This window comes from Bubalus kerabau, chromosome 11, assembly GCF_029407905.1.
Source record: "Bubalus kerabau isolate K-KA32 ecotype Philippines breed swamp buffalo chromosome 11, PCC_UOA_SB_1v2, whole genome shotgun sequence".
NCBI lineage: Eukaryota > Metazoa > Chordata > Mammalia > Artiodactyla > Bovidae > Bubalus > Bubalus kerabau.
The window spans coordinates 50,752,024-50,882,321 of record NC_073634.1 but is presented as its reverse complement, the minus strand read 5'-3'; the positions used below and the strand labels follow the sequence as shown (position 1 = coordinate 50,882,321).

Genomic DNA, 130,298 nt, shown 5'->3' with positions numbered 1-130,298 from the left:
CCAACCATTTCTAAGTTCATCAGGGTAGGCAACTGCTTTTCAGTGAAAGAGGGACAGTAGCTTTGTCAATAGCTATTTGAGAGGCTATAGTATAAAGCCTATTTCAGTGACTCCAGAAACTGAGAAGTGAATAAGTCTAAAGATATAACCAATTCACATGTAGGTCAGTGCTTCCTGAGTCTTTGATTCCAAAACAATTGAAAGAGGACCTGCTAGAGTTGGTAAGTGTTATAGATTGACTTATGTTCCCTGTCCCCTCCCGCCACCCACAAAAAATTTACATATGAGTGAAGTCCTAATCCCCAGTACCTCTGAAGTTGACCTTTTTTGGAGATAAGGTTTTAACAGAGGTAATCAAGTTAATCGGAGAAGGCAATGGCACCCCACTCCAAACTCCTGCCTGGAAAATCCCATGGACGGAGGAGCCTGCTGGGCTGCAGTCCATGGGGTCGCTAACAGTCGGGCACGACTGAGCGACTTCACTTTCACTTTTCACTTTAATGCATTGGAGAAGGAAATGGCAACCCACTCCAGTGTTCTTGCCTGGAGAATCCCAAGGACAGGGGAGCCTGGTGGGCTGCCGTCTATGGCGTCACACAGAGTCGGACACGACTGAAGCGACTTAGCAATAGCAGCAGCAATCAAGTTAATGGGTTTCCCTGGTGGCTCAGACAGTAAAGAATCCACCTGCAATGCGGGAGACCTGGGTTGGGAAGATCCCATGGAGGAGGGCATGGCAACCCACTCCAGTTTTCTTGCCTGGAGAATCCCATGGACAGAGGAGCCTAAGTGGGCTACAGTCCATGGGCTCACAGAGTCGGACACGACTGAGCGAATAAGCACTAATCAAGTTAATGGGTTTCCCAGGAGGCACTAGAGGTAAGGACTCTGCCTGCCACTGCAGGAGACACAAGATTGGGTTCGATCCCTGTGTTGGGAAGATTCCCTGGAGTAGGAAATGGCAACCTGCTACAGTATTCTTACCTGGAAAATTCCATGGGCAAAGGAGCCTGGCGGGCTACAGTCCATGGGGCCACAAAGAGTTGGGTGTGACTGAGTGACTGAGCACATACACAATTAAGTTAATATGAGGTCATGAGGAGGGGTCTTAATCCAGTTTAACTGGTGTCCTTAAAAAGGGAGAAATTTGGATACAGGCACACAGCCAGGGAGACCATCAAGTGGAAATAAAGACATAGATGGGATGACTGTTCTACAAGTTAAGGAACCCTGAAGACAGCCGGCAACCCCCTAGAAACTATGAAAGAGCCATGGAACAGATCTTCCTTTCAATGTTCAGAAGGAACTAATGTAGCCAACCCCTCAATCCTGTGTTTCTAGCTTCCAGAACTTCGAGATAACACATTTCTGTTGTTTAAGCTACTTAGTTTGTGGTACTTTTTTAGTTGCAAACTAATGAAGCAACTAACAGATCATTAAAACTACATTTTGATGATATATCACTATTATGGGGTTATTGTTCATTTTCTTTGGCCAAAATTTTTTGGAAAAAGTGAAAAAACTTAATGACTCTGCTGTAACAAAGTGTTAGTGTTAGTCACTCAGTCATGTCTGACTGCAACCCCATGGACTGTAGCCCGCCAGGCTCCTCTGTCCATGGAATTCTCCAGGCAAGAATACTGGAGTGGGTTGCCATTCCCTTCTCCAGGGGATCTTCCCAACCCAAGGATCAAACCTGGGTCTCCTGCATTGTAGGTGGACTCTTTACCATCTGAGCCACCAGGGAAGCCTGTTGTAACAAAACCAACTATTTATTTGTGGGAACAAAATTTCTCAGTGCTTACACTGTGTGAAAAAAAAAACAAACAGAAAACTGATGCTGAGTCCTGTCTCATTCTAACAATAGGTCATATTATCCCATGGGTTCATAAACTAATTGGACCCTATTCATCTCATTAAGAGCTGAATTTCCCCTCCAATTTACTTTTAAATAAAGCTGATTATTTTGAGATGATTATACATTGACATTGCAATTGTAACAAATAATATAGACAGATCCTATGTATCCTCCACCTATTGGTAACATTTTGTATAACTATAGTACTTTATCACCATAGATTACCTTTTATGTTTAATAATTATTCTTTAATAATTTAAACTTTTATAATTTATAATTAATTTTATTTGTAATTTGTTATTTCTGAGTAACTGTGTACTATGTTGCAGTGGTGGCGTAATCTAAATTTTTAGTACTCAGGAATTTATGGTTCTAGAAATTTAAAACTTCAATTTGTTTGCTTTTGTGGGGGCAGAGAAGTATGATCAATAAAAGTTCTTCAAGCATAAGAACATATCATATTAGAATAAATGTCTATGGAAGAAGTGGGATAGAATTCATAAGTTTGAGGGAAAAAAGAATGATGGAAAATTTCCAAAAGTTAAAGAACTTGTTCTTATATTTTCAAAATGGGTGATTACTGAAATAAAGTTGATATATAATTTGTTCTATTAGGAACAAAAAGGGTGATGTAAGGTTTTATTTTAAAATATTTTATGGGAAATTCCCTGGCATTTCAGTGGGTACGACTCCTGGCTTTCACTGCCAAGGGTAAGAGTTCAATCCCTTGTTGAGGAACTAAGATTCCAAAGTCTGTGTGGCAAAAAAAAAAAAAAAAAATTATTTACAACACATTGGAAATTATGTACTTTACAAGTATTTATGATGGAAAGTGTTTGATGTCAAGTTAAAACTGAGTGAAGAAGTATACCATATTCACAGCAATATTATTCACAATAGCTAAAATGTGGAAGTGACCTAGATGTCCACTGATGGGTGGATGGATAAGCAAAATGTAGCATATACGTACAATGGAATATTATGCAACCTTAAACTGGAAGGAAATTTGACATATACTACAGCATGGATAAACCTTGAGGATGTTATGCTAAGTGAAATAAGGCCATCACAAAAAGACAAATACTGTATGCTTTACTTAGGGCTAGCCTGGTGGCTTAGATGGTAAAGAATCTGCCTGCAGTGCAGGAGCGGAGAAGGTGATGGCACCCCCACTCCAGTACTCTTACCTGAAAAGTCCCATGGACGGAGCAGCCTGCCGGGCTGCAGTCCATGGGGTCACGAAGAGTTGGACATGACTGAGTGACTTCACTTTCACGCATTGGAGAAGGAAATGGCAACCCACTCCAGTGTTCTTGCCTAGAGAATCCCAGGGACGGGGGAGCCTGGTGGGCCGCCGTCTATGGGGTCGCACAGAGTCGGACACGACTGAAGCGACTTAGCAGCAGCAGCAGCAGTGCAGGAGACCACAAAGTACCTGGAGTAGTCAAAATCAGAGACAGAAAGTAGAATGGTGGTTGTTAGGGGCTGGGGGGGAAGGGGAATGAGGAGTTATTGTTTAAAGGGTACAGAGTTTCAGTTTTGCAAAATGAAAACGTCTGAAGGTGGATGGTGGTGATGGTTGCACAAGAATGTACTTCACACTGCGCATTGAACTGTATACTTAAAAATGGTTAGGATGGTAGATACTATGTTCTGTGTATTTTACTACAAAATTTGTTTTTTTTCATGAGTGGAGCACAGTCTTTCATATTTGGGGGAATACAAGAGAAGTATTCAACCTGATTTTGGTATTGAACATCTGCTGATCTCCATGTGTAGAGTCTTCTCTTGTGTTGTTGGAAGAGGGTGTTTGCTATGACCAGTGCCTTCTCTTGGCAAAACTCTATTAGACTTTGCCCTGCTTCATTCTGTACTCCAAGGCCAAATTTGCCTGTTACTCCAGGTGTTTCTGGACTTCCTGCTTTTGCATTCTAGTCCCCTATAATGAAGGTGGAATCTTTTTTGGGTGTTAGTTCTAAAAGGTCTTGTAGGTCTTCATAGAACTGTTCAACGTCAGCTTCTTCAGCTTTACTGGTCGGGACATAGACTTGGATTACTGTGATATTGAATGGTTTGCCTTGGAAACGAACAGAAATCATTCTGTAGTTTTTGAGATTGCATCCAAGTACTGAATTTCAGATTCTTTTGTTGACTATGATGGCTACTCCATTTCTTCTAAGGGATTCTTGCTCACAATAGTAAATATAATGGTTATCTGAGTTAAATTCACCCATTCCAGTCCATTTTAGTTTGCTGATTCCTAAAATGTCAATGTTCACTCTTGCCATCTCCTGTTTGACCACTTCCAATTTGCCTTGATTCATGGACCTAACATTCCAGGTTCCTATGCAATATTGCTCTTTACAGCATCGGACTTTACTTCCATCACCAGTCACATCCACAACTGGGTATTGTTTTTGCTTTGGCTCTGTCTCTTCATTCTTTCTGCAGTTATTTCTCCACTGATCTCCAGTAGCATATTGGGCCCCTACCAACCTGGGGCGTTCATCTTTCAGTGTCATATCTTTTTGCCTTTTCATACTGTTCATGGGGTTCTCAAGGCAAGAATACTGAAGTGGTTTGCCATTCCCTTCTCCTGTGGGCCACGTTTTGTCAGAAGTCTCCACCATGACCTGTCCATCTTGGCTGGCAGTACACGGCATGGCTCATGGTTTCATTGAGTTAGACAAGACTATGGTCCATGTGATCAGACTGGTTAGTTTTCTGTGATCATGGTTTTCATTCTATCTGCCCTCTGATGGAGAAGGGTAACAGGCTTATGGAAGCTTCCTGATGGGAAAGACTGACTGAGGGGGAAACTGGGTCTTGTTCTGATGGGTGGGGCCATGCTCAGTGAATCTTTAATCCACTAGAATCTTAAATTAAGCTTTAAATTAAAGGTTAATAGAATCTTTAATTCTGTTAATGGGCAGGACTGTGTTCTCTCTGTTATTTGACCTGAGGCCAAACTATGGTTGGAGGTAATGAAGATAATGGCAATCTCGTTCAAAAGGTGCCATGCATACACTGCTGCACTCAGGGTCCCCAACACTACAGTAGGCCACTGCTAACCCACGCCTCCACTGGAGACTCCTGGACACTCATGGGCAAGTCTGGGTCAGTCTCTTGTGGGGTCACTGCTCCTTTCTCCTGGGTCCTGGTGCACACAAGGTTTTGTTTGTGCCCTCCAAGAGTCTGTTTCCCCAGTCCTGTGTAAGTTCTGGTGGCTCTGTGGTTGTGTTAATGGCGACCTCCTCTAATAAGGCTTATGCCATACCCAGGTCTACTGCACCCAGAGTTCCTGCCCCTGTAGCAGTCCACTGCTGAGCCATACCTCTGCAGGAGACACTCAAACACTGTTCTATCTCAGTCTCTGTGGGGTCTCTGGGTCCTGGTGTGCACAAGGTTTGTTTGAACCCTCTGAGCGTCTCAAGTGGGTATGGGGTTTGATTCTAAACATAATTTCCCCCCTTCTACCACCTTTCTGGGGCTTCTCTGCCCTTAGACATGGGGTATCTCCTCAAAGTCACTCCAGCACTACACAGCTGCCACTCCAGTTGGTGATGGATATCCCCAAGAAAAAGACTCTACACATGGACATCACCAGATGGTCAATTCTGAAATCAGATTGATTATATTTGTTGCAGCCAAAGATGGAGAAGCTCTATACAGTCAGCAAAAACAAGACCAGGAGCTGACTGTGGCTCAGATCATGAACTCCTTATTGCAAATTTCAGACTTAAATTGAAGAAAGGGAAAAGCACTAGACCATTCAGGTGTGACCTAAATCAAATCCCTTACAATTATACAGTGGAAGTGACAAATAGTTTCAAGGGATTAGATCTGATAGACAGAGTGCCTGAAGAACTATGGATGGAGGTTTGTGACTTTGTACAGGAGGCAGTGATCAAGACCATCCCCAAGAAAAAGTAATTCAAAAAGGCAAAATGGTTGTCTGAGGAGGCTTTACAAATAGCTGTGAAAAGAAGAGAAGTGAAAGGCAAAGGAGAAAAGGAAAGATATACCCATTTGAATGCAGAGTTCCAAAGAATAGCAAGGAGAGATAAGAAAGCCTTCCTCAGTGATCAATGCAAAGAAATAGAGGAAAACAATAGAATGGGAAAGACTAGAGATCTCTTCAAGAAAATTAGAGATACTAAGGGAACATTTCATGCAAAGATGGGCACAATAAAGGACAGAAATGGTATAGACATAACAGAAGCAGAAGATATTAAGAGGTGGCAAGAATACACAGAAGATCTATACAAAAAAGATCTTCATGACCCAGAACCACGATGGTGTGATCACTCACCTAGAGCCAGACATTCTGGGATGTGAAGTTAAGTGGCCTTAGGAAGCATCATTACAAACAAAGCTAGTGGAGGTGATGGAATTCCAGTTGAGCTCTTTCAAATCCTAAAAGATGATGCTGTGAAAGTGCTGCACTCAATATGCCAGCAAATTTGGAAAACTCAGCAGTGGCCACAGGACTGGAAAAGGTCAGTTTTCATTCCAATTCTAATGAAAGGCAATGCCAAAGAATGTTCAAACTACTGCACAATTGCACTCATCTCACACACTAGCAAGGTAATGCTCAAAATTCTCCAAGCCAGGCTTCAACAGTAGGTGAACTGTGAACTTCCAGATATTCAAGCTGGATTTAGAAAAGGCAGAGGAACCAGAGATCAAATTGCCGACATCCGCTGGATCATTGAAAAAGCAAGAGAGTTCCAGAAAAACATCTACTTCTGCTTTATTGACTATGCCAAAGCCTTTGACTGTGTGGATCACAATAAACTGTGGAAAATTCTGAAAAGATGGGAATACCAGACCACCTGACCTGCCTCCTGAGAAATCTGTATGCAGGTCAAGAAGCAATAGTTAGAACTGGACACGGAACAACAGACTGGTTCCAAATCAGGAAAGCAGTATGTCACGGCTGTATATTGTCACCCTGCTTATTTAACTTATATGCAGAACACATCATGAGAAATGCTGGACTGGATGAAGCAAAAGCTAGAATCGAGATTGCTGGGAGAAATAGCAGTAACTTCAGATATGCAGATGACACCACCCTTATGGCAGAAAGCAAAGAACTAAAGAGCCTCTTGATGAAAGTGAAAGAGGAGAGTGAAAAAGTTGGCTTAAAGCTCAACATTCAGAAAACAAAGATCATGGCATCTGGTCCCATCACTTCATGGGAAATAGATGGGGAAACGGTGGAAACAGTGACAGACTTTATTTTGGGGGGCTCCAAAATCACTGAAGATGGTGACTGCAGCCATGAAATTAAAAGACACTTGCTCCTTGGAAGGAAAGTTATAACCAACCTAGACAGTATATTAAAAAGCAGAGACATTACTTTGCCAACAAAAGTCTGTCTAGTCAAAGCTACGGTTTTTCCAGTGGCCATATATGGATGTGAAGCACCAAAAAATTGATGCTTTTGAACTGTGGTGTTGGAGAAGACTCTTGAGAGTCCCTTGGACTGCAAGGAGATCCAACCAGTCCATCTTAAAGGAAATCAGTCCTGAATATTCATTGGAAGGACTGATGCTGAAGCTGAAACTTGAATACTTTGGCCACCTCATGTGAAGAATTGACTCATTTGAAAAGATCCTGATGCTGGGAAAGATTGAAGGCAGGAGGAGAAGGGAATGACTAGGATGAGATGGTTGGATGGCATCACCAACTCAATGGACATGAGTTTGAGTAGGTTCTGGGAGGTGGTGATGGACAGGGAAGGCTGGCATGCAGCAGTCCATGCAGTCACAAAGAGCTGGACACGACTAAGAGACTGAATTGAACTGAAGAGAAGATTTGATGACAAATGCCACTGTTTATTTCTCTAGTCCTCTGTTGATGACTTTTGGTTGTTTTTAGGTTTTGCCGTTGTAAACAACACTGCAGGGAACATCCTTCTACATATACTCCCTAGAGTCCATATACAAAATTTTCTCTAGTGTATCAACCTGGAAAAGGAATGACTTCAGGAAGACACTGGCCTTGAGAAAAATGATGACTTCAAGCATCTCCTTCTGTTATCCCCCTGTGTGTGCTCAGTTGCTCAGTCGTGTCCAACTCTTTGCAGTCCTATGGACTTGTAGCCTGTGAGGCTCCTCTGTCCAGGCAAGAATACTGGAGTAGGGTGCCATTTCCTACTCCATCTTACCCCCATCAGTTCAGTTCAGTCACTCAGTCCTGTCCAACTCTGCGACCCCATGAATTGCAGCACGCCAGGCCTCCCTGTCCATCACCAACTCCCGGAGTTCACTCAAACTCATGTCCATCGAGTCGGTGATGCCATCCAGCCATCTCATCCTCTGTCGTCCCCTTCTCCTCCTGCCCCCAATCCCTCCCAGCATCAGAGTCTTTTCCAATGAGTCAACTCTTCGCATGAGGTGGCCAAAGTACTGGAGTTTCAACTTTAGCATCATTCCTTCCAAAGAACACCCAGAGGACTCATCTTCTTTAGAATGGACTGGTTGGATCTCCTTGCAGTCCAAGGGACTCTCAAGAGTCTTCTCCAACACCACAGTTCAAAAGCATCAATTCTTCGGCGCTTAGCTTTCTTCACAGTTCAACTCTCACATCCATACATGACTATTGGAAAAACCATAGCCTTGACTAGACAGACCTTTGTTGGCAAAGTAATGTCTCTGCTTTTGAATATGCTATCTAAGTTGGCCATAACTTTCCTTCCAAGGAGCAAGTGTCTTTTAATTTCATGGCTGCAATCACCATCTGCAGTGATTTTGGAGCCCCCCCAAAATAAAGTCTGACACTGTTTCCACTGTTTCCCCATCTATTTCCCATGAAGTGATGGGACCAGATGCCAAGATCTTCGTTTTCTCAATGTTGAGCTTTAAGCCAACTTTTTCATTCTCCTCTTTCACTTTCATCAAGAGACTTTTTAGTTCCTCTTCACTTTCTGCCATAAGGGTGGTATCATCTGCATATCTGAGGTTATTGATATTTCTCCTGGCAATCTTGATTCCAGCTTGTGCTTCTTCCAGCCCAGCATTTCTCATGATGTGTTCTGCATATAAGTTAAATAAGCTAAGTGACAATATACAGCCTTGATGTACTCCTTTTCCTATTTATTCACAAAGTTCTTTTCAAAGTAATGGTACCTGCTTATACTCACACCAAGCTATGGATGAATTTCTGTTTGCCCATATGCTTTCTAATTCTTGGTTTTGCCAGTCTTTTCAATTCAGCCAATCAGATAAGTGTGAGTTGGTATCTTATTGTTGTTCAAATCTGTATCTCCTTAAACATGGTTGAGATTGAGCCTTTTGTCAGATGTTGGCCATTTAGCCTCTTTCCCAAATGGCCTGTTTGCTTTCCTTGTCTTTGAGTGTCAACAATGTTTAAGTAACTCCCTCACACCAGGTGCTGTCCCTGCCTTCCAGAACTCACATCACTTAAAATGCAAATATCATTGGTGCTTAAAGAACCTGCTTTCTTTTCAATCAGTTGTTTACTACTAATTTCAACAATCAAATGAGACTTCAGCTCTTTTGTCTGTTCACAGAATTCAGAGTCCTGCTGTATTCACAGTTCAGGCTCTGTGAAAAAAACTTGGTGGGGCAAAATAAACTATTAAAAGGCTCCTATCTTTCTGTCCTCTCCCCCGCTTCCTCCCCCCATTTCCTCCTTTTTCACCTCCTCTTCCTCCTTCTTTTGGTGAGATGATTTGTTGCCTGGAAACAGTTTACCCAAAATAGAAACTTTAAAAAGGCAGTGGAAATTTTTCTTTTTACGAAAGAGGGTTAATTCTTTTATTTGGCCCATCCGTGAAGCAACCTCAGCTCAACCAGTAAGTTTTACATGGTCACAAACTATGACTTTGCGGGTGGTCAGCGCCTCGGGGAACTTTCTGGGGGGATCTGAGTTGTGTTCTTGGGTCACCTGTGTGGTGAGCTGTGGAAGCTGGAGGGCAAAGCAGTGGAAACACTGCAGGAGGAGGGGACAACTGTTTCCAGAGCTAACCACCAGAACCAGAGGGCGGGCCCTCTCAAAGGCCCCCAGCGCCTGCAGCATGGAGACCCATTTATCAGAGCCTTCCCAGGGAAGAAGAGGAGGGAGGTGTGGACCTGGAAAGAGAGGGGGGAAAGGCAGAAAAGACGGAGCTGGGAAAAGAAAGAAAAGGTGAGGGAAATTGAAGGCATTCCCCTCCATTCTCTACTGGTCCTCCCCCTTCCCCTCCCCCGCACCCCCCGCCCACTCCAAGTCCCCTGCCTTTGTTGGGTTTCAGATGATGGGGTTTAGAGGATTTCTTAGGGTGGTTTGCACCTTCTCAGTTTAGCAGGAAGGAGAGAGATGAGCTGCTCGCTCCATACCTCAAGACACTTGGGTAAAGCGCCCTTTGGGAATGTCCCTGCTTATGTCCAGAGCACGACGTATGAACTAGGATCTCCCCTGAGCTCCAGTCAGGTTCTTACTGGGAAGGCAGAGCCAGCGACCCCCGCCCCCGCTCCGCCCGCGGTTGTGCAGTGGAGAAAAGTACAGGGAGCTGGGGTGTGGGTGGGGTTTGCCGTGGGTGTGGGGACAGACAAGGGAACACGTGATGATACCACGATGAGGGTGCCAGGATGTGGTGGGTGCAGCCCCCGGACAGGAGCACTGGGAGCCCAGCCGCCTGCCGCCCCCAGCCAGGTGGGGTGGGGACTGGGGAGGGCGATCAGGGCGACTAGAGCCAGTTGTGCCTGAACTCAGTCTTCCTGGAGGCGAAGAAGCAGGCGTGATGGGATTGGGGGTGCGGGGAGGGGGGGGGGGTGGCGGGTGGGGAGCCAAGCTGCAGGCAGACAGTGTTGCCAAGGCACGAGGCCGAAACACCTCTCAGTGTGTCTGGGGAAGCCAGCACCCCTGAGGGCTATTGAGGCATAATTGATGCTGGAGAGGAGGCGGGGCCAGTTCACACTCCCTTCTTTTCTTGGTCATTCTGTTCTATACAATTCTCTGGGCCAGACTTGGCAGAGGTCTAAAAGAGCCACACCGATGGGTCCAAGGTCAATCGGTGATCTCCCTCCACTGTTTCTCTTAAGCACTCCTTTTTTTTTCTGGAGACAGACAACCCTGATCAGAGGCAGGCAGCACATTTATGCTCTTACTCCAGGAAAACAGTGGCCCCAAACGGGGGTCAAGTCCTGACCTTGTGTGGCTGCACGCATAGGGCACAGAGCCCAGCGTGCAGCACTGGGGTGAAAACTGGGGCGCTGCGGTGGGTGGGCAGGACCATGCGGTCAGAAAGATGAAGCAGCGCCTGAGGGGCCCTGGGTGGGGCCGAGGTGGGGGCAGGAGAAAGGAAAGATCTAGAATCTGGACCTGGAAGTGAGCTCAGAGAAGAGACCATCCAACACATATTATGTTATACAGGAAGAAAATCGGAGGCTCAGGGAGGGTGAGCAATTTAATTCAGGAGGCAGTGACTGAGCCGGGACCAAGTCCATGACGCTGCCTACCAAGCCCGAGCATTGCTCGCTCAGGATAAAGTCTAATGCCCCGCTCTGTCCTGCAGGGGGCGGCCTTGCTCTAGTTTGGTCCCGGCTGAGAGTTGGGGAGGGGGAAAGGAGGGAGCTTACTCCTTGGAAGAGAAGCTATGACAAACATCAGTTCAGTTCAGTTCAGTCGCTCAGTCGTGTCCGACTCTTTGCGACCCCATGAATTGCAACACGCCAGGCCTCCCTGTCCATCACCAACTTCCGGAGTTCACTCAGACTCACGTCCATCGAGTCGGTGATGCCATCCAGCCATCTCATCCTCTGTGCTGCTGCTGAGTCGTTTCAGTCGTGTCCGACTCTGCGCGACCCCATAGACGGCAGCCCACCAGGCTCCCCCGTCCCTGGGATTCTCCAGGCAAGAACACTGGAGTGGGTTGCCATTTCCTTCTCCGATGCATGAAAGTGAAAGTGAAGCTGCTCAGTCGTGTCCGACTCAGCGACGCCATGGACTGCAGCCTACCAGGCTCCTCCGTCCATGGGATTTTCCAGGCAAGAGTACTGGAGTGGGTCGCCATTGCCTTCTCCCGTCCTCTGTAGACAGCGTATTAAAAAGCAGAGACATTACTTTGCCTATGAAGGTCCGTTTAGTCAAAGCTATGGTTTTTCCAGTCGTCATTTACGGATGTGAGAGTTGGACCATAAAGAAGGCTGAATGCCAAAGAATTGATGCTTTTGAACTGTGGTGTTGGAGAAGACTCTTGAGAGTCCTTTGGACTGCAAGGAGATCAAAACAGTCAATTCTAAAAGAAATCAACCCTGAATATTCACTGGAAGGACTGATGCTGAAGCTGAAACTCCAGTACTTTGGCCACTTGATGTGAAGAGCTGACTCATTGGAAAAGACCCTCATGCTGGGAAAGATCGAAGGCAGGAGAAGGGCGCAACAGTGGATGAGATTGTTGGATGGCATCACCGACTCATTGGACATGAGTTTGAACAAACTCTGGGAGATGTTGAAGAACAGGGAAGGCTGGCATGCTGCAGTCCATGAGGTCACAAAGAGTCGGACGTGACTGAGCAGCTGAACAACAACAAAGGAGGGAAGAATTTTGAATTTAGTTCGTGCTTGCCCACCTGCAAAACTGAAGCTGGTTCATGTTCCCTCCCAGACAGCTGGGGACCAGCCATCATCAACGCCCCCACCCAGCTGTCACCCATCAGTGATTTTGGACCTCGCCTTTCTCAGGATTCCCACCCCAACTCCCAGGAGTCCTATTACGGGCTCCTAGGATTCCTCTTTTCTTCCTCCCCTGGGGGATGGAGTGGAGTGGGATGGAGGGTAAGACTTGCATTTGACTGGGGATCAAAAGACTGGTTAAAGATGGAATTTCTGGCTTCAGATAGAGGGGGGCCAGGATATGCTTCCTGTAGACTCCTAACCTCCCCATTCCCTCAATATCTACCAGTAAGTCCCTGTCCTTAGAAATAAAATGTTGATGCTTTAAGGGTGGAATGAATGCATGCATGCATGCTAAGTCGCTTCAGTCGTATCCTACCTACTCTTTGTGACCCTCTGGAGTGTAGCCTGCCAGGCTCCTCTGTCTATGGGATTCTCCAGGCAAGAACATCGGACTGGGCTGCCATGCCCTTTTCCATTAAGGATGGAAGTTCAGTTCAGTTCAGGTCAGTCGCTCAGTCGTGTCCGACTCTTTGCGACCCCATGAATCGCAGCACACCATGCCTCCCTGTCCATCACCAACTCCCAGAGTTTACTCAAACTCATGTCCATCGAGTTGGTGATACCCTCCAGCCATTTCATCCTCTGTTGTCCCCTCCTCCTCCTGCCCCCAATCCCTCCCAGCATCAGAATCTTTTCCAATGAGTCAACTCTTCACATGAGGTGGCCAAAGTATTGTAAGGAGTCCTCAAATTGAGAACCTCTTTCTTCTCTGTGCTAGGCTGCAAGTTCTCCCAACTCTCCTTCCCTCACTTGTCAAAAATGAAAAGGGACCTGACTGGAGGTCCTAGGTCATGCCCAGCTCCGGGAGCCCCCCACCCCCCCACCCCGGGACTGACCCCACTGCTGTCTGCTAGACCCCTGGCACAGACAGCGGGACCAAAGAGCAGAGGGGCTGCGGATGGGGTACTCTGAACTGCTCATCCGGACCCGAGTGGGGGTGGGGATCGGGCCCAGGGGAAGGAAGGAGGGAGGCACCGGCAGGAAGCCAATGGGGCAGGGTGCTCGGGATGTCCTAGGGACAGGTGAAGCGCCGGTCCCTGGTTGCTGGCGCCCGCGGGACGCCGAAGTCGCCGTGCAAGGAAGGGTCTAGGCAGCGCTGGGCTCCGGCTGGTCCGGGAGAAGGGAAAGGCTCAGAGCGCTTGGTGGGAGGTTACAGGGACCAGGGCTTCTCTGAGGTTCCTTGGCCCGGTTCAACGATTTCGTTTGGCTCTTGGCTTTAGTTTACATGGAAGGCCCAGCCCCGCGCTGGTCTGGGCGGAGCTTGGAACCAGAGCCCCTCGGTCAAATCATGTCCTGATGTCAGGAACTAGCAAGTACCTAGGCCCGGCCTGTTTCTTCTGGTGATGTCAGTCTCCTTTTCTGGTTCCTTACATGAATCCTGAGCTGATTAGATACAGAAATGGAGTAGGGGTCGGGGTCGGGTGGGTGCAGCGGGTGCCTCCCCATCCCCGCCCCTGCACTGAGCTTGTAACTCTAGCACATCCCTAAATTACTCTCTGCCTCAGATGGATGCCATCAATATTTAACCCCAAAAGGTTTGCCTGTTTTTCTAGGTTAAAACATCTTTTGCGGAGGGGAAGGAATACAAAAGAAAAAGTAATTGCTCATAGTGCCAGTATGGAACTATGTGTGTTTGTTGAGTCGCTCAGTCCCGTCGAACTCTTTGCGGCCCCGTGGACGGTAGCCTACCAGATTTCTCTGTCCATGGAATGCTCCAGGCAAGAATACTGGAGTGGGTTGCCATTCTCTTCTCCAGGAGATCTTCCCGATCTAGGGATCAAACCCTGGTCTCCTTCATTGCAGGTAGATTCTTTACCGCCTGAGCCACCAGGGAAGCAATCTGTCTTAACATTTTGGTGTATTTATTTGTGGTCTTTCGTTTGAATCCTATATTTATACATTAAAAAAATTTTTCCCATTGTCATATTTTCTATTTTATTGTAAAAAGGATGCTGTTCACAATTCTTTTACCATACACAGTTCTCTTCTAACATGTTCTTTATGAGTCTCATCTGATCTCTGCATAATATTCTGCTCATGTTTTGCCCAATCAGTCCCCAGTTAGTAGGGCATCTAGGTTGGGTTCGTTATGATACAGAGGTTTCCAAATAGTGTGTAATTTAAATTTTTGTATTTTAATCATCCTGAATGTTTGTTGAAAATGTTATAGTTTTTTTTAAGTTTGTAGATTTTTTTCCCATTTGCTTTTCATTTTATTGTCTGGTGATCTGAAGATGTGGCTTGTATTTATGCTTTTGGAATTTATTGAACTTTTGATTGATGGTTAATTTAAAAAATAACTTTAGGCATAGTTCTGACTGACTGAATACAAAACTATATTAGATCAAGGTTAGTAAATATATATTATCCATATTTGCTGTGTTCTTGATTTTAATCTACTTGATTTGTTAATTTCTGAAAGAACTGTAAATTTTCAAAATGTTTATGAATTTACCATTTCCTATTTACATATCTAACAGATTCTGCCTTACATATTAATTGATTAATTTAAATTTTTTGTTCAAGCTTTATTGAGATATGATTGACATATAACATTGTATAAGTTTAAGATGTAAACAATATGGTTTGATATACATATATATTTCAAAATCAGCATAATAAAGTTAGTTAACACATTTATCACTTCATATATTTACATTTCTTTCTGTGTGTGGGTTGAGAACATTTAAGATTTACTCTCTTAGCCACTTTCAAACATCCAAGATGGTATTATGAAGTATAGTCACCAGGCTGTCCAGTATTTCCCCAGAACTTATTCATCTTATAGCTAGAAGTTTATACCCTTTATTTTATACCCTTCCTTATTTTAAAGTAATATTCTGGATGTAAAAACCACATGGCTCTTGAGCTGATAAACAAATATGCATAGTGGTATATGTATCTTTTTATACATTTCGAGTTATTTTCTTGGTCTGGATTTTCAGAAGGAAATGGCCTTGAAAGCCAAATTGGCCTCTTAAGGATTTGACGAATGCACACTGTTGGCTGCCACATGGTCAGCAAAATTTATAAAAAGAACATGAATAAATAAGAGTAAGAATCGCAGATGCTTTAAAAATTTTGCTTTGATTTTTATTGAAGTTGACCTTTTTTTTTTTTTTTCCTGTAGGTCTAATCAGTTCAGTTTTCTTTTTTTGTGAGTGGATTGTCTGTTCTTGCCCTTTTATGCTTCTTTTTTCTAACTTTTCATTTGTAGAGGTTAGTCTCTCCCAGCTCTTACATTCTAAGAATTATGTTTAGTAGTAGTAAGTGTTCAGTTGCTCAGTCATGTCCAACTCTGAGGCTTCATGGACTGTAGCCTGCCAAGCTCCTCTGCCTATAGGATTTCCCAGGCAAGAATACTGTAGTGGGTTACCATTTTTTCTCCAGGAGATTTTTCCAACCCAGAGATCTAAACTGCATTGGTGTCTCCTGCATTGGTGGGTGGTTTTTTGCCACTAGTACCACCTGAGAAGCCCAGGAATTATGTTTATTGTGCCATAAAACACCTTTTTGAAAAATAAAAGTCCATCCCTTCAAACCTGATACCCTGAATCCACCCTGACTGCCTCTGTCCTTGCTGCCCCCACACCTGAGCAAGTATTTCAGGGTGGCACACAAAGCGGGTAGGGGTTCTGTGGGGCCCAGAGCTTATACAACTGTGGGAGAGATTTCTTTAACTCATACTAAGAACAGTGAAGGGACTTCCCCAGTGGCTCAGTGGTAAAGAATCCACCTGCAATGCAGGAACCACAGGAGACCTGGGTTCGATCCCTGGGTTGGTAAGATCCGCTGGAGGAGGGCACGGTAACCCACTGCAGTATTCTTGCCTGGAGAATCCCATGGACAGAGGAGCCTGGCAGGCTACAGTGCAGTAGATTGCAAAGCGTCAGGCACTACTGAAGCGACTTAGTATGCACACAGGACAGTGAGATTTTAGGATCGGTTGAGCTGAAATACAGGGAAAAGTGAAGTCCAATGAGATTACATGATTTTCCTGAAATTGACAGATTCCTGTTCTAATGGCCTTCAGATAAAGGGAGTGTTGTTGGAAAGTGGGGTAAGGTGTGGGGAGCTGAAGTCCTTTTTTTTTTTTCCGGACTAAGAAAGAAGAGGAATGGCCTGGCTTGTCAGACACAAGTAGTTCCATCGGTTTACAGTATCCCTTCAGCATCCCTTTAATGTCCATGTGCTCAGTAGAGATGACCCTGCTTTCATTTCTCTATCAGTAATTTGTGTCTGCTCTTCTTTTTTCTTGGTTAGCCTGGTTAGAGATTTATCAATTTTATTGATCTTTTCTAGGAACCAGCTTTTAGTTTCCTTGATTTTCTCTATTATTTCTGTTTTTAATTTCATTGATTTCTGCTCTAATTTTATTTCTTTTCTTCTGCTTGCGCGAGGCTTAAATTGTTCTTCTTTCTCTTATTTCCTAAGGTGAAAGCTTATACTTTTTATTTTAGATCTTCCTTCCTTTTCAATATATGCATTTAATGTTATAAATTTGCCTCTAAGCACTGTCCTTGCTGCATCCCACACATTTTGATAAATTGTGTTTTCATTTTCATTTAGTTCAAAATATTCTTAAATTTCTGGGGACTTCCCTGGTGGTCCAGTGGTTAAGAATTCACCTTCAGTCAGAGGACATGAATTTGATCCCTGGTCAGGGAACTAAGATCCCACATGTCATGGGGCAATTAAGCCCAAGCCCCAACACTAGAGAGGCTTGCTTGCTGCAAGAAAGAGCTGGTACACAGCAATGAAGACCCAGCCAGGGGAAAAAAAGAAGCAGAATATTCTTAATTTCTAGTAAGACTTATTCTTTGACCCATGTGATATTTAGATGTATGTTGTTTAATTGCCAAATAGAATATATTATTCAGATATCTTTCTGTTAGTGACGCTAGTTTAATTTCGCTGTCTTCTAAGAACATACTTTGTATGGTTTCTATTCTTTTAATTTTGTAAAGGTATGTGTTATGGCCCAGAGTCAGGTCTGCTTTGGTGTGTATTCCAAGTGAGCTTGGGAAGAATGTGTATTCTGCTGTTGTTTGATGGAGTATCCTATAAATGTCAATTAAATCAAGTTCTTTGATAGTGCTGTGCAAGTTAACTCATGATGGTTTTCTGCCTGCTAGCTCTACCAGTTACTTAGAGAAGGACATTGAAATATCCAACTATAGGGACTCCCCTGGTGGTCCAGTGGTTAAGACTCCAAGCTTCCAAAGCTGGGGATGTGGGTTTGATCCTTGGTCTGGGATCTAAGATCCCATATGCTAAGTGGAGAGGTCAATTTAAAAAAAAATCCAACTGTAATTGTGGATTTGTCTGTTCCTCCTTGTGCCCTCTCAGTTTTTATCTCAAATCTTTTGATGCTCTGTTGTTAGGTACATTCATGTTAAGGATTGTGAAGTCTTCTTGGAGAATTGACCCCTTTAATAATATGTAATGACCCTTTTCAACCCTGTTAATTTTCTTTGTTCTGAGGTCTGTTGTGTCTGACTGCAGCTTTCTTTCGATTAGTGTTAGCATGCTAAAGCTTTTCCATCCCTTTACAACTCATCTGAGTCTTTTCAATTAAAGTGGGTTTCTTGTAGACAACATATGGTTGGGTCTTGTATTTTTATGCTCTGATGATCTCTAGGCAGTTTTGGAGGAGGGAATGGGGATGAAGTCAGTACTATTATTTATTTCTTGAAATAAAAAAACTGAAACAAACTGGAAAAATGTTAAACTTTCTAAATCTGACAGGGGTCTCTGTGTATTTATTATATGACTTTCAGTGCTTTTATTTGACATGTTATACAATTTAAAACAAAATTTTTAAAACTCCATTATCTTTAGACATTTAATAGAATAATTACATGTAATAAGTACTTTCTGTGTCCTATGAACTGCTTGAAGTACTGGAAATTCCAAGGTTAATGAAGCAGCTGTTTCCTGGCCTTGAGTGGGGGTGGGATTTAGGGTATTGAAAAATAGCCAGGGAAATCATATATCTGACAAGAGGTTAATATCCAATATATATGGGCTTCCCAGGTGGCTCAGTGGGTAAAGAATCTGCCTTCAATGCAGGAGATACAGTAGATGAGAGTTTGATCCCTGGGTCAGGAAGATTCCTTGGAGGAGGACATGGCAACCCACTCCAGTATTCTTGCCTGGAGGATCCCATGGACAGAGGAGCCCGGTGGGCTACAGTCCATAGGGTTGTAAAGACTTGGACACAGCTGAAGTGACTGAGCACACATACATCCAACATATTTAAAGCATTCATACAACTCAATAGCAAAAAATTGAACAAGCCTATTAAAAAATACGCAGAGGAACACTGAATAGACAGTTTTCCAAAGAAGACATACAAACAGCTAATAGGTACATGAAAAGGTGCTCAGTGTTACTATATCAGGGAAATGCAAGTCAAAACCGCTCTGAGATTTCACCTTGCTTCTGTTAGAATGCTATTATCAAAATTACAGAAAAAAAAAAAAAAAGACAGGAGATAGCAAATGTTGCTGAGGATGTTTAAAGAAAAAGGAACCCTTGTACACTGTTGGTGGGACTGTAAATTGGTGCAGCTACTATGGAAAATAGTATGATTGTTCCTTAAAGAATTAAAAATAGAACTACAATAAGATCCAGCAATTCCACTTCCGAGTATTCATCCAAAGAAAATGAAACCACTATTTTGAAAAGTTATTGATATCCCCATGTTCATTAAGCATTATTAAAGTAGTCAAGATATGGAAAAAACTTAAGTGTCCTTAAATGAATGGATGGATAAAGAAAATATGGTATATATAAACAGTGGAATAGTATGCAGCCACAGAAAAGAAAGAAATCCTGCCATTTGCAACAACATGGATGGGCTTTGAGGGCATTAACAAAATGCAGTAAGTCAGAGAAAGCTAAATACTGTATGATCTCACTTATATGTAGAATCTAAAAATACTGAACAAAGCAAAGAAAAGATTAGCAGTTACTAGAGGTGGGTAGTGGGGAAAATGGATGAAAGGGATCAAAAAGTATGAACGTTCAGATGGAAGGATAAATAAATTCCAGGCATGTAGTGTACAGCATGGTGGCTATAGTTAACAACACTGTACTGTGTATTTGAAAGTTGTTATGAAAGTAGACTTTTAAAGTTCTTATCATAGAAAAACTTGTAACTATGTGAGATGAGCAACATTAACTAGACTTATTCATCATTTCACTATATGTGTATATCAAAGCATTATATTGTATACTTTAAATGAATATAATAATTTATGTCAATCTTATTTCAATAAAACTAAAGAAAAAATAGCCAGGATCACTTGCCCAGCATCACATGGCAGCCCAGGTCTGCCAGATACCAGCCTCTGTCTTAACTACTGAGCAGTTCTGTCTGCCCCCAGGGCTCCCACCACTTCCCTTCCAGTCTCACCTCTTTTCCTGAACCAGTCTGTGTAGCTGGACTTCATTAATTTGAAATTTGAGAAGTTGAGGATTCATTAATTTGATAATTTCTTCTCAAATAATTCAATTACTCAGACTTTGATCAGGTTACACAGGCTTCTCCCAAGTTTTTCCACCAAACTTGCAGCCTTGCATCTCCTCAAAGTCTTAAAGAGCAGCTGGGTTATTTCTGGCACATGTGTGTAGTAGGTAAAGCATTGGAGTCAGGTCCCTGGGGGTTGAATCCTAGCACTTTGATTCATTAAACGCTGTGTGATTTCAACCACGCTGGGGAGCCTCTCTGAGCCTCAGTCTCCTCACGTGTTAAAGGGCTCATTAAAAGTGCTGGCACCTGGGGGGACCCAGTGGATGGGAGCTTTATTACCCATCTTCATCTTGTGGTGATGAAGCAGCTGGGGTCTAGGCCCGCCAGGTCTCACTTGAGCTGAAGCGCTCCGGGTTCCTTCGCCCCTGGCCCACTCTGGGACACAGGGTGAGTTGGGGCTCAGTGCCTTAGGGCTTGGTAACTGAAAGCTGGAGGACTGTTTTCAAGCCAGTGTGGACCCCCTAAGTGGAACATCTTCCCTCCCAGGGCAAACCACTTCAGAACCCTTGGAAAATCACAGTTTCACTTTTAGCAAGACCACGACACAGTAGGGGAAAGCCCCCACAATAACGAGCCCTCCGAAGTCAGAGTCCACATAAGGGGTGAGGTTGCACTTGTTCTCTGCCCCTTGTTTCCTGCACCCTTCCGTTCCCACTGCTAACCCCATCTTGCCTTCATTATTCTTTTGCCTTTTCCAGCTCTGCTTCTCTCTTATTTTGGAGAACTACTGACTGCTCTTAGGTTCTGGGTTGTCCCTCTGCTCTCTGCTTGCGTGGGGGTGGGGTGGGGTTCTGACCAACAACTTTGGCGAAGACTCCCTTGGCGTTACCTCGAGCAACTCAGTGTAACCTACTTAGATTACCGCTAGTAAATAATCCTGCCCTAAGGGTTTGCTGATTTTGTTTCCAGGCACCAGATACCCTCCTTGGTATGCAGGCAATGCAGCAAATGGAAAAAAGAAAAAACCTTAGGGTGGGTATCTGGTGCCCGGAAACAAATTTAGCAGATCCTTGGGGCAGGATTATTTGCAAGTGGTAATTTGAGTACAGGTTTCCCTGGTGGCTCAGACAATAGAGAATCTGACTGCAATGCAAGAGACCAGGGTTCAATCCCTGGGTGGGGAAGATCCCCTGGAGAAGGAAATGGCAACCCACTCCAGTATTCTTGCCTGGAGAATTCCATGGACAGAGGAGTCTGGAGAGCTACAGTCCGTGGAGTTACAAAGAGTTGGGCACAACTGAGTAACTAATACATACACACTGCTGCTGCCAAGTCACTTCAGTTGTGTCCGACTCTGTGCGACCCCATAGACGGCAGCACATATATATACTGGAGGGTAATTGCTTTACAATATTGTGCTGGTCTCTGCTGTACATCACCGTGAATCAGTCATAATTATATACGAGTTCCTGCAGTGTTTCTAGCATAAATTCTATGCTTTAGGTCTATAAACAGAATAGCAAGAAGGTCTGTGTACTACAAGGCAACTTGTTCCACCTGGGAAACAGAGTTTTAAAATGCTGCTTTCTAAGTCACCATCCTTGAAAGAAGTAAATAAATGATAAGATAGACTTCATTGAAATGAAAAACTTCAGCTCTGCTAAGACAATGTCAAGAGAGTGCTAAGATAAGCCACAGACCGGAAGAAGTATTTGCAAAAGATGCATCTGATAAAGGACTGTGATCCAAATTATACAAAGAACTTTAAAAACTCAACAATAAGAAAATAAACAACCTGATTAAAATAAGGGCCACAATCTTAACAGATATCTCACCAAAGAACATATGAAGAAGGCAATTTAGCCTGAGAAAAGATGCTCCACATTATACATCATCAAGGAAATGCAAATAAAAACAATAATGAGATACCACCACACACTTATTAAAAAGACCAAAGTCCAAAATATTAATACTGACAACATCAAATGCTGGTGAGGATGTGGAGCAACTAGTGAGAATGCAACATGGTACAACCACTTGGAAAACAGTTAATCAGTTTCTTTCAGAACTAAACATATTTTAATCCTATGATCCAGCAATCATATTCCTTGGATTTACCGAAGGAGTTGAGAGCTCATGTCCATACAAAAACCTCACAGAGATGTTTATAGCAGCTTTATTCGTAGTTGCCTGATTGGAAGCAATCAAGATACCCTTCCAGCTTCCCTGGTGGCTCAGACGATAAAGGATCTGCCTGTAATTCAGGGGACTCAGGTTCAATCCCTGGGTCAGGAAGATCCCCTGGAGAAGGGAATGGCAACCCATTCCAGTATTCTTACCTGGAGAATTCCATGGACAGAGGAGTCTGGAGAGCTACAGTCCGTGGAGTTACAAAGAGTTGGGCACAAGTGGGTGACTAACACACACACAAACACATATATATATATACTGGAGGGTAATTGCTTTACAATATTGTGCTGGTCTCTGCCGTACATCACCTTGAATCAGTCATAATTATAAATGAATTCCTGCAGTGTTTCTAGCATAAGTTCAATGCTTTAGGTCTATAAACAGAATAGCAGGAAGGTCTGTGTACTACAAGGAAAGCTGTTCCACCTGGGAAACAGAGTTTTAAAATGCTGCTTTCTAAGTCACCATCCTTGAAAGAAGTAAATGATAAGATAGACTTCATTGAAATGAAAAACTTCAGCTCTGCTAAGACAACGTCAAGAGAGTGCTAAGACAAGCCACAGACCGGAACAAGTATCTGCAAAAGATGCACCTGATAAAGGACTGTGATCCAAATTATACAAAGAACTTTAAAAACTCAACAATAAGAAAATAAACAACCTGATTAAAATAAGGGCCACAATCTTAACAGATACCTCACCAAAGAACATATGAAGAAGGCAATTTAGCCTGAGAAAAGATGCTCCACATTATACATCATCAAGGAAATGCAAATAAAAACAATGAGATACCACCACACACTTATTAAAAAGACCAAAGCCTTTTTAATATTAAAGACCAAAATATTAATACTGACAACATCAAATGCTGGTAAGGATGTGGAGCAACTAGTGAGAAGGCAACATGGTACAACCACTTGGAAAGCAGTTTATCAGTTTCTTTCAGAACTAAACATATTTTAACCCTATAATCCAGTAATCATATTCCTTGGGTTTACCCAAGGAGTTGAGAGCTCATGTCCATACAAAAACCTCACAGAGATGTTTATAGCAGCTTTATTCGTAATTGCCTGACTGGAAGCAATTAGGATACCCTTCAAGCTTGCTTGGTGGCTCAGACGATAAAGAATCTGCCTGTAATTCAGGGGACTCAGGTTCAATCCCTGGGTCAGGAAGATCCCCTGGAGAAGGGAATAGCAACCCATTCCAGTATTCTTGCCTGGAGAATTCCATGGACAGAGGAATCTGGTGGGCTACAGTCCATGGGGTTGCAAAGAGTCAGACACGACTGAGCGACTAACACAGACAAGATACCCTTCAGTTCAGTCAGGTCAGTTCAGTTGCTTAGTCGTGTCTGACTCTGTGATCCCATGGGCAGCAGCATCCTAGGCTTCCCTGTCCATCACCAACTTCTGGAGCTTACTCAAACTCATGTGCATCGAGTCAGTGCTGCCATCCAGCCATCTCATCCTCTGTCGTTCCCTTCTCCTCCTGCCTTCAAATTTTCCCAGCACCAGGGTCTTTTCAAATATGTCAGCTCTTTGAATTACGTGGCCAAAGTATTGGAGTTTCAGCTTCAATATCAGTACTTCCAATGAATATTCAGGACTGATTTCCTTTAGGATGGACTTGTTGGATCTCCTTGCAGTCCAAGGGACTCTCAAGAGTCTTCTCCAACACCACAGTTCAAAAGCATCAATTCTTCAGTGTTCAGCTTTCTTTATAGTCCAGCTCTCACATCCATACCCTTCAGTAGGTGAATGGATAAATAAATTGTACATCCATAAAATGGAATAGTATTGAGCACTACAAAGAAAAAAGAGCACTAAAAAGAAATGAACTATCAAGACATAGGAAACAAATGCATATTACTAAGTAAAAGAGTCAATATGAGAAGGTTCCAACTATATGACATTTTGGAAAAGACAGAACTATAGAGACAGTGGAGGAGGCAATGGCACCCCACTCCAGTACTCTTGCCTGGAAAATCCCATGGACGGAGGAGCCTGCTAGGCTGCAGTCCATGGGGTCATGAAGAGTCGGACACGACTGAGCGACTTCACTTTCACTTTTCACTTTAATGCATTGGAGAAGGAAATGGCAACCTACGCCAGTGTTCTTGCCTGGAGAATCCCAGGGACCGGGGAGCCTGGTGGGCTGCCATCGATGGGGTCGCACAGAGTTGGACATGACTGACGCGACTTAGCAGCAGCAGCAGCAGCATAGAGACAGTAGAAAGACTAGTGGTTGGCAGGGGTTAAGGGAAGGGAGAGATAAACAGGAGCACAGAGGATTTTTAGCGTAATGAAATTACTCTACATGACATTATAATGATGGATATATGGTATTACACATTTGTCCAAACCTATAGAATGTTCAACACCAAGAGTGAATCCTAATGTAAACTATGGACTTTGGATGATAATGTTGTGTCCTTGTAGGTTCATTAATTGTAACAAATACACCACTCTGGTGAGGGATGTTGATAAGAGGAGAGGCTAGTCTTGTGTCGGGGCAGCGAGTATGTGGGAAATCCCTGTACCTTTTCAATTTTGCTGTGAACCTAAAGTTGCTCTAAAAATATAAAGGCTTTGAAAAATGTGGCAGTCTTCTAATACCAAATCATATCAATACTGAAAAAAATATTTCCCACCCATAACTCACCAGGGGGAAGAAATGATACCTATTGTGGATGAAAGTGGTGTAGAATTGGAACTTGTTGATGGTCTAAAAAGGAATTGATACTAAGTATTAAAAACTATAAAAAATAATTATACCCATATGCCCAGTAATTCCAATCTGGAAAAATTCTCCATATTGTATATAATCTTAGACTTGGTACAATAGGTTATGAACAGAGATGTTAAAGGTTGAAAACAACTGGAATGTTCAAAAATAAAGGGTCATTAAGTAAACTGTGATAATCTGTTGATACAATTTTAAGCATTAAAATTATGAATCATAATTATAAAATTGCATAAGAATAAGAAACTGCTTATAGTATAAAGACATATATAATAAAAACATAAAAATATGTATGTATATACATATGTATAAATATACACATATATACATAAAAATATACATATGTATAAAAATATGTATATAAGTATATGTTTAATGAAAACATATACTCAGTATAGAACACAAACTTGTGCATGCTCAGTCGTGCCTGACTCTTTGCTACCCCATGGACAAGGGCTCCCCAGGCTCCTCTGTCCATGGGATTTTCCAGGCAAGAATACTAGAGTGGGTTGCCATTTCCTTCTCCAGGGGATCTTCCTGACCCAGGGATCGAACCTGAGTCTCTTGCGTCTCCTGCATTAGCAGGCAGATTCTTTACCCCTGGGAAGCCCATACTCAGCATGATTAAAACTAAAAAATGAAAATACATCATGATGTATTTTAGATGAAAATACATCAAGATGCTTCTTCCTCACTCTTTTTTTCTAGTTTCTAAGTCTCTGCCATGTATAGTACCATGATTGTATTACTTTTACAAATGGAAGACTTAAAAATAACTCACTTCCCTTCTTGGGAAGAGATGCTCAGCACAAAGCCACACTCCACCCTGAAACAGCCTTCAGAAGTGGGCTTCTGTCTTTTGGGGGCTTAATCAAGTAGTACATGTGTTTCTTTTGCTCCATATTGTCTGTGTCATTTATTCATATGTTGTTTCAGAATTTTCCAGTTTAGTATATTTATGTCTTTCCCACAACTATTATAAATTTTAAAAATTGTGGCAAAGTGTATATAACAAAATCTACCACGTTAACTGTTTCAGTGTACAGTTCAGTGGTGGTAAGTACATTCACATTGAAACATTGGCAGCACCGATCTTCAGAACTTTCTCATATTCCCATTGAACACTAACCTCCCAGAGCTTCTCCAGTGGCTCAAGGGTAAAGAATCCACCTGCTAATGCAGGGTTCGATCCCTGGGTCAGGAAGATCCCCTGGAGAAGAAAATGGCAACCCACTCCAGTATTTTTGCCTGGGAAACCCCACGGACAGAGGAGCCTGGTGGGCTACAGCCCATAGTCACAAAGGAATTGGACAAGGCTTAGCAACTAAACAAAAACTAACCTCCCTCCCCTCACCATTCTACTTTCTGTCTCCATGAATTTGACTACTCTAGGAACGTCATATATGTGAATCATGTAATATTTATCATATTCCACAATCATTTTTTAAAAATCCCCAATCATTTTCAAAGCTCACACCAAGTCTCTGATTTATTTTCATTTTAAACATATTGCATCTTTGCTCCTTTATGTAAATACTGTAGTGCTATGCAGAGCACTGAGCAACTGCTCAAGAAACACGTGTGGTCTTTGCCTCAAAGGCTGACAGTGTAGTGGGGCAGAGAGAACAGGAAAAACACAGAAAGACAGAATATGAGAAGTACACTGAGTGTATTTAGTTGCTCAGTTGTGTCGATACTTTGACCCCATGGACTGTAGCCCTCCAGGCTCCTCTGTGCATGGGATTTCCCAGGCAAGAATACTGGTGAGAGTTGCCATGCCTTCCTCCAGGGATCTTCCTGACCCAAGGAGCGAATGTGCAGCTCCATTTCCTATGTCTCCTGCATTCCAGGCAGATTGTTTATGCGCTGAGCCATGTGGAGACAGTGAATTTTGGGGGGGAGCTTTATAGAAAACCTAAGTGTCGTAGGATGAGTGGGGGAGGTGTCCCCTAGGATGAGGGGAGGAAAAGAGGAGCCCTGGGGTGTCCAGGCAGAGGGAGGGGAGCACAGAGTGTGAGGAGGAAGCGGTCTTTGTGCAGTGTGTGTGTATATGTGTGTGTGTGTGTGTAGGGGTCCTGGGGGTGATGACCTGGGGTATTGGGGGAACAGTGGTATATTCTAGGTGTGGTGGGAGTTTTGAGGAAGAGGCCCAGATGAGAAGTGCCCTGGGCTGGGCCAAGTACCCAGCCAAGACTAGGAACAAATGCCACTACTTTGTGTGGGGAGTTCACACTGCCACACCATGTACCTGCACGACATCTGGGTCCAGGTACCCGGGAGCCCCTTTTTCAGACACCAAGGCTGAGGCACAGATGAGTGCAGTCTCTTAGCCGGCATGGTCTTGAGCCTGGAATCACCACTTTGTTCCACACCCTCATTTACTGCTGAGTGGTTGTGGGTAGAGTAACTGATGTAGGGCCAAGAGGTTGTTCTAATTTGTAGGAGTGAAAACAGGCTTAGGGACCAAAAGCCACCTTGCCCAAGGTCGAGCAGCAAGTGAGTGAAGACTGAATAAGTGATTGGATGAAGGATCAAATGAAAAGAGAAAAAAAAATCGTATCCCCTCATCCCTCATTCCCTCACTGCCCCCTTCCCTCCCAGGGTCATGGGGGGTGCGGTTCATCACTCCACTGTGGGGTGGAGTCGACAGAGGGAGGCCTGTGGGAAGAGGATAGGAGAGGAAGGGACAGCAGAGTCCACCATAGGGGGTGAAAAGAAGATTCTAGATTCTTCAGAGTATGCTTGGGCGTGCTTTCTCTTGTTTCTTACCTACAGTCTCATCTAGACCTTACTTACTGTAAATGCAACATTATGTTCTGTTTTTCCATTGTGAAAGAAAGTGAAAATGTTAATCACTCAGTTAGTCTGACTCTTTGTGGCCCCTTGGGCTCTAGCCCACCAGGCTCCTCTGTCCATGGGATTGTTCAGGCAAGAATACTGGAGTGGGTTGCCATTCCCTTCTCCAGGGTATCTTCCCAACCCAGGGATGGAGCCCTGGTCTCCTGCATTGCATGCAGATTGTTTATTGTCTGAGCCACCAGGGAAGCCCACTGGTTATTTGCATGAACACTCTGAGTCTCTTAAAAATATCTTTATGACAGTTGTTGAGTGTTGAATAATTGTCTGCCAAGGAAATGGACCACAATGTATTAAAATGTTCACTTAGCATCAATTATTTGTTGTTTTTATATTTCTGAAACATGTGAACCATGTTACTAGTATTAAATAAAGCTAATAATACCGAGAGTAGTCTCTTTCCTGAGGATTGAGCTCCAGTCTGAGTTTCAAAGGTCTGAGTGGTTTCTTTGGGGGCTGTCGGTTTGGACCTTCCAAGGTCCAAAGGCATCTGTGGGCCTGCCACAGAGGACAGAGCCGGGACATGGCATCTGTGCTTGTAAGTGAACTTGTTCGTCTTACCAAACAGCTGCTGGAGGGGAAGGGGCCACCCTACATAACGTCCCCACATAAAAGAGACGGGTGTGCAGGTGGGACCCTGGGTGGCAGCAACTCCACCTGACTCCCCTTGCTCGTGCCTGGGCGGCAATGGCCTACCTTGAGCATCCCCCCCGCCCCACCGAAGCACTCCTTGGGTTATTCCTTTTAACTCCCCTTGGGAAAAAGTCCAGGGTACAGGGACCTTTGCACATTTTAATCCGACCTCATCTGAAGTGCAGCCGCAGGGTCCCTAACTGTCACAGCAAACCCCAGGCACGCAAAGACAGAGGCTTGTGGCTGGCCTGCGGTCGCTGTGATCAGCCATGATCACGCTGCAGTCAGAACGTGGCGGGTGCTCTGTCCTAGAGGATGATGCCCTGAGGCTCTGGGGCAGACCCTGACCTGGGAGCCTGGGCTCCAGCCCGCTCAGCCTCCTGCTTACTGGCTGATGCCCATGGGCCAGACCCCTCTGGGAAGCAAGCAACAGAAAATATACAGGAGAAGAAAAGTACTATGACCGATCTTGGTGCTGCCTCTAAGCCTGAGTACTCAGCAGACCATAAATGAGGCGTGGGAGCTTTCCAGAAAGGACCACCTCCGTGGGGGTCAGCTCACCTTCTGCCCATCCACTGTCACCCTCTACTGCCCTTACTGTGTCAGGCCGAGTGACTCAGCATGTGTCTGTCAGCTACCTGCAAACTCACACCGAGAACAGCCACGACCCTGTCCTCAGGGAGGGGACGCTGATTGGTCATGAACAGGAGCACATACCTGCATGGTTGGACGTCACTGGCTGGAGCTCTTGGAGGAAACATCCAAGACAGCTCGCCCAAACTCTGATAACTCTGTAGACCCAGCAGGCTGAGGCACTCATGTTTTTAGGTAGTTTTTTAGAAGTCTCATTTATCTTATACTGATGTGCTCTTGAAACCCCGGGAGGAAATGTGGTCTTGTGGGGAGCGGCGGTGCTGGTAGCCTGCGTTGTCTTCTGAGCTCTGCCACTAGCTGTTGGAAGAGTCCATCTGGGCCACAGGAGTGAAGAGGCGGTCACACCTGCCCCCTGCTTAGCTAGCTCACCACCCTGGTGGTGTGGCAGGGTGATGCAGATATCTCCTCCCAATCAACAAAACAAAGAGTGACTCTAAAATGGTGATTTTCTTGCAAACAATGGAATATTCAGAGAATCTGACATGTGTGGGCTTGTTAGTGACTAGGAAACAAGGGCCACGGATCAACTCATATTGATACCATTGAAAGGGCTGGGCCAGAGGAATACCAACAGATGTGTTGGGAAAGCAAATGACCCAGGAAAGGTGGCTATACTTCCTTAAGTACAGGTGGGTGCATTGCTTAAGCCCTACCACATGGAAAGAACCCCAACTCACCTTCTCAACCTTCTCTGTATGGGTAGCTTGCTGGGTCACTGTTGGGTGTGAAGTGTGGCAATTAAAAATACTCACTTCCTAAAATGGAGAGCAGATTCAAGATTATTCTGTGATATAATAAAGTATCACTTGCATTGCTGTTAGCTTCCTTGTGTGGGCTAGAAAGCGATGGAGTGACAGCGGGCACACTGGGAATCAGCCATGGAGATGGTCCCATGTGGATATAGCTGTGAATTTTGAGGGGTTCTTGAAGAATGCAGGGTCTTCCTTTGAGAAAAAAGGAATTCCGTCAGTGGAATTGCTGCAGAAAGGGGGACCCAGGGCCCAAAGAAAGGGCCCACTTGGAAATGAATTGTCTGAGGAGACACATGTGCAGGCAAAGCCAGAGACTTTATTGGGAAGGGGCACCCCCGGGTGGAGAGCAGCAGGGTAAGGGAACCAGGAGAACTGCTCTGCCACATGGCTCACAGTCTCGGGTTTTACGGTGGTGGGATTGGTTTCCTGGTTGTCTCTGGCCAATCATTCTGACTCAGGGTCCTTCCTGGGGGTGCACATATTGCTCAGCCAAGATGGATTCCAGTGAGAAGGATTCTGGGAGGTGGTAGGACATGTGGCATCTCCTTTGACCTTTCTCAAATTCTTCCTGTTTGTGGTGGCTTGTTACTTCTGTGTTCCTTATCAGGATCTCTTGTCATAAAATAACTCACAAAAATGGTTACTATGGTGCCTGGCCAGGATGGGCAGTTTCAGTCAGTGTGTTTACCCAGCAGAATTAGTTAAATGGGAGTTGGGTTGCCCAGAGAATGTGAGATCCATGTCACAGAAAATATTTAAATGGAAGGTGGACGAACTCTTGGCAAGGTTGTTGTAAAGGGTGTTCAAGTATTGGGTTGCCGAAAAGATCTGTTTGGGGTTTTCTGCAACACCTTATGGCCAACCCAATATTATTTTGGAAGCTGAATTCTATGGGCTTTCAGTTCCTTTCTCAACATAGAGATCTATATCTGAAGGATCAGACTTTACCAGTTGCAAAGATTTTTGAATTTTAGTTGCAGTTTTCTGCTGCTTTAGCCACAAGTAAAGTAGGAAAGGAGCCCACAGTATATCTTCTATGTAGGGATCATGCATGAACTCTGGGACTTTGTATGGTGAGAAGATTGGGTAAGTTTATGCAGGACCCAAGTTTAACCACTTTTGTACTAGTCTCTATACGTTGGGGTGGGGGACAGGACATCATACCAGGTGTCACTGGGTGGTGGTATTTGAGTAAAGTCCTTTCTTTGCCATTTACTTTCCAGCCTGGGGACTGGATGGAGCTTGGGCTTAGCGTCCTGCTTATAAAATAGCAAGAATACGTCTGTGCGTAAGGGGTTAGTTGAGACAGTGCAGGTAAAACAGTGCAGTACCAAGCACATGTATGTGTGTGTGTGTGTGTGTGTGTTTGCACACAGTTGTGTCAGACTCTTTGTGACCCCATGGACTGTAGCCTGCCAGGGTCCTCTGTTCATGGGATTTCCCAGACAAGAATACTGAAGTGGGTTGCCATATCTTCCTCCAGGGGATCTTCCCAACCCAGGGATCGAACCCACGTCTCCTGTGTCTTCTGTACTGGCAGTCACATTCTTTACCACTGAGCCACCTGGGAAGCCCCACCAAGCACATAAGTGCTTAATAAAAGTGGAGATAGTGACTGGCAGTTGAGGTCAAATCGAACGTCAGTAAACAATGTGAGAAGATGTGGGTCATCTGGTAACTTTAAACTCTAAGTGAGATTGGAGGCAGGCAACTCTCCTCTGAAAAGTAGAAATGTGTATACGAGTGTGGTCAGACTCACAGACAACTTTTAAAAATAGGTCCATAAAGTCCATAACCTTATTGATATGCTGGAAATTTTAAATTTCTTTTGATGATTTTTTTTTTCTTCTCAAAGGAGATTTTTGCAGCTGTGAGGGATGCTGTTTTTGAGCTCAGTTTAAAGGGTAAGATGCCTTTCTGACAGCCCTGGACTCAGAGACATGAAATCTTCAGGGTGGCTGGAGATGGTGAGTCTGTGATGTTTGCAGCCAACAAATAAGTGTGAAATTCTGTATGTTTTAAAAGTATGTTTAAAATGAGTATGTTTTAAATAGGTACAGCCTGAAAAAACATTATTTTCTTATTTTTCAAAGTCATGTATCTTTTAAGAGAAAATTTAGGATATAGCAAAACAAAGAGAAGAGGAAAATTAAGATATTCATACAATTCTATGCCCAGAGATATAACCGGCAACCTCTGCTACGGCACTTTCAAGATTCTCTGTCTTAAAAATGGGACCATGTTCTGGATGCTCTGATAATTCTTCATAGCTTTTTAAAAACTTCTTTTAAGCAGTAATTTTTGTCATTATACATTCTCCTCATATATATTTAAAAAAATTAAAATTGCTTACTGTTTTGTCTGGCTATAAATGTAATACACAGATGGAAGCAATTCACATGCATAAACAAGAAGGTAAAAACCACCAGTAATCTGACCCCTCCCCCAACCCCTATAACAATCCGACTGAGCATTTTGGCACATAGTCTTTCTGACTCTCTTTTTAATATGTCTTTTTTATACACAGATAATTCCCCTCTCCTCCAAGATTGGGTTCCTATAACATTTGATGTTCCATGAACTTCTTTTTAAATTTGAAAATACATTGGGTACAGACATAGAAAACAAACTTTTGGTTACCAAGAGGAAAAGGGAAGAGAGGGATAGAGGTGAAATTTGAGATTAACAGATACAGACTACTATATATAAAATAGATAAACAACAGGACCTACTGTAGAGCACAGGGAACTATATTTAGTATCTTGTAATAACCTATAATGGCAAAGAATCTGAAAAATGATATGTATATACATATAACTGAATCACTTTGGTGTACATGTGAAACATTGTAAATCAACTCTACTTCAATAAAAAATAAAAAGCAAGCAAATATATTGTGACTATCTTTCCAGTTATTAAGCATCCTTGCATAGCATCGTTTTAGGGGCTCTCTTTACAGTGTATGGATGTATTCTTTTATTCCACTGGTGGATATTTAGGTTTTTAGCATGTTTACAATATGCTTACAATAGCATGATGCATGTCTTCGCTGTTGCTAATTCCTCTGTATAGCCATAATCACCTTTTCATGATATACTTCATAGAAGTGGAATTGTTGGGTCAAAAAATATAAACAGCTTATGTCTCCTGATACATGTTAACAAATTGCCCTTCACAGTGGTGGCACCAGTCTGCATTCTGAGCCATGGAATCCAACTGGGCTCACGTATCAGCATTCTCATCTATCTAGAATATTATTTTCTGCTATGATCAGGTGAAATGCATTTAAAAAATGAATTCCTATTTTTTGTTTACTTGTTTAAACAACTTCAGTCTGTATTAGAAACAAATGTGTCTTTAATTCTTGAAACAGTCACTTATTGAAACCACCTGAAATTTCTTTTGGTGCAAGATGTAAAAGGCTAAAACTTCCTTTTTCCCTAATAGTTACCAGTTGCCTCAACACCCTTTATTATAGAATATTATAGAATCCATTCTCTCCCTGTGTACGTGAAGGCCACTCGTAGCATGTAAGCCATGTATTCTACTGGGGTCTGCTCTTTGAATCACTGTATTTTAATTACTGGGATTAGGAATTGTAAATTGACCAGTATGTGTCTAGTAGCTGTCACGTCCTTCAGGAGGGAGAAGCTCTCATTTTTGAGAAAGAAAACTTCCTGATTCTAAAAAGATGGTTGAGTCACATTCTTCTATCTCTGCAAAATTTTCCCTCTGTTGGGACATAAGGATGGGAAAAACAGGCCACCACAGTGAGGAAGCAGGAATTCAGAACATGACCAACCAGTAACAAAGCTTCTGTGAAAGCTTAAGCTCCCCCAGTCCCCGGGGGTGGAGGGTCGTCACAGAAAAAAAAACTAAAGATCAGCCTCAGGGATTCTGACACTTTGAGAAGTCAGCTAGATTCGGGGACCCTGATGAGAAATTAAAAACTAAGAGCTTTTAAGTTTTTAAAGAGTTTTTAAGGGTTTTAAGGAGATCATGAAGGACAGGGAAGCCTGGTGTGCTGCAGTCCTTGGGGTCGTAAAGAGTCGGACATCACTTAGTGACTGAACAACAAGAGTTCGGGGAGATGAGGGAAATTTTATTCTCCAGCTTTTAGGAAAAAAAATAACTTTTTTAAAAGGATCAAAGAACCACGTCTCAGTAAGTCAACAACTTCATTGGACCAATATGCTCAAAATGCATCTTTTTGAATGCAGAAACTCTTGTTCAGCTACTGCAGTAACAAATTCTTTCTGTGAAAAAAAGTACAGATGAGTGGAAATTGTGCTCTATCATCTCACCGTGCTTCTGAGCGACCTGAGTGTTCACACCATGAACCCACAGCCAGAGCATCACAGCCCATGGGGGGAGGCGAACTGTAATTATAGATAAATTTAGAAGAGAAAATAAGTTTCCTGGAGTGACTGGAAAACTAAAGCTGGAAAGTAAGAGGTGATATCATTTGAGGATGAAGGACACAGAAACATCAAGTTTTACCAGCACAGATAAGCCGGCTTAGAGACGCTGAAGGCCAGCTGGGGCTCTGTGATGTTGCCACGGCTCTGTTCCATGGCCGGTTCATCCTTTCTTATGGCTCCCTCCCTGCATATAGCTTTGTAAACTGCCCCAAATCCTTTCGGAAATTGAGCAGTGCCCGAATAAACAAAAATATTGATTTTTAGGTGCTTTCTGATGTATTGTGAAATTGAATTTTAACAGTCAAGGTAATTAAAATAAAAGAAGGGTTACTTTTGTTTTAATCTTTCATTATTGAAATGAAACTAGTTCCTCAGTGCTTTCTAGCGCTTGTGCCTCATGGTGGTGGTCAGGCAGGTATCCTTCTATAGCGGTATTTATTGATAGCTCCTCATGCAATCATATATGCTCAGCTATACGTCTGTAGAAGGTTTTCTACAGGTGATTATTTGCTTTATAGAAATAGGATCCTTTGGGGTTTTTTGGCCATGCGGCATATGGGATGCTAGTTCCCTGTCCAGGGATGGAACCCGTGCCCCCTGCATTGGAAGAGCAGAGTCCTAACCACTGGACCACCAGGGAAGTCCCAGCATCATATTTTAAATACACTCTGTTTTTGTTTTCTGAGGCTCCCTGGTGGTCTTGCCAGATCACTCTTGTAAGTCATTCTTTTGATGACTATGTGATATTTTAGGGTGTGGATAGATCACGATTTATTTAGTGATTCCCCACTCATTAGCTTGGGGTTGTCTCCACTTCTTATTTTGCCCCAATAAAGGAAACTGCAATAATCATCTTTATATATTTATTCTGAGGTAATGTGCTTTTACTTTATAGGAGTGCTGAGTTAGAGTATGTAATTTATATTAGACGTTACTAGATTGTTGTTATTTTTGTTCAGTCACTAAGTTGTGTCCTACTCTTTGCAGCCCCATGGACTGCAGCATGCCAGGCTTCTCTGTCCTTCACTATCTCCTGGAATTTACTCAAATTCATGTCTATTGGGTTGGTGATGCCATCCAACCATCTCATCCTCTGTTGCCCTCTTCTCCTCCTGCCCTCAGTCTTTCCCAGCATCAGGGTCTTTTCCAATGAGTTGGCTGTTTGCATCAGGTGCCAAAGTACTGGAGCTTCAGCTTCAGCATCAGTCCTTCCAATGAGTATTCAGGGTTGATTTCCTTTGGAAATGACTGGTTTGATTTCCTTGCAGTCCAAGGGACTCTCAAGTCTTCTCCAGCACCACAATTCAAAAGCATCAATTCTTTGGCACTCAGCCTTCTTTATGGTCCAACTCTCATGTCGGTACGTAACTACTAGATGTTACTAGATACCGCTAAACTGTTTTCTTGAAGTTTCCAGTGTTTCATGAGGCTATGGGCAACGCCTCTGAGGTTGTCCACATCCTCTCCAGCAGTGAGTGGTATCCTGCATTTACATTTTCACCCAGTGACTGTTTGTATGTAAACGACGGACTTCCATTTTCTGGAAAATGTAGTATTCTTAACCATGACGGAGTCACAACTCATTCTATGAAGATGAAATTTTGCTGTAGAGGTGATGGCAGGAGATGGAGAACAGCTTGAATTAACCCTCCTCTCATAAACACACAGATACACGCAAAGGTCTTAGTTTAGTTTGGTTGGATACTAAAGGCAGGGTAGGGAGGCAGTGGGGAGATTTTGTGTTAACATCAGCAGAGTCTGACCAGGTTCAAGTATGAGGACAGCTGTCTATTGAAAGGCCTTGTCTGTCAATAATCAGGAATATGTTCCATGGCAAATACACTGACCCACTTCACTTGCCACATACACACAGGAGCACACTCAGTCGGAAATTACATAGATGAAACCCCAATGGCATCGTTCTCTTTTCCACAGTTTAGCTCCTTACGCGCTGGCTGAGCTAACAGAGCCCTGGCCCAGGAAGATGTGAACAGCCGTTGGAGCAAAGACTGGCTCTTGTTTGAGCCCCAGTGCACTTTTCTTCTTGCTTTCTTCAACCCTCCACATGACTGGTTGGGCCACCAGAGATGGGGTTCTGAGTTTCTGAGTTTGAGTAGGGTCCAGAGAAGGTCTTTCACAAAGGCCTGCTTCTCTTGTGGGAGTCATTTTTCTTCCTATCTCCCAATCTCCCTGGGCCCCCCAGGCTTGGCTGAGGCCTGGAGTGTGGTGAGAGGGCAGAGACAGGAATCACAGCACCCGTTTTGCCTGGCCTGTCCCTTCCCTGACAGCAGATCTAGCCAAGCCGCCAGCTTTCTGCCCACAGGATGCTGAGGGGCTGCTGGGGGAGGGGATGCACTGGGGAAGGAGGGCCTCTGCCACCTGCCAACACTTCAAATCTTCCCCTTTTCATTTTGCCCCCACCCAACCGCAGAGACCTCCACAAATCTACTGTGAGCAGCTGCAAAGCCTTCTGTCAGTGGAACACAATTATTTTATTTTATTTTATTTATTTTTAATGTTTATTTATTTACATATTTGGCTGACCCAGGTCTTTAGTTGCAACACATAGAATCTTTTTTTTAAATTAATTTGTTTATTATAATTAGAGGCTAATTACTTTACAATATTGTGGTGGTTTTTGCCATACATAGATATGAATGAGCCACGGGTATATATGTGTCCTCCCCATTCTGAATCCCCTTCCTACCTTCCTCCCCATTCCATCCCCCTGGGTTGTCCCAGTGCACTGGCTTTGAGTGCCGTTTCATGCATTGAACTTGGACTGATGATCTATTTCATATATGGTAATATACATGTTTCAGTGCTATTTTATCAAATTATCTCACCCTCACCTTCTCCCATAGAGTCCAAAAGTCTGTCTTTATATTTGTGTCTCTTTTTCTGTCTCACATATAGCGTCATCATTACCATCTTTCTAAATTCCATATATATGCGTTAATATACTGTATTGGTGTTTTTCTTTCGATTTACTTCACTCTGTATAATAGTCTCCAGTTTCATTCACCTTATTAGAACTGACTCAAATGCTTTCTTTTTAATAGCTGAGTAATATTCCATTGTGTATATATACCACCGCTTTCTTATCCATTCGTCTGCCAATGGACATCTAGGTTGCTTCCATGTCCTAGCTATTGTAAACAGTGCTGTGATGAACATTGGGGTACACATGTCTCTTTCAATTCTGGTTTCCTCGGTGTTTATACCCAGCAGTGGGATTGCTGGGTCATATGGCAGTTCTATTTCCAGTTTTTTAAGGAATCTCCATATTGTTTTCCATAGTGGCTATACTAGTTTGCATTCCCACCAACAATGTAAGAGGGTTCCCTTTTCTCCTCACCCTTTCCATCACTTATTGTTTGTAGACTTTTTGATAGCAGCCATTCTGACCAGCATGAGATGGTACCTCATTTTGATTTGCATTTCTCTGATAATGAGTGATGTTGAACATCTTTTCATGTGTTTGTTAGCCATCTGTATGTCTTCTTTGGAGAAATGTCTGTTTAGTTCTTGGGCCCATTTTTTGATTGGGTCATTTATTTTTCTGGTATTGAGCTTCATGAGTTGCTTGTATATTTTTGAGATTAATTCTTTGTCAGTTGTTTTGTTTGCTATTATTTTCTCCCATTCTGAGGCTGTCTTTTCACATTGCTTATAGTTTCCTTCATTGTGCAAAAGCTTTTAAGTTTAATTAGGTCCCATTATTTATTTTTGCTTTTATTTCCATTACTCTGGGAGGTGGGTCATAGAGGATCTTGCTGTGATTTATGTCAGAGAGTGTTCTGCCTATGTTTTCCCCTAGGAGTTTTATAGTTTCTGGTCTTACATTTAGATCTTTAATCCATTTTGAGTTTATTTTTGTGTATCATGCTAGAAAGTGTTCTAGTTTCATTCTCTTTCAAGTGGTTGACCAGTTTTCCCAGTTCCACTTTTTAAAGAGATTGTCTTTTCTCCATTGTATATTTTTGCCTCCTTTGCCAAAGATAAGATGTCCATAGGTGTGTGGATTAATCTCTGGGCTTTCTATTTTGTTCCATTGATCTATATTTCTGTCTTTACGCCAGTACCACACTATCTTGATGACTGTAGCTTTGTAGTATGGCCTGAAGTCAGGCAGGTTGATTCCTCCAGTTCCATTCTTCTTTCTCAAGATTGCTTTGGCTATTCAAGGAATTTTGTGTTTCCATACAAATCGTGAAAGCATTTGTCCTAGTTATCTGAAAAATACCACTGGTAGCTTGATAGGGATTACATCGAATCTATAGATTGCTTTGGGTAGTATACTCATTTTCACTATATTGATTCTTCTGATGCATGAACATGGTATATTTCTCCATCTGTTTGGGCACACAGAAACTTTAGTTGCAGCATGTGGGATCTAGTTTCCTGACCAGGAATAAAACCAAAGCCCCCTGCATTGGGAATGTGGAGCCTTAGCCACTGGACCACCAGAGAAGTCCCAGAACAAAGCTTTTTGTGAGGATGTGAGTCATGCCATAGCCTTGTGTTCCCATCAGCTAAGTGTTTACTGGTGACTTATTTACTGTCTAGGGCCAGCTCAAAGGTGGGGGGAGTGATGCCTCAAAGGCACTCACTCTGATGTCACCCAAGTGCTAGCCTTCTTTCTGTCCTGGCCCCCAAAGATGATGTAAGCCCAGGGTTGGTGCCAAGAGTACATTAGGTGCTCAATTAGCAACTAATAAGTTGAGTTTGTGTTCTCCAGAGGGTTTGTCGATTGTACTTGGTAGTAAACATTGAGAAAGTGGAGAAGTTGAGTCCTTGCCACCCTGGGATGCCCAGAGACGTTGGGTGGGGGATCCAGGAGAAGAGGTGCTGGTGGGGGTTGGGGGGTGTGTAGAGAGAGAGGGCAGTGCTTCTGGCCCACTGACATCAGAGCACTCTGCCTGTGGGCGCCTGAGGCCTCCTAGGTGAGCCTTCTTGTTTGTTTTTTTGTTCACTTAGATGCTGGTCCCCGACCTTGGGAATACTGAGCATCTGGGCAGGTGGCAGTGCAGGGCCAGAAGGCTCCCACAGTCCTTGGTCCCCTCACTCCAGGAAATGAAGGATTGGCTCCAGCCTAGAACCTCTTTTGTAGCAGACATGAGTCTGGAGGGCTGGACAGTGTCACCCTGGCCACCCTTCATCCCAGCACAGGGCAGACCAGCACACAAAGGTGCTGGAGTTAATATATTTGAAGCCACAGCAAGCAGCCTAAGGAAGAACATCATGAACTGCACAGAGAGATCTGGATGATTTCTTCACATAAAGGAGGGGCAGGAAGGAAGATGGTCTGCAATCAATAATATATGAACCTTGAGACTGTCATATATAGTGAAGTAAGTCAGAAAGAGTAAAACAAGTATCATTTATTAAGGCATATATATGGAATCTAGAAAAATGTTACAGATGGACCTATTTGCAAAGCAGAGATAGAGACACAGATGCAGAGAACAAATGTAAGGCTACCATGGGGGAAAGGGGTGAGATAAATTGGGAGATTGGAATTGACATGTATACACTACTGATGGGCTCAGTAGTAAAGAATACACCTACCAAGCAGGAGATGCAGGTTCAGTCCCTGGGTTGGGAAGATCCCCTGGAGAAGAAAATGGCAACCCACTCCAGTATTCTTGCCTGGGAAATCCCATGGACAGAGGAGTCTGGTGGTCTACAGTTCATGGGGTTGCAAATGAGTTGGACAAGACTGAGCATCTAAACCACCACAACCGCATTATTGATACTATGTACAAAATAACTAAGCGGAATCTACTGTATAGCACAAGGAACTCTACTCAGTGCTCTGTAGTGACCTAAATGGGAAGGAAATCCAAAAAAGAGGGGATACATGTGTATGTATAGCTGGTTCACTTTGCTGTGCAGCAGAAACTAACATGACACTGTAAAGCAACTATACTCCAATGAAAATCAATAAAAAATAATCATATATGAATTGAGATAAACTGTAAGATGAGGTGGTGGTTTAGTTGCTAAATAGTGTACAACTCTTTGTGACTCCCTGGACTGTAGCCTGCCAGGCTCCTCTGTCTATGGGATTCTCCAGGCAAGACTACTGGAGTGAATTGCCATGCCCTCCTCCAGGGGATCTTCCCAACCCAGGAATTGAACCTGGGTCTTCTGCATTGCAGGTGGATTCTTTACCAAATGAGCCACCAGGGAAGTCCTAAGATGAGGACCTGCATGTAAAAGGCAGTCAATTAATGGAAAAAAACAGGACTCCGGAGAGCCAGGGAGACCTTGCAGGGACAGAAGTGCCCTTTTCAGCACTCTTGCTTTCGGTTTGATAAGAATCACACGTGTCACACGTATTTCTGGGAATCCCAAACTCATCAGTGTTGAGGCCTATGGTTTCCTTCTGTTGGGGTTGATGCACGGAGCTTTGCAGAGGGAGGACTCCAGGAACCATTGACTCACAGCCACCAAGGAGTGTCGGTGACGCATCTGAGGAGGTTTCCCAAGAAGCAACAGAGGAAATCTCTTTCATCCTCCATACCTGGAAAGGCCCCTGAACATAGGGCTCTTTCTCTCTTTCCCTTTGACTGGGGTGGTAGATTCTGATCAGCTCTGCAGCCCACACTGGGGGGCCGGGGATCACGTTCTGAAAACAAGTTGCTCACTTTCTACAGGTAGAGAACAGCCAGCGGGGGGTGGGGGTGGGGCTGAGTCAGGATGTAAGGGAAGGGGATGTGAGAGCCTCCTTCCTCCTTTGAACTTGGCCTCCACTGGGGGAGGGGGCACACCCTTGCTTCCCACTGAGAGGACTGCGGGGAGGAAACCAGCATTGCCCCAGACCCTCCTATTTGTGGTCGTTAAAGGCCAACAGCAAGATCAAGAAGGAGATACCACTGGAGCCCCCATTTCAAAGGAAAGAACAGGTTCACCAAGGTCAAATAACCTGCTCAAGGTTATAGAGCTGGTAGAGTAAGACCCTGTTGTCCAGCCACCTCAGCGTGTATCACTGATTTCCACTGTACAGATTTTTAAAAATCATGATTTAATAACAAATCCCTCATTGATGGCTATTTAAACTGATTCCAGTTTTTTAATATTGCAATCACCAGAGCCTCTTTTTAACAGAAGCTGTTTCTATTTTCCAAGCTTTTTCTTTCTCCCCAATTATAAAAGTAATAGGTGATTGTTGTGGGAAAAAAAAAAAATTCACAGACAGTAGAAATGTACAATGCAGAAATGGAAATTCCCCAGTATAATTGCCATTAACAGATTGGAGTCGATCTTTCTAGACCTTTTTTAATGCATATAGGAACAAACATGTCCAGAGGTCTCGATATATTATTAGAGGAAAAAAATCAAGCAAAACGATTCTATGTTCTATGTTTTATATTATACATTATATTTTTATAAGATTCCAAGTTTTGGTTTAGAAAGTACATGCAGAGGGACTTTGCTGTGGTCCAGTGACCCAGTGCAGGGGGCCTGGTTTCCATCCCTTGTTAGAGAACTAGATCCTACATGGCCCAACTATGAGTTCAAATGCTGCAAGTAAAAGTTTCCACATGCTGCAACTAATACCTAGCACAACCAACTAAGTAAAAAGAAATAAATTAAAAAAATATATAAGACAGAATTTTTAATAAATAAATAAAAAGTACATGGAATTTTTAATAAATTTTTTAAAAAGTACATTTTGGAAGAATAAGAAACTTTAAAATACCAATTTTACACATTTCTGCAATGTTCTGTACTTGGATTTTTAAAATCTCTCTTTATAGAAATATAATGTACATCTATTTCCATAGCTATATATGAAAGTTGAGGGCTTCCCACGTGGCTCATTGGCAAAGAATCTGCTTGCCAATGCAGGAGATGCGGGTTCAATCCCTGAGTCAGGAATATCCCCTGGGGAAGGAAATGGCAACCCACTCCAGTATCCTTGTCTGGAAAATTCCATGGACAGAGGAGCCTGGTGAGCTATAGTCCTTGGGATCGCAAAAGAGTCAGACACGACCTAGGGACTAAGCCACAATATGAAAGTTGACATCTCATGACTATACAGCTGTATGACTTTTCACAAACTGAATATCCCCTGGGACCAGCTCCCATATGGAAAAACAAAACCTCTGCTCCCTTTTCATGATCATCCTTGCACCAAGGGTACCCATATCCTGACTTCTAACTTACATACATTTGCCTGTTTTTTTAAATCTGTGCTTGAATTTCAACAGTGACCACGTATTACATTTAAAAAGAGAATAATCTGGGACTTTCTAGGCAGTCCAGTGGTCAAGACTCTGTGCATCCACTGCAGGGGACTCAGGTTCGAGTCCTGATCGGGGAATTTAGATCCCACATGCCTCACAGTGAGGCCAAAATAAATAAATAATAAAAAGAATAATCCATACAGATGTTAAAATAGATGCAGATGTAGCGGTCATCATTTGATGGCAGTGAATAGGCATCAGTTCTTTTCTTCACAGCTACATGGAGTCCCTTGCACAGCATTTGATCTAACTGGCTCTTTTTAAGGGACATTTGGATTGATTCCAAGTTTTGGCTCACAGGCAACACTCCAAGGAACAACCTAATGCATATTTCTATGCCACATCACTTTGGGATGTTTCATTAAGATACATGCCGGGATGTGTTTCTTTAAGCTACACACCAACAGGTGAAACTCCTAGTCAAAAGATAGCTAAATCAAGAAACATTTTTGGATATTTTGCTGTAACAGCCCTACAGAAAGCAATAAATGCTCTGTTACTTCTTCAAAACAAGAGTCAGGGGCTGAGTGCAAACCTCCTCACCGCAGCCCCCCTCACTGGCAGTCAAGTCTGTACATCTGACTCCCAAGGTAGATGGAGCCCAGGCGGCACCAAAAACAGAGGCCCCCCTCCCCCACCCAGACCCCCAAACCTCACTCCACGAGAACGTGCAAACAACTAAACACTACCACAAAGACAGCGGCTGGGAGATGCAGTTAAATAGCAGAGCTCGGAGAGGGATGAGGCCGCTGAGGCCTGCTCTTAACTTCCTCTGCGGATGGGGTGTGACCTTCAGGGAGGGCATAGTGCACATCTGGGCTTTAGTCTCTTATTAAATAGGGCATCTCGGAGCTAAGTGAACCCAGGGGGACTCCGGTCCAGGCTTCCCTGGTGGCTCAGATGGTAAAGAGTCCACCTGCAATGAGGGAGACCCAGGTTCAATCCCTGGGTCAGGAAGATCCCCTGGAGGAGGAGATGGCAACCCACTCCAGAATTCTTGCCTGGAGAATTCCATGGACAGAGGAGCCTGGTGGGCTACAGTCTGTGGGGTTGCAAAGAGTCAGAAACGACTGAGCAACTAACACTACACTTCTAAATAGGGCATCTTGGAGGAAAGTGAACGCTGGAGGACTCGGTCTAGATTAACCCGGCCCTTTCCGCTGATCTGTCAGCCTCAGAAGACAACCTGTTCTGTTGACCTCACAGTTGGTGGGCAGAAAATGTTTGCTTCTCTTCCGCCCTTCCTTCATCTAAGCCCTTCTGACTCCCGTCCACTACAACTAGACCTGCCCTGCCCTCCGACTCCTCAGGAAGCCTGTCAGATGCCAGAAGATGTTTCACTCCAGCCTGAGTCACAGTCACATTCTGTGGTTGCCAGAGGCCTCTGCATGGAGCCTGGTTTGTCATTGCCCTTCTTAAATTACACCTCCCAGCCCAGGGCAGGCCAGGAAATGCAGGTGGGACTCTCCTCCTTTGACCTGGGTCATGTGCTTCTATTAACATGGCCAAAGGTTGAATTCTTCTTTGGCCCGATAGTTCTTAAGTTGCTCAAGTGCAGGCTGGGAAACTAAGATAAGATCCAGGCTCTTATGACTCCTCCATTCCAGCTCAGCATCTTCTCCTTGTAGCTTTCTTCTCTGACTACTGAAGCTGAGAAACAGTAAAATATTAATGGACATGCAGCAGAGATCCTGAGGTCTCTCACCTTCCCCTCTCTCTCTTTCTATTTTTTGATGTGGGTCATTTTTAAAGTCTTTATTTGGTTTGTTACATCGCTGCTTCTGTTTTATGCTTTGGTTGTTTGGCCAGGAGGCATGCAGGATCCCAACTCCCCAAACTGGGGAGACTGAACCCCTGTCTCCCATGTTGGAAGGTGTAGTCCCAACCACTGAACCACCAGGGAAGTCCCTCTCACCTCTTCTTTGGTGCAAGTTCTCCTGGCTCATGGCCAGGCGTCCCCAGGGTTCCATGCTCAGTAGAAATGAACAGGTGCTAGTGAAAGCAGTTTTGGGGTTGGCCCTGGAGGCACCTGCTTCCTGGCTGTAGGTGCCCTGGGTGCTTCCATCTCCTCCAGGCTTTCTCTACAGCTACGAAGAGGACTACGGCATGTTTGGGGGCAAATGAGGGTGGCGCTAATGGTAAAGAACCTTCCTGCCAATGCAGGAGACGTAAGAGATGTGGGTTCAATTCCAGCTTGGGAAGATCCTTTGGAGGAGGAAATGGCAACTCACTCCAGTATTCTTGCCTAGATAATCCCATGGACAGAGGAGCCTGGCAGGCTACAGTCCACAGGGTTGCAGAGTAGGACACAACTGCAGCAACTTAGCACAAACACACGAGGAGCTTGATGCAGAATGAAGCCATAGTCATTTTAACCTCATTAATTTCTTTTTAACTGAGCACCACCATCTTTGCCGCATAGATGAGCTTTTGTGCATTTACATCACAGGAGCCATCTGCATTTTTTACCCAAGACTTTATTGTTACAACCAAGATATTATCATAAAAGGAACAGCGAGCAAGAGAAGAAATATATAAACCATGGGAAGGCAGAAGTAAAAGCTGAAGGACTTCTAGTGGGAGATCAAAGGGCCTCTTGTCTCCCAGACCACAAGTTCCCAGGCCCGAAGGAGGTCCTCAGAAACTGAAGTGACCCTGAGAGCCAGATCAGCCCCTTGGAAGCCTCATTTCCAATCTGGGTCTGCTCTCAGGGGCCACCCTGTGGAAAGGGTTAGCCCCGGGAAGACCAAGGGGACCCATCCCATCACCATCCCATGAGAGATTCGGGTCTCAGTGTCATTGCCCTACCTGGGCAAAGAAATGTGGTGGCTAGACGGTCAACACAAAGTTCCCAGCCCAACCCAGGCTGAGTTACAGGAGGCAGAAGTGGTGCACTGGGTGCCATTCTGTACTCAGTCGTCCAGAGTGCCTTGCAAGTAGCAGGAAGTGCCGTGGGGTTTTGAAGCCTTCTCTCTAAGATTGCCAGTGATCATGTAACAAGTAGATCCCATGCATGAGGCCCATAGAAAGAACTTGCAGTAGTTAAAAACAGGCAGCTTCTGCAGTTTCAGTGACATTTCCACGGCTGAGTGTGTGCATTCTCTCTCATTTTTCTGGATCTCGCTCATCACTGACCAATGTATTTTTGTAGCGGGACACCAGAAAACATATTCTCTGGTCACTTGTAAAACCTGAAAACAACAGGAAATGCGTGAAACCACTTATTTTCAGGCAAATGCTATTGAATTTCCTGATAAATAGCTCCTCAGGATGCAGGGCTCCAGTCCCAGTAAGTAGCCTAGGGCCAAGGGTTTTGTGTTAGAATGTTTTTAAGGCCCATCTTCGTCATTAAAGAAAAATTTAAAATGCCTGGAGAAGGAAATGGCAACCCATTGCAGTATTCTTGCCTTGGAAATCCCATGGACAGAGGAGCCTGGCAGGCTACAGTCCATAGGGTGGCAAAGAGTTGGACATAACTTACCAACTAACGCTAACACTTTCACGCTCAGGATGGATTTTCTAGCTCCAAGTCACCTTCTGAGGAACTGCCTCACTTTGTACTGCTTTGGGTAAACATAAAGACTATTGTTTAAGACACACACAAAAAATTAAAATGCTTAAAAAAGTGCAGCCCTAAGAACTCTAGCTTTGAATAGTGTTACCTCTTGCGGTGCCTTCTAAGATAAGCGATTCACCCATGTGCATTAAGGGACCAGAGGAAGATGACCTGCTGACGGATGATTTTCTAAAGCCAGTTAGCAGGTGGGGAATATCTGCCCCAAACTGCAACCTGAATTTGTAACAGCTGCTCTTTGAGGCCCAGGGACTATTTCATCCACACCTGGATCATGAGAGTAAACCCAGAGGTGGTTTCCGAACTTCTTTTAGCCTCAGACCCTTTTGTTCAATGACATCTTACAGGTAAGTGTAACTATGGGCAATGGATGAGAGGAGAGCTGTTTGGAATGAAGAGGGTGAAGGGCCTTGGGTCCCCCCTAGGGCCACCCCCAGCCCCTTGCTCGCATGACCTGATCCTCAGAACCCCTGGGTTTGCCACAGCATGAGGTCTGGCAACAGACTCCCCCTGAACTGGCATCAAATTACCAGGGGAACAAATTAAAACAAAGTGGTGGGAGGGAGGCAGAGTCACAGGCAGTACCCTGACGGGGAGACATTTTCCATAAAAGGTCACTGCAAGGAAGATATGAATGAAACACACCGGAGGTCTAGGGTGAGGCAAAAACTCTTAAGTTACTGCCTCCTAAATGTGGGGGCACCCCACTCCAGTACTCTTGCCTGGAAAATCCCATGGACACAGGAGCCTGGTAGGCTGCAGTCCATGGGGTCGCTAATGGTCGGACACGACTAAAGCGACTTCACTTTCACTTTTCACTTTCATGCATTGGAGAAGGAAATGGCAACCCACTCCAGTGTTCTTGCCTGGAGAATCCCAGGGACGGCGGAGCCTGGTGGGCTGCTGTCTGTGGGGTCGCACAGAGTCGGACACGACTGAAGCGACTTAGCAGCAGCAGCAGCAGCAAATGTGGGAGAGTTTCTAAATCTAGCACATGAAGTAAAAATTGCAGACCATCACAATGATCATCGAACGACTTCTCTGGTAGTCCAGTGGTTAAGAATCTGACTGCTAATACAGGGGACATGGGTTCGATCCCTGGTCCTGGAAGATTCCAGCTGCGAGGCAACTGAGCCTGTGCACCACAACTACTGAGCTCATACTCTAGAGCCCAGGAGCCCCAACTACTGAAGCCCACGTGCCCAGAGCTTGTGCTCTGAAGCTAGAGAAGCCACCACAATGAGAAGCCTGCACACCACAACTAGAGAAAGTCTGCTCGCAGCAATAAAGACCCAGTACAGCCAAAAAAAAAAAAAAAAAAAAATTATCATCAAAAAAATATGAAATGTAGCAGGCATGTTTAAGCAACTGTATAATACAACATGTATAAATATACACAAATACAATGTGTATGATGTAGAACATATAGTATAGTGAGTATATTTGAAAATTTATAATTTCAGAATATTTAAAAGTACATTGTAGTCTTCCCTGGTGGCTCAGTGGTTAAGAATTTGCCTGCCAATGCAGGAGACACAGGTTCAATCCCTGATCCAGGAAGATCCCTCTTGCCTTAGGGCAACTAAGCCCAGCGCGCCACAACTACTGAGCCTGTATTCTGGAGCCCAGGAGCTGCAACTACTGAAGGCTGAGAACCCCAGAGCCTGTGCTCCACCAGAGAAGCCATCACAATGAGAAGCCCTCGCACCACAACTAGAGAGTAGCCCCTGCTCACCTAACCTGGAAAAAAGCCTGTGTAGCAATGAAGACCCAGTATAGCCAAAAATAAGTAAATAAATAAAAAGTAAACATTTAAAAACTACTTTGTATGTTGCACATCTGAAACCATTATAATATTGTATGTCATTTATAATCAACAAGAAAACATTCTGTGTCTTGGTTGTTGGGCTCATAAAATCGTCTTTTGTAAGTAGCATGAGCTGGTGCTTGGACTCCCAGAATACAGGAGCTGAGCACTTGGAAGGTGTTTCCCCAGTAAGTCCTTACAATAGCCATGTGGTTGTTACTGCTGTCCCATTTTATAGATGAGGGATCAGAGGCTCAGAGAGGTGAAGTGACTTGCCTGCAGTCACAAGGATGGTGAGTAGCAGACAGAATTCAAACCAAGATCTGCTTGAATGGAGCCAGAGCTCTTGATCCTCAATCTAGGGGCAGGAACTTTCTCTCTTTTTTTTTTTTTCAAACACCTCTACATAGAGGGGAATGTAATTAATGAGATAGGTAGATGTGAAACTATCTGTTTTGAGGCAGAAAAATCAGTCCAAGGGCACAGCCCATAGACAAATAGTGGTCCAGAAGCCCTTCAGTATGGAAGCAGCAAGCAGCCTTGGCTTCTGCTGGAGCTTACACAGCTCAGTGGGCCTAAAGAGCAAGCTTGTTGCCCCTGTGTCTGTGTAACTAAGCCGGTGGGTTTGCTGACTCCTGGGACCCAGGTGGGGTCAAGTCCAACACACAACACTAGCCAGGAAGGAATTCCACTGCCCGTGGGGGTCAACTGACTTGTCTTCAAGTTCCATTCTGCTCTCTACTGCCCCAAATGCTTTGAGCAAGTCTTGATCTGTAAAAATAACCCTCTTATGTCATGCAGGACCAAGTTTAATGAAATAACAGGGGGCAAAAGCTTGGGATATCCTTCTGGTTCTAACCAAGCAGGAGTTGACTGTTTATTCAATAACCTATAGTGGAAAAGAATCTGAAAAATAAAATATATATAACTGCATCACTTTGCTGTACACCTGAAACTAATCAGTTCAGTTCAGTCGCTAATGTAAATCAACCACACTGCAATTAGGAAAAAAAAAAGAAAAGAGTTCACTGTCATCCTCAAAAAATCTAAGAGCTAAATCTTACCACACTTGACATAAACAACTAGCCAGTATTCTGTTTGCTTAGTTTCTCTCTTTGCCTGAACTCCATCACCGCATCTACTTATACAGTGTGTGAGTTTTTGAAGGTGGTGCCTGGCTGGGGCTTCTTAGATGTTTGTGAGCAGCCGCCAGGCGTGAGAAAGCCAGGGCCACACCCAGGGCTGCAGGCTGGGCACTTTTTCAAGACCTCAGCCACTTACTGTTTTAAGAGACGAAGCCGGGCTCTCCTCTGCAGGCCTGGAAGGAGAAAACAAAAGTGCTGGTTGACATGGGTTGTGAACTGCAGATACCAAGCCCCAGAGAGCAAGCAGAGTGATGAGAGGGACAGCCAACGCCTAGAACCACTTCTTTTGATTCCAGGCTCTGCTCCTCATGGGTTTTACCTCCTTTAATGCTAGGAGTTGAATTTTATTATCTCATTTTGCATATGGGGAAACTGATCTAGAGAGCGAGTGTGTAACTGAGTAACTTGCTTAAAATCCTGTAGCTAGTGAGGGATTGTTTGTGTGCCCTTGAATGCACCATCTTGCCCTTCACAGCAGGTCACGAAGGAGAGGCTGTACAGACAGGTGGTCTTAAACCAGAGCTTGTGGACTCTGCGGGTGTGCGATTTCCCCTTGGGATGTAAGAAGGAAATATGAGCATGTGTATTTTCATGTTTATCTCATCCTTTTTATTTCTGAAGAACATTTAATAATATACACAGTATTGAGTTGGCCAAAAAGTTCATTTGGGATTTCTGTAAGATGGTACAGAGAAATCTGAACGAACATTTTGTCTAATGCAATATATTAAATAAACCCAGATAACATAAATGTTAATAATTTATTAAATAAATATTTATAAGTATATATTAAATATATACATACATAATATTTTAAAAATACAGTTAGTTGCAGTTAGTATTTATAATTAAAAGATTTTTTTCACTGATGAGTTCATTGAGCAAAATGTTTGCAGACCCCTGAGCTCTAATGGTTCTTAGAATGAAATAAATGGATCCTTTTTTGCGTGGCAATTATATGCAAAAGTGTGCACACTATGCATTTCCCTGTAGAGGGGGTCGATAATTGTGATCATATGTTCAAAGGGGTCTGTGACTTATAAAAGAGCCACTGACCTAGTCTACATTCCAGTGGGCCAACCCCTCTCATTTTATAGAAGCCCAGAGAGGGTGAGTGGCTCGCTCAAGCCCAGAGTGGCACCAGTGAGCAGAAGAGTCAGGAGTAGAGTCTGGGGCTCTGGGTTCTTGGCCAGCTGTGCTGGCCTTCCCTGAAACTACCCTGAAAGTGAAAGTGCTAGTTTCTCAGTCAAGTCTGACTCTTTGTGACCCCATGGACTGTAGCCCACCAGGTCCTTTGTCCATGGAATTCTCCAGACAAGAATACTGGAATGGGTTGCCATTCCCTTCTCCAGCGGATCTTCCCAACCCAGGGATCGAACCCAGGTCTGCTGCATTGCAGGCAGATTCTTAACCATCTGAACCACCAGCTTGCCTGGGGGCCCGTAGACGGAGGTGGTCCTACCCCTGAAGTGGCCGAGAACAGCAAACCATCTCTGAGTTTCCCAACAGCCTCAGGGGAGGATTTCTAGTTCTGGGGAGCAAAATGCAACCCCCAGTGTAATTTCCGTGCACTGTTTCCACCCCAGCTGCTCCTGGGTGTTCCTGCTGACAGAGTACACGCCCTGGGGCAGGACTTTACAAAAACAAGCCGGGAGGTAGGTAATATGGTTACCCTGGGTAGGGCCCCTGAGCCTCAGTGGGGCCAGGGCATCTGCCCAAGTCGCTAGATCAAGGGTTGAATTCAAATCCAGGTTTGTCTGACTCCAGAGATGGGGTGGTCTCTGACTCCTGCAGCTTGGCCTCAGGCCAAGAATCACTTCTCAGACTTATCATGGGTTTGGGGTTGGAGGAGCAAACTTCCCACCAGCTGCCACCTGCCCTGTTCCCCTAGAGAAGAAAGGACCCTCGGGGACACATCCAGCAGCAAAAGGAGTTACCATGAAGACCCAGCCTTGCCAGGTGGCTCAGTGATAAAGAATCTACATGGAGAAGGAAATGGCAACCTACTCCCGTATTCTTGCCTGGGAAATCCCATAGACAGAGGAGCCTGGCAGGCCAGTCCTTGGGGTTGCAAGAGTAGAACATGACTGAGTGACTGAGCAAACACATGTACATGGCGGCCCAAGAGGGCATAACTTACAGCGCAGGTGGATGGCCACACCCAAGGACACCAGAAGAATCAGGACACCGGCCGCCAGGAGGCCGAGGATGAGCGGGGCACAGGGCAGACCTGGAAAATACACGCGTGTTGAATGAACATTTGAGACGTGCAGATAAACACAAAGAAGGAAAAATCCACAGGAAGCCCCACCCACCACTCAGAGAATACCACTTTTTTCCATGCTTCATTCTAGTCTTTTCTAGGCTCTTTAAACATATTGAAATCATTTCATATATAAAACTTCAGGAAAGTGAAAGTGAAGTCGCTCAGTTGTGTCCAACTCTTTTTGACCCCAAGGACTGTAGCCCACCAGGCTCTTCCATCCATGGAATTTTCCAGGCAAGAATATTGGAGTAGGTTGCCATTTTCTTCTCCAGGGGATCTTCCCAACCTAGGGATCGAACCTGTGTCTCCCACATTGCAGGCAGATGCTTTACCATCTGAGCCACCAGGGAAGCCCAATCTTCAGGTCCCACATCCAAATTTTAACAGTTAATAAACTCAGTAGCTAGTTTTGTTCAAAATGAGATAGACAATTCGCATGCCTGGTAATGGGATTTTTATTATTTATTAAAAAATTTTTTTTAATTTTAGAAGAAATAGCTGAATATATTTTCACTGTAGCTCCTTCACAGAAGTAACTACCATTGTTAATTTGCATATACACATATGTAATTTACATAGACACATCACATATAGTTTTTTTTTAATTTATTTTTAATTGGAGATAGTTGCTTTACAGTGTTGTGGAGGCTTCTGCCATACATCAACATGAGTCAATCATAGGTATACATAGGTCCTCTCCCTCTGGAACCTCCCTCCCACCCCTCGAGGTTATGATAACCTAGGTTGATAACCAGGTTGAGCTCCTTGTGCTATACAGCAATTTCCCATTACCTCACATTGGTCAGAATGGCCATCACCAAAAAGTCTACAATAAATGCTGGAGAGGGTATGGAGAAAAGGGAACCCTCTTGTGCTATTGGTGGGAACGTAAATTGATACAACCACTATGGAGAACAGTATGGAGATTCCCTAAAAAACTAAAAATAAAACCACTATGACCCAGGAATCGCACTGCTGGACATATACCCTGAGAAAAGCATAATTGCAAAAGACACATGTACCCCAGTGTTCATTGTAGCACATATAGTTTTAAAAATACAGAGGCTTATACAGTACAAATTGTTCTGCAACCAGGCTTTTTTCTTAAACATGCCAGCATATTCTTTGTTCTAACGGCATGTCATCTGAAGTATGGCTGTACCATGGATTATTTAGCCATTAATGTACATTTTGTTTGTTTTTTGAATTTTACAAATAAGGCTGCAGAGAACATCCAGGTATGTTTCTCCCTGTGCAGGAGCCTGCCCAAGGCAGATACTGAAAATAAGAACAACTAACCATAGACTGTATCCATTTTCAATAATAACAGATACTGTAAAATGCCTTCCAAAAAGGCTTCACTGAGTTCCATTCCTAATTATCAGTCATGTACCCTGCTTACTCCTGACATTATCAGAGATTTTAACTTTTGCAGAGCAGTGGGTGAAAAATAATATTTCATTTCAATTTCCTACTTGCCAATTTCAGCCTATTTTCATGTATTGACCATGTATGATTTTTCTTCTACGGAAGAAGAAAAATTGTCTTTCTGCCCATTTTGTAAATTATATAAACAGCAGAGTTTATATCAAATATAAACTGATACCCCAAATCTTTCTCTGATACTCTTTCTTTCCCTGTGACTGGTCCTTGTGAGTAGCAAAGTAGGCAGAATCAGGACCCATGGGTGAAAAAGGCAAGGCTGCAGACTGACACCCAAGATTGAAAAAGAAAGAGTTTTGGGTGTCAGAGAAGGGGTAGAACGTTTACTGAAGATCTGTTATGTGTCAAGTACAGTACTAACTGCAAACTTCCATCTTGTGAGGAAGGAAGGAATTAACTATCATTTTTATCTCTCATTTTACAGTTCAGAAAAAACAAGATTCAAAGAAGTTCAATTACCTGCCCAAGGCGATCTGGATAGTAAAAAGCGGGGCCTGGATACAGACTCAAGTCTCCTGAGTTCTACAGTCCCTGCCAGTCCCATGGCTACAGCTTTAGGGCAGGAGAGGTGGTGGGGCAGGGCGGGGTGGGGAAGGGAGGAAGGAAATGGCATAGGCTGCTCTTGGGGAGGGAACCACCATCACCAAGGCTGGATGGTGCCACGCGGAGAGGAAAGTTTGGTGAGAGGCCCTGGGAGGTCCTTTTCCGTTCTGAGATGTGAAGCTTCTATCTGCCTCCCTCTCATCTCCATGGGTTTCCTAACCTGGATGAACCTCAGAAATGTGATGCAAAGTGAAAGAAACCAGGCATGAAAGACCATATACCATATGACTCCATTTGTACGAAACGTTCAGGAGAGATGAATCTATTGCAACAGAATGTAGATTAGCAGGTGCCAGGGGCTGGGAGGGGGGACAGAGATTAACTATAAATAGGCACAAGGGATCTGAGAGTTTGATGGAAACATTCTAAAACTAGTTCATGGTGACGGTTGCATTACTCGGTAAATTTATTAAAAATCACTGAGTCGTGCACTTAAAATGGATGAATTTTATGACATGCAGATTATGCCAGGATAAAGTTTTAAGTAATGGAGGTGGGTATAAGCTGCAGGGATGTGGAAGGTAGAAAGACCCCTTTCTTCTGGGCGGAGAGGGGTCAGGGGAGGCCTCCTGAGCTATGACCTGAACTAGAGACCTAGACACAGCTAAAGGTCCTGGGTGAAGTGTGATCACCTCCCCACAATGTGACTCCAGGGAAAACTGCTGCTTGCCTGTGCACCACATCTAGAGAGTAGCCTCTCTTCACCACAGCTAGAGAAAAGCCTGTGCAGCATGAAAACCCAGCACAGCCAAAAAACAAATAACAACTTAACAACAACAGAAACAAAGAAAAATGCTGCTGGGAACATTCGTGTGCAAGTGTTGGGCAGATAGATCCTTCATTAGGGGCGCGGGTAGCTTAGTGGTAAAAAAATCCACCTGCCAACGCAGGAGATGCAAGTTTGATCCCTGGTTGGGGAAGATCCCCTGGAGAAGGAAACAGCAACCCACTCCAGTATTCTTGCCTGGGAAAGTCCATGGACAGAGGAGCCTGTTGGGCTATAGTTCATGGGGCTGCACAGAGTCAGACACGACTTAGCGACTGAGCACTGAGTCCATTAAGTTTTGTCCTGTGACGAGTTACGAGCGTGTCCCCCACTAGACTATGAGCGATTGGAAAACAGCGCTGCTGTCGCACTCAGCTCCCCTTAGACTCCAGCTCAGGGCTAGAGAAAGAGGCTCGAGTCCACACTTGTCAAGAGTTTATGGAAGGAAGGGAGGGAGAAAGGGAGAACGAGCATTGGCTGTGCTTCTGAGAATCCGGAGGAATGGGAGAACTCACGTTTCTGAGCCACCGGGTTTGGGACTCGATGGCACACTTTCTTTTTAGGGCTGGTCTTCTTGGTTGGCTGGGGAGAGGTAGGAAGTACATCAACTGCAAAAACAAGCAAGACACATGTCTTAGCCAGGTAAACCGCAGGTGGACTCAGAGACAAAACTTACAACTGCATGTCTGATACTCAGGTATTAAAACCCTTCTCAGTGTTCCCTCAGAGAAGGCAATGGCACCCCACTCCAGTACTCTTGCCTGGAAAATCCCATGGACGGAGTAGCCTGGAAGGCTGCACTCCATGGGTCGCTGAGGGTCGGACATGACTGAGCGACTTCACTTTCACTTTTTACTTTCATGCATTGGAGAAGGAAATGGCAACCCACTCCAGTGTTCTTGCCTAGAGAATCCCAGGGTCGGGGGAGCCTGGTGGGCTGCCGTCTATGGGGTCACACAGAGTTGGACACGACTGAAGTGACTTAGCAGCAGCAGCAGCAGCAGTGTTCCCTAGGCTGTCATGGGCTTGAAGGTCACAGATCAATGGGATTTTTGATTTAGTAATTCGCAGATGGATCTGAGGGCTCAGAGATGGAGGTCAACTTGGTGTCTTGGAGAGAGGGGCTCTGGAGTCATCCAGATATGAAAAGAGTCCCAAGACCCCTGATCAACCATTGTGTGGACTGCAAGGAGATCAAACCAGTCAATCCTAAAGGAAACCAACCCTGAATATTCATTGGAAGGACTGATGCTGAAGCTGAAGCTCCAACACTTTGGCCACATGATTTGAAGAGCTGACACACTGGAAAAGACCCTGATGCTGGGTAAAAGGAGAAGGAGGCAGTGAGAATGTGATTAGAGAGCATCACCGTCTCAATGGACATGAATTGAGCAAACTCCAGGAGACAGATGACAGAGGAGCCTGGTGTGCTGTAGCCGTGGGGTTGCAAAGAGTCAGACATGACTTAGCAGCTGAACAACAGTAATGACTAGGGGCAAGTCCTATCGCTTCTTTGTGAGATGACCCCCATCTCCTTTCTAAGGTGGTTGTGAGAATGACAGGGAACAGTGAGCCCAGCAAAGTGAGTGGTATGGATGGCTTCACCTCGCTGAAGATCTTGAGCTACATCTGGAGTCCCCTAGCCCTTGGCACGACCAACCCCTGAGCCCTCCTCCTTGTGCGAATGGAAGAAGCTGGAAGAAAGGAGGTGGTGCCTTTTTCTGGACAATACCAAGCAGGTTGGGAGGTTGTGTAGGTTGAGATTTTCTTCCTCAGCCTCAGTGGTTAAGAATCTGTGCTTCCACGGCAGGGGGCACAGGTTCGATCTCTGGTCAGAGAACTGAGATCCCACATGCCCTAGTGCTCAACCAAAAAAAAACAAAAACAAAAACAAAAACAAGCAAACATATGTTATCAGAGGGACCTTTAGACTAGTCTCAACCTTTAATTTCAAAGGTGAACACTAGTGATGTAAAGGACTGACCCCTACGAGGCCCCACAAAGGAAAGGGCCTGGCTGGGGTCCGCAAGTTCCTCTCCTGACTCCTGGTGGGTAACGCCTACTCTTTCATTCTAATCCACTGTCATATGACTGAAGTGGTGGGACAGGGCAGGCGGACAAGCCCACAGGGCAAAGGGAGACACCCGAGGCTCGAGAATCCAACCCCCTGCCTCTGACAGTTGGGAAAAGACATTTCACTGATTTTCTGCAAAATTGTAGGAGAGGGAATTGTGTGACACGTGAACTTGGACTCTAGAGTCAAGGGCACTGGGAGGGGCAGCCAGTGTTTGATCCTTTGGGTCTGGCATCTTTCATATAAAATGTTGACTCTTTGGACCCTCACCACCCTGAGACAAGGGCAGTAGAGAAATTGTGCCCCCTGTTCTGCATGATCTGGGGGGTTTCAAGAAGACCCAGCTAACCAGAATTAACCCTTAGCAAGCTCCTACCTCATGCCAGCGGTTGTGCCAAGCACGTCAGCTTAAGCTTACGGAACCAACAACTTTGGGGATGGGCACTAGTTTCTCCATTTTATCCCCAGAAGCCTTGGCTCAGAGGGTTGACATAAGTTCAAGTTGCTTATTTGAACTTGCTCAAGTTCAAGAGCCAATAAACAGCAGGGCCAGCATCTGAGCCAAAGAATGCCTATATTAGATTCTCGTGCCACACATTGCCTAAGGGGCAAATGTATTTTGACAAAAAGTTAAGCACGGGGACTTCCCTGGTGGTCCAGTGGTAAAGAATCTGCCCTGCAATGCAGGAATCGTGGGTTTGATCCCTGGTCAGGAAACTAAGATCCCACATGCCATGAGCAGCTAAGCTTACGTGCTACAAATACTGAGCCCGGGCTCTCTGGAGCCTGCCCCACAACTAGGGAGTCTGAGCACCGCATCAAAAGAGCCTGCATGATGCAGCGAAGATCCCATGTGTGGCAACTAAGACCTGATGCAGCCAAACAAATGAATAAATAAATTTTTAAAAGTTAAGCACCTCAGGTCATCAGGGTGTTGAAGGAAACAGTTGTAAAGGGGGAGAACGGCCTTAGTCTTGTGTTCTGAAAGCCTGGGAGGAGCCCGGCCCTCAGCTAGGGTGTCTCAGGCTGTCCTTCCCTTAGCCCTTTTAGTCCTCACTGCTCCAGAAGTGTTCATCTCCCTCCTTCCTACAGACTCCCACTGGGGCAGTGGTGAGCCTTCAGGGGGCAGATCTACAGACCCCAGTAGCCTGGGGCTTTTAGGAGGTTTGTGGGGGAACTTGTTCTATTTTTTTGTTTTAAAATTTTTGGCCACACCACGCGGCATGTGGGCGCTCAGTTCCCTGACCAGGGGATTGAACCCGCACCCCCTGCCTTGGGAGCATGGAGTCCTAACCACTGGACCACCAGGGAAGTCCCACCTTTGGATTTTAATGTCTTCTTGCCCAGAGTCGGGAGTCCTTTATTATTCTTGATTACCCACCCGCACCTTCCCAGGTGGCGCTAGTGGTAAAGAACTCACCTGCCAATACAGGAGACGTAAGATACGTGGGTTCGACCCCTGGGTCAGGAAGATCCCCAGGAGAAAGGCATGGCAACCCACTCCAGTATTCTTGCCTGAAGAATCCTCATGGAGAGGAGCCTGGCGGACTACAGTCCACAAGGTCACAAAGAGTCGGACACGAATGAAGCGACTTAGCATGCACGCACCCAGTTCAAATCTCCCCACTTCTCTCCTCTTTGAAAGGGGCAGGACTTTTGAGTCCATGGTGTCTTGAGGTGCCTGAAAAAAGCCTGTCTTCCCCCCAATACTTTCTCTACCGTCCAAGTGCATGGTAAGTTGATTTAGTCGTGTCCAACCCTATGAGACCCTAAGGACTGTAGGCTGCCAGGCTCTTTTGTCCATGGGTATTCTCCAGGCAAGAATACTGGAATGGATTGCTCTGCCCTCTTCCAAGGGATCTTCCCGACCCAGGGATCAAATTCACATCCCTTATGTCTCCAGCATTGGCAGGCAGGTTCTTTACCACTGGCATCCAACAGTCCTCTTTAAACTGTCCTGAACTTCCAGCCAGAGGGTGAGCTCTTGCTCTGGAGTCCCCACACCTGGGGAGATGATACGGTTGGGAGCACGTGCTTTGGGGACAGATTGCCATTCCCGGGGAGCCAGGCAGAGTCAGGGGGTTGGGAAGATCAAAGCCAGGAGTGGGCAGCTAGTGGAGGAGGTGGGGGGAACTTCTGAAAACCAGTTTTTCTTATTTCACCATCCACCTTTCTTAGCCCCTGAAATCTCTTGAGTGGGAAGTATGAGGCTTATGGAGACAAAAACAATAAACCAAACCCAACCCCTAAACTCAGAAGAGCCTAATGTTCAATACAAGAATCAGTTAACACCCATCCCTTCAGGGATGCCTCAGCTTCTGGTGCGAGAGTTCTCCCCATCCTCCCCACCTCCTGGAGGATTTAAGATCCAGGACAGGAAGGGACAGTTTGGGAGTTTGGGATGGACACAAACACACTGCTGTATTTAAAATGGATAACCAAAAAGGACCTACTGTGCAGCACAGACAACTCTGCTCGATGTTATGTGGCAGTCTGGATGGGAGGGGAGTTTGGGGGAGAATGGATACATGTCCATGTATGGCTGAAACCCTTTGCTCTTCACCTGAAACTATCACAACATTGATTATTGGCTATACCCAATACAAAATAGAAAGTTAAAAAATAAAAAAGGTCAGAGGTTGGTGACATGTGAAGAGGGCATCACTCTGGCTTGTGTCTTCGTAATTATGTTGCTATGTCTGCACCTCCCATGCCGAGTGGTCCAATTTGTGGGGGCCCCCTGTCACTCTCAATGCTCCAGCCTGAGAAGATCTTAGGTGAGAGGGAAGCAAGATAGTGGGAGGCCCGCTGGGGGTTGGCCTTGACTATGAGTTAATCTGGGGAGGGGGTTGAAGCCAGATGTTGGCCTTTGAGAATTCCTTTATACCTTTGATGGTTTAATCCTCACTGTCCCGCACGGCAGCCACCTGCCACATGAGCTACAGAACACATTAACGTGGCCAGTCTGCCTCGAGATGTGCTGTGCATTTCAAACACACATCGAGCACTTAGTAAGAAAAGAAAATGTAAAATATATCAGTAATTAATTGCATACTGATTTCATGCTGAAATAATAATATTGTCCATAAACTGGGTTAAACAAAATGTATTATTGAAATTAATTTCACTTGTGTCTTTTGACTTTTTTTGAATGTGGCTGCTTTCTAGAATTTTTTTTTTTTTTTTTTTGGCCAAGGTTTTTGGGATCCTAGTTCCCTGACCCAGGATTGAATCAGGGTCCTAGGCAGTGAAAGTGATGAGTCCTAATCACTGGACCATCAGGGAACTCCCTGCTGCTGCGTCGCTTCAGTCGTGTCCGACTCTGTGCGACCCCATAGACAGCAGCCCACCAGGCTCCCCTGTCCCTGGGATTCTCCAGGCAAGAACACTGGAGTGGGTTGCCATTTCCTTCTCCAATGCATGAAAGTGAAAAGTGAAAGTGAAGTCGCTAAGTTGTGTCCAACTCTTCGGAACCCCACAGATTGCAGCCCACCAGGCTCCTCCGCCCATGGGATTTTCCAGGCAAGAGTACTGGAGTGGGGTGCCATTGCCTTCTCCACAGGGAACTCCCTAGAAAATTTTAAATTACATCTGTGGCTCGAAATATATTTCTACTGCACTTGCTGACTTAACTTCTGAGGAACTGCAGCTTCTAAGGGCCAGAGGGAATCAGGGAGGTCCTTAGCAGTCCCATGATACAGATGGGAAAACTGAGGCCTGGGGAGGGGAGTGACCTGCCCATGGGCACATGGTAAATTTGCAGCTGGGTCTGGGGTCTAACCTCCTTGCTCCCTGCAACTCTGGGCGTGGGTTCAAGCCACGGGCCCCCATGCACAACGTGAATGCTCTTGTTGGGTATGTCCAGGCAGCAAGAATATTCTTTCCCTGTGGGCACACTGGGAGGGGACTTCTAACAGGTGTTGGGACACGGACCAATCCAGCCTCAGCCTCAGCCTCAGATGGGCCTAGAATGCCACCCTGTTACTGGAATAAGCAGCAATGCCCCAAAGCATCTCATTTCCAATGGGAATCAAACAGCACCTGCCTCCCAGTGTGGTCAATAGCATGAAATGAAATAACTACATACAACCTTTGCACCAGCTTGGCTCACTATTAACAGTAGTGTTTTAGAGAACGAGGCTTATGGTTGCCAGGGGAAAGGATGGGAGGGAAGGATAGCTAAGGGGAGTTTAGGATGGACACCCACTGCTATATTTAAAGTGGATGAACAACAAGGACCAACTGTAGAGCACTAGCAGCTCTGCTCAGTGCTATGCCGTAGCCTGGATGGGAGGGCAGCTCGGGGGAGAATGGATACATACATATGTATAGCTGAGTCCCTTCGCTGTTCAGCTGAAACTATCACAATATTGTTTGTTAATCGGCTATACTCCAATACAAAATACAAAGTTTCAAATATAGCTTTCAGTCATGAAAAAAAAAAAAAGACCAGTAGCGCTGTTGCTCCTGGAAGTCAGCCCCTCCCTCCGAGTAGGGCTCGCTGAGAATGGGAGCCGTCCCAGGACATAGCACGCACTCAGCACCCAGTAGGTACTCAGTGCTCATCTGCAGCACTGAACCGGATTCTTACCCACACTCAGCTGAGTTCCCGTCCCAAAGATCAGGTTGGGTATCCCAATGATCATGCAGAAGTAGACACCACTGTCGGCAGGCTTCACATTTTGGAGTGTGAGCATGTTCTGGGGGGGATTTCCAAACACAGTCAGCTTCTCCGCGTCCACCTCCTTGCCATACACAGTCTTTTTGGACTCCCAGTAGGCCAGGAACTCATAGTGACTGTTAGCGCTCAGGGCCTGGCGCAGCCGCAGCCAGTAGATGCGTGCGTTAGAAGGTGAGGTTTGGGTTTTACAGGACAGCGTCACCATCTGGTTGGTCTGAACCATCAAGGATGCAGGGGTCTGCACGAGGGCCAAGCTGCCATGCAGAGCTATGAGAAGCAGAAAGAGCAGAGGCCATCAGCACCTTTTCTTAGCAGGGGTTGTGGGGTCCCAGAGTCAAACATGAGAGGAGAAGTGATGAGAGAGCCTGCCTGGCTGCAGGGCCAGGGGCTGTGTGAAATACGGCCGGCAGTTCCAGGACTGAGAGCACCCCGCCCACCAGGGTGATCATCCATCAGGCAGGTGTTCATGATGCCAGCCTGACAAAGGGGACAGGGGAAAAGTGCCACTTGTTGACTTCATGCTTCTAGGCCTGGCTCTTGGCATAAATTACCCCCATCAAGCTTCAGACTTACTTTAGGATTTTTATCCCCACATGAGGAACTGAGGCCTGAAATGCCTTCTTCAAAGTCCTGCTTACAGCTAATAAGTGACCCAGGAGTCAAAGTCAAGGATGCATTCTGAAGTGAAAGCTGGTTGCCTTCCACCTTGTTCTGTGGCCACTCTATGAAGACTTTCAAAAGGTTCCAGGTGGCCTAAGGAAACCCAGGTCAAGCTCAGAGAGGAGCTCAGAATTACTGGCCGAACACCTGGCTGCTCTGGTCAACCTATAAGAGGACCAGTCACTGTTTCCAGACAGTGACAACAACCAGCAAGGGGAACTCACTGTCCCCCATAGACACAATCCCAGCCCATTACTCTCCAAGCCAGTAATTGGTCTCTGCATCCCCATTCCCGAGTGGAGGGACAGACACCCCAGAAGAGGTGCTGGGAGTTCACTTCAGTCTCAAATGGGAAGCCCCTGCAGGTAGGGCCTTGATCAGGAGGCCCAGAGCAGAACTCACAGACCTGGCCTTGAACCCTGCCTGTGCCCCACACCAGTTGTGGCATCTCCGGCAAGTTGTGGACCCTGTCTCCTTCCTGGAAAAGGAGGGCGGTTTGATGCTGCTGTCTTGCCTGCCTCCCCGGCTTGTTGTTTCTGTTTAGTGTTGTTGAGTGTCTGACTTCTTTTGTGACCCCATGGACTGTAGTCCGCCAGGCTCCTCTGACCATGGGATTCTCCAGGCAGGAATACTGTACTAGCTTGCCACTTCCTTCTCCAGGGAATCTTCCCGACCCAGGGATCGAACAGGGGTCTCCTGCCTTGGCAGGTGGATTCTTTACCACTGAGCCATCTCCAAGACTCAGAATGTCCAAAAAAGCACTGCAAACTGAACCTCACTGTACTCGGGTAAATCATCATCTATGTGACAGCTCTCAGCAGTTGCTACTGGAGGCAAATGAAATCTTAAGGAGAGAATTAGAAGGGGTCCCTCATGACCAAGTCCACCAAACGGAACCTGACTTGGTAAAGCTTTCATTTTAGCTGTGGGGCAGAGAAGACTCTGCAGACCAGGACCCAGATCCGGGAGCACTGAGGCCCAGAGAAGATATAGGCCTGGATGGGCAGAGGATGTTTGTGTGTGCATGCGTGTGTGTGTGTGTGTGTGTGTGTGTGTGTGTGTGTGTGTGTGTACCCAAGCCTTTCTGAACCCACATTCATTAGAAAAGACCCTGATGCTGGGAGAGATTGAGGACAGAAGGAGAAGAGGGTGACAGAGGATGAGATAGTTGGATGGCATCACCGATCCAATGGACATGAACTTGTGCAAACTCCGGGAAATGGTGGGGGACTGACTGCGAGGCCTGGTATGCTGCAGTCCATGGGGTCACAAAGAGTGGGACATGACTTGGTGACTGAACAACAAGAAGCCCACATTCATAATCCTACTTGGGGCTCAGGCTCCTTGGCCTTGACCTTCTCTAACACTGAAGAAGCAAACTTCTGGACTCCCATCACAGATTACTCTGAGCCTTTACTCCCACTGAGAATGAAAAGATACCTGGGGCCCAAGTGGCTATTGAGCCTTCTCTCCTCTCCCAGAAAACCATGCTGCCTTTTTAGCAGAGTCTTCATTGTTGGGGGTCATTGACCTCCTGGGGAAGACAATAAGAACCGGATAGGGATTTCCCTGGCATCCAGGGATTAAGACTCCACCCTTCCACCGCAGGGGACACAACTTGAATCCCAGTTGGGGAACTAAGATCCCGGATGCTGTGTGGTACAGCCAAAAGTAAATAAATTTTAAAAAAGAATTGATAATGCCAATATTTATCAAACTGTGCTGAACATGATTTATGCATTATCTCATTTATTCCTCACCGAATTTTTCGGGAGGAAATAACACCAATTTTACACACGAGGAAACAGAGGCTCAAGGAAGTTAAGGACCTGCTTAAGGTCATACGGCCTCTATGTGGTAGATTCAGATTTAAACCAGGTCTGGGACCCCAGAACCTAAGCTTTGTGCCACTCTCTGAAATGAGGAAACCTGTGATCCTCTCTAGGATCCCAGTCACGGGCTCATGTGCACATAGTGGGGCCGAGAATACACAGACTCCCCAGGCCCTTCTAAGAAAGCCCCAGTGGGACCCCTCCAGAGACAGACAGGTCAGAGGGGCTTTGGGGTCTTTGTGTAGATCCTTGCCTTCGTCCTGACTTGAACACTTCCTGGCCCAGACACACCCTGGTTTCTCTCTCCTGCCCACTTGCTTTTCAGCCCCTGGAGACAGAACCCCTGGCTGTGGTTGAATCCTGTGTGTGCTCCGGTCCCAGGGCCAGGCCTTGCCACACGCATGGTCTCATTTGATTCATTTCATCGTCTCAGTCACCCGGTGGTCCCACTCAGAGGGACCTGCTCTTTCTAAAATGATCCGCAGTAACTCTAGTCTCTTTGAATGGCCTAGACTAGCTTCTGCTAGAGATGCCATTGAAGTCACTAGGTCACAGCCAGGCTGGCAGGCTGTGTTACCTTGGCAGGAGGACCAGTTTGGGAATTTTTGGATTAGAGAGCAAATCAACCACAAGTTAGTGAGCAGTTTGGAGTGGGGAGGGATTTCTTCTACAAGACAGACTGACTGGGCTGGCCAGAGGGACAGACTCCCTGCTCTGTTCTTGTTCCAACATTCCAACTCCACTGCTGCCTGTTCTGGAAGCTACACTGCCCACAATACCCACACCAGGGAATATTCAGGAACCAAGTCACTGTGAGTGGGGACCCTGCCACACCTGTCTGAAAACTGGCAACAGCATGGTATTTGGCGAACTGTCCTACAAATACTTCCCCGGAAGTAATCATAATGTGTCTATGGAACCCTGGGCCAAGAGATGGGCACCAAAGCCAGAACTGGGGCCCTGGCATATGTCCTTCCTCTCTGGACCTCCCCATCTCTCTTTTCTTCTTTTCCATCTCCTTCAACTCTCCCTCCTCTCTTCCGGTCTATGTTTTCCTAGGTTCAGGCTTTGGGGGCAGAGGTGGCCTCAGTGCAGAGGCTCCGGGGACTCCCGGGGGTAGTGGGGTCCCTGGGAGGTTTTCCATCCCCAGGGACCGAGGCTACCTCCCGGATGCCCCCTCAGATCCGGGGTCTGGGTACGGCATCTTGCGGGGACAGCTTTCCCTAAACTTCACGCCTCAGGCTCTTCCCGGGCCCAGCGCAGAGCCCTCGCATCCAGCCCCGCGCCCCCAGGGTCTCCCCGCCTTACCTGCCAGCTGCGCGGCGAGGAGGAGCCACAGCCGCGCCTGCATCTTGGCGTGCCCCGGACACCCGGTCCCGGCGGAGCTCGGCTGAGAAGGTCCGGGCGGGGTAGTTGGGCGCGGGGTGGGGGTGGAGGAGGGAGCGAGGAGCAGGGAGGGAGGGCCCTGGCCGGGGAGAGGGCGGGAGTCTGGTGTGAGTAAAGGGAGGTCTCCGCCCTCATCCTCCCCGCATTTCAAAGGTCTTGACTGCGTTTCCAGTAGGGAGGCTACGCCGCTGTCCCGCGCCAAGTGATCCGCGCGTGTGGGATCGCCTTCTGCCCTGGGAGGTTAGAACAGGGTCATGACTCCATGTGACTCCAGATGAAGCCGCTGAGGCTCAGAGAAGTCAGGGTGCTCAGGAGGGTCCCTCGAGAGTGCTGATGGAGCATGACCCTAACTCCGGTCACTTCCTTCCTTTTTGAGTCGTTACTTAACCCAGAGAGCCTTCTGGGCGCCCCTGGGCCAGCGGGGCCCGGAGTGACCAAGACCCAGGCCCTGCCCTCAAGAGCACACACTTGAGAGGGTGAAAGAAAGCTAACTAACAGTGACACAGAGTCTGATGCTGAGAAAGGTGAGCTGGGACGCCGGGCTGAGCCAGGGGCACATCCAGACCTTGACCTTCAGAGTCCGGAAGAGCTGAGAAAATTATCAGGGTCTCTCTACCTTCCTCACATGTGTAATTCCTGTTAAAATAACACTGAAATGGGAAGTTAGCAGCTGATCAACAAAGCTTCCCTGGTGGCCCAGTTTCGATCCCTGGGTCAGGAAGATACCCTGGAGAAGAAAATGGCAACCCACTTCATTATTATTGCTAGGGAAATCCCATGGACAGAGGAACTTGGTGGGCTATAGTCTATGGGATTGCACGAGTCAAACACAACTTAGTGACTAAATCACCACCACTATACCTAGGATTATAATTGCTGTTATGTAGTAATTCTGTATTTAACTTTTTGAGGAGTTTTTACAGCTATTTTTATAGCAGCTATGCCATTTTACATTTCTACTAACAATGTATGAGGGTTCCAGTTTCCCCACATCCTCACAAACACCTGTTACTTTCTATTCTTTTTTTTTTTTTTTTTAATATATCCATTCTAGTGGCCGTGAGGTAGCATCTTATTGTGGTTTTGATTTGCATTTTCTTAATGACTAATGATGTTAGATATCTTTTCATATGCTTCTTGGCCATTTGTATTTCTTATTTGTATGTCTATTCAAATCCTTTGCCCATTTAAAAGTTTAGGTTTTCTTTTTGTTGTTGAATTTTAAGAGCTCTTTATATACTCTGGATAGTAGACTCTTCTCTGATGTATGATTTGCAACTCTTACCTCCCATACTGCTAGTTGTCTTTTCACTTAGTTAATAATGTCTTTTAATGCACAAAAGTTTCAAATTTTGATGAAGTCCAATATTTCTATTTTTCTTTTGGTCTTGTATTTGGAATCAATTGCTGAATACAAGATCATGAAGATTTACCCTGAAATTTTCTTCTAAGAGTTTTATAGTTTTAACTCTTATAATTCAGTTATTGATCCATTTTGAGTTCACGTTTATATACAGTGTGAGGTAGGGGTCTAACTTGATTTTTTTTGCAAGTGGGTATCTAGTTGTTATGGTGTTATTTGTTGAAAAGACTATTCTTCCCCCATTGAATAATCTTAGTATGCTAGTTGAAAATCAATTGACCAAAGGTATGGGATTATTTCTAGACTCTCAGTTTTGTTGCATTGATGTATATATCTACCATTATGCCAGTAACACATCATTTTGATTACTGTAGTGTAATGGCCAATTTTATGTCAACTTGACCAGACCACAGATACCCAGATACTTGATTAAATGTTACTTCTGGGTGTGTCTGTGAAATTGTTTCTGGAAGAGAGTAGCTTGTGAATTAGTGGGCTGAGTAAAGTAGATGGTCCAACCTAGTGTGAGTGAGTAGCATCCAATGTGTCGAAAGGCTGAGTAGAAAAAAAGGTGGAGGGAAGTTGGATTTGCCCTCTTTCTGCTTGTCCATCTGTGCTGAACATTGATCTTTTCTTGCCCTTAACACTCCTGGTTCTCAGGCCTTTGGACTAGAACTGAAATCTACACCATTGGCCTTCTGGCTCTCAGACCTTTCTTTAAACAACAAAACCCAATACATGTAGTTGTGTAGTAAGTTTTAAAATGGAGACATGTGAGTTGCCCAGCACTGTTCTTTTTAAATATTTGGGACCCCTTATATTTCCACATGAATTTAAGAATCAGCCTTTCCCTTTCTGCCAAAAAAAAAAAAAAAAAATGCTGAAATTTTAATTGGATTTGCCTTGAATTTGTAGATTGCTTTGGGTAGAATTGCCATTTAAACAATATTACGTTTTCCATTCCATGAACACAGAACGTTTTTTCATTTATTAAGGTTTTCTTTATTTTCCTTTAGCATTTTATTTTTTATTTCAGTGTACAAGTACTTCACTTTTTTGGTTAAATTTATTCTTTGGTATTTTATTTTTTTAGATGCTATTGTAAGTTGAATTATTTTCTTCATTTCCTTTTTAGATTGCTCATTGTTGGTGTATAGAAACACGACTGATTTTTGTGTGTTGGTCTTGTGCCCTACAACTTTGCTTAATGTTTATTAGCTGGAATAGTTTTTTTGTGTGGATTCTTGGAGATTTTCTACATATAGGATCATGCTGTATGAGAACAGAGATAGTTTTCCTTTTCAGTTTGGGTGTCTTTTATTTATTTTTCTTATCTAACTGTGCTGGTAAAACTACCAGTATAATATTGAATAGCAATGGATGAAAGCAGATAACCTTGTTTCATTTTTGATCTTAGGAGAAAGCTTTCAGACTTTCACCATTGAGTATAATGTTGGCTATGGTTTTGCCATATACGTGTTGATGAAGTTCCCATATATTGCTAGTTTTCTGAGTGTTCTTACCATGAAAGGGTATCAAATTTTGTCAAATGCTTTTTCGGTTTTCATTGAGATGATCATGTGGCTCTTTTTTCCTTTGTCCTATTAATGTGCTGTACTACATAGATTAATTTTCTTATGTTGAACCCTGCATTTCTAGGATAAATACCACTTGGTCATGATGTGTAATCTTTTTAATATGTAGTTGGGTTTGTTGTCATTTAGTCGCTAAGTCATGTCCTAGTCTTTTGCAGCCCCATGGACTATAGCCCGTCTGACCCCTCTGTCCGTGGAATTCTCCAGGCAAGAATACTGGAGTGGGTTGCCATTTCCTTCTCCAGGGGATCTTTCTGACCCAAGGATCAAAACTGTGTCTGCATTAGAAGGCGGATTCTTTACTGCTGAGCCAGCTGAGAAGCCTGGGTTTAGCTTGCTAAGATTTTGTCAAGAATTTCTGCATCTATGTTCGTAAAGGACATTTGTCTCTAGTGTGAGCTTTGTGCTAGTTCGACCACTGAGCTGCTTTGGCTTGTGAATGCTTTTAGAACTGAAGCCATTCCTGTGCTGTAGTCAATGCGGCAAAGGTATTAATGACTGTGAATCATCAAAGCTGAGCCACGTTTCCAGTTTTACTCTCCAGCCTCTGCAGGCTGTGCTGATCTAGAAAAGCTTTCTTGCCCTCATGCCTTCCATTCAGCAAACAAGTAGTTTTCTCAATCGTATGCTGGAAATGACATACAATTTCATCGTGGGGGATGATGATGTAGACTCCTGAGCTTTCTAGTCAAGAACTTTCAAGTTAAGGAGCTCGAGATGATGCGAAATACATCTGAAACAGCTCAGTGGTTATTGCCTCCTGATGAAGCAAAACTAGCGTGGATCCTCCTAGAAAGCCCTCATCATTCAGCCTAAATCTTTTCCCAGGGACTTCCCTGGTGGTCCAATGGCTAAGACTCCACACGCCCAATGCAGGGGACCTGGGTTCCATCCTTGGTCAAGGAACTAGATCCCACATGCCAAAATTAAAATATGGTGCCGCCAAATAAATAAAATGTATTTAAAAAAGAAAAACCTTTCCCAACCTCCAGACACAGCTTTAGATATAACTAACTATTCATAAATTCTTCCCTGATTGCCAGTTATTCCTTATCTGAATCTTAATCTTATCTCATACCGCAACATGTCAGCCTTTAAACTCTACAAGGTGTGGTTTAGGCTGGTGTTTCCCAACCATTTGTTATTCACCTTTCACTTTTATTTTCCCAGATTATGTCTTCCAGGGTTGCATTTTCTTTAAATTGACTTTTAAAAGAAAAGCTTGAGTAAATTTTTATATTTTTAAATTTTTCTTGGAATATAGTGGATTTATAATGCGGTGTTAGTTTCAGCTGTACTGAAAAGTGTATCAGTTATACATGTGTGTGTGCTCACTCAGTCATGTCCGACTCTTTGTGACCCTATGGACTGTAGCCCACCAGGCTCTGTTATCCATGGGATTCTCCAGGCAAGAATACTGGAGTGGGTTGCCATTTTCTCCTCCAGGGAATCTTCCTGACCCAGGGGTTGAACCCACATCTCTTGTGTCTCCTACATTGGCAGATGGATTCTTTACTACCAGTGCCAACTGGGAAGCCCATACATATATATCTACCCACTCTTTTTTAGATTCTTTTTCTATATAGGTCATTTCAAAGTATTGGGAAGAGTTCCCTGTGCAGTACAGTAGTTTCTTATTAGTATCTATTTATATATAGTACTGTGTATATGTCAATCCCAGTCTCCCAGTTTATCCCCCCTTGCTTTCCGCACTGGTAACCATAACATTGTTTTCTACATCTGTGACTCTATTTCTTAAATTTATTAAAAAAAATTCTACTAACAAGTGCCATAAATGGAAGGTAACTGCTACATATACCATACAAACAAAAGCTGAAGTCAGCAGGGGAGGTTAACAGCCCTGGAGAGGGATGTAAAGACACACCAGCACTGAACGGAGCCTTTCTCCTTGCTGAGCAAAAGGAGAGGACGAGAACTAAACAGTGAACCACCTTCTCCCTGGGTCACTTAATGTAGTTTAAGGCTGTGTTCGTGCATCCTTTAAGGTAGCATTTGGAAGCAAGGGTGGGAAGAGCACTGGGTCGGGTCTCAGAGAACCTAGGTTGGAATCAATACTAGGATCTTCCACCCCATGAGGTCTTGATTTCCTCCTCTGATGAGTGGAGGTTGAGATACCAGCCTTGGGGATTTACCTGGTGGCCCACTGGTTAAGAATTCACCTTGCAATGCAGGAGACGTGTGTTTGATCCCTGGTCGGGAAACGAAGAACCCACATGCTGTGGGGCAATGCAGCTAAGCCTTTACACTAAAGCACTACAACATGAGAGACCATATGCAGCACAGAAAGATCCTGAATGACACAACTAAGACATGATGCAGTTAAATAAATAACTAAATATTTTAAAAGACATCAAATTGTACACTTTAAATATGTACATGTCAATTACAGCACAACAAAATTGTTCAAACATATTCAACTTATTAAAAAAAAAAACCAACCTTACATGTCTCACCGGTTTGTCTTTAGGGACAAAGGAAATCAGGGACTTGATTTTTAATTGTTTGTTCAATTGAACTCGGAGGCTAAGTCAGGCATTCTCAGAGGGAACAGAAACCTCTGGGAGGGGGCATGTCCTGTAGACATAAGATTGATTCAGTGTTTCGGGTAGGGAGAAGGAGCTACTGGCATTTGTGCGTGTTGTGCATGCATGCTCAGTCATGTCTCATTGTGACCTTATGGACTATGGTTGGACAGGCTCCTCTGTCCATGGGATTCTCCAGGCAAGATTAATGGAGAGGGTTGCCATTCCCTTCTCTAGGGGATTTTCCTGACCCAAGGTTCGAACCTGTATCTCTTGAGTCTCCTGCATTGGCAGTTGGATTCTTTACCACTGTGCCACGTGGGAAGCCTACTGGTTTTAAGCAGTTGGGAACGAAGATGTTCTTCCCTGATAGCTCAGTTGGTAAAGAATCCACCCGCAATGCAGGAGACCCTGGTTCCATTCCTGGGTCGGGAAGATCCCCTGGAGAAGGGATAGGCTACCCACTCCAGTATTCTTGAGTTTCCCTTGTGGCTCAGCTGGTAAAGAATCTGCCTGCAATGAGGGAGATCTGGGTTAGATCCCTGGATCAGGAATATCCCCTGGAGAAGGGAAAGGCTACCCACTCCAGTATTCTGGCCTGGAGAATTCCATGGATATAGTCCATGGGGTCGCAAAGAGTCAGACAGGACTGAACAACTGTCATTCACCAAACAACAAAAAATGGATGCTCCCACAGCCTGCAAGACTCTCAAAGGTTCATCCAGATCTACTTCCAGGTGATCTACCTGCTCATCATGACCCCATCCCAGAAATGAGCTCTATTTTATACATCAGTAGAGGCTTCCTTCTCACTTTTCTTCTTTGTATTTCACCCTCTGCTTTATCTTAAGGCCTAGAACAATGACAATAATTCAATATTTTTTTCACCAAATAAATAGATAAATGCCTATTTTCTTATTGGGTTTTTACATTTTTTTTTTTATAAAATGGTAGAAGATATTTGTCTTTTAGGGTTATATCATTCAGGGCCAAATCAAGAGACAAACTGTACCACTAATTTGAACAGAGAAAATTAGATATAAAGAATTTTTAACTAATAAGAGGTGGTTAACAAGAATCCTCACTGGGTTCGATCCCTGGGTTGAGAAGATCCCCTGGAGGAGGGTATGGCAACCACTCCAGTATTCTTGCCTGGAGAATCCCCGTGTACAGAGGAGCCTGGTGGGCTACAGTCCATGGGGTCGCAAAGAGTTGGACACAACTGAGTGACTAAGCACAACTAAAAGAGGTATAAAAAAACGGAGGCAGGGACAGGCAAGCTTCTTGTGTAAAGGGCCAGGTGGTAGATAGTTTAGGCTTTGTGGAGTAAGAGGCACAATCAAGGATATTACGTAGCTGCTTATAAAACAACACAGAAAACAAATTTCCACCATCTTTGTAATAAATGAGTACAAGCTTTGCTAATAAAGTTCTTTAATGAGAAGAATAGGATCCACTGCTTTGGGATAACATTCTGCTACTTTGGGGTTCAAATGTGAAAATTGTCCTTAAATGGAGGGGTGTGCAAATACAAGAGAGGGCTGGATTTAACCTGCAGGCTGAAGTTTGCCCACCCTTGATCCCTGAGGGAGGAAGAAGGTAGGAGGGACTGAAAAATGGAAGAGGGGCTCCTGTGACCCAGGTTCAGACCTCTGCAGAAAGAACATAAATGCCCCAGGCTACACAGTCTTTCAGGAACCAAGAAATATGTCAGGGTGCATGGGCTGCCCCTAGATCACACACACAAAGTCAGGGAGTTGCTACCACGAAAAACTGGCAAAGCTGGGAAAAGTCCCTCCAGCTCCATTTATGGTGTCCCTCCAGCGCCTTCTACTGGCAGAGACTAACAAGACAGCTGGCAAAGGAGACTTGTTTATAGGGTCAATTCTCAAAGAGCAAAGAAGATGCTTGGAGCTAAGAGGCAGTCATTTGATAACCGCACAAGAGATAGTAATAGAGAGTGTTGCACATATTTTTTTCCCAATTTGTTTCTTACCTTTAAAAATATTTTTTTTTGTTGTTGTTTCAAAGGTAAGGAGTTCCCTGGTGGTCCAGTGGCTAAGACTCCTTGCTCCCAATGCAGGGGGCCTGGATTTGATCCCTGATTTGGAACTAGATCCCACCTGCCACAACTAAGAGTTCTTGGATGCAACAAAAGATGCCGCACGCCACAACAAAGATCAGAGATCCCAAGTGGTGCAACTAAGACCAGGTGCAGCCAAATGTCGACTTAAAAAATGCAGTGTCAGAGTTGCAGGTTAAGTTCTACTTGGGGCAAAAAGAGGATTGCAGCCCAGGAGACAGCATCTCGGATAGCTCCAAAGAGGCAGGAGGAAAAGGGGAGTATATATATGATTTTTGCTGAAGGGGGAATACATGCAATCAAGCACATATTTTCCCAGAATGTTTCTACTAGTCTCATGAAGCTTTTGCTAGTCAAGAGAAACAGTCATCACCATGAAGGATTTAAGTACTTTTCTAGATATGGGACGGAAAAGCATCTGCCCACAATGCGGGAGGACCTGGGTTCGATCCCTGGGTTGGGAAGATCCCCTGGAGAAGGAAATGGCAACCCACTCCAGTATTCTTGCCTAGAAAATTCCATGGATGGAGGAGCCTGGTGGGCTACAGTCCTTGGGGTCACAAAGGGTCAGACACGACTGAGCAACATCACGACTTCATGACCACTAGATATGGGAAGATGCAAGAATTAGGCTTATCAGTTCGGCTCCTGATAATATCTAACTATCTGAAGACCTATCCTGCTAGTTTCCCCATCCCCACACCAGCACAGAGTGCCTCATTTATGCTATCCTCCCTGAACTCCTTTCAGAGCGTGTTAAAGGTCAGCAGCTGCAGCAAAACAGGATTTACTCCTTATAGAGGTAGATGGCAAGTGCCCATGGCAAGTGCCAATTTGTAGTTAACACAAATAAATAAAAATTAAAAAAAAATATTGATCTGTTAAAAACAACAACAAACCAGTGACCCAAATGATAGTCTTTCACGCTCAAGGAAATGGAGTCAGAAGAAACTCTGGTAAGAGGATTCATTTTTACATCCTTCTCTGGAAGAAAATGGTATTTGGATTCTTTTTTACTTTTAATGATAGACTAGGATTAGTTAGTTCTAGCACCCTGATCACTAAAGAATAAATATTTTGATTAGAAACTAAAAGTTGATATAAGGAGTAAATCCTTCAGCATTGATTTCTTAAAATCTATATTCTTAACATAGTGTACCAGTCTTTCAAAAGTTTATTCCAACCCATTTCTTCTTTTGTACTCTAAAACATCTTCATTATGTTGTTTGATGAGATAGATTCACAAGAAAACAGAGATGCCCAAGGTCGATCCAACTTTCAGCCAATCAGGTCTGCCATGTGGATACTCCCGGATGTAGACCTTGCTGACTCAGGTGCCTGGCTGGGTCTCAGCTTTGAGAAAGGGACACAGCAACATGGATGGTATCATCTTGCTGGCTTACATCTATATCTTGAAACCAACTGGGTTTTATATCTGATATATTTGAACAGAGTCAGAGGTGGGGATTTAATTTTATATTCTTTGAAGTGTTGTTGCAGGAATGGGACCCCTTCTAGGGCCTGAGGTTGGGCTCTTGAATAACACTCAGAAATGAATTGTCTGAGCTGACAAAGCAAGAGACTTTACTGGGAAGGGGCACCTGGTTGGTGAGCAGGAAGGTCAGGAGACCCAGGAGGACTGCTCTGCCACATGGTTCACAGTCTCGGGTTTCTGTGGTGATGGGATGAGTTTCTGAATTGTCTCTGGCCAATCGCTTCCTCAGGGTCCTTCCTTGTAGTATGTAGTTCACTCAGCCAAGATGGAATCCAGAGAGAAGGATCCTCTGGAGGGAGGATGGTGAAATATATGGACTGGAGTCTCCTCTGTCCTCTGACCTTTCCCGACCTTCCGGTTGGTGGTAGCTTGTTAGTTCCAGGTTTCTTACTGGGACCTCCTGTTATAAAATAGCTCACGTAAGTGACTACTATCTTGCCTGACCAGGGATGGCTGTTTCAGTTAGTGTCTCCCCTAACAGTATGGCCAATGAATTGCTTCAATACCATGTAATCCAGTCTTTCCAATGGATCCAAATCATTTAATATCTGAGGCCCAAATCCCGTGCATCAGTAACAACCGCCAAGGATAGCTTCATCCCACAAGTCCCACTCTTGGGCGCTGTGTTTGCCAGGATGCTTCTTCTCTCTACTGGACCTTCTCCTCTCCTTCCTGGTGTCCCAGTCGTGGGTGCTCTTCTTTCTGTGTTTGGACTTCTCTGTGCTGCCTGGCTCCACCTTGGCCTTCCTCCTATTCTCTTTGTAGGAATCTCCATCCTCGTGGTTCTTCCTCTTCCACTCTGCCTGCTCCTTGCCACCATGTCCTCCTCCTTCCTTTTCCCTGGATCTTCTCTTCCAGCCTCTGTCTTGATCTCTATCTTGATGGATGCTGGTGAGGTACTCTGGGATGCAGCTAGCCTCATCTTTGTGTTGTGTGGCGTGGGGACCAGTGGTCATTCCTTGCACAGGAGGCCTTGGAAACCACCAGTTATTGAAGAAATGGTCGTGTTTTTTCTGACAGTGACTAACAGGTTCCAGTCTTTGTCTCAAGTGATGACTACTGGACAGTGGGGACAAGTGGCTTTCCACTGTTTTCGGCCTTTTGTAGGAACCACAGGACTTGTGGGGCTGCCTGAAAGGGAAGCCCTGCTCCAGAAGTGGAGGTCTGGGTGCTGTGTGGTCACTTTCTTTGTATGCAGAGTCTTCTGTCCCCTTTCTAAAGCAAACCTCTGGCTTTAATCCTCTGGCTCTCTGCTTTCTGATGTAATCCTGAAGTTCATGTTGAAAAGAGTCACAGGTCTTAGAATTTTCCATTATACTGACTATGGATGAATCTCTGCCAAGGAAGATGAAGAAAAACTTTCTGTTAATTGTTTTGCTATAAATGTATGCTTTTTCTTTGAAAAGATCAGGTTGTCAAATTTCTAGTGGAGATTATATTATTATAATCATGTACTATGAATACCATGTAGCTATTGGTTTTGAAAATATATGTATATTGAAAATATTTATTTTGTATATATATTTTGAAAATATTGATTTAAAAAATATATGTAGCTGTCAATACCATGTAGCTCTTGATTTCCAGACAAACACCCCAATCAAAAAATGGACAGAAGACCTTAATGGACATTTCTCCAAAGAAGACATCACACTGGTCAGAATGACCATCATTAAAAGTTTATGGATAACAAATGCTGGCGAGGATGTGAAGAAAAGGAAATCCTCTGACACTGTTGTTGAGAGTGTAGTTGATGCAGCCACTAGGCAATGCAGTATGGAGGATCCTCAGAAAACTAAAAGTAGAATTACCATATGATCCTGCAATCCCACTCCTGGTCATATACTGGACAAAACCGTCATTCAAAAAGATGCAGGCATCCCTATGTTCATAGCAGCACTATTTGCAATAGCCAAGACATGGAAACAACTTAACTGTCCATCAGCAGATGAGTGGAAAAAGAAGCTGTCTACATATACACAACGAAACACTGCTCATCCATTAAAAAGAACAAAATAATGCCATTTGCAGCAATATGGATGCAGCTAGAAATTATCATAGTAAGTGAAGTAAGTCATGAAAGAGAAAGACAAATACTGTATGATATCACTTATATGTGAAACCTAAAATATGGCACCAATGAACCTAGGTACAAAACAGAAATGGACCTATAGACATAGAGATCAGACTTGTGGCTGCCAAGGCGAGATGGGGAGGGAGAGGGATGGACTGGGAGTTTGGGGTTGGTAGATGCAAACTATTACATTTAGAATGAATAAACAACAAACTCCTACTGTACAGTGTGAGGAACTATATCCAGTCTCCTGGGATAAACCATAATGGCAACGAATATTAAAAAATGAAATGTATATATGTGTAAAGCTGAGTCACTTTGCTGTATAGCAGAGACGGTCACAACATTGGAAATCACTTATACATCAATAAAAACATGTGTGGTTTTGACATAGACTGAGAATCATAAAATATAATGGACTAAGAAAATGTGTCCTAAAACACTGTAAATTTGAGGATCTGGGAATATATCATTAAAAAGATTATTTATTTACTTTTGGCTGTGCTGGGTCTTTGTTGCTGTCTGGGCTTTCTCTAGTTGCAGTGAGCAGGGGCTACTATTCGTTGTGGTGCTCGGGCTTCTCACTGCAGTGGCTTCTCTTGTGGAGCGAGGGCTCTCAGGTGCTCGAGCTTTAGTAATGGAGGCACTTGGGCTCAGTATTTGCAGCTCCCGGGCTCTAGAGCACAGGCTCAGTAGTTGTGGTACACAGGCTTAGTTGCGCTGAGGCATGTGGAACCTTCCCAGACCAGGGATTGAACCCGTATCTCCTGCATTGACAAGTGGATTCTTTACCACTGAGCCACCAGGGAAGCCCTGGGAATATATCATTAATGTCTAAAATTTATCAGTGGTTATCACTAGGTTCAGGGATTATAGATGATTTCAGTTTTACTTACTTGTACTTTGTGTTTTTTGCCATAAATAACACTACTTGTATAATAAAAAAAAGAAAGTCAAGTCATTTTAAGAAAGCAGAGAGAACATCAGGCAAACAAATTATTCATAAATTCTACAAAAACAGAACTGGCTAGTCCTTGTATTATGTGCCAAGAAAGAGATAAAAGAGATCTTCAAATATGTTCTCACACATATGCACACACACACACACACACACAGACACGTGTGTGTTTTAATCTCATAGGTGGGATAAAAGAACAGAGAAAGATTCTACTTATTGTGATAAAGTCTAGACCTGTTCTTCTTCTTTTTTTTTTTTTTTAACAAATGAGAAACTGAGTTAGAGTTTAAATAACTTACTTAAGGTCACACAGCCAGAAAGTAGAAGAGCCAAAAACTGAACCAAGGCAGAGGATCCAGAGCCTGCTCACTTAACTACTCCAATATTGGTACCAACCTTCTAGGTGTTATGAGGACTAGAAGAATGATGGGTGCAGAGACACTGGTCAGTGCCCATCAGCTATTAATATTTTCATTAGGAAGCAGGAATGATGGCTAGCAGCATTTAATGTGTTACTGGTGGTCTATTCTGAGAACTTTGTCTCTATTTTATGTTAGTGTTTTGTTTTTCTAGTTAATTAAAATAAACACCTATTTGTGCTAAAAGTTAAAAAAAAAAAAAAAGTCACAGCAGCAATATACACTGTAAAATCAAATAGTGGCTCTTGGGCTTCCTAGGTGGTTCAGTGGTAAAGAATCGATCCCTGATCTGGGAAGACCCCACGTGCCTCAGGGCAACAAAGGGCAACTAAACCTGTGTGCCACAACCACTAAACTGGAGCTCTAGAGCCTGTGCTCGGCACCAAGAGAAGTCACTGCAATGAGATGCCAGTGCACCGCAACGAAGAGTAGCCCCCACTTACGCAAGCAGAGAAAGCCCGAGCACAGCAGTGAAGACTCCTGGCAGCCATAAATAAAAATAAATAAAATTCCTTAAAAAAAAAAAACAAACCTGAGCTGATTTCTCTCTCTAGAGGTAACTACTGGCCATATTACTATTTTGGGGTGCCCATGGACTGAGGCTCGCCAGACTCCTCTGTCCATGAGATTTCCCAGGCAATGATACTGGAGTGGGTTGCTATTTTCTTCTCCAGGAGATCTTCTCAACCCAGGGACTGAACCTGGGTCTCCCACATGCAGGCAGATTCTTCACTGTCTGAGCCACCAGGAATGCTCTATATTACTGTGTTCCTGAGGACTAAAACTCTGATCAAACAGGCGGGAGGTCAGACTGTGCATTCTGGTTTGCAACTCAGCTTTTCTTCCCAAACAATGTATTCAGACTTATTTTCTACTTCAGTGCACAAAGTTTATACCTTATCTTTATGGGAGCTTCTTGGTGTGACAGAACAGGCATGGACCATGATTCTTTAAAAAAACAAACAGGGATTTCCCTGGTAGTCCAGTGGTTAAGAACCTACCTTCCAATGCAGGTTTGATTCCTGGTGGTGGAACTACAATCCCACATGCCAAGCAGCAACTAAGCCCACACCCTACAACTAGAGAGCTCTCCAGCAGCAACTAGAGAGAAGCCCGTGCAAAGCAAGACCCAGAACAGCTAAAAGAAAATTATATATATAATTCACTTAAAAAAAATCAGATCCCTGAAAATTTAGGTCCTCCTAATTTTTAGCTATGGTCAACAAAGCAGCAGTATTTTGCAGACACTGCCTGAGCGACCTGGGTCTGCGGGGCTCTGTAGTGTTGCCAAGTGCACCAGTGGTAAAGAACCTGCCTTCCCATGCAGGAGATGTAAGAGACTGCAGGTTCAGTCCCTTTGCGAGGAAGATCCCCTGGAGAAGGGCATGGCAACCCACTCCCGTATTCTCGCCTAGAGAATCCCATGGACAGAGGAGCCTGGCAGGCTACGGTCCATAGGGTCGCACAGAGTCGGACATGACTGAGCAGCTAGGCAGCAACAGCAGCAGTAGGGTGCTGGCCCAGAGGTGGGCTGCCAGGCTAAGGCCCTCCTCCTCGGGAAGGATCTGCTCCTGAAACATTCTTGGTCAGGAAGAAAACTTCCTCCCCTAAACAGAACCTGAGAGGGGTTTGAATTTGTAGGAGAGGAGTTCAGTTTTTTTTTGTGTGTGTGGGGGATTCAAACTGATTCTGGATTTTGGGGAGGTGATTTCAGAGAGGCATCCAGTTATTTCCTCATTGTGGAAGGATGAAAGTGAGAGTGTTGGTCGCTCAGTCCTTTCCAACTCTGCAATACCAGGGACTGTAGCCCTCCAGGCTCCTCTGTTTATGAAATTCTCCAGGCAAGAATACTGGAGTGGGTTGCCATGCCCTTCTCCAGGGGATCTTCCCAACCCAGAAATTGAACCGAGATCTCTTGCATTGTAGGAAATTGTAGAAACCCAAGTCGCCTGCATTCTTTACTGCCCGAGCCACAAGGAGGGTGGAATGCAAAATCCCTGAAAGGACTCACCCCACCACACACACCCCCCTAGGGCACAGGTGGGATCTGAGAGCCTTTAGGCAGGTTACAACTCCGGGCAGGTGTGGATCTGGAGTCAGGCTGCCACTTATTCATGCTGTTGACTTATGTGAATAGTGAAGGACAAGGAAGCCTGGCGGGCTGCAGTCTATGGGATCACAAAACTTAGACTTAGCGACTAAACCATCACCACCACACCTTCTAAATATGCAACATAAACAGCCTTAACAAGCACTGGTAAGAGAGGGGTGTGGTCCAGATCTGTCCACTGGGAGGTGGGTGGGAGGGGACAGGGCTGGGAAAAGCAGGCCCTGCTTACATAGGGCTTGGATATAGTCATACACAGAAAACGTGTGCACTGTGAGATCTGCCAAGCCTGGCCTATTTTACCTACTACACACCCCTGAAAGCTACCTAGAGTCCTTCTTCCTGGCTACCACCTACCCAGTCTAACCCCGGTCTCTTCACCAGTGCCACGTATCAGCACCCATCCCTTTTCACCCACCCCTGAATCCTTCTCCAGGAAAAAGCAGCCAGAGAAATCTTTTTAAAGTCAATCTGATTACAGCCGGCACTCCTTGCTGTGCTCCATATCTACGAACGTGAAATCACCAATACCAGAGCCAGACTGTATTCATAGCCTGAGTCACATTCATTATACAAGAGCCCTGAGCATGGGGGCAGGGGCATCCTGGGACCAATTCCCACAGACCAAAGGACAACTGGATGTCTCCTCCAGCCAAGGCCCTCTGTTTCTTACTGCTCTAAAATTGTCCTTTGTCCCATAGCTCAGCTGGTAAAGAACCTGCCTGCCAATGCAGGAGATGCGAGAGACATGGTTGGATCCCTGGGTCAGGAAGGTCCCCTGGAGAAGGAAGTGGCAACCCGCTCCAGAATTCTTGCCTGGAAAACTCCATGGACAGAGGAGCCTGGCGGGCTACAGTCCATGGGGTCACAAAGAGTCACTCAGGACTGACCGAGCGAGCATGTGCGCGCGCGCACAACACACAAAAGTCCCCAGGCCACCCACGTCTGACTTCTACCTACTCCTCAGTCTCAAGTACCAGCTGCAACTGCTGCCTGCCTTTCCCTTTCTGCACCCCACCCCCACAGCCTTTATAGAATCTGTGCTCCCTCTGGTCCCTCCCCCAAGCCCCCATCAGCTTCTCCCTTTCTTCATGGTCTGCTAGGTTATCCCTTTCCAGCCTACTTCTCCGCCTCATCTCTGGTCCTCTGGCTTTGTTTTTAGTTGGGATGCTCTATATTAAGATAAACTTGGCTACACCATAGAGTAGGAAGTAAAATTTGTTAAATAAATAATAATAATACCACATCTGGTTAAAACCAAGCTCTCGAAGACATTTCCTTCTGCTCAGAGCTCACATCATTTCCTCTCCCCTCCCATTGCTCTCACCCTTGGAGTTGGAGATTCCAGTCCACTTTTCTCCCAGGGAACTTGTAGGGAGTTTGGGGAGCTCGAACTGCCTGCAAGCTCTCCATCTCCCTCCACTCCTGTCCTTTCTTCCATGGTTCAGATCAGAACCCTAGGAGACACTCGTTGCTCCCTACCTCACCGGGCAGCACCATCACAAGTCCTGCTTGCTCTGCAGGATTGGGGACTTCCCTGGTAGTTCAGTGGTTAAGGCTCCCCTGCTTCTAATGCTGGGGGCCTGGGTTCGATCCCTGGTCAGGGAACTAAGATCACACATGCCTGAGGTGCCCCTTGGAGCCACACACACACAAAAAGCATCCAGGATGGGAGCATTTCTTTGCATGGAAGCTGCTCCTGCAGGGGGCAGGACCACATTTCTGCTGTATCACAGCTTTGTTGTTGTCTTAAACAATAGTCTTTATGTTTACACAAAGCAGTACAAAATGAGGCGTTTCCTCAAAGGGTGACTTGGAGGTAGGAAATCCATCCTGAGCGTCAAAGTGTTAGTTGCTAAGTCATGCCTGACTCTTTGTGACCCTATGGATTGTAGCCTACCAGGTTCCTCTGTCCATGGGATTTTCCAGGCAAGAATACTAGAGTGGTTTACCATTTCCTTCTCCTCACTGTCCCTTCTTAATTGGCTTTCTAGCTTCTGCTTGATGAGTCTGTTTCCAAACCAGCCGCCAGAATAATTATCTTCATCTAAACTTTTTATTTTTTAAATTATGAAAATATGATTGCTATATCCTTCTACTTCTCAGTATATTCATTATATTAATTTTTGAGAGTTTGATATTGAAACTCCAACTAAAAACCTTATCTGCTTAAAAAAACAATTGTAATATAGTGGAACTATATGTAACCTTGTTCTGTATTTTCTAAGTCTCCTGCAAATGTGTTATCTTGCAGAATACTTGCAAAATAATTTTTTGAATGTATGTAATCCTGGTCAAACCTGGTCAAACTCCTCAGCTCAAAATCCCTTGGGTATGCTTCTTTCCTAAGAAGGAAGCCCAAACCCCCAAGGGTGCCTACAAAGCCCAGCCACTAATGGTTGTCTCACTTATCTGAAGTTTCTGGTTTCTCTCGGATAACCCTCCCCTTGTTCCTCCTTTCTAGCCTTCCTTCTCCCTGCCTGAGGGGATGCGTGGGCACCCTCTAGCTCAAGCTCTTGGACTATGGATCCCAGGAGAAGACTCTCCTTTTCTGGATGCTGCATCTGACATACATTTTTAAACTGAAAAATTTGGTCTATTTTTCATCTTAACCACCCTCCGATAGAAATCCCTCACCAAGGGAATTCCTTGGCCGTCCAGTAGTTAAGCTTAAGTGCTCCCACTGTGGGGGGTGCTGGTTGGATCCCTGGTTCGGGAACCAAGATCCCACATACAGTGCAGAGTGGCCAAAAAATTAAAAAAAAAAAAAACACAAAAAACTTTTTTAAATTAAAAAGGGTTTCCCTGGTGGCACAGTGGATGAGAATCTGCTTGCCAATGCAGGGGACAGAGCTCCATCCCTGGTCCAGGAAAATTTTGCATACCATGGAGCAGCTAAGGCCGAAAGCCACAACCACTGAGCCCTAGAGTCTGTTGGAGAGAAGTCCCCAACATGAGAAGCCCATGAACTGCAAGAAGAGTAGCCCCTCCTCACTGCAACTAAAGAAAGCCTGGGCAAAGTAACGAAGACCCAGTGTAGCTAACAACAACAACAAAAATTGGAAAAGAAAAAGAAATACTTCAGCAAGCAGAGATTCCTTATTCGCTGCTGTCTTATATCGAATTGTGCTGACCTAAAAGACTCTGATGCTGGGAGGGATTGGGGGCAGGAGGAGAAGGGAATGACAGAGGATGAGATGGCTGGATGGCATCACCTACTCGATGGACATGAGTTTGGTTAAACTCCAGGAGCTAGTGATGGACAGGGAGGCCTGGCATGCTGCAATTCATGGGGTTACAAAGAGTCGGACACGACTGAGTGACTGAACTGAACTGAAGCGTGTGCATGCTCAGTCGTGTCCAACTTTGAATTTTGTGACCACATAGACTGTTACCCACCAGGCTCCCCTATCTGTGGACTCTCCCAGGCAAGAATACTGGAGCAGGTTGCCATTTTCTCCTCCACGGGCTCTTTCTGACCCAGTGACTGAAGCCAAGTCTTTTGTCTTTCCTGCACTGGCAGGTAGATTCTTTACCACCACGCTACCTGGGCCAAGGTAGATGCCTAATCACATACTTGCTGAATGAATATGGGAGTGAAGAAGGGCCTTGACCTCTCTCCACACTTCGCCCCCACAAGTCCAGGTGCCCTGAGAAGCCCAGATCCAAGGAGTCTTACCTGCCTCAGCCATGCTTCCCACCCAGCATCCTCCCGTTTGCCCCTCAAGCCACCACCTCACCCAGCTAGCACGCCCACAGCCATCAAACACGAGTGCAAAAAAAAAAAAAAAAAAAAGGCAACACATTTGGCTCACCTTTTACCTGGAATCACCACCATGCATGCACTAGTTTACTGAGAGAAATTTCCACAGGTGGAACCCTTATTTCTTGAGCCTACAAGACTTTGGGGTCATGTAAGTAGAAGACCTGTGGGCCTACAGAGAGCAGAGTTTCGCCTGCCTAGTACCTCAAAGGAAAGAAGGAAGGGAGGGAGACAGGGAGGCAGGAAGGGATCACTAGTCAGGGATAGGTTTTACTCAGCTCCAGGAGAAGAATCTCAACTTCTTTGCAGCTCAAACATCTCTGCCAGATCCCCTGGAAGCAGGGAAGCTGGGAAGCAGGAAGCCACACCTCTTTGGGGATTTCAGGTTTTAGAATCTCACCATCTCACAGCTCCAGGCTATCAGGAGAAATAAATCCAGTCATAGAATTTTAGGTGATTTAGGAACACTTAGGGCTTCCCTTGTGGCTCAACTGGTAAAGAATCTGCCTGCAATGAGGGAGACCTGGGTTTGATCCCTGGTTTGGGAGTATCCTCTGGAGAAGGGAAAGGCTACCCGCTCCAGTATTCTGGCCTGAAGAATTCCATGGACTGTATAGTCCCTGGGATCACAAAGAGTTGGACAGGACTGAACGACTTTCACTTTTTCTTTCTTTCAGGAACACTTAAGCTCATCGCCTTGGGACACAGTCTCAAATCTAAACCTTATTATTCTATTCTGTTTGAAGAGTTTAGTTTGAAATATTTTAAAAATAAAGCAAGCCATTCTCAAATCATAAAATATAGCACACAAGCAGAAATGTGCACCATCAAAAACCTACAGCATGATGATTTATTACCAAGGAAAAGTTTATTAAACTACAGTTTCAGTTGGTAAATAAAGCACTGCCATGCCCTGGCTCCTTTCTTAATCTTAACTCCCCAACTGTGATTTTTATGGTCATCCCATCCTTGCTCTTTATCACTCAAGTATAAATTTCAACTTATGATAGTTTTACCTTTTTCTTGGTTATAACTAAATGAAATCATATCACATACAGTTCTTTTGTTCTGAGTTTCACCACAGTGCATTCATTTTCATAGTGGTATGGAATTCCAATCTATGAAAAAAATGTACATACATACATACACAACCACAGTTCATTTATCCATTCATGGGCATCATGAGGGTTTCCAGTCCAGGGCCATTTTTAAACAACACTGCCATGTATACTTTTACATACATCTCCAGATATACTTCAGCCTGCATTCCTATAGGCTGTATACCCCGTAGAGGAAGATCTACAATTGCAGTCTACACGCTGTGGCACATTTAGTTTGATCAGACACAGTCCCGCACTGTGGGACACTGTTTTTTATCAGACACTGTTTTTCAAGTGGTTCTATCAAGAGGTTAAATCCTCCCAGAATCATTTGAGTGCCTCACATTCTTTCTAATATTTGGAACTGTCCAGCTTTAAATTCTGTATTTAATTGAAACGATTAGAATCAACAGTATTTCCATGTTCACAATGATACTGAGCACCTTTCCTAATATCTATTGACCCGTTGGATTTTCTCGCGTTCTCAAGTGAGTTCTTAGTTGGGTCTGTGTGTATGAGATCTCCTACTCTGTGCCTAGCATCTTCATTCTCTTGGCAGTATCTTTTGATGGACAGAAGTTCTTAATTTTAATGTTGTTAGAGTTAATAATTAAACAGTACTTTTTTGTGTCATATTTAAGATGTAATTTCCTAATCTTAGACCAGAGTTTCTCTACCTCAGCACTACTGACATTTCAGTTTAGGTAACTTTTTGATGTAGAGGTTGTCCTGTGCATTATACAACGTTGGACAGCATCCCTGTTCTTTACCAGCTAGATGACAATTGCAACATCTACCTCAAGTTTTTCAAATTAATTAGTTTTTGGCTATCTGAATTGCAGCACACGGATCTTCATTGGGTGTTTGTTGTGATCTTTAAGCTTGGGATCTTTAAGCTTGGCTCGAGTACACTGCTGTTTCCCTGGTGGCTCAGTGGTAAAGAACCTGCCTGCCAATGCAGAAGATGCAAGAGATACAAAATATGTTGGGAAGATCCCCTGGAGTAGGAAATGGCAACCCACTCCAGCACTATTGCCTGGAAAATTCCATGGATAGAGGAGCCTGGCAGGTTACAGAGCATGGAGTTGCAAAAAGTTGGACACAACTGAGCACACACAGCAAATCAAATCCCAGACACAGAGTTTTGGTAAGGTAAAGATAGCTTTATTGCTTTGACGGGCAAAGGGAGATACATCAGGATTATGCTTTGAAAAATTATGTGCCAGAGAACTTGAAGGTTTTTATAACAGCAGGTCAAAGCTGGGGTCTCTGAGAAGAATAGGGTGTGAGCAGGGCTTGTACTCCCTTAATCTCATCTCAGGTGGGTGGTTTCCCAATCTTGATGTGTTTCTGTGGTTCCTTTAATCTTGCCTTAGGTGTTTTTTTGGCTGCTCCTCCCTTGATTATGGGTTTCCCTGACTGAAATCAGATTGATTATATTCTTTGCAGCCAAAAATGGAGAAGCTCTATACAGTTAACAAAAACAAGACCAGGAGCTGACTGTGGCTCAAATCATGAATTCCTTATTGCCAAATTCAGACTGAAATTGAAGAAAGTAGGGAAAACCACTAGACCATTCAGGTATGACCTAAATCAAATCCCTTATGATTATACAGTGGAAGTGAGAAATAGATTTAAGGGACTAGATCTGATAGATAGAGTGCCTGATGAACTATGGACGGAGGCTCGAGACATTGTACAGGAGACAGGGATCAAGACCATCCCCATGGAAAAGAAATGCAAAAAAGCAAAATGGCTATCTGGGGAGGCCTTACAAATAGCTGTGAAAAGAAGAGAAGCAAAAAGCAAAGGAGAAAAGGAAAGATATAAGCATCTGAATGCAGAGTTCCAAAGAATAGCAAGGAGAGATAAGAAAGCCTTCCTCAGCAATCAATGCAAAGAAATAGAGGAAAACATCAGAATAGGAAAGACTAGATATCTCTTCAAGAAAATTAGAGATACCAAGGGAACATTCCATGCAAAGATGGGCTCAATAAAGGACAGAAATGGTATGGAGCTAACAGAAGCAGAAGATATTAAGAAGAGGTGGCAAGAATACACAGAAGAACTGTTCAAAAAAGATCTTCATGACCCAGATAATCACGATGGTGTGATCACTGACCTAGAGCCAGACATCCTGGAATGTGAAGTCAAGTGGGCCTTAGAAAGCATTGATATGAACAAAGATAGTGAAGGTGATGGAATTCCAGTTGAGTTTTTTCAAATCCTGAAAGATGATGCTGTGAAAGTGCTGCACTCAATATGCCAGCAAATTTGGAAAACTCAGCAGTGGCCACAGGACTGGAAAAGGTCAGTTTTCATTCCAATCCCAAAGAAAGACAATGTCAAAGAACGCTCAAACTACCACACAATTGCACTCATCTCACATGCTAGTAAAGTAATGCTCAAAATTCTCCAAACCAGGCTTCAGCAATACATGAACCATGAACTTCCAGATGTTCAAGGTGGTTTTAGAAAAGACAGCGGAACCAGAGATCAAATTGCCAACATCTGCTGGATCATGGGAAAAGCAAAAGAGTTCCAGGAAAAACATCTATTTCTGCTTTATTGACTATGCCAAAGCCTTTGACTGTATGGATCACAATAAACTGTGGAAAATTCTGAAAGAGATGGGAATACCAGAACACCTGACCTGCCTCTTGAGAAACCTGTATGCAGGTCAGGAAGCAACAGTTAGAACTCGACATGGAACAACAGACTGGTTCCAAATAGGAAAAGGAGTTCGTCAAGGCTGTATATTGTCACCCTGCTTATTTAACTTCCATGCAGGGTACATCATGAGAAGCGCTGGGCTGGAAGTATCACAAGCTGGAATCAAGATTGCCAGGAGAAATATCAATAACCTTAGATATACAGATGATACCACCCTTATGGCAGAAAGTGAAGAACAACTAAAGAGCCTCTTGATAAAAGAGAAAGAGGAGACTGAAAAAGTTGGCTTAAAGCTCAACATTCAGAAACTAAGATCATGGCATCTGGTCCCATCACTTCATGGCAAATTGATGGGGAAACAGTGGAAACAGTGTCAGACTTTATTTTTCTGGGCTCCAAAATCACTGCAGATGGTGATTGCAGCCATGAAATTAAAAGAGATGCTTACTCCTTGGAAGGAAAGTTATGACCAACCTAGACAGCATATTGAAAAGCAGAGACATTACTTTGTCATCAAAGGTCCATCTAGTCAAGGCTATGGTTTTTCCAGTGGTCATGTGTGGATGTGAAAGTTGGACTGTGAAGAAAGCTGATGACCGAAGAATTGATGCTTTTGAAGTGTGGTGTTGGAGAAGACTCTTGAGAGTCCCTTGGACTGCAATGAGATCCAACCAGTTCATTCTAAAGGAGATCAGTCCTGGGTGTTCTTTTGAAGGACTGATGCTAAAGCTGAAACTCCGGTACTTTGGCCACCTCATGTGAAGAGTTGACTCATTGGAAGAGACTCTGATGCTGGGAGGGATTGGGGACAGGAGGAGAAGGGGACAACAGAGGATGAGATAGCTGGATGGCATCACCAACTCGATGGACATGAGTTTGGGTGAACTCCAGGAGTTGGTGATGGACAGGGAGGCCTGGCATGCTGCAATTCATGGGGTTGCAAAGACTCGGACACAACTGAGCAACTGAACTGAACTGAACTGATCAGTTCAGTTCAGTCACTCAGTCCTCTTTGTGACCCCATGGATTGCAGCACACCAGGCCTCCCTGTCCATCACCAACTCCCAGAGTTTACTCAAACTCATGTCCATCGAGTCAGTGATGCCATACAACCATCTCATCCTCTGTTGTCCCCTTCTCCTCCCACCTTCAGTCTTTCCCAGCATCAGGGTCTTTTCAAATGAGTCAGTTCTTTGCATCAGGTGGCCAAAGTATTGGAGTTTCAGCTTCAGTACCAGTCCTTCCAATGAATATTCAGGACTGATTTCCTTTAGGATGGACTGGTTGGATCTCCTTGCAGTCTAAGGGACTCTCAAGAGTCTTCTCCAACACCACAGTTCAAAAGCATCAATTCTTTGGTGCTCAGCCTTCTTCATAGTCCAACTTTCACATCCATACATGACCACTGGAAAAACCATAGCCTTGGCTAGACGGACCTTTGTTGGCAAAGTAATGTCTCTGCTTTTCAATATGCTGTCTACGTTGGTCATAACTTTCCTTCCAAGGAGTAAGCATCTTTTAATTTCATGGCTGCAGTCACCATCTGCAGTGATTTTGGAGCCCCCCAAAATAAAGTCAGCCACTGTTTCCACTGTTTCTCCATCTATCTGCCATGAAATGATGGGACGGGATGCTATGATCTTAGTTTTCTGAATGTTGAGCTTTAAGCCAACTTTTTCACTCTCACCTTCATCAAGAGGCTCTTTAATTCCTCTTCACTTTCTGCCATAAGGGTGGTATCATCTGCATATCTGAGGTTATTGATACTTCTTCCAGCAATCTTGATTCCAGCTTGTGCTTCATCCAGACCAGCATTTCCCATGATGTACTCTGCATATAAGTTAAATAAGCAGGGTGACAATATACAGCCTTGACATACTCCTTTTCCTATTTGGAACCAGTCTGTTGTTCCAGGTGTAGTTCTAACTGTTGCTTCCTGACCTGCATACAGGTTTCTCAAGAGGCAAGTCAGGTGGTCTGGATTTCCATCTCTTTCAGAATTTTCCACAGTTTGTTGTGATCCACACAAAGACTTTGGTATAGTCAAAGCAGAAATAGATGTTTTTTCTGGAACTCTCTTGCTTTTTCGATGATCCAGTGGATGTTGGCAAATTGATCTCTGGTTCCGCTGCCTTTTCTAAATCCAGCTGAACATCTGGAAGTTAATGGTTCACGTACTGTTGAAGCCTGGCTTGGAGAAATTTGAGCATTACTTTACTAGCATGTGAGATGAGTGCAATTGTGCAGTAGTTTGAGCATTCTTTGGCATTGTCTTTCTTTGAGACCAGAATGGAAACTGACCTGTTCCAGTCCTGTGGCCACTGCTGAGTTTTCCAAATTTGCTGGCATATTGAGTGCAGCACTTTCACAGCATCATCTTTCAGGATTTGAAAGAGCTCAACTGGAATTCCATCACCTACACTAGCTTTGTTCATAGTGATGCTTCCCAAGGCCCACATGACTTCACATTCCAGGATGTCTGGCTCTAGGTGAGTGATCACACTATCATGATTATCTGGGTCCTGAAGATCTTTTTTGAACAGTTCTTCTGTGTATTCTTGCCACCTCTTCTTAATATCTTTGGCTTCTGTTAGGTCCATACCATTTCTGTCCTTTATTGAGCCCAGCTTTGCATGAAATGTTCCCTTGGTATCTTTAATTTTCTTGAAGAAATCTCTAGTCTTTCCCATTCTGATGTTTTCCTCTATTTTTTGTATTGATCGCTGAGGAAGGCTTTCTTATCTCTCCTTGCTATTCTTTGGAACTCTGCATTCAAATGGGTATATCTTTCCTTTTCTCCTTTGCTTTTTGCTTGTCTTCTTTTCACAGCTATTTGTAAGGCCTCCTCAGACAACCATTTTGCTTTTTTGCATTTCTTTTTCTTCAGGATGGTCTTGCTCCCTGTCTCTTGTCCAGTGTCATGAACCTCCATCCATAGTTCATCAGGCACTCTTTCAGATCTAGTCCCTTAAATCTATTTCTCACTTCCACTGTATAATCGTTAGGGATTTGATTTAGGTCATACTTGAATGGTCTAGTGATTTTCCCGACTTTCTTCAATTTAAGTCTGAATTTGGCAATAAGGAGTTCATGATCCAAGCCACAGTCAGCATGGTCTTGTTTTTGCTGACTGTATAGAGCTTCTCCATCTTTGGCTGCAAATAATATAATCAATCTGAATTCGGTGTTGACCATCTGGTGATATCCATGTGTAGAGTCTTCTCTTGTGTTGTTGGAAGAGAGTGGTTGCTATGACCAGTGTGTTCTCTTGGCAAGACTCTATTAGCCTTTGTCCTGCTTCATTCTGTACTCCAACGCTGAATTTGCCTGTTACTCCAGGTGTTTCTTGACTTCCTGCTTTTGCATTCCAGTCCTCTATAATGAAAACGACATATTTTTTGGATGTTAGTTCTAAAAGGTCTTGTAGGTCTTCACAGAACCGTTCAACTTCAACTTGAAGTTGAAGCTGGAGTTTCCCTGATAGCTCAGTTGATAAAGAATCTGCCTGTTACACAGGAGACCCCTGGTCAATTCCTGGGTCTGGAAGATCTGTTGGAGAAGGGATAGGATACCCACTCCAGTATTCTTGGGCTTCCCTTGTAGCTCAGTTGGTAAAGAATCCACCAAAAATGTGAGACCTGGGTTTGATCCCTGGGTTGGGAAGATCCCCTGGAGAAGGGAAAGGCTGCCTGCTCCAGTATTCTGGCCTATAGAATTCTGCGGACTGTATAATCCATGGGGTCGGAAAGAGTCAGACAGGGCTGAGCGACTTTCACTTTCACTTTCTTTCCCTTGATTCTGTTCAGTTCAGTCACTCAGTTGTGTCCAGCTCTTCGCAACCCCATGGACTGCAGCACACCAGGCTCCCTGTCCATCACCAACTCCTGGAGCTTGTTCAAACTCATGTCCATCGAGTCGACGATGCCATCCAACCATCTCATCCTGTGTCGCCCCCTTCTCGTCCTGCCTTCAATCTTTCCCAGCATCAGGGGCTTTTCCAGTGAGTTAGTTCTTTGTATCAGGTGGCCAAAGTATTGGAGTTTCAGCTTCAACATCAGTCCTTCCATTGTATATTCAGGACTGATTTCCTCTAGGATGGACTGGTTGGATCTCCTTGCAGTCCAAGGGACTCTCAAGAGTCTTCTTCAACACCATAGTTCAAAAACATCAGTTCTTCAGTGCTTAGCTTTCTTTATGGTCCAATTTTCACATCTATACATGACTACTGGAAAAACCATAGCTTTGAGTAGATGGACCTTTGTCGGCAAAGTAATGTCTCTGCTTTTTAATATGCTGTCTAGGTTTGTCATAGCTTTTCTTTCAAGGAGCAAGCGTCTTTTAATTTATCTATTGTTCAAATCCACCTTTTGGAACCCAAGCTAGGCCATGGAGGCTGGAGACTTGCCTACAAGAAATGGGGGATAGAAAGGCTCTCCAAACCTGGGAACTCTGCATGTTACAGAGTTGAAGCCTGCTCATTGCATGACAGGTCAATTAACTGAGAGACAAGGTGTTTAGGCAAATAATATGACTTTATTCAGAAAGCCAGCTGATTGAGAGGATAGCAGACTAATGTCTCAAATTAGCCATCTTATCCAGGTCTGGGTGCCAGTTTCACAGGTGGGCTGGGTCAGATTCTAACAAAGGCACTTTAATAGTCCGGTAGAGAGGCAGGATTCCCTGACACAGGCCATTATGTATGACTATAATAACAAAAGCAGCAAAAACAAAGGTTAAAGTCAAAGAAACAGATCCATCGTGGAGTCAGAATTGGCTTTTCCCTGCTACAGTTCCCCATTGTCAATGTCCATTCCACAGTCTTGTGGGAAAAGGGAGTGATGACTGTTCCAACTGCTTTATCAGATGAATCCGTCCAAGAGTGTCTGCTGTCGGTGTTCCAGTTGTTGATATTTGTCTTCTTCTGTTCCTATTTGGAATGTGTCTACTTTACACCTGTAGACTTAGAAATATTGGACATATAACCCAGGAGGCAGCATCTCAAGTTAAGGAATTATGTGCTTTTCTATGTATGGGAAGATGCAAGAGTCAGGGCTCATTAAAATTATTTCCTTGATATGTACCTCAGCTGTCTGGGGCCTGTAATCCTGTATTTTCATATCCTGAATTTCCTCAGGGTTCACCATAGGTAGTGGCTGCAATCTGATGACTGCCTGGTGGCAGGTATTCTCCTTCCTCCGTTTTTTTAGGGCTCATCCACTCCCACTGGAGGGCTGAAATTGCTGATGATTGACAAGGCAGGAAGTATTCCATTTCTCAGATTCTCCCCTCTTGGTTGGAAATTTGATCAATATTTGGGAGACAGTTCATGATCAAATTTTGTCTCACGGTGCTGGGAGGCTCATCCCAGATGGGGTGAAAGCTCTTGATATGCCACTCCGGGTGCTAAATTTTGGATTAGACCCCAGCCATAATGAAGATTCTCTGGATCTTGTGCCTAATTATGATCCAGCAGACATTTTCCCTTGTTGCTTCTTCCCATACCTAGAATCAAACTGTTACATTTATTTTATGTTATATTTTTAGTCATTTAAGCTTTGTTGGAGGTCTGGTTACACACTGGGTATTACACGAGACAACAGTCTTATAAATTAGACAAGATATAAGTAATGCAGCCAGTACCATTGACAAAGACGAAGTGCAGCAGGGAGGCACGAAGCACAAACAGTTTGAAAACAACAAAGAACAAATTAAAACAATGATTAGTATAACTAGTTGTAACCCACTTGCAATAGTCAAGCAACCAAAGGAGTCATAACTGATTTAATGAGCTAGCCATAGTTTCATTGTCCAGGCTGTACACAACTTACGCATGGCTTAATCTTTGAGACAAGCAAATGTTGCTCTCAGGATCAACCAAATAGAGGGAAAAAGATGAATGTTTCAATTCTTCTTACAAAGGTATAATTTACCAAATTATTGTAAGTCATGATTAGCCTAAGGGGGAGATTTTCCTTACTCTTGGAAAACACAGATTTAAACCAGTATTTTTAAGATAGAAGCCATAAAAATTATAACCATATTTACCAATTCACTCAGTTCTATGTAACTAAATTCCCTGGACCACCAGGAAGTCCCTACCCCCGCCCCAGTTTTAACAACCAAAAAAAGTCTCAAGACATTGTCAAATATCTCCTGGGGAGCAATATTGGCCCACACTGAAAACCATTGCCATAGATCATAAAGATACATTCTCACAGGATGTCTTGTAAAAAAGCTTCATGGATACATGATTCAATTGGAATTGGTTTTTGTCCAAGCTGTGAGGCAGGCATTCTATGTCATTAGTTCTCCCTTGCAGATATCATATTTTTTCAACACCATTTATTGAAAAAATCTATCTTCCTCACTGTTCTGTAGTGCTGCTTTTGTTACATTAAAAAACAAAATTCAACTGAGTAAACTGGAAGATCTAATTGGCTTTATTTGATAGTCTGGCAGTTATGCCTTCTAACAAATAGAAAAGAACTCTGAGGACCTGAACAAAATGGAAGGCTTTCATAGACAGAAGGAAGATGGGAAGAGAAAGTTAAGATTGGATTATTTTAGGCAAAGTCACCTCCCTTAGAGAAAGGCAGGGGGCTTTAGGCAGATTACATCACAGGAGTTGATTGGGTAATTCTGGATTAATTGGTTTAAAATTCTACTCCTGGGAGGGGCCTAAACTAATCACAATGGGGCTTAGCCCAAGGGACTCCATTTTGGGCTTTTTTTTTTTTTTTGGTTTGTTTCTTAACACTTTTATAAACAGCATTTATTCTACAGAGTACTCTGAAGGAAGAAAGATATGTGCAGCCATTTGCGTTCATTAATATGAATGCAAACGTTCTTTTTTGTCCTGAAATACTGAAAAGGCGAATGTGTCTGGTAGAAAAATAATCCTTAAGAGTTACCAATTAGAAAACAACACCTTTCAAAACAGATTTTTCTTTTCCTGGTAGAAAACAAAACAAAACTCTGGATTATGGGGAAGAAATTAAACAAAGTCTAATCAGTTGTTGAGGTGCCTTAACACAAAGTTTTGCCCCTTAAACCAACTTGTCAAAAGCAGTAAGTGGACTTCTCTGGTGGTCCAATGATTAAGAATCTGCCAAGGCACGGGAGTTGATCCGTGATTCAGGAAGCTTCCACATATGTCTCAGGGCAACTAAGCTTGTTGCCTGAGTGACCTAAGAGCCCATGCTCTGAAACAAGAGAAGCCACAGCAAGGAGAAGCCCAAACACTACCACTCGAGAAAACCTGTGCACAGCAACAAAGACCCAGCACAGCCAAAAATCAATCAATAAAATAAAAGAATTTTCAAAAACTTTTTAAAAAAAGCATGAAATGTTTAAAATCTAAATATAAATAAACAGACATTACTGCCCGATTAGTAACACAGTTTCAACAACTTACAGTAACACTTTTGGTGTTCTTCCTGCAGAAATAATACCCCTTCTTGGCACCCTTATGGGTACACATGCAGGAGAGCTTCAATTGGAACTGTGATTTACAACCTCAAGTCCAACCTCTCACAACATGGGACCGTCTACAACACAACAAATACACCAAAACCAATTCGTTAAAAAAAAAAAAGTGGGTGGAGGAGGCAGGAGCACACGACAGCCATTACGATGTCTTCCTGAAACCCTTTAGAATAGAGTAGATGTTATTGAAGGCTTCATAAATTTCACTTCTGACTTTAGCACCTGTTAACACAACTTTTCCAGAGACAAAGATAAGGAGAACAATTCTGGGTTTGATCATTCTGTAGACTAAACCAGGAAATAACTCTGGCTCATAACTAGCGAACTGTTGGTGGCTAAGCACAAGGGGTTCTAACCTTATGGGGAACTTCACATCACAGCTCCCCACCATGTTCTGAATCTTGAAGTCCAAGAACTTAGCTGGAAAACCCAACTTCTGTATGATTCTGGCGTATTTTCTTGCTGCTAGCCTGGACTGTTCTTCACTCTTGCCTCCTGTGCACACCATCTTCCCAGAACTGAATAAAAGTGCAGTGGTCCGGGGCTCTCTTATTCTCATGATTACAGCAGCAAACCTCTTGGGATTATATTCAGCATTTCGAGCAAGAAGGGCAATGCTCTTTAGGTCAAGTTTACAGCCAAGATTCACTGTGCATACAATATTGTGCAGCTGTGGCACCAACTCAGCGATCTCTGAGGCTGGCATGGCAGGGGTCATGGGGATCATGGGGGTCATGGGGGACGGATACAGGGGAGTGGTACCCAGCAAGGGTGCAGTCGTAAGAGGCTGTGAGTCGAAGAGCTGTGGTGTCTGGTCCGAGGCCTCCTGGGTTGCCTGCTGGGACGTCGTCGAAAGCCGACCTGTTCCCACCGTCGTCTGCTGCTGCTCCTCCTCTGAAGTAGACAGACTGTCGGCGCTCTGAATTGGCTGCGGAGTCAGTCCTGTGCCATAATGCATCATTGGACTGAAGACAGGGATTCCAGGACTCGTGGCACCTTGAGGGGAGGCCAGATACTGGTCAAACAGAGAGAGGCTATCATTCCGATCCATGATGTTCACTGTCTTCTGGGTGAACCAAAACCTTCAGACTGGAAATTGCCTAGGAAAGCATTCAGTCTTTTCCTGGAGCTAGTCTAGCACACTCTTCTCAGAGACCGACTTCTGTTACTGAAAGCTCAGCTCTTCTGTACATCCGTGTTGAATCAAATCCTGGAGACAAGTTTTGGGTGAAGTAGAAAAGAATAGCTCTACCACTTTGCAACGCAAAGGGAGATGCACCAGGCTTCTGCCTTGAAAACCTAGAACTTGAGGGTTTTTATACTGGTGGGGTCTGACAAGGTTAGTGTGTGTGTGGGGCTTGCACTCCCTTAATCTCATCTCAGGTGGGAGGTCTCCTACTTTTGATGAGTTTATCTGGTCCCTTTAATCTTGCCTCTTTTGGGTTCTTGGCTGCTCTTCACTCTATTAGCAACTGTTCACATCTGCCCTTTGGAACTCAGGGAAGGTCATAATGACTGGATATGGGTACACTATGTTCCTCAATGCAGTCTAATAAGCATACATGTGGACTTCCTTCCATTTCTTAACCTCAAGTTCCGTTCAGTTCAGTCGCTCAGTCATGTCTGACTCTTTGCAACCCCATGAACCACAGCACTCCACGCCTCCCTGTCCATCACCAACTCCCAGAGTCCACCCAAACCCATGTCCTTTGAGTTGGTGATGCCATCCAGCTATCTCATCCTCTGTCGTCCCCTTCTCCTCCTGCCTTCAATCTTTCCCAGCATCAGGGTCTTTTCCAATGAGTCAGCTCTTCATATCAGGTGGCCAAAATACTGGAGTTTCATTCAACATCAGTCCTTCCAATGAATACCCAGGACTGGTCTCCTTTAGGATGGACTGGTTGGATTTCCTTGCAGTCCAAGGGACTCTCAAGAGTCTTCTCCAACACCACACTTCAAAAGCATCAATTCTTCAGTGCTCAGCCTTCTTCACAGTCCAACTCTCACATCCATACATGACCACTGGAAAAACCATAGCCTTGGCTAGACGGACCTTTGTTGGAAAAGTAATGTCTCTGCTTTTTAATATGCTGTCTAGTTTGGTCATAACTTTCCTTCCAAGGAGTAAGCGTCTTTTAATTTCATGGCTGCAGTCACCATCTGCAGTGATTTCGGAGCCCAGAAAAATAAAGTCTGACACTGTTTCCACTGTTTCCCCATCTATTTCCCATGAAGTGATGGGACCAGATGCCATGATCTTAGTTTTCTGAATGTTGGGCTTTAAGCCAACTTTTTCAGTCTCCTCTTTCTCTTTCATCAAGAGGCTCTTTAGTTCTTCTTCACTTTCTGCCATAAGGGTGGTGTCATCTGCATGCCTGAGGTTATTGATATTTCTCCTGGCAATCTTGATTCCAGCTTGTGCTTCTTCCAGCCCAGCATTTCTCATGATGTACTCTGCATATAAGTTAAATAATCAGGGTGACAATATACAGCCTTGACGTACTCCTTTTCCTATTTGGAACCAGTCTGTTGTTCCATGTCCAGTTCTAACTGTTGCTTCCTGATCTTTTTACAGGTTTCTCAAGAGGCAGGTCAGGTAGTCTGGTATGCCCATCTCTCTGTTAACCTCAAAACTCCACTTAATGTTACATTATACAAAGCAGTATGGTGTGTGTGTTATTTGCTCGGTTGTGTCTGACTGTTTGTGACCCCATGAACTATAGCACACCAGACTCCTCATCACTCATCAGAAGGCAGTGTGCCTCCCTCTGTGTGTCAGGGATGTAGCTTACATGAATTAGTGATGGAGGAGGAGGTGGCCTTGCAGCACCCTGCATCTGGCAGGAAGACAGAAACGCAATGAAAACAAGGCTGCGGGGCTGCGCCCAGCTGAGGGGCGCCGTTCAGGCTCGCTTCCTGCTCCCACCTCGCCAGCAACCTTGGGCGGGAAGTGAAATGGAGTGAAGTCTGGTGGGGAGACCTGGGAGGGCAAGACAAGCAGGCCTGGGCAGGAGCTCACAGGTGCTGGGTTCAGGCCGCTCCAGATGAGAGATGAGGTCCCCTTGTGGCAGAGCCTGCTGCTGAGCTCCATTCTCCCAGATGGAGGGGAACCTTTGAGATTACCCATTTCAACGCCCTCCTTTTCTGCCTAGAAACCGCTCATTACCCCTTTTCCTATCAGACCAGGACAATAACCTCATTTTTCAAGTGAGGCCTGTGCCCACCGTCACCTGCATATTCTCTCATATGCCCTGAGGCTGGGGCTCCCTCCTTCCCTTCAAGATCTATGGTAAACGCAGTTCCTCACCCTTGGCCCCTCCAGCAGCACCTATGTGCCGCGTGCCCCCAACCCCACCCAGTAGGCTTTTCCTGGATTCCAGCTCCCTAAAAGGGGGGTGGGGTGTTTCAAACCTCAGTCCTGGAAGGAGAGACAACTGGGCTCCAGAGTAGCCCTGGAAAAATCCATTTCTCAAAGCCTCAGCTTTCTTCAGTCTCTTCCAAGGAAAATGGCAGGAGAATTGCAGCTCCCTTTGTGGTAGCTGTGGGCATGAGGTATACAAGGATGTTCAGTATTTGCCAGGACCTGGGGACCATTTGGAGTCCCTTGTCATTAGGGACTCTGTTCTCCAGGCGATCTGTGGTATGTTGGTTTGATTTGGACATCCACCCTGCCTTTGAGGGCTGTCCTTTCCTTTGGCCTGTTTCTTGTCTGCCGAGGGCCGTACACTATACTCCCAGAGAAGTCAGCTAAGTCGCTGAGTGCCCCTGCATCCATTGCTGGGGGTGTGTGTGAGGGGTCAATTGAGGCATGTGGGTCTTCGTTGCCTAACCAAGGATGGAGCCCACATCTCCTGGTTTGGAAGGAAGATTCTTAACCGCTGGACCACCAGGGAAGTCCCCTGCTTTGGATTGTCTTTGCTCATCTTTTATCACCTTCTTGCAAGGTGTAAATTTACTTTTGTTGGAATATCTTCATTATTCTCCTTCCTACCCTGTTCTTTCTATGGTGCCTATACTCTCTTGTATTCCTTTTAATGATTTGATTTTGTTTTCTTTTACTATTCCCCCCCCCCCCATTATCTGTCAAGGTCATTATTTAGTAACCATGTCTGGCTCTAATTTGATGCTCAGTGAATGCTCAATGAATATTTTTGACTAAAAGTTAGAATTACTTTTTCATTACTGCATTATATTTTAGTTTTCTTGGAATTGACTACTGTCTTTTTCAGTTGCATAATTGGCCATTTTATTCCAGAGTTCTTTTTCTGTTTTGTGCCCTTTTTGCTTTTTCTTTAAAAAAAAAAAACTAATTTGACTGTGAAAAGTGAAAGTGAAGTTGCTCAGTCGTATCTGACTCTTTGCGACCCCATGGAATTTGGCTGTGCAGGGTCTTAATTGTGGCATGTGGGGATAGTTCCCTGCCCTGGGATTGAACCCAGGCTCCCTGCATCATGAGCAGGGAGTCTTAGCCACTGGACCTCCAGGGAAGTCCATTCTAACTTTTCTTAAAGTTTTAACTGTTTTCTTAATCTCTTTCAGCCTTGTTTGAAGTATTAGAGTTTTTAATCTGCTTTGTGTTTGCAGGTTTTTTTTTTTGGTGTCTTCTTGTCAAAGTATTTTAGTTCATTTTTCTCTCCTAACACTCTGTATGGCTAGATCATATTCTCCTCCTCCTTTCCAAAGTTTAAATGGAGTGTGTTGACCTGGACTACTGTGAGGACATTTCTGTGGAGAAGGAATGCCCTGGGTACATTTTCCAGCTTCATGGCTCGAGGGATTTCTCTTGTTACAGTTGAAGGGCTCAAGATATGGTTATTTCTCTGCCATTCGGAGTGGAGCTTGGTTCAGAAAAGTTTTTCTGTTGTTTCTTACAGGCCAGTGGGGCTTGCCTGGCAAGGTGGTATTCTCACCTCAGATGTTGTATTTTGCTGTTGCAGAATTTTCTGAGTTCTTCATCTGGCACCTTCCCCTGCTCCCTATTCTTGGAACATTTTCTTTCCCTTACCCCCAGTGCTACTTCCCTGCCCAATTTGGTTTTTCAACCTAGCAGTTTTCTTTTCAGGTAAGATTTTGTCTTTCTGGAAGGAAATATTTGCTGGGCATTTCTGAAGTCCACAGTGCTAGATGGCCATGACACTATTTGATCTCTTGATACACCTGTTGCTGGTTTTATACTCATTAACTCAAAGCCTGTGATGACTTTTCCCAGTTTTCAGCTCTTCTCAGACCTGTTAACTCTTGCCTGGAGAGTCCCATGGATGGAGGAGCCTGGAAGGCTGCAGTCCATGGGGTCACTGAGGGTCGGACACGACTGAGCGACTTCACTTTCACTTTTCACTTTCATGCATTGGAGAAGGAAATGGCAACCCACTCCAATGTTCTTGCCTGGAGAACCCCAGGGAAGGGGGAGCCTGGTGGGCTGCTGTCTATGGGGTCGCACAGAGTCGGACACGACTGAAGCGACTTAGCAGCAGCAGCAGACCTGTTAATCCTGTTTGGTTCAAATAAACCCAAAACAATACCCGGGTTAGTTTGGGTCAGGGTGGTGGCAGTGAAGATAGAAGTGGACAATAGGAGAGATAATTTGGAGGTAAAACCATGAAGAATCACTGATGGCTCTGATGTAGAAGAGAGTTAAGTGTGATTTTAGTGATTTTTTGGCTTGAACAATTAAGATGGTGTTATTATTTGTGGAGATGGGGTAAGACTGAGGGAAGAATGATTGCTGAGAAGTGTGTCCTCTTTTGGTGTTCTACTTGGAAATAGCAACAAATGCAGTTGATGAGTCCAGAACTCAGGGAGAAATCTAGTCTAGAAACAGAAATTTAGAGGTCACCATCTCTGTCAATTTGGGTTGCTTTAAACACATTATCATAGATTGGGTTGCTCAGCTAGCTCTCTGACCTTTTTTTTTTTTTTTTTTTTAAAGTACTTGTGATCCATCAGCTGAGAGAAAGGGGGCCTGTATGGGAGGCACCAGGGAGGAGAAGGTTTGAGGAGAGAGCGGAGAGTATAAAAGACATCTCTGAGGGTGGGAAATTTACTAGGGAAACCTGATGGACTGGAGGTTGCAGTCATTAGTTTAAAATAAAATGGGTCACCTATGCCCTCTCCCTCCTCCACTTCCTTCCTTTCTTCTTCGCTATTTGAGGGCCACTGAGGTACGAGGCTAGGCAAGGTGGGTTCCCAGAGAGGGTTCAGGGCTGAGTAAGGCAGTGGCCTAGCAAGGGTGGAGAGACTGGTGACATGCAGAGGGTTGAGCAGGTGAAGGGAATATGTGTGTGTGTGTGTGCGCTTAGTCGCTCAGTTGTGCCTCTTTGTGACCTCATCATGTGTTATAGCCTGCTGCGCTCCTCTGTCCTTGGAATTCTCCAGGCAAGAATACTAGAGGGGGTTGCCATTCCCTTCTCCAGGGGGTCTTCCCAATACAGGGACTGAAACTGGGTCTCATGTACTGCAGGCAGATTCTTTACTGTCTGAGCCACCAGAAAGCCCCAAGGGAATATATAATAAAATATAAAATAAAAAATCACATTAGCAAAATAATGTTAAAGTTAATATTATAATATATATGCACAACATTGTAGAATGCAAAGAGTTTTCATATCATGGTGGCATCTTGTTATCCAAGGCATTTTAGAGGCCAGTGCTTCTAGTTATATTTAGTAGTGAGGAAAATAAAGTTGAGAGACTTTCCCAAAGTCACATAACAACTTGAAGGCATAGCTGAGACTAGAATTCTGGGATTCAGATTTCCAGGTCACTACTCTCTACAACAAAAGAGCAGTGCTTGAATACTTGATATGTTTATCATAAAAAAGGGGATTATCAGAATGGAAAATACTGGTCAGGAAAGAATAATCTAATGCCATTTAATCCCCCAATTTCAACTATTTGGAAAAACTGTGGCCATTCACAGATTTCTATCCAAAAAGTGGGTTTAAATTTACTTGGTTATTGCTCTTCCAGAAGAAAATATTCATCGAATAGGAACAGATCATTGACACAAAAGAAAACAAACCAAAAAAAAAGTAGAAATTAGATTTTTATTATATTATAAACATTTCCAGAATATAAACTGATTTTATATCGACTCTTTTTAAAAACTGTATGTAACTTAAACTTATTATAAGGTATGTAATTTTCCACTTTTCAATCTAGAAAATATACTGCAAGTTAGATCTAACAGAGGAAAAATATCTATCTAAATTGCTTCACAGAGAAAACTAATGAATATAAAAATACCCACCCCAAACTAAAACCCAAGCAAGAAATAGATTCTGTTAAGCCTATTAATCCTACTTAAATATAAATGACCTCCCAAGGGAAAAATACTTCCGCCATCACAGCAACCAGATGAATAAAAGCAGAGCCACTCTCGTTAAGGGAAATTACATTATGTATAAGAAAAATGTAGTAATGATTTTAGAAAATGAGGAAAAATATTCCATGTTGGATAGCAAGCGTACTCTGTTTCCTGTTCTCTTAGCCTTTGTACCTGCTCATGTGAGAAGAGGGATTTGAACATGAACACTGTAAAACCAAGCTTCTCAACTATTAGTTTAACCCTGGGGGAACCAAGGCAAGAGCTTCAAAATCCAAGGATAGACTGGTCCCAAAGCATTTCCTCCTCTGTCCTTTCTTGGCCTTGTTCCTTTTTCTCTTTTCTGCGCTTACGTTCCTCTTTCTTAGAAGCTACATCTCGGCTTTTTTTCTCCTTCCGGTTCTTAAGCTTTTCTGTACTGACTCTGACTGTTTCTGCCTCCGTTTTGCTTGTTTGGATGCTCTTGTATTTGTCTAAATCTATTTCCTCACAAGCTTTTTTCCTCTTATGCTTGGGCCGCTCCTCCTCTGGCTTTTCTCTGCCTTCCTCTGTGTGCCTTTTCCTCTTCTGATGTATGTGTTTATAACTAGCCTGATGGGCACTGGTACTATTTTCTGAGGAGAGGTGCCTGTAAACTCCAGATTCTACACTGTATGAGCTACAGTTAGACTCGTGCTGACTAAGGTTCGGGGGTACAGGTTTTCCTGAGAAACAGTCCCTGGTGAACTGAGAGTAGCTCAGGGAGTCTAGTCTCAGCCTGCTGTCATGAGCTGGTAGCCACTGAGGTAACTGCTTTTCCACTCTTTGTGAAATACTGCATGATCTTGGGTAGGTTTGGACGGTTCCATATGGGAGTCTTTGCTCAAACATTCTACACCTGTGTCTAGAGTCAACCTCTTCTTTGTACCCATAGGTTTCCAAATAATCCTCTCTCATCTTCCTGAAACAAGTCTTTGGCTCTAAGCCTCTGGCTTTCTGCACTTTGATATAATCTTCAAGCTCGTCTTGAAAAGAGTCATATGTCTTCTTTGAATGCTTCATTAGCTTGACAAGGGATTCTCTGTAGGTAGAAAAGATGGGAGAAAATTCTTCTTACTAGATTATTTAATTCTGAATATTTCCTTTACTCTTGAAGAGTCTCAAAAGACAAAATAAAGAAGCCCCTTCCCCATCCCAAAATTAAAATCTACTTTGGTATAAAAGTTAAATATCATGACATTATATGCCAAAAAGGAGCATAAGGAAGTCAAATATTGCCTATGCCACTCACAAGTAATTTTATCCTTCTCAGAAGTGAGATGAAGGAGGCAGAAAGGAGCTGACATGTATAATTCTTTTGTAGGGCTAAAAATGTAAGGCTTTGTAGGGATGTCTGGATAGAAGGACTTACACATTCATGGTGAGTGGCCTGATCTGAGTGTTCAAATAATTTCTAAAGTTCAGATTCTTGAACACGGTTGTCTAAGAAAAGTAACAAACCATAGAGAGGTAATTTTAAAAATCTTCTGTTCACTCAAAATAAAATAAACATAGATACTCACCGGACAACAATATTGTAAGACTTAACAACAAAATTGTAAAATGGTTTGGGAATGCTGGAAATTAGAAATCCAGCTGAGACAAAACTACTCTTAGGTATAGGGCGTGAGAAAAGATGAGGGAACAGAGTTCTGTATCTTCTGCATAGGGAATTGGATTTCATTCCGTTACTTCTGATTGGTGAAAAAGACATTCTAGAATGCCTTCTGGTTTGTTCTCTATTAAAGAGCTGGTGGGAGGGCTAAGAGGGAAATGGAGGTGAAAGCTCAGAGCGGGTAGGGATTTATGTAGAGAAAAGTTTCAGAAGAAATTTCAAGCAGATACGCTAATCTTTGCTTGCTTTTTGGGGGATAGGGCAGTACAACTATTTCTCTTTCTGTCCCCCACCTCAAATCCTGCATTACAAATATAGCAGAAAATGTACTTAATATGAGAAGATAATATTTTTTGTGATATGCTTTATTTCCAAAAATTATGAGGCAGTATAACCCATGTAGTTCCTTCCTTTAACAGAAACAAGTCTGACAGCAATCTAGAGTCACCAATGATCATCTACTTTTACTGGCAATTTGAGATTAAAAAGGAAGTTTAAATGAAGCCTAATTTGGTGAGCCAGAAAATTTAGTTCCTATTCAACTTAAATAGTAGAAAAATTCTGACTAGAGCAAAATGTAACATAATTATTAAACAGGGGCAAAAAAATTTGACCAGACACTTCAGAAAAGAATATACACAAATGGACAATAAGCACATGAAAGATGCTCAATATCATTCATCATCAAGTAGATGTTAATTAAAACCACAAAGCAATACCCCCATGCACTCACTGAATGACTGAAATTAAAGAGATTGGTGAGGATATAGAACAACTGGAATTCTCAAATGTTGCTGGTAGGATATAAAATGGTACGACTACTTGGAAAATAGTCTGGTAGTTTCTAAGGAAGTTAGACATACACCTACCATATGATCCAGTTATTCCACTCCTAGATATTTATCCTAAAGAGAAGGAAGTATATGTCCACATAAAGACTTATACTTGAATATTCACAGCAGTTTTATGTGTAATAGCCCCAGAAAGGAAAAAAAAAACCCAAATATTGATCAACAGATAAATGCATAAATCAAACAGTGGTATATCCATATAATGGAATCAATGATAAAAAGGATCAGACTATTGATACACTTAATGAAATGGATGAATCTCAAAATAATCAAGCTGACTCAAAAAAGCCTGAGAAAATAGTACATAATACATGATTCCATGTACATAAAGCTCTTGAAAAAGGAAAACTAACCTATAGCAATACAGTGGTTGCCTGGGAAAAAGTAGTCAGGAAAAAGTAGGAGGGAGCTCAGCTAGTAAAAGATCCGCCTTCAATGCTGGAGACCCTGGTTCCATTCCTGCATCAGGAAGATCTAATGGAGAAGGGAATGGCAACCCATGCCAGTATTCTTGGGCTTCCCTGGTGGCTCAGACAGTAAAGAATCCACCTGTAATACAGGAGACCTGTGTTTGATCCCCAGGTTGGGAAGATCCTCTGGAGGAGGGCATGACAACCCACTCCAGTATTCTTGCCTGGAGAATCCCCATGGACAGAGGAGCCTGGCTGGCTACAGTCCATGGGGTTGCACAGAGTTGGACATGACTGAGCGACTCAGCACAGCATTATAAGGGGCATTTCTGAGGGCATGGATATGTTTACTATCTTAACTGTGGTGATCATTTCATCAATACGTATGTTTCAAACCTATCAAATTATATACCTGGAATATGTACAGTTTCCTGTACATACCTCAACTATACCTCAATATACCACCAATCAGAGCTACTTTTAAAAAGTCACTAATAAAATTAAAAAGATGTTGATAATTGTCAAAACTGGATGATAAGTACAGAAGGTGTCATAATACTGTTTTCTCTATTTTTATATTTAAAAATGTTTTATAAGAAAAAGATTTACTTCATACTCACAGGATGGCTATAATTAAAAAGATAGATAATAAATAATGTGCTGGCAAAGAGGAGGAAAAACCGGAGACTTCATTCATTCTTGGTGGGAATGTAAAATGGTACAGCAACCTTGGAAAACAGTTTGGCAGTTCTTCAAAATGTCAAACACAGAGTCACCACATAACCCTAGCAATTTCACTCCTAAATATATACCCAAGAGAAATGAAAATCTATGTCAACACAAAAATTTGTACAAAAATGTTCACAGCAGCACTATTACTGACAGCTAAAATTAGAAACAATCAATGTTCATTAGCTGATGAATGGATAAACACAATGTGGCAATTCACACAATGGAATGTTATTCAGGAACATAAAGGAATGAGGTACTACAAAATGGTATAATATGGATGAAACTTGAAGACATGCAGAGTGAAAAAAGCCAACCCCAAAAGATCACAGATGGTGCAGAGATCAATGAAGAGGTGAACTGAACCTTACCCTTATCAGACTGAGACCTTGGTGGAGAAATCTGATCATATTCACTCATTAATTAGTTCCGTTTTTTAGCATGAACTTTCTCCAAATAGCGAGACTGTGCAACAACCGAGGAGCTAAAAACCATGACAGCAGAGATTTTAAAAATCTATTTTTGCCCAATATTTCACTTCCCTTTACCTGAAACCAAGCAATCTTTTCTTTTTTCTTAAAAAAAGTTAAACTTGCTTTGAGGTTTGAAGTTTGAAGTTATGGAAGGTTAACTGCTCTACAATATTGCAAGCACAATCTTGTTATAATGATTAAATAATTCAAAGTTTAGAATTACATCAACATAAATCAATCATCTGAAAACTCACAAAATGCATCTTCAATTTCTTATTTTGCTTCCTGTAAATCTGAAAGTAAAGCCAACTTTTTGAGTATGTGTTTTGTGCTGTGCTTAATCATTCAGTGTGCGACCCCATGGATTGGAGCCAGCCAGGCTCCTCTGTCCATGGGGATTCTCCAGGCAAGAATATTGGAGTGGGTTGCCATGCCCTCCTCCAAGGGATCTTCCCAATCCAGGGATCGAACCCAGGCCTCCTGCATTGCAGGTGGCTTCTTACTGTTTGAGCCAAGAGGGAAGCCCAGTGTGTATTTTACCCTTGAAAAATAAATAATATTGTTTATTTTAGAGAAAGTGATCCAAAATTTACACCTCTGAATTTGAAAATAGCACTTGTGAGTTTTAGTTTATTTACTCAGGAATTTTACTATATTTAGTCTGAACTAAGAGTGTTATACTTTCGCTTGCTTTCAAATCAAAGTATTAGTATAACATATATAAATAATTCAGTATAAATTATGTATAATATGTATAATGCTTCAGTATAAATAACGCTAATAATTGAGATGTCCTTATTTTCAACCTACCTCATAATGTGAAATCCATTATGATTCAAATTATGGCACTAGTTCTTATAAGCCTTCTACAAAAGGTATCTGTAAAATGTTCAGTCTTTGCTCACTCAACGTGGTATCTATGAATAAAATAAGGGCAGGTAAGACATTTACGATAATATCCTGTATCATTTCATATACCATATCAAATCTTAACTTCTCAAGTTAAGACTGCTTACAAGGCTAAAGTAATAGCTTTTTGCTCATTGGAATGGCAATTTCAGTATGAAAACATTTAGTAAGCCTCTGATATTGCATATGAGCTTGAGCAAACTCCAGGAGACAGTGAAGGGCAGGGAAGCCTGGCGTATTGCAGTTCATGGGGTCACAAAGAGTTGGATATGACTTAGCGACTGAACAACAACAATAATGTATTTTTTAGTTCAGAAAATACTTCTCCTTCTCTGAAGGAGAAGTTACTGGGGCACATTACAGTAGGCCTCTGGACTTCAGGAAAATGATCTGGGGCGGGCATCCAGCCTTAGTACTTCGTGTCTTAGAGCAGACATGTTTCTGATTTCTGATCTTTGTAATTGTTAAAATCCCAGCGGTATCTCTCTCCCCATGTTGGCTGACTTCTCCCATCTGGGACTTAATGTAATTGATTTACTTTTCTAAATGTAGGACTTTACACTTTATCCTGTTAAAGGTTTAGGCCACCACTCTCATCTCTGACAATCTTAAAATTCAGATTCTTTTAATCTTGGCATTTGCTACAATACTAGTTATAATCTAAAATGGTACAAAGTTTTGACAATTTCTTTAAAAGTTAAATACCTACTATAGGATCCAGTCATTTCACTCATATGTATTTGCCCAAGAGACATGAAAACATGTCCATGCAAAGACCTGTACATGAATACTCATAGCAGCTTTATTTCTTATAGCCAAAATCAGAAGCAACTCTATCAGCAGAGGAATGGGTAAGAAAAGTGTGGTATATCCATACAACAGAATTATTCAGCGGTGAAAAGGAACAAAATAGCAATACATACAACATGGATGAATCACAAAATAATCATGCTGAGTAAAAGCATGAGTACCTAATGAGTCTACTTATAAAAGTTCTAGAAACACAAATTAATCTGTAGCGATAGAAAGCAGATTAGTGGTTGCCAGGCACAAGGATGGAGGGAGGGATAAATTGTAAAGGAGCAGGAGAAAAGTGTTCAAGCTGGTGGAAATACATGGCATTTTGTTTATGAAAGTAGTTTCATGTCAAATACCTGCCAAAAACTCATTGTACACTTTTAATGAGTGCTGTTTACTGTGCTGCTGCTAAGTCACTTCAGTCGTGTCCGACTCTGTGTGACCCCATAGATGGTAAAGTGTACGAGAGGCGTTTAAAGATCTAAAATGAATGTTTTGGAAAAAAAATTCTACTGTAATTTGTTAAACTGGATACGTAACTGTGTGTTAGTCACTTGGTCGTGTCTGACTCTTTGTGATTCCATGGACTGTAGCCCAACAGGCTCCTCTGTCTGTGGAATTATCCAGGCAAGAATACTGGAGTGGGTTACCATTCCCTTCTCCGGGGGATCTCTCGGACCCAGTGACTGAACCCAGGTCTCTTCCATTGCAGGCAGATTGTTTACCGTCTGAGCCACCATATATATACACACACAGATATTTGGTCAAGCAACAAGTGGGATCTTAGTTCCCCGACCAGGGATGGAACCCACCTGTGTGCCCCCTGCAGCAGAAGCACAGTCTTAACCACTGAATTTTAGGGAAGTCCCTACACTGGATCTTTAAATGTTGGCTTTGTTTCCAGGAAGATCATCCACCTAACATAGCTTAAGCCAACCTATGAAGAACTACTGGTTGCCACACAATGTTAATTTTCTCACTGCTTCTAGGAGCTAGACATAGGGACTCTAGAGTCAGTTCTGGCGCTTATTATATAGGCTTGGTCAAGTTTTTCAGGTATTGTGGATCTTAAGGAAATTAACAAATGTAAAGTACTTAGAAGAGTATATGGCACATAGTAAATGCTGTACAACTGGACTGTTTTTATTGTCATTCAGGATTTCATCTATTTAACTGAAATGTTTTTCCAACCAATTATTCCAGTAACTGTGTGCTCAGTTGCTTGTCGTGTCTGACTGTTTGGGACCCTAAGGACTGTAGCCCGCTAGGCTCCTTTGTTCATGGGACTCTCCAGCCAAGAATACTGGAGTGGGTTGCCATGCCCTCCTCCAGGGGTCTTCCCAGCCTAAGGATGGAACCTGTGTCTCTCTCATCTCCTGCGTTGCAGACAGATTCTTCACCCACTAAGCCATCTAAAAGCCCATTCCAGTAACTACAGAAAGCCAAATGAAGAAAAGATTATGGCTGTACAGGTCAGGAGTGCCTGACAGGAGTACCTAATTCTTTGCATTTCAAGCTAACTCATGTTTCAGAAGGACCTTTTTTTTTAAATGAAAGGTCAAATTTCAACTTGATTCTTACTATCTTTTTTGATTGCTGATTTTAAACCAACTGTTATAAGGTTTCAGTTTATGTCCTGTGTTAATGTTTGCTATATGTACTTTGACGTCTAAAAGAATGGAATGTCAAGCAGAAACATCCAATCTATTTACAAGTTGGTATTAGGTCTCAAGCAAGAAATAGTTTGTTTCTTCTGAAACTCATTTGGAGTATTTTTCTCAGATTAGGGTTAATTTTTGTAAAAAATCTAGCAAAATTCTGAAAACTTGATGTTCCTATTTGTACATCACAAGTCTAGTTATAGATGACTATCCACAATGCCATTCACTTTCAGGAAAGATATAGTGCAAATAGAAAGAAAACGTAATCTTTTATTTGGAGAAATGAAACTATGCACCTTGCTATTCAATAGCTGTACAAGGGTTAGTCTTATTTCAGTAATAGTAGGTAAAGCCATTGCAAAAGCTAAAGTAATAAAAACACCGCATGTGAACTACTGAGTTAAATATGAAAAATGAAAAGTATGAATTACTTGCAATTCAAAACTGTCTAAAAAGGATTAGTATTTAATAAAATACTAAGAACCACTCCACTGTTCCTAATTCTAATCTTGTCAGAAAATTTGTTACACCCCAATCATCCTTTCAGGGGCTTCCCTGGCAGCTCAGATGGTAAAGAATCTGCCTGCAATGCAGGAGACCAGGTTTGATCCCTGGGTCGGGAAGATCTCCTGAAGAAGGGAATGGCTACCTACTTCAGTATTTTTGCTTGGAGAATTCCATGGACAGAGGACTCTGGGAGGCTACAGTCCATCGGGTCACAGAGTTGGACACCACTAAGCAAGCATACAATCACCCTTTTAGAAATTGCAAAACCTGAATTTAACTTCTGCATTATATATGTTTTTAATATGCCACAATAGGTTTAATAGGTTGATGAGTAAATCAACTCAATCTGAGTGAAAAATTTACTAAAAATTTTCATGCCCACAGGACACTACCCGATTTGTGTTGTAACATGACATTAAAACTAAGTTTTAAAAAATACTTATTAAATATCTTTAATCACTGAAGAAAAAATGTTTGAGCAAAATTAGAATGTTAATTTGGCAAGTTTTAGGTGTAATTAGTTTCCCTTTAATAAACTCTTCTTTAAATATATCAAATTAATGACACAGTACTACACTTTTACATGGAGTTCACTAAGAAGCATTAAAGGACATTTTCCCCACCATTTGCATCTTCTCTCAGCAATGTTATGTACCATTCACTGTACTTTGTTAAAGTTATCCAGAAGTATTTTGGCTTTTATGCAATAGTTAATAGTATTTTTTTAAATCTCAATGTCTAATTGCTTGTTACTAACATTTACAGATAGTATTGGTTTTGTATATTAACCTTGTACTTTGTGTCCTTGCTAAACTCACTTATTCTAGTAGCTTTTCCAAAATTCCTTGGGATTTTCTACATAGATGATTATTTGTTGTTGTTGAGTTGCTAAGCCGTGTCTGATTCTTTTGTGACCCTGTGGACTGTGAACTGCCAGGCTCCTCTGTCCATGAAATTTCACACCGGAGTGGGTTGCCTCTTCCTTCTCCAGGTTATCTTCCCAACCCAGGGACTGAACTTTATTCTCCAGCACTGCAGGCAGATTCTTTACCACTGAGCCACCAGGGAGCCCATAGATGATCAGATCATTAGTATCAGCAAACAGACAGTCTGATTTCTTCCTCTCCAATCTGTAAACCTTTTTTCCTTTCCTGACTATACTGGTTAGGACGTCCAGGACAATACTAAAAAGAACTGGCGAGAATAGACATCCATGCCTTGCTCCTGCCTCTTGAGGTTGGCAATCTTTTAAAACCATTATAACCTTAGGGAAGACTAGAGCACAGCCTGTATCAGGAAAGGGGTTCCCAACCCCTGGGCCACGGACAGTTAACTGTCACGGCCTCTTAGGAACAGGGCTGCAAAGTGGAAGGTAAGTGGCCTGCAACCAAGCAAAGCTTCATCTGTATTTATAGCTGATCATCGCTTGCATCCCCCAGTCTGTGTAAAAATTGTCTTCCACGGAACCGGTCCCTGGTGCCAAAACAGTTGGGGACTGTTTGGGGGACCGCTGTTTTAGGAGACTAGGTAACCAATTCTGTTCTCTTAACCAAAGTATGCTGCTTTATTCCTTTTTACCAGAGGGTCAAATTCCATTTAAGAAGTTTTGAGAGATGCAGTGTATACTTTCTAGCATTATGAATACTCTTAACTGAGTTAGTTATTAACCTTGCCTTTTCAGGAAATGAGATTAGTATGTGACCTATGAGTTTGCCATAGAACTGGATGACTTATATTTTACACTAATAAAATCACAAAAGTAACAGGATTTGCTATGGCACATTTCCAATGACAAAACATAAAGGAATTAACAAAATCATTAATTGGGATTATTGGTTACAAATGTAATATAAAATTTATGTCCATTTATTTTGGTTGTGCTGTACAGCTTGCGGGATCTTAGTTCCCTAACCTAGGCCCCAGCAGGAAAAGCACTGATTCCTAATCATTAGATGATCAGGGAAATTTCCTGTCTTTACTCAAACTAAGCCTTTGGTAAAGAATCCACCTGCAGTGCAGGAGACCTGGACTCGACTCGTGGGTTGGGAAGACCCCCCCCGGAGATGGAAATGGCAACCCACTCGAGTATTCTTCCCTGGAAAATTTCATGAACAGAAGAGCCTGGTGGGCTACAGTCCATGGGGTCACAAAGAGTTGGACATGACCGAGTGACTGAGCACACACAAATGTTTTGAATATCAATCATTGTAAGTAATCTATGGCTAGCTAGCTCAAGGATCTTGACTAGATCAACGAAGAAATTAGTTTTACTTGGGCCCAAGGCCCATTTACTTGGGCCCATTCTGAATTAGAATGTCATCAAATACATGCCAGTCCTTCCAAAAGGTCAGTAAATGTGAACAGGTCAGTAAGAATGATCATGTCCTAACATAAGAACCTGGTTAATGGGAGGGGCTCTAAATGGTTTCTGAATAAATATAAGGGCTTATTAGCTTGATTTTCTGTCATTTGTCTCAAATCTCTGCGAAAAAACAAAGGAACACTTTAGACAATTACTATGTAAATGGGTTAGATTCAATAAGCAGTTAGAAATGCTCTTCATTCTGAAAATGAGTCTAATTTTCTTTTCTTTTAAAAAGCCAGATAAGAAAGAACTGTTTGCTGTGGTTTTGTTTCTATTGATTTCTTAGTAATATTATTCTGAAAAAAATTTTTAACTGTCAAAAATATTTGAGAAACTTCTTTTAATGAATTACAAAGTGTCCTGGAAAATCTTACTACACTTTCACCATAACTGTGATGTATATTTCTTTTCAAGTAAGTCTGGTCATGCGGTATTTGAGTTTTTGTGATTGAGTCTAATTTCTCAATTTCCTATTTGTAATTTACACCTTCTATATATACCCTGCTTGCAAATTCTTAATCCTTACTGACCTTTATTATCAAGCCCAGCTTAAGAGAAGCTCCTTCATAAGTATTACAGCTATAGGTGAAAATGGATCAGGAGTTTTAATAGTCCTTTCAGGATCTTGAAAAGGAGAGTGGAATTTAATAATTGAAAGGATGATAATTCTTTGACACCTTTTGGAGGAATCTTAAGAAAAAAAGATACTGGCTAAGTACTAGATAAATTTTTTTTTCTCTTCCAGCTCATGTACAATAGGAAATTACATTAGGTGTTTATAAATATCTAAACTAAAAATATACCGGGTCCTAGGAGTGTTTTAAATAGCATACCAAATATTTACTATTTGTTAAGTAGCAGTTAACTGAATAATTAATAAGGATATTTACTTAAAAGTGACAAGAGGTAATTTTTAGGTAGTAAATTCTATTTTCCAAATCCTAACAAAATCTCAGCTGTTACTCAAAATATTTCACTACTCTTTGAACGTCATTTGATAGCCATTTTAAGTCAAAGTTTCACGTTTTATAAATTGCTGTTCTAGTACACAGCCAAGCCAAACCAGTTCATAATTTTAAAGCTGGTGAGGTCCTCTATTTGGTTAGTGCAGACTTCCTCAACCTTGACACTGACATCTCGTGTAGGATAATCCTTTGTGGAGGCTGTGGTATGTCTATGTTGGTGCCCTGTGCTTTTCATGTTGTGTGTGGCATCTCTGGCATCTAGCAGATACCAGTAGTACTACTGCTCACCAAGCTGTTCCTTGTCCAGTGGCAAAAACCAAGGAAAAAAGTCTTCAAACATTGCAAACCGTCCTCTAAGGTAGGGGCGGGGCAAAAGCATCTGTTTGTGAAAGTCACTCAATCGGGCTAGTCCAACTCCCTCCCCACAGATGGCAAACCAAGTTCAGAAAGTTTGGGACTTAGTGTCATAAAGCTAGTTGAGAAATTACCACTAGAATCTATTTGTGAAAGTCACTCAATCGGGCCAGTTCAACTCTCCTCCCCACAGATGGCAAAACAAGTTCAGAAAGTTTGGGACTTAGTGTCATAGCTAGTTGAGAAATTAGCACTAGAATCTATTTAGTCAAGACTCCTGTGCCCTCAAAACCACCTTGAAGCAGTACAGAAAGGTAACTGCCTGTCAACACTTTGTTTTGAACTGTTTTTTAGTCTTTAGTAACTGCACATATTCAAAGTCATTGCAAAAAACAAAACAAAACAAAAAAAACCCCACTCTGGCAAAAAGCTGTTTTTCTTTCCCCCCATGAGAAACTGTTTCCAAAGTTCTGTGATGTGGCTATGGAAGCTAAACTGAATTGTAGTCTTGACATCATAATAGCTCAGGCTTGTTAGTGAAAGGCAGGAAGTTTGGTATGAAAGCAGAAAATTGATTTTATTTTTTTAATCTCAGAACAGTAATACTAACCCAGGCTGATTGAAGACACTAAAACCTAGTCTTCTAAAAGTTGCTATCACTAAGGTACTTAATGAAACATCATTTGGTTGCAGTTTCTGATTTCCATTTTTAGTGAATGGAATTTATATAAAATACTCACAAAATGTTCTAAGAAATTTATAATATTTTACTGTTTTGTCATTCCTTCAAGTGAAAGGTATAAAAGATTATTTAAGAGTACACAAAAATAGAGTATACTGTGGAAGATGAAAATAAAAATTATTTTAATGAAGTTATTATATTTACTGCTGTCCCTCAGGAAAAAGGAAAATTAAATTATCCAACAATGTTCTGGATTCCACCAAAAATAATGTTCTCATTTTGTCTCTCTGGAGACAAAAAGCAACATGAGGCAACACTGCAAATACTAAAAATTAACTATGAAACTGAAGATGGCTGAATGTTCTATTAGAATCTTTTGCAGTGGGATCAAGCTCCACGATCCAAAATCATTTCAAAACTGCCTTAAAGCCTAAACTCATAGTTTGGAACCAGCAGTTTGTTTGTACTTGTAAGTTCTTACAGTACTTGTAAGAACTCAAACATCTCTTAGATCGAAATGGTCAAGAAGTAGCTCTTTGTTTTAGGGAAAATGAATTGGTGAAAACTGTAAAAACTCTAGGCAGGTATATTCCTTTAAAACTTTTGCAGAGACTTGACCAAATTTTAACATGGTCAAGTTTGAATGAACCAGCCCCATCGTTGAGCTCAGGTCTGGAAAAGCTCACGGCTGTCAAAAAATATTTACTGTTTGTTCTAGCCAACACCTGATGAGGTTCCTGGCCTCTCTTTCATACAATTCTTACTAAAGGGTTTACAATTGCGAACTCTTCCTCAGGCTCTTTGAAATGTATTTCTGTCTCCTACAGCTCGGGTGTGTCTGAGTCTCTCGGATCTGAAAGTCATTCCTTTGAAATGTGATGATCATGTATTTCAGAGCCTGTCTCCCAGTTTCTGTGGGAAAACAAGAATTCTTACTTTCGTAATTGCCAGCAAGCTGACACTGCCCAACCCTTTGTTAAGTCTGCACTTCCCCGACTCTACTTGAACCCCACCTTTCCCCTTTCCTTCTTTTAAGACCCCCCAGTCACTTCTGCGAAAAGTCGGAATGGAGCTCAATATTTTTCCTACTATCAGTAGTTACTGAATAAAAGTTGTTTTCGCCGCCCTAACTGAAGTCCTGTTTTGACACTGGCAGGTATCTATTAAAACTCACACCACAATCAAGATGAGCTTGTACATCTTGGAGGCTTGTTTTAAAGGGTGTTATCCCCAAAAAACCCGGGGAAACTCTGCGAAGTGATCCCTCAAAACTTCACCCCCTCTTCTCTTCCTCCAGGGCCCCAGGAACCTTGGGCTCGCGTGTTTACTTCCTATTCTCCCCAAGTTCCGACTCCACTTCTCCCTACGTGTGAGTGAGGTCGCCACTTTCCGGGATGTTGAATTTCACCCCGCGCAGGTCTACGCCCTTCCGCGTCTGGGGCCTTTTCTCTCCTTTCCTCTGTCCCCATCACATCCTCCCCTTCCCTCGCCCTGACACTATCTACAGCCTCGGCCGGGTCGCCTCTCTCCCGCGCCAACCTCAGCTCCCCCGGCAGCGGAGACGTCCCTTCTCCCTCCGCGATCCACGGGGGAGCCCGGCGCCCGTTTCCCAGGGGTGACGGGTGGGGAGGGGAGCGGAGCGCCTCAGGTCCTGTCCGGTCCGCCATTTCGCACTCTCCGGGCGCTCCGGGCCTTTACCGGGTCGCAGGATGGAGGGGCTAAAGGCCCGGGCCGCCCCCGCCGCCGGGGCGGGAACTCACCTTCTCTGAGGCAGGGGCAGCGTCTACAACTACTGTCCCCCTCCCCGCCAGCGCCGCCAGCCCGGGGATAGGCCGAGGTGGAGGTGGCGGAGAGGCAGGGACAACCACTGCCGCACCGCCGCCTCCGCCGCTGCCGAACAGGGCGGGGTAAGAGGAGGAGGAGGAGGCGGAGACCGGACTTCCTGAGGGGAAGTCGCCGCCACCACCAGCGGCTGACAGGACGGAACCGGGGACCATGGCGGCGAGGCGCGCCACTGCGCTTGCGCAGTCTTCCGGCTCCACGAAAGCCCCGCCCTCCCGGTTGCCCTACCCACTCAGTCCGTCAGTTCCCGAGTTCTCTTCTACTCTGGCTTGCATTAGCCTTTCTTTTGCTGTTCCTTGGTGTACCTCGGTGTTCCTTGCTGTTCCTTAGTCTTTTGCTCTTCTTTGGTGATTTCCCTGGTGGCTCAGTCGGAAAAGAGTCTGCCTGCAATATGGGAGACCTGAGTTCGATCCCTGGGTCGGGAAGATTCCCTGGAGAAGCAAAGGACAACTCACTGCAGTATTCTTGCCTGGAGAATCCCATGGACAGGGGATCTTGGTGGGCTACAGTCCATGGGATCGCAGAGAGTTGGACGCGACTGAGTGACTCACTTTCACTTTCTTTGCTGTTCCTTGGTCTCTCCATGGGCCTTCCCAGTTGGTGCTAGGGATAAAGAACTCGGCTACCAATGCAGGAGCCCCAAGAAACACGGGTCTGAGCCCTGGGTAGGGAAGATCCTCTGGAGAAGGCAATGGCAACCCACTCTAGTATTCTTGCCTGGAGAATCCCATGGACAGAGGAGCCTGGTGGGCTACAGTCCATGGGGTCACAAAGAGTCGGACAGGACTGAAGCGACTTAGCACGCACCCACCATTGGAAGAGAGGAAAAACTCCTGCGGCAGCTCACCTTGGGAGAGTCTGAAACCAATTAGGAAGCCGGTACCCGACGATCCTACATTCAGGGCAGCAAAGGAGACACAGATGTAAAGAACAGACTTTTGGACTCAGTGGGAGAAGGCGAGGTTTTGAGAGAATAGCACTAAATCGTGTATAACCATATGGTAATCATGTACATTACCATATGCACTTGTACCAGTGCAAGTTCAATACATGAGTCAGGGCACCCAAAGCTGGTGCTCTGGGACAACCCAGAGGGATAGGGTGAGGAGGGAGATGGGAGGAAGATTTAGGATGTGGGGGGACACGTATACTTGTGGCCGATTCATGTTGCTGTATGGCAAAAACCCATCACAATATTGTAAAGTAATTATCTTCCAATTAAATTAATTGAAAAAAAAAAAAACCCAAAAAACCTAGGACTTTCCTGGTTCTGTAGTTAAGAATCCACTTTGCAAAGCAGGGGACTTGGGTTCAATCTAAGATCCCACATGCTGAGGAGCAACTAAGCCTGCCCGCTGCAGAGAGTCCATGTGCAACAAGGCAAGGTCCTGCATGACATAACACAGACCCTGAGTGCTGCAACTAAGACCAGACATAGCTAAATAAATACAATTTTTAAAAAATCAGAAAAATACATGCCTTCCTCCCTTACCAGTTTTCTTTGTTAGAGCCTTTAATACATGATATGCTGTCATCATTGCTCTGTAAATGACCTCTTTCTCTCTCCTTCTGATAGTCTCAGTGTATGCAAATAGACATACACACCGGTTCATTTCATCCTCTAATTCCCTATCTCCCAAGGAAATTAATACCCTGTTTGTGGTCATTTCCTTTCATATGAATATAATATATGTGATAAAGATATACTCATTTGAAAGGAATATATGTGTGACTGGGGAAAAAGTTTCGATTATTTTTGAATTTCATAAGATTTATGTCTTTCTCTAGTGGTATTCTGAGACTTGTTTTACTTGCTGTTTTAAGGTACATCCAAGCTGTTGCATATACGTGTAATTTACTCGTTTCGTTGCTGTACAATATTCCACCCATCTCCCAATTGATGGGCATGCCCCCTGGTGCACCGTGCAAAAGTTTCTCTTCTGTATGTTCTCCTTTCTCGTCAAACTAGCATTGCCTGATTTCAGGTTCTCATTATCTTTTGTCAGAGCCGGGGCAATATCTGCCTTGCTTATCATCATTCCTGATTTTGTTACTGAAAGTGGGTTCTGGGCTGCTCGCTGCTCAAAAGTCAATAAAGAGGCCAGTTTGGTGGGAAGGAAAGTTTTCTTTATTTCAGATGCCAGCAAGGGGGAGATAGGGTGGAATCTGTGGAAAGACTAACTCCTACCCTTGACAATCTGGACAAGAGCTTTTATAGACAGGGAGCGGCTGTCTACATGCAGAAACAGCACAGTCAGCTCTGACAGTCACCTTGAAATTGGTCATCAGTGGTCTGACCAGTGTCATCTTGATTGTTTTGTGTGCTGTGCTTTGTTTGCTCAGTCGTGTCTGACTCTTTGCAATCCCATGGAGTGTAGCCAGGCTCCTCTGTCCATGGGGCTTCTCTAGGCAAGAATACTGGAGTGGGTTGCCATGTCCTTCTCCAGAGGATCTTCCCAACCCAAGGATCGAACCCAGGTCTCCTGCTTTGCAGGTGGATTCTTTACCATCTGAGCCACCAGGGAAGCCCATGAATATTGGAGTGGGTAACCTACTTCTGCAGGGGATCTTTCTGATCCAGGAATTGAACCAGAGTTTCCTGCATTGCAGGCAGATTCTTTACCAGCTGAGCTACCAGGGAAGCCCCTGATTGTTTTAGGTACAGTTAATCTTCAGGGTGGGTTTGTTCCCATTTCCTTGAGGCCAGTTCTCGGAACTGTGGCAGCTTATGTCATGGCCTACAGTCTGGTCAGCATGTAGTTAACTTCATCTGAGGGGAGAAGTATCTATAAGACAGCTCACAGGATATAGCTCAGAATATTATCTATACCTCCTGAGGAGGAACTAAAGGCCCATGACTTTGCTTAATGACTGCATTATCATCATTTGGTCCATGGAGTCGAAAAGAGTTGGATAGGGCTGAGTGACTGAACAACAGGAGTTATTCCACCGACAAAAGGCAGGCTGAGGACACAGTGGGGTGGGGGATGGCAAGGACCATACGGTACTGCTACATTTCACCCTCCAGTCTACTCTCGGTACTGCCAAAGGGTACTACCTGGAAGTCATTACAGGCTAATCATTCAGTCAAACATGAATACTGCACTACTGGGCTTCTGTGCACCTCCCTGATCTCATTATCTTCCCACTGTTCTCACTTCCCCACCCTGCTTTCACTCTATGATTCAGCAACATTAAACCTTTACTGATTCCCATAAACACCACGCATAGCAGTTTATTGCATCTGCCACTTCTTCCTGAAACACCCTCTCCCTACTTCCGAATGAATTCCTCTTTTCCTCAGAAGTAAACACTGCCCTGAATTCAGCATTTCTTATTCTCATGCTCAAAAGTCAATAAAGAGGCCAGGTTAGTGTAAAGGAAAGTTTTCTTTTTTTTGAATGCCAGCAAGGGGCGAGGTAGCCTGGTTCTTTATATTTTTAATACATAGATATGTATCCCTAAGTAACATGACGTATTACTTTGCATGATTTAAAACTTTACATAAATGTTATTTTGCCTACTATTTATTCCCCTGCAGGTTCCTTTTTTCACTTACTATTTTTCGATATTAACCTCTGTTGAGTTGTGAGGTTATAACTGATTCCCTTTCACAGCTCTATAACATCCATTGTATGAATACACATGAGCTATCCATTCTCCTGTCTTAAGACTTTGGGCTTATTTTCCATTTCTGATTTTATAGACGATGCTGCTTTAACTTTCTTGTTCAGTCTCCTTATGCTCACATGTGAGAGTTTCTCTGGGGGATTATACTTAGGAGAGGGATCTACTTTTTAACTAGGAAGTCTCAGTAATACCCACCTCAAAGGATGTTGTGAAAGCAATATGAAGTAATGCAAATAAAGCACAGTTTCAAGCATTCAAACACTTATTTTTGCTGTATATGAAACACTGGACATAAAGGGTGAGATAGTCTGGTGACAGAGGATAAAGTGAAGTATAATATGTGTGCTTCTTTAGCTCCCAGAATACTAACTGATTGTAATTGTCTATACAATATGCTGTTTCTTTACCTCCATATCTCTGCTCTGTCCTTGGGCCTGAAAAGTCCCCCCCACCCCCACACTTATCTTTGTCTGCTACTTCTGAAGCCTTTCCTGATTTCTTAGGCTGCCATTACTACCCTTTCCCCTTTGCCTTGTACATCTCTATATGCATGCGTATGTGCTAAGTCATTTCAGTGTCTGACTCTTTGCAACCCCATGTACTGTAGCCCGCCAGGCTCTTCTGTCCATGGGATTCTCCAGGCAAGAATACTGGAGTGGGTTGCCATGCCCTGCTCCAGTGGATCTTCCCAATCCAGGGATCGAACCCTTGTCTCCTTTGGCTCCTGCATTTCAGGCAGATTCTTTATCACTGAGCGACCAGGGAAGCCGCCATTTCCTATAATTCTCTCTAAATGGTCAATGTCTTAGATACCAGGCCTATATCATTCAAAAACTTTCAAAAAAAGTTTTTGTTGGAGTAGAGTTGCTTTACAATGTTGCATTAGTTTCTGCTGTACAGCAAAGTGAAACAGCTATACGTATACGTATATTTGTGCTTCTCAGGTGGCGCTAGTGGTAAAGAACTGCCTGCTAATGCAGGTTAGATGTGAGACTCGGGTTTGATCCCTGGGTGGGGAAGATCCCCTTCAGGAGGGCACAGCAACCCACATCACCATGGGATCACAAAGGGTTGGACATAACTGAAGTGATTTAGCATGCATACATATATCCACTCTATTTTGTATTTCCTTCCCATTTAGGTCACAAGAAAGCATTGAATAGAGTTCCCTATGAAACACAGTGGGTTCTCATTAGTTATCTATTTTATATATCATATGTGCCTACATTTTAATCACCTTTGTGTGGGGGCACTGAGTATAGTGCCTGGTAAAAGTGCTGATAAACGCATGTGGAATGAGTGCCTTCAGGAACTCTTGAGAGGAAAGCAATTTGAGCTGAGAATTTTAGGAGCTGAAGGAAGAAAGATGGAAGCAGGAGTGCTACTTTAGTAAGAATGCAGGGACCAGAGAGAGTGTGAAGTTTTGTCAATGATGTAATTTTATAGGATTGTTATTGTTGTTGTATAGTCACTAGGTCATGTCCAACTCTATTGCGACCCCATGGACTGTAGCCCGCCAGACTCCTCTGTCCATAGGCTTCCCCAGGCAAGAACACTGGAGTGGGTTGCCATTTCCTTCCCCAGGGGATCCTCCCGGCCCAGGGATCCAACCTCTGTCTCCTGGGTCTCCTGCATTGGAAAGTGTATTTTTTACCACTGTGCTACCTGGGAACCCTGATTACACAGGATATAATGGACTATTCAGGAGGGAACCTGCTCCTCTCATTCTGGAATGTGAGGGCTAGGTGTGCCCACAAACCTCTTTGATCCTGTGATTATGAAATGATAATGAATCAGCCAGTGAATGCATTTGAAAACAGTGAGCAACCCCTGGCTTATTTAACACTGCTAGGCGTTAGCTACTATTAGTCTAAAGCAGGATTGGCAAACATTTTCTGTAAAAGGCCAGACAGCAAATATTTTTGACTTTGTGGGCCATGTGGTCTTTGTTGCAGTTATTCAACTCTGGGGCTATAGTGTGAAAGAAGCCTTAGAAAATATGTAAACATATGAGTATGGCTGCTTTTTTTATATGATTTATCGTTACTGAAATTTAGGTTAACATAATTTTCAAGTGTCACAAAATATTCTTTTGATTTCCCCCACTCTACCCCAGTGCCAATCATTAAAGAATGTATAAACTGTTCTTAGTTCACAGGCCTAAAGGAACCTTTTCGAGCCCTGGCCTAAATGAATCTTAGCTCTGGGTACAAAGGAAGGTCGAAACCAATGATAACGTGCTGTACTTTTACTAAAATAATAAGGGTGCAGAGTTTCTCCCCTGGAGTAGGAAATGCAACCCACTCCAGTATTCTTACCTGAAAAATCCCATGGACAGAGGAGCCTGGTGGGGTACAGTCCATGGGGTCGCAAAGAGTTAGATATGACTGAGCGACTGAGCACAGTTTCACAGTGGGGAATGAGACAGGTTGGGAGACCTGGGAACCTTTGCTAAAATGCTTGCGCCTAGACACACCTCTCCTCCAAACAGCAAAATATAAAGAAACTATATAGGACTAAAATCAACTGCCTGCATGTGCAGTTGGGGTGAACTCTGGACAAAAGATACAGAGAGACCAAAAAACCCAACCACCACTTTAGAAGAGCCGGGAGCAAAAACTGGGTGTCAGGAACAAAAGCAGGGTACAGAGCACACCCTCTGCCCACAAAACCTAAGCCACCCCTCCAGCCCAGCCTCTGGACACATCCCTACCCTCACCTCAAATAAGGAACAAGCTTGTCCCTTCCCTAGGGGAGCAAGCAAGGAACCTGTTGTTTATTCTTGCTCCGCCCTGCTACAGCAGGGACCCCAATAAAGCCTTGCCTGGAAAAAAAAAAAGGTCTTCAAAAAAAGATTTAAAATCTTGCAGCTCTCTTGATTTGCCACTAGGTGGTGGTCCTGCAGGTGTGTGACGGAATCTCACCAAAAGGAAGGATTGAGCGTGGTGGATCAGCTACCAAGATACTAACACAGGCACACAAACTGTCTTGGTGGTTCAAAATCGTTACTCTGGGTTTCACAGACATCTCCACCTTCACACTTACTTCTACATATTCCTTGAACTGTAGCATATCCAACTGAAGGGAATGCAATCACTCTCTCAAGGCCTCTGAGATTATTTACTCAAAAATTCAGGATAATAATATGAAAACAGAATATGGTTAAAGATTTTGGCGCTAAAAAAAAAAGATTTTGGGGCTGCGAGGTGGAATCTGGGAACAGATTCTATCCGAGATGAAAGTTAACCAGTGGCAAATTATCATATTGCACACCTTAAACTTATGCAATGTTATATGTTATTATATCTCAATAAAGCTGAAAAAAATAAAGTAAAATACAGGGGTTAATAACAAATGAAAAAGAAAAAAACAATAACAATGTCTTACAACTTATTGAATAAAATAAGAATCTGAGAATCTATACCATAAATAAATACATACATAAATTAGAAAAAAAAAAAAAAAAAGACAAAGTCTCAAGAATACTGGAGTGGGAAGCCATTCTCTTCTCCAGGAGATGTTTCCAACCCATGGATTGAACCTGGGTCTCCCACATTACAAGCGGATTCTTTACCATCTGAGGCACCAGGGAAGCACCCCCACCAAAAATACATAAATTAAAAAAAAAACAAGTTAACCAGTGGAGCTTATAGTAAGGGTTACTTGAAACCCATGTTTAGGCTTATAATGTTATGCTAATAATTCTTTCCAAAATAGGCCCCAGTCTTGGCCACTTCATGTTAGCTTCTTCTACCATTGAGGTGCAAGACTGGGGACCCAGCAATGGTTGCCCACACTTCTTTAGGGTGCTGGGTACTCAATTGCCATAGTAATGTCCTTGGTATGTGTGTATGGCCTGAGTGGGGAGGGGAGTTCAGCTAAAAATTGAGGTAAATGGAACCGAAATGGAGCAGGACCCTATGGTCCTTACCACCTTCTTCCCCTCCATCGTCCCACCCGTGTTCTCTGCTGACCTTTTGTTTGTGGAAAAACTTCAGCCAAATAATACGTCCAGGTCTATTGGGTAAGAATCTGCCCACCAACGCAAGGGACAATTTCTGGTCTGGGAAGATTCCACATGCCATGGGGCACATAAGCCCATGTGCCACAACTACTGAGGCCCTCTTGCCCTAGAGCCATGCAGCGAGAAGCCGCTGCAAAGATGAGTCCGTGCACTGCTATTAGAGAGTAGCCCCAGCTCTCCTCAACCAGAGAAAAAAGTCCGAGTGCAGCAAGGAAGACCAATGCAGCCAAAAATAAATACATAAATGAATGAATTTTTTTTTTAGAAAAGAATAAATCTAATCAGAGAAGTAAGAAAATGAAGAAGCAAAGAAAACCAGTCAAAGGAGACCAAATAATAATGTAGTCATTAAGCACAGCTAAGGACCTTTAGTTCCTTCTCAATAGCTATAGATAAAAATCTGAGCCATATCCTGTGAGCTCTCTTATAGATACCAGAATCCCGACCAGGTGGAGAATTTAACTATATAATGACCAGACTGTAGCCGTGACATAAGCTGCCACAATTCCAAGAACTGGCCTCAAGGAAATGGGAATAAACTCACCCTGGAACTGAAGATTAACTGTACTTAATCAAGATGAAGCTGGTCACATCACCGATGACCAACTTCAAGAGCTGACTGCTGTTTCTGTTGTTTCTACATGCAGTCCCTCTCTCTGTCTGTAAAAGCTCTTGTGCCCTAATTATCAGGGGTTGGGGAGTAGTTGACCTTTGGACAAGCATCTGCCTTCCTGATCCCCAGTTGCCAGCAACCAAAATAACACAAACTTTTCTTTCCACCAGCCTGGCCTCTTTAATGGTTTTGGAGTGGCGAGCAGCTGGATCCCACTTTCAGTTACAGAACCACTGTAGTCGTTCTCATCATTCCCTTGTCTGCAATCTCCTAGCTCAGCCAGTACTTGTGGGACCAGGGGTCCTTTGACTTGCACAATCTCATTTTTCTTTCTTTCTTACCGTCCTTCTTTATCTGTTAATAGATATATCAAAGAAAGAGACTGGATGGCTATTAAAATCATTAACAATGGGAAAGTTTCCATCTTCTTGGAGCAGAAAAGTGCTCAAGAGAGATAGGATTGTGAGGGTCTGTGAAGCTCAAGGTTAGGATTTTAACCTCGATACCACATTGCCAAATGGTTATGTCCACTCTGGACCCTCGTTTGCTCTCTTAAGAAACGTGGAATGAATCTCCTGCTTCTTCCATGCTTTGATGAATGACGCTGAAGAAAGCTCTCATGTCCTTGAATCTTTTCTGGCTAAACATCTCCAGTAGAGCGATAAGAAATCCACTAAAAACTCTAAATGTGCTTTTTCTGATGATGAAGACCAGCACTTTTCAATGGAGGAAGTTCCACTAGTTAGGGGCCATCTTAGAAATGTGGGGGTGGATATTTTGTTTGTTATGATGATTGTGGGGTGAAATTGACATAATGTGGGCTTCCCAGGTGGCACAGTGGTAAAAAATCCACTTGCAAAGGCAGGAGACATGGGTTTGATCCCTGGGTTGGGAAAATCCTCTGGAGGAAGAAATGGCAGCTCGATCCAGTATTCTTGCCTGTTAAATCCCATGGACCAGAGGAGCCTGGCGGGCTACAGTCCATGGGGTCAAAAAGAGTCAGACACAACTGAGCACGCACATGTAAGCACTGGCTTATTGTTGGCAGAAGTAGGGCTAGGGCCAGCAAGAAAGGCTGATCCCAGTGGGGAAAAAATGAAATGTAGGTGGGTAGATGGGCAAAAAGCCTTTGCATAGGATTTGTGTTGGTGTTTGATACCGCAGAGCCCTGTGCTCCCTTCTCCATCACCAGCCTGATAACTAGAGTCAACACCCCCTGTCTCACTGGTCCTGGCCAGAGATGCTGGATGCCCTGGGAAGTAAGCAACAGCCTTGTACTTCAAATATCTGGATATTCATTTCACTTATGTAAAATCGTATTTATAATTATCTGAGTCTAGAACACTGTCTTATGTAATCATAGATCAGTTTCTGTAAATTTTTTTAAAAAGCTGGGTCCTTTTATTTTTTAAATAGTATTAACATTATATAAGCTAGTTTTTTTTTTTTTATGTTGTTGTTCAGTTGCCAAGTTGTGTCCAACTCTTTGAGACCCCCATGGACTGCAGCATGTCCGAGTTCTCTGTCCTTCAATATCTCCTAGAGTTTACAATGAATATATGTTATTTTATTATAATTTAACTGTCATTTTCCCTTTTCCTTTACTAGGTTAGATCAGAGTCTTAGTCCATTTGAGTTGCAATAACAAAATACCAAAGCCTGGGTAGTTTATAAACACCAGAAATTTATTTCTTACAGTTATGGAAGCTTGAAGTCCTAGATCAGGGTGCCAGCATGTTTGGATGAAGGCTCCTTTTCAAGTCACAGAATTCTCCTTGTATCCTCACATGGCAGAAGAGAAGGGCCAAGGCAATCTCTGGAGCCTCTTCTATATATAAAGCATGACTCTTATTCATGAGGGTTTCACCTTCATGATTTAAGGATCTACCCAAGCCCCCACAGATTAATACCATCACCACTGAGGGTGAGGATTTCTACGTATGAATTTGGAGGTGGAGGGGACAAATACTCAGACTTTGTGAAGTGAACCTGCTAGTCACTCAGTCACTTCTGATTCTTTTGTGACCCCATGGACTGTAGCCTGCAAGGCTTCTCTGTCCATGGAATTCTCCAGGCAACAATACTGGAGTGGGTTGCCATACCCTTCTCTAGGGGATTTTTCTGACCCAGGGATCTAACCTGAGTCTCCTGCACTGCAAGCGGATTCTTTATCATCTGAGCCACCAGGGAAGCCCCAGAGGAGTTAGTAATCTATGTTTTTTAGGTTCAAGAACTAACACATTATATTCTCTATAAATTTAATTTCATACATCAAAAAGGATTTTATATAATATTTACTCTCAGTTCAGTTCAGTCGCTCAGTCGTGTCGGACTCCTTGTCACCCCATGAATTGCAGCACGCCAGGCCTCCCTGTCCCTCACCAACTCCCGGAGTTCACTCAGACTCATGTTCATTGAGTCAGTGATGCCATCCAGCCATCTCATCCTCTGTCGTCCCCTCTTCCTCCTGCCCCCATTCTCTCCCAGCATCAGAGTCTTTTCCAATGAGTCAACTCTTCACATGAGGTGGCCAAAGTACTGGAGTTTCAGCTTTAGCATCATTCCTTCCAAAGAACACCCAGGACTGATCTCCTTTAGAATGGACTGGTTGGATCTCCTTGCAGCCCATGGGACTCTCAAGAGTCTTCTCCAACACCACAGTTCAAAAGCATCAATTCTTTGGTGCTCAGCCTTCTTCATAGTCCAACTCTCACATCCATACATGACCACTGGAAAAACCATAGCCTTGACTAGATGGACCTTTGTTGGCAAAGTAATGTCTCTGCTTTTGAATATGCTACCTAGGTTGGTCATAACTTTTCTTCCAAGGAGTAAGCATCTTTTAATTTCAGGGCTGCAATCACCATCTGCAGTGATTTTGGAGCCCAAAAATATAAAGTCTGACACTGTTTCCACTCTTTCCCCATCTATTTCCCATGAAGTGATGGGACCAGATGCCATGATCTTAGTTCTCTGGATGTTGAGCTTTAAGCTAACTTTTTCACTCTCCTCTTTCACTTTCCTCAAGAGGCTTTTTAGTTCCTCTTCACTTTCTGCCATAAGGGTGGTGTCATCTGCATATCTGAGGTTATTGATATTTCTCCCGGCCATCTTGATTCCAGCTTGTGCTTCTTCCAGCCCAGCGTTTCTCATGATGTACTCTGCATAGAAGTTAAATAAGCAGGGTGACAATATACAGCCTTGACAAACTCCTTTTCCTATTTGGAACCAGTCTGTTGTTTCATGTCCAGTTCTAACTGTTGTTTCCTGACCTGCATATAGGTTTCTCAAGAGGCAGGTCAGGGGGTCTGGTATTCCCATCTCTTTCAGAATTTTCCAGTTTATTGTGATCCCCACAGTCAAAGGCTTTGGCATAGTCAATAAAGCAGAAATAGATGTTTTTCTGGAACTCTCTTGCTTTTTCCATGATCCAGAGGATGTTGGCAATTTGGTCTCTGGATCCTCTGCCTTTTCTAAAACCAGTTTGAACATCTGGAAGTTCATGGTTCACGTATTGCTGAAGCCTGGCTTGGAGAATTTTGAGCATTACTTTACTAGCGTGTGAGATGAGTGCAATTGTGTGGTAGTTTGAGCATTCTTTGGCATTGCCTTTCTTTGGGATTGGAATGAAAACTGACCTTTTCCAATCCTGTGGCCACTGCTGAGTTTTCCAAATGTGCTGGCATATTGAGTGCAGCACTTTCACAGCATCATCTTCCAGGATTTGAAATAGCTCAACTGGAATTCCATCACCTCCACTAGCTTTGTTCGTAGTGATGCTTTCTAAGGCCCACTTGACTTCACATTCCAAGATGTCTGGCTCTAGGTCAGTGATCACACCATCGTGATTATCTGGGTCGTGAAGATCTTTTTTGTACAGTTCTTCTGTGTATTCTTGCCACCTCTTCTGAATATCTTCTGCTTCTGTTAGGTCCATACCATTTCTGTCCTTTATCGAGCCCATCTTTGCATGAAATGTTCCCTTGGTATCTCTTATGTAAAACAAAGTATAATACTGTATGTGTTAGTTTCTATTGCTGCTTTTTAACAAATTACTTAGTGATTTAAAATAACATAAACTTATTATATTAGAATTCAGTTATCAGAAGCCAGAAACGGAGGGTTCACTGGGTTTAAATCAAAGTGTCATCAGGGCCATGCTCCCCCTGGGGGCTCTTGGAGGAGCAGCTATACCCCTGCCTTTTCCAGTTTCTAGAGGGCACCTGTATTTCTTTGCTCATAGCTCCTTCCTCCTACTTCAAAGCCAACCATATAGCATCTTCAAATGTCTCTCTCTCTGACTCTGACCTTCTTGCTTCCATTGTTACATCTCCACCTGACATTGACCAGCCCCCAACTCCCTCTTATAAGGATTCTTATGATTTCATTGGGCCAACTGGACAATCCAGGGATAACCTCCCTCTCTCAAGAGGTTTAATTAATCACACTTGCAAAGTCCTTTTTACCATGTAAGATAATATCTTCACGGGGTTGTGGAGTAGGACCTGAGTATCTTTGGGGAACCATTATTCTGTCTACCATGTTTTAAAATTTATTCATTTATTTAGGCTGCACTGGGTCTTTGTTGGTTTGTGTGGGCCTTCTCTAGTTGTGGCGTGCTGGCTTCTCATTGCGGTGGTTTCTCTTGTTGCAGAGCACAGGCCAAAGGCAATGCCTGCTTCAGTAGTTGCAGCTCTCAGGCCCAGTAGTTGTGGCATATGGGTTTAGTTGCTCCATGGCATATGGAATATTCCCGAACCAGGGACTGAACTCATGTCCCCTGAATTCTCATCCACTGCACTGCCCTCTACCATGTCTTAATAATATAATCTTGTTGTTCTGAGAAGGTTGAGACTCACCGTTGAAACTAAAGCACCAGGCTTGATGCTCCTTCTCTCTTTCTGACTTCAGGCAGGTAGCTGTCTTCCTTGACCTTGGGTTGGGCTGAACCTGTGTCTAGAGAAGAATGAGGTCATCTCTACCAGGCAGAGCTGCTGGCTCCCAAGGGTGGACCCTGGCTCTTGCCAGGCAACGTGGGTGCAGACATTCATTTGAGACTAACCTGAAGAACTCTTATTTAATTGCTTTTTTCCCCCAAGAGCATGTGATGTTTACATTTGGGCACCCAATTTTAAATGTCTTAATGTGTTTTGCCCTTTGGGATAGATCAGAGTTCGCTGAATTATTCTCTAGTTCCAGGCACTATGTGTTATGACCTAAAAACTGGGATACATGGAGAGAGCGTCCCAGGTGGTGCTAGCTACCTGCCAATGCAAGAGACACAAGAGAATTGGGTTCAATCCCTATGTCAGAAAGATCCCCTGGAGAAAGACATGGTAACCCACTCCGTATCCTTGCCTGGAGAATCCCATGGACAGAGGAGCCTAGTGAGCTACCATCCATGGGGTCGCAAAGAGTCGGACACGACTGAAGTGACCTAGCATGCACGCAAGGTCTGACAGACGATTCTCCAGCTGCTTTCAAGAGCAAAGAAGCATCAGGAGATGCAACTGGGTTGAACACACATTAGAATTTCGAATGTATCTTGATGGTTTTGGGGAAGAAAATGGACAGAATAAATAAAATAAATTTGCTATCATTTAGTAAGTTCTGTATGAACACGGCCAAGTGCTGTGCCATATCCATTGTACCTATTATCTCATTTACCAGTGAGGTAGAAATTATCACCCTTGTTTTACAGGTACTATCTCAAAGTTGTCCCGCTAAGCTGCTTCAGTCATGTCCGACTCTTTGCGATCCTATGGATTATAGCCTGCCAGGCTCTTCTGTCGATGGGATTACCTAGGCAAGAATACTGGAGTGGGTTGCCATTCCCTTCTCCAGGGGATCTTCCCCACCTAGGGATCGAACCTGGGTCTCTTACGTCTCGTGCATTGGCAGGCAGGTTCTTTACCATTAGTGCCACCTGGGAAGCCCATGGTCCTAGAAGGCTCAAAATTCAAATGCAGACCTAACTCAGAAGCCAGTGCTTGTAAACTAGTACACTTACAGAAACCCAGAGCACAGAAATCCGTAAACAGATGCATCCCAGAAACTAAAAATATTACCTGGAAGATAAGCCATAACTCCAGATCTGCAAGTGTCTT

General features: G+C 43.7%; 3 protein-coding genes and 1 long non-coding RNA gene across 6 annotated transcripts; 1 reads left to right on the top strand and 3 right to left on the bottom strand.

Annotated features, from left to right (window-relative positions):
• Nucleotides 1–20,339: 20,339 nt before the first annotated feature.
• LOC129622441 (uncharacterized) lies at nucleotides 20,340–22,050 on the top strand. Its single transcript, XR_008699980.1, has 2 exons — nucleotides 20,340–20,468; nucleotides 21,525–22,050. It is a non-coding gene; the product is annotated as an uncharacterized LOC129622441 (long non-coding RNA).
• Nucleotides 22,051–44,993: 22,943 nt separating this feature from the next.
• Nucleotides 44,994–64,810, bottom strand: CD8B (CD8 subunit beta). The gene is made up of 6 exons (XM_055539115.1): nucleotides 64,686–64,810; nucleotides 60,796–61,152; nucleotides 54,646–54,738; nucleotides 51,193–51,282; nucleotides 49,189–49,225; nucleotides 44,994–45,717 (listed from the first exon to the last, which is right to left on the bottom strand). Exons 1-6 carry the CDS (start codon nucleotides 64,726–64,728, stop codon nucleotides 45,705–45,707), a joined length of 633 nt encoding a protein of 210 aa, XP_055395090.1. The 5' UTR covers nucleotides 64,729–64,810; the 3' UTR covers nucleotides 44,994–45,704.
• Nucleotides 64,811–73,784: 8,974 nt separating this feature from the next.
• On the bottom strand, nucleotides 73,785–83,497 carry LOC129622439 (zinc finger matrin-type protein 1-like). Its single transcript, XM_055539114.1, has 2 exons — nucleotides 83,216–83,497; nucleotides 73,785–75,177 (listed from the first exon to the last, which is right to left on the bottom strand). The coding sequence occupies exons 1-2, from the start codon at nucleotides 83,236–83,238 to the stop codon at nucleotides 74,412–74,414; spliced, it is 789 nt and encodes a 262-aa protein (XP_055395089.1). The 5' UTR covers nucleotides 83,239–83,497; the 3' UTR covers nucleotides 73,785–74,411.
• Nucleotides 83,498–91,449: 7,952 nt separating this feature from the next.
• Nucleotides 91,450–95,751, bottom strand: LOC129623164 (TATA-box-binding protein-like). Of its 3 annotated transcripts, none has more exons than XM_055540291.1 (2): nucleotides 94,778–95,751; nucleotides 91,450–91,889 (listed from the first exon to the last, which is right to left on the bottom strand). In XM_055540291.1, exons 1-2 carry the CDS (start codon nucleotides 95,470–95,472, stop codon nucleotides 91,796–91,798), a joined length of 789 nt encoding a protein of 262 aa, XP_055396266.1. In that variant the 5' UTR covers nucleotides 95,473–95,751; the 3' UTR covers nucleotides 91,450–91,795. The 3 variants fall into 3 exon arrangements, with proteins under 3 accessions (XP_055396266.1, XP_055396267.1, XP_055396265.1); XM_055540292.1 differs by having other exon boundaries at nucleotides 91,450–91,896; nucleotides 94,778–95,750; XM_055540290.1 differs by lacking the exon at nucleotides 91,450–91,889 and having other exon boundaries at nucleotides 92,705–95,751.
• Nucleotides 95,752–130,298: the final 34,547 nt, after the last annotated feature.

What these genes read in the sequence shown, in the direction of transcription:
- LOC129623164 (XM_055540290.1), bottom strand. Translation starts at nt 95,472, where the DNA reads ATGGATCGGAATGATAGCCTCTCTCTGTTTGACCAGTATCTGGCCTCC.
- LOC129622439 (XM_055539114.1), bottom strand. Translation starts at nt 83,238, where the DNA reads ATGGTGGTGATTCCAGGTAAAAG. An exon ending in GTGGTGATTCCAGGTAAAAG is followed by an intron (nt 75,178 to 83,215) that starts GTGAGCCAAATG and finishes CTTCCTTGGCAG; the next exon opens with AGATTCATCCATAGTCAGTA.
- CD8B (XM_055539115.1), bottom strand. Translation starts at nt 64,728, where the DNA reads ATGCAGGCGCGGCTGTGGCTCCTCCTCGCCGCGCAGCTGGCAG. An exon ending in CCTCGCCGCGCAGCTGGCAG is followed by an intron (nt 61,153 to 64,685) that starts GTAAGGCGGGGA and finishes TGCTTCTCATAG; the next exon opens with CTCTGCATGGCAGCTTGGCC. An exon ending in TGTGGCCATCCACCTGCGCT is followed by an intron (nt 49,226 to 51,192) that starts GTAAGTTATGCC and finishes TTCTCCTTCCAG; the next exon opens with GCCTGCAGAGGAGAGCCCGG.